General features: G+C 42.8%; 6 protein-coding genes and 1 long non-coding RNA gene across 11 annotated transcripts; 1 reads left to right on the forward strand and 6 right to left on the reverse strand.

The window, feature by feature from the left end:
- The first annotated feature begins 5022 nt into the window (after positions 1–5022).
- smox (spermine oxidase) lies at positions 5023–15163 on the forward strand. The gene is made up of 7 exons (XM_040186325.2): positions 5023–5258; positions 9123–9357; positions 10485–10711; positions 11475–11648; positions 12334–13081; positions 14008–14168; positions 14651–15163. Exons 2-7 carry the CDS (start codon positions 9150–9152, stop codon positions 14801–14803), a joined length of 1671 nt encoding a protein of 556 aa, XP_040042259.2. The 5' UTR covers positions 5023–5258; positions 9123–9149; the 3' UTR covers positions 14804–15163.
- Positions 15164–17919: 2756 nt separating this feature from the next.
- On the reverse strand, positions 17920–49444 carry fbxo41 (F-box protein 41). 2 transcript variants are annotated; one of them, XM_040186324.2, is made up of 14 exons: positions 49328–49444; positions 41636–42449; positions 40867–41096; positions 31626–31833; positions 28612–28685; positions 26863–27251; positions 24485–24720; positions 24263–24378; positions 23967–24119; positions 23729–23821; positions 23534–23652; positions 23182–23340; positions 22906–23021; positions 17920–21667 (listed from the first exon to the last, which is right to left on the reverse strand). In XM_040186324.2, exons 2-14 carry the CDS (start codon positions 42182–42184, stop codon positions 21605–21607), a joined length of 2505 nt encoding a protein of 834 aa, XP_040042258.1. In that variant the 5' UTR covers positions 42185–42449; positions 49328–49444; the 3' UTR covers positions 17920–21604. The 2 variants fall into 2 exon arrangements, with proteins under 2 accessions (XP_040042258.1, XP_040042257.1); XM_040186323.2 differs by having other exon boundaries at positions 23729–23824.
- Positions 49445–64274: 14830 nt separating this feature from the next.
- On the reverse strand, positions 64275–67692 carry LOC120825774 (uncharacterized). Its single transcript, XM_040187591.2, has 2 exons — positions 67310–67692; positions 64275–67043 (listed from the first exon to the last, which is right to left on the reverse strand). Exons 1-2 carry the CDS (start codon positions 67464–67466, stop codon positions 65719–65721), a joined length of 1482 nt encoding a protein of 493 aa, XP_040043525.2. The 5' UTR covers positions 67467–67692; the 3' UTR covers positions 64275–65718.
- Positions 67693–76094: 8402 nt separating this feature from the next.
- Positions 76095–81949, reverse strand: mogs (mannosyl-oligosaccharide glucosidase). The gene is made up of 5 exons (XM_040187705.2): positions 81829–81949; positions 80937–81300; positions 80346–80569; positions 80034–80227; positions 76095–79166 (listed from the first exon to the last, which is right to left on the reverse strand). The coding sequence occupies exons 2-5, from the start codon at positions 81283–81285 to the stop codon at positions 77405–77407; spliced, it is 2529 nt and encodes an 842-aa protein (XP_040043639.2). The 5' UTR covers positions 81286–81300; positions 81829–81949; the 3' UTR covers positions 76095–77404.
- A 754-nt stretch (positions 81950–82703) lies between these two features.
- On the reverse strand, positions 82704–93834 carry pdcd4a (programmed cell death 4a). The gene is made up of 11 exons (XM_040187708.2): positions 93342–93834; positions 88258–88560; positions 87777–87874; positions 86503–86616; positions 86130–86351; positions 85949–86046; positions 85731–85845; positions 85020–85127; positions 84336–84446; positions 84068–84207; positions 82704–83841 (listed from the first exon to the last, which is right to left on the reverse strand). The coding sequence occupies exons 1-11, from the start codon at positions 93385–93387 to the stop codon at positions 83790–83792; spliced, it is 1407 nt and encodes a 468-aa protein (XP_040043642.2). The 5' UTR covers positions 93388–93834; the 3' UTR covers positions 82704–83789.
- Positions 93835–95358: 1524 nt separating this feature from the next.
- LOC120825859 (uncharacterized) lies at positions 95359–106697 on the reverse strand. 4 transcript variants are annotated; one of them, XM_040187706.2, is made up of 6 exons: positions 106298–106697; positions 103150–103194; positions 102725–102769; positions 101820–101967; positions 100898–101059; positions 95359–100598 (listed from the first exon to the last, which is right to left on the reverse strand). In XM_040187706.2, the coding sequence occupies exons 1-6, from the start codon at positions 106463–106465 to the stop codon at positions 99514–99516; spliced, it is 1653 nt and encodes a 550-aa protein (XP_040043640.2). In that variant the 5' UTR covers positions 106466–106697; the 3' UTR covers positions 95359–99513. The 4 variants fall into 4 exon arrangements, with proteins under 4 accessions (XP_040043640.2, XP_077965195.1, XP_077965198.1 ...); XM_078109069.1 differs by lacking the exon at positions 106298–106697 and adding an exon at positions 103779–103903; XM_078109072.1 differs by lacking the exon at positions 102725–102769 and having other exon boundaries at positions 106298–106683.
- A 2435-nt stretch (positions 106698–109132) lies between these two features.
- LOC120825862 (uncharacterized) lies at positions 109133–114888 on the reverse strand. The gene is made up of 2 exons (XR_005713162.2): positions 113241–114888; positions 109133–113027 (listed from the first exon to the last, which is right to left on the reverse strand). It is a non-coding gene; the product is annotated as an uncharacterized LOC120825862 (long non-coding RNA).
- Between the last annotated feature and the right edge of the window lie 7210 nt (positions 114889–122098).

The following is a 122098-nucleotide window of genomic DNA, read 5'->3' on the forward strand; positions in this document are numbered from 1 at the left end:
CAATAGGAGCTGTATAACTTGTGGTAGATTTAATATAACGTATACTGGTTTAGGGAAAGAAAGTTTGACGAGTAGACAGTAACCATCTCCATTGTCATCCAGATGGACGTCTGGAGAATTTGAACAATGACATTTTGTCATTGAGTTGATTTAGTTGTAAAAATACCAAGTGGGATGAAAACAATTGGAAAGATGATGTAGTTCACCAATTCAAGTCACCAATTTTGTTAACAGTGAAACCTTTTAAGCCTAAATAAACAATATGAGAACAAACTGTTAAACCTTTTACATAAACACGTTATACGCGTTCTTACCCTAATCCAGCCTAGAGATAAGCTACTTTGTCCTTTGAACCATTCTGTGCGAAAGGCAGCTTACTATTTAACGTGTGATTGAGAGAAACTTGAGAGTAGGAGGAGGGGGCCTTCGTACTCAGTGAGGGAGCAAGGATTTGGCCGGAAACAAGGCTCCTTGTTACACTACAACAACAGAAAACTCAGACCTCTGGCCAAGACCTGTTGTGCAACCAGTGTTGTCATAGTGTACACACAAAGAGGTGAAATAGAGTAAGGTGCAAAAGAGAAGAAAAGTGGTAAATGGAAATTGCATGTTCCTTTGCTCTATTTAACCATTTAAAATTCTATACTTGTGTTTGTCTCATATTTTCTTTAATTTTGAAGTCAATTGGCCCTAGAGATAGTATGTAGCCAAATCCGGCCAAAAGTTTTGATCATTTGAAAAAAGCTTGTACCAGTTGGGACGGGGTTGTCAAAGGTAACGGTCAGGTCGTTGGTGGGAGGTTCTTACCCCTGGAAGGAAAAGAAGTTCAGTCTTGCCAAGGTTATATTTTCAGGTGGTGGGCCATCCACTGAGAGATGTCAGTCCGACAGGCAAGCGATTGGTGCTGCTACCTGGGTCTCAGATTCTGGATAAGACAGGATCAGTTGGGTGTCATCAGCATAGCTGTGGCCGGAGAAGCCATGTGAGTGGATGACAGAGCTGGGACAGTTGAACAGTGTACAGAGAGAAGAGAGGACCCAGGACGGAGCCTTGGGGAACCCCAGCTGTGACGGGAGTGACAGCTTAAGCCGAAAAAACCTTTCTCAACCACGTTGCCTTCAGGAAATGTAAGCCCTGCGAGAACTATGAATCAACACTGTCTTGTTGATTTTCTTGAATAAACCTTGATGAAACGGGACCTTTCAAACAGAGATGTGTGGAAAGCTACGCACTTGGAGAATGTTTAATCTCACACAATCCCTGTAATTCTTCTGGGAATTTGTAGTATTTAGGGAACCTGAGAGGGGCGTTGCAGTCTCAATGAAAAATATACTCAAATACCATTGAGTAGAGATTTAAAGCATCTTTCCAGTGGCATTTTTCACTTAGCAGTGGAGAGCCCCTTTAACTACAGTAGAAAGACCTTCACAAATGAAAATAATTCCTTTTTGGTTTCTGGGGGACAGTGTTTTTTTTGTTAGTCTTCATCGTGCTAATTAAAAGCAGCCAGAGACTGCATCCACTCATGGAGTTAAGGAGGGTTAAGTAGTCAGCTGCAGTTGGACTCATAACTTTAATATTTCAAAACTCTTGGGTTTTGTCCCTGTTGTTTGCCATTTGATGAATAAGTTTACTGTTTTGTTCTCTAATGTCCTGCAATGAACTGGAGTCCCTGAAGCTTTCTTAGGTGATGTCCTTTCCAACTCACAGAGGACACTGAAGTCTGAGAAATGTTACACAATAACAATAAACCAGCCGTCAATGAGTGCACTCTGATTGGTCCTTTGCACCCACTTCACTGCTTCATGGTGGTAGTGGAGGTAATGAGTCACTCGGTAGCATTCATGCAGGGTGCCTGTTGCCGGGGAATGGTGGAGGACCACGAAAGGCAGCTGTAGCCAGCTGACTGACCCCTCTTCACCGAGTTCCTGTGCATGCTCCGACTGACCCATCAATGAAAAGCCACTTTCTTTCCCCTTTCTGGTGCATGGCTGTGCAGGAGAGCGAAAGGGAGGTGGGAAAACGATGGACAATACAGTAACCCAACACTGGCCAGACTCACAATGTGAGGTCTCTGTGGCCCGCTGGACCAACAAACAGAGAGGCCTTTCTGCTCCTCCGATCCCACGCCAGCATTCCTCTGAGCTTTAATTATGCAGAAGACACATGTATATTCACGTGCTAATCACGTTAATTTTGCCGGGACAGCCTGCAAAGTAATGGAGATAGCGAGGGAGCAGTGATAAAAGTGTGCCGATACAGAGAAAGGACAATACTGTCTTGTGATTTTTAAATCAATGCTGTAGGGACACACAGAATTTCCTGCTGTCACTATTTATTTCACCTCATTCCTTTTTGTGTCAAGGTATTTCTTCGTGAAGCCTTCAATATAGGGTGGTACATACATACAATCCACAAACATGAGTGTGAATATATGTCATTGATACAAGTAAGTGCCTTTATTTATCGGTTTTCCACAAACCACATATGTAAATTACCTCAAATAAGCTCCCACGTGTGTTCTCAGTCTATCAGGATAAACCTACGGAGTATTTTTGTCTGTTAGGGCCTGTTGGAACTCATTACCAGGAAGTAAGAAGAGGGGTTGGGTCTACTCAGCCCTAAGGCCGGTCAGGAGGAACACTTCACTGCCGGTAACATGTACATACAAGAGGTGCATTAAGGAAATGTGTCCTCTGCATTTAACCCATTCCAAGCATAAAGGGACAGGGGGGGTTCAGTGTCTCACTCGAAGACGCTTGACCGTGCAGACAGTTGGAGGCGGTGATTGAAGGAGATCAATAGGGAAGCACTGCAGTCTGTGACAGCAGAGATTAGGGAACTGAATAGTGTCATCCAAAGCACAACGATCACATGTGGAGATTGTAGTAAGTGTGTCAACAACCTCTTTGTAAAGAGTGACAACTGTGCCAACATTTCAAGCCATTTAAGCAATAAACACCATTCTCCTATTAGTGAATGAACAGTTAAAGCATTATAACCAGAGTTTGTGTTTCTATTAGACAAAAACTACTTACATGTACTAAAGCTATAAGAAATCAAGGTGTTTAATCTATTTTCAAGTCGGTGAATTGCACAAAATCAATGAGAAATAATGAGAAGAAGCCTGCGGGCCGGTAATGTTTAACAGGTAATGTATTGGAGCTGTGCTGGGCCATTTGTCACTGTGTCTTGCAGAGCTTGTCTTTCACGCTTGACAGATTCAAACAGACGCAAATCAGGAATCGGGAAACATTTATTGCCATAATACAAAAAAAGAAAATTCCAAAGAACTTCGTTAGTTCCTGTTTTGTTTGTCACTTGACAGACTTCCTGTATGACACGTGCTCTTCAGCAGAAAAGCACAGGGGATTTCACAACCTCCTTGGAACCTGACAGGTAGATCTTGTAATGTAAAAAATGTGACACTGTAAAATGTTGAGTCCAAATCCGGTGCTCTTTGCTTCTGTTTCACTGTAAAGTGGATGTACAGTTATGGTTTGTGTACATCGTATGTCAGAGGCGGAGGAAATTATCATTGTGTTCATGGCTGTTTGGAGAATTCTCTCAATCTAATTTTATGCTGTGGCCATAAATGACATGTTATGACATTATATCCGCCTTTCTAGCCTAAAACACTTCAAAGTTACCAACTCATGGTCGTCCCCTCATTGTCTCCTCCTTTTAAATTAGCTTATTTGATGAAATTGCACTTTATTGCTTCTTGCTCTTCTGAGTTTGTAATATGGTGGAAATCCACTTATTGTAAGTCGCTTTGGATAAAAGAGTCAGCTAAATGACATGTAATGTAATGTAATTGTCCTCAATGGCTTTACTTGCGGTCAGAACTTACAGTAGTAACAATACGATATCTTGAAATACATTTGTTTACTATAGTGCTTTGTATTCATGCTGCAATTGTAATTATTTATGTCAAGAATTTAGTTTACCATGGTCTGTTGATTATTCAAACAATTGTCTGCCAGGCTTCCTTCTTTGAACAAAGCACAGAACAGGATGGGAGGCGACCTGCAAGATGAACTGGCCATCGTTGACCCGTATACACGGACAAGCGCTTATGACACTGAATCATCTTCCTGTTGATTTATGGGTTTGGACCTCTAAACCTCCAAAAACAGCCGGGGGTGGTCTTTTGGAGAAGCTAAAGGGGTCAACCCACCAGAGCAAACAGCGCTTGCTTCCGGAGGGATTTCCTGCCCCACAACATGAAACAAATCCTCCTCGTGCAGCATCATCAATTTTAACTACTGGGTCAAAATCCTGATCGTAATGCTCGCTGACGGACCTGCAAGATTCATCCTTAAAGAGTTGCCTTTGGGAATTAAGATATTAATATCTTAAACATGTGATCTTTTATCCATGTGTTGTTTCAGGCCATTTTATGAGTTCTTTATCGGATTGTTTAAAATGGATGGTTTTAACCCCAGAAATTTAGTATCGTATATTCACTAAGGAAAAGTATGTTTACTTAAGTTACTTTACACCCCAAAACATTTGAGGGCAATATTGTACTTTCTATCCTTCTGCTTTTATGTGATAGCTTTTGTTACTCACTGCCACATCATCACAATTTTAGGCCCAAATTATGATCACTGTATAACATACTATGTATCGTTATAGATTGATGATATAATTAGCCTTGCATAATCATCAATTTGCAACATTAATATTATACTTTTACAGTCAATCATCTGTACTTTATGAAGGAGGTTGAAATGCACAGGTTTTTTTTATTGTATTAACGACAGTTTTATTTAATAGGTAAAGTAAGAACACTTGACCATAACGGAAATGATGTTTCACGTTGCAGGATATCTGCACATTTTACACACGAGCCTGATAAATAAAAACGTAAACGCAAAATGGGCTTTGGCACATTGACCCCATTGACACAACTGTCATCATTATTATAATTTATTCTGCTCTTTATCATCTAAGCCCGAGCCCTCGATTCTTATTGGTCTGTTTTCTTGCGTTATGTGCGTGCGTGTGCGCGCCCGCAGGCTGCGGGTGTGTGTGTGTGTGTGTGTGTGTGTGTGTGTTGGGGGGAAGGGGGGGGGGGGACTGGTCCGTGTCGTCATCGCTGCTCATATTTATTTAACGAGAAGGCGGCGGCCATCGGGGGGAGAGAAACTGGCTGCTTCTGGTTTCCAGCCATAAATACAAAGCGGAGCCGGTCTGAGGGAGAAACGGGCACAACGGGGACGCGGAGGGTTTAAAGCTGAAGACCACGAGAGGTAAAGTGACCAGCTGCTCCACGGACACACACACACACACACACACACACACACACACACACACACACACACACACACACACACACACACACACACACACCTACGCGGAACGATGTGGTTGATGGCGACTTAAACGCATTGACCTGAACAGAGGAGAGTGTTTGTAAACGCAGGCACTACGTGTCACCGGGGGAACCGCGAGGAACGTGAAGGAGTTGTGAGCGTCGTGTTAAATGTCACCACCGGGCACCGGGGTGTTGTTTTGTGTGTGTGTGTGTGTTGATGAGACAACAACACAAAACGGCGACGTAACCTAGTTCAATCAAAAGTGATCGCGGGTCACACCGATGTGACGTTACTCGCTGCCGCGCTCGGAGTGACGCGGATTCGTGTGTTTTCTCGCCGCTTGTCCGCTTTAAATTCGGCGTTCAGGCTTCATTCGAGTCTTTGCAAAAGAGAAGAAGCGGGAGAAACTCCGTGAACTTGGTCGCCTTGTTTCTAACTGCTGCCTCTTTGGCATCACAGCTGATACGTGGCATCTTACAGAGCAGCTGGGCACCTCAGGGTGACACCAAACTCACTCGCATCGGTTTGTCAGTTACAACTTTCAACTCTTCTTTCATTATTATTATTATAATAATAATATTAGATGTTCGATATTATTATATTGCATTTTGGAACCGGTTTTAAATGAGCCAAATGTTCTAAAGGGATTTTAAATTCAAACAAAACAAAAATGGCTGTTTTGATGGTCAATACATAGAGTTCCAATTCGTTGTTTGTCGGCATTAATCTTCTCACAAAAGATGAAGAAAGCTCAGGTCAAAAAGAAATGCCCATTCCTTCCTCGCTGTTTAAAAATAAATGTTAAGCAGTGAATTAGGACACTCACACTCAAGTGAGTGGTCAAACCATACAACCACATTTTGTGCGACCTTGCAAAGGAAATTTTTATTTTTATTTTTTATCAATGACTCATAACAAATTTATATTAGTTGTAAATGCTGTATTAATTCCAACTAGCGCCGTTATTTACAATGTAATACTGTTCATACCGGTGCCTACTAGAGAATGATACCTACATCTTTCTTCAAGGTCTTTCTCATTTTATTTATTAAATGACAGAAATAAACACTAAAATCGTTTGTTCAATTATGCCATCATCTCTCCATGTGGTGATAATGTTCCTATTATCATTGCGTGACACGGGGAACATACGAAAGGCTGCACAGTGTGCGTGTGTGCCCCCGCTTGGGAAAACCAGAACTGGGAGAGAAATATGAAACGTTGTATATGTATATTTATGTAGAGACGGTCAAATGTTTGTTACCCTGCTAATACTGACATACGACATGAAAGAAAATGCAGATGTGAGGATTTCCACAGCTGGAAAGAGCAGAGCGCAGTGGAGGTGGGAAGATGCGACTCATTAATTCAAGATATTCCCGCTCAAGGCTCGCGATGCTCTCGAAAAGACCACCAGCAGATGCGCTGTATGGTACATCGCCATTTCTAGGTCAGCAGTGGCCCCCTCCTTTTTCCCTCCATCCCACCGTGAGCCGCCTATCTACCCAAGGCCGGCCCACACAGTAATCTGCAGTGGGGTGTAAAGTATGAGGCGGCATGTGGCGAGAGTACAAACCAGCCGTGGAATAATTACGGTGTGCAATCTGTTACAGTGTCATGGGATGGTTGTTAATTAATTAGACCTGTAATTCATTTAGAAGCGTGGTTCCTTATTTATTCTTAGATTTTTTTTTACTGAAATGGGCTTTATTTTATGGGTCAAGCAACGCATTAACAGATTAAGAGTGAATACTGAATGTTTAAGCTATAATATGGAGTTGTTGATGCAAAGATGGCAAAGCTTTGATGCTGTCCATCAGTATGACAGTCAGCCCTGAAGGGTTAAAGGCTAAAATCCTAAAAAACATCCATGAGGAAAAAAATGAGCCAGAAAATGGAAACAACTGTATAAAACAAACAAGTGTCCTCCGATATATCTCTTGGCAGGAAACACCAAATGTCAATATCACTGAATAAGATGTCTGCGGGAAAAAAAGAAACCACACGTGGAAATCCAATCCGTGCCACGTCTGACCCACTTTCATGCCGAGGATCCTGAGGTCACATCAGATGTGTGTTGTTCATCCAGATAAGTGGGTTTAAAAGCACAGCTGTGTCAGAGGGCAGAGGTCAACCAAGACTCGGGTAGACTGTTAACCACAAAGTTATAGGGCTTCGCAGAAATCCGTGTTTGTGTCCTCTTTGGTTTGACATCACGTTCTGCTTCTTACGACACGCGCCCCCCCCCCCCCACACACACACACATCTCTTCTCTCTCGGCCCTGGCTTGTGGTTTTCTCTCTTACTCCCTTTGTCAGCTCTTTTGGCTCATCTTTGCACAGTTGCTAAGATTGAAAACATGCTTACAACACATTTTCAGTTGAATCAAGGTTAAATAACAGAATATACCGTCACGTTGATCCGGCTCGGTATCTCGTACACATACAAAGACTCGTCTGCCACATAGACATACATTGAATGGAACACTGGATTTTCTCTGCGGTCAGCGTTGCTGTGGTAACAAAAAGCGAGGAAATAGTATGTAAATGTGTGTGTATTGTGTAGCAGCACGATAGCACCGTCTTACCCTCAGAGGACTCTGTGTTTTTTGATAATACACAACGTGACTGAGAAAAACAGTCGTCGAGCATTTTCACATCAAATGCTCGACGGCTACAACAGTGTACAGCCAGCATGACAAACCGCTACTTCTTAATGTTTCTGAATTATTCTGCGTATTTGGCTTGGACTCCCACTGTGTTACTCTCACACACAGCTGTCCATACATTCACTGCAAACAGCCTTGGGTGCTGGAAAAACAAGGTCGCTTGTGTCCTCACTCTGAATGTTTTTATCCTTGAGCAATTTCAGTATAATTTTTGATACTAGAGTTGTTTCTGTTGTCTCATTTGGCCTCATGCTCAATACATTTTTATTTTACGGCAGGTAGACAGAATATTGTAAACATCTCGTGGAACAATTGAATGAAACACAGTTGTAAATGTGGGTTAATTAAGGGGAAAGCTGATAAGCAACAGCTATAAAAGCCTTTTGTTAGCAACAAAGACAACAGGGCTCTAAAGAGACTACATTATTTAGGCCTAGCTCGTAGGTAAATTGGTCGTTCTTTAAAGGATCAGTTCAGCTAAATGATGATAGTATCAGTAATGTCTCTGCCTCCACCCTACTATGATCGACGTGAGAGGAATTGAGTTTGTATCGCTCACAGCGTTTAAATAGTGGATCCAAAGATTATTTGAATTGTTTTCATTTTATGTTAATAATCCACAGACTTCACTTTCAGAGTATAATATACTGATTATAGAATATTCTGTGGATGATCCCAAGCAACATGGACACGGTTTCTTTTCATAAGGAGTCCTGAAATATAAACGCGTTATCTTCCTGTTTGAATTGTGAGAAAACAATCTAGTCTGTTAGTTTGTTTGCATTACAAAATATATATTTTTTGCACAAAATAATTGATTTAATGCACAATGGGAATCTAATATCCTACTCAGAATAATCACATACACACGATTTCAAATAAAAGAAATAGATTTTTGTTTCAGCGATGAATACTCTCTATCTTGACAAACTGCATCAACTAGAGAGAAGCAGTGATCAGTTGCTGAAAATAACCACCAAGGGTTTGACGACGAGTGTATTGGAGGAAACATCCTGCAACGCGAGCATGTGGAAACTCCAAAAGACATTTTGTGAACCTGCGGTGCGACTAAATGTAACAGTGTTGCCCTTTTTTTTTTTTAACCTGCCTTTTCTTTTATTTGACCACAGACGCCATCGAAAAGGATCTTGGACGGCATGCAAAGTTGTGAAATTTCGTCAGACAGCACTGATGATCCTCTTAGTAGCGGCCTACGCACCCATCGGCAGCCTCGAATAGTAGTGATTGGTGCTGGCTTGGCCGGCCTTGCTGCAACTAAGATCCTCCTGAAAAACGGCTTCACAGATGTCACTGTCCTAGAGGCGTCAGACCACGTCGGCGGGAGAGTTCAGAGCGTTCAGCTCGGTGAGAGTCTCCGTTTACCTCCTGTTGACTTTGTATCTTTACCGTAAAAAACACCAAAACCCTGAAACGTTGCCCCGTGCAGCACATTTATTTAGTTATAAATTATTATTATTTATTTCGCCTCCTGGAGGTGATCATTAATTAACTGTCGAGCCACAAGATCTCCTCATTACTGTTTTTTCCCCCACGGATTAAATGAACAGGACATAATGTGTTGATTAGTAGGCTTTTGGAGAGCCAGTAGACATATTTTGTTACCTTTAGACAGAGCCGGGCTGTTTACAGTCTTTATGCCAAGTTGCATACACTGTAGCAGCATATTTAGTGCACAAAGTCCATCAATTTGTGGGATCATAGTTGGAATGTTGTTACATATCACTGTAATGCCAGGAAGTGAACTGTCCAATAGCTTGCTTAGAGAAAAACACGCATCTCTCCCAAGTAACAATTCTCTACTAGAGACTACAAAAAAACAAAAAAAAATCATTTCATTTTTTTTAATCACAGGCCAGATTAAGTTTAATGATATTACTGCACATAATTATTTGAAGTACACTCTAATCAGCCAGCCATTCATTGACCCTTTGTTCCCTTAAATAACCTGAAAGAATGCACTTATCGGATGCATGTCTAGTTGCAAAAGAAAAAAGGGCGCTTTCAACTTCATCTGCTTGAGCAACGCTGGTAGATTTTATCAACAAAGTCAACTGAACCGCCGTGCTTACACAAAAAAGAAGGGAACAACATCTGCTGGCGGCACCAGATAAATGTATGCACATACAAGAGATCAAGCGCAAAGTAACATTCTGCACTCTTAAATCTGACGTCGAATTTGAGGCACACAGATAATAGTTGCATCTGTTATGTAAAAGCTTGGTTATGTACTGTATGAAATTATTTTAAAAAGCATTCAGATATAAATGTCTATGTGACTATAAACAATACAAAGTGTGTGATGCCATCATCCTTGGGAAAAATGTATAATTAATGGTGTTCCAGTGGGCTAAAGCAACTGCGATACGTTACTGGAGTTGAACTGTCCATTTATGCAAAGCTCAGGTGTGATTGTGGCGCAACAAAGTACAGCTCAAAGAGATCTCATGCGTTTGTCTTTCCTTTGTTTATAGGAAATGCAACTTTGGAGCTCGGAGCCACCTGGATCCATGGAGCCAACGGCAACCCAGTGTACCACCTGGCAGAGGACAACGGGCTGCTGGAGCACACCACAGACGGGGAGAGGAGTGTGGGACGCATCAGCCTGTACACGAAAAATGGCGTGGCTCACTACCAGACCAACGTCGGCAAGAGGATCCCCAAAGACCTGGTGGAAGAGTTCAGCGACCAGTACAACGAAGTAAGAGGACGCACGTGCACAGAGGCACCACATATATGTATAGACCAGGATTATGGTCAACATCACATGTAGACGAGTGAACGATCTCCTGACCTCATCACGCTGCCTGATTGATAACTAAAAAATATTTTATTTTATATCAGATAGATAGATTAGATATACTTTATATTACTTTATTCCCAGAGGTAAATTGAAATGTCATAGCAGCAACACATTGAAAGACAAGACCATAAAATCAACATAGATTTAAATATGTTACATATTAAGTCGGTCAACTGGACAATGAGTAATTCAACTGACCCGGCAGGAATTATCCCCATCTCCTTTACGCGACAGGGTTGAATTATTAATCTGTTGAAGTATTTGATTAATCCTTTGGTCTACAAAACACCAGATGACAAAGAATGTACCAGAAATACTACTTTACTAACATCCCAAAAGCATTTACCAAAACGATGAATAAAGCACTCACAGTACTTCGGAAGGTTTTATTGTAGTTTTAATTACTTATAATGAACAATCCACATTTCACACTGAATGTTTGAATTTCACCACAGTTGTTTTACTACTCCAGGAAATGGCAAATTATCCCCTCAGTGTATCAACAAGTCTCTTTTCCTACTTTCTGTTTTCTCTCCTTAACAATACGCGGCTCCTGTAGCTGCCAGCGCCACTTGTTATTAACGTGCTGTGATTTGTGCTACCGGTGGGGTTTTTTCCTTGACATGGTTCCTTGTTCTCCTGATTCCTCTCCCTGCTCCAGGTGTACGAGCTGACTCAGGAGTTCTTCCAGAACGGGAAACCCGTCTGCGCCGAGAGCCAGAACAGCGTCGGCATTTTCACGCGGGACGTGTTGCGCAAGAAGATTATGTTGGACGCCGATGATTCTGAGGGAACCAAGAAGCTCAAACTGTCCATGCTTCAGCAGTACCTCAAGGTGTGTGTGGTTTACACTTTACACATTGCTGGTGTACATTCGAGAAAACGAAACAAGCAAATTAATTTCCTGCTCTCTCCGACCAATATGAGGGTCTGCAAGTGTTTTAACTATACTGTTAAGCATCGATTCAGCTCGACCAGAAATAAGATAATCATGTGTGAAGCAGCCAAACACAATGTTTCCTTTCTCCTTCAAGGTTAGGTTTTATTCAACTTTTCTAGAAGATGTTATACAAACATCCAAGGACTAAACCTGCACCTCACTAACATCATTGTCTGGATGAAAACACCTCAAATTGAAATATTCACGTGGGTGCCACGTCAGTGTTACATCCCTTTGAGTGCTCCTCCACACGCTCCTGCCCACACACACACAACGACACAACAACTTGAGCGTGTCGTGAACTGCAGCATAGGAGACAGATGTTTGCGGCTCATCGGCCACCGCAATCATGCTAACTCGCCAATAAAAAGATCCCTGGGTTTACTGAAGTGATTAAATTGTTGTTGAATTCACTGAGAATGTAAATTTGTCACAAAAACAACTTGAAACCAGCTTCAGACAGGAGGGGAATTTTTGTTCCATCACCAGCTGCTTGAATGATGTTTTTCTAGGATTGCCCTGTAGAACATCCGTGTGATCTCGCTGCTCACTGCTCGCACTCTCTGTGTTGCTATTTCAGGTGGAGAGCTGCGAGAGCAGCTCTCCCAGTATGGATGAGGTGTCTCTGAGTGAGTTTGGCGAGTGGACAGAGATCCCCGGTGCGCATTATGTCATTCCTGAAGGTTTCATGAAGGTCGTGGAGCTCCTGGCCCAGGACATCCCCTCCCGCACCGTCTGCCTCAGCAAACCAGTCCGCAGCATCCACTGGAACTACTCGGCCAAGCATCAGGAGGTGATCCCCAACAGCGGCGGCAGCCAGCGGGACAACGACGACCACAACGACAACAACCACGGCCGCCGGCCTCGCGAGGACCCCGCGGCCCTCGGCCCCCCCATTTACGTGGAGTGCGAGGACGAGGAGTGGATCCCGGCCGACCACGTGATCGTCACGGCCTCTCTGGGCGTCCTGAAGCAGAACCACGAGGCCATGTTCTCCCCTTCTCTGCCGGAGGACAAAGTGTTCGCCATCGAGAAGCTGGGCATCAGCACCACCGATAAGATCTTCTTGGAGTTTGAAGAGCCCTTCTGGAGCCCCGAGTGCAACAGCATCCAATTTGTGTGGGAGGATGAGGCTCAGCTCGAACAGCTGGCCTACCCCGAGGAGCTGTGGTACAAGAAGATCTGCAGCTTTGACGTCCTCTACCCGCCCGAGCGCTACGGCCACATGCTGAGCGGCTGGATCTGCGGGCAGGAGGCGCTGTACATGGAGCGCTGCGACGACGAAACAGTGGCCGAGACCTGCACCGAGCTGCTGAGGCGCTTCACAGGTCAGGACACGTTCACACAAGGAAACAGAGCTGTGTATGGCGGGCCAACGTCAGATAAGCTTCTGTGGGAATGCCTTCTGTAACGTAATCCTCATTTCACCACTAAATTATTCAAATATCCATTATATAAAAAAACAATTAAAAAAAAGACATGATCAACATTTGCGTTCAAATTTTCAATAACAATCAACAGTGGTAAAAGTAACATAAAGGCCGGGGAAGGCTGATGCGGAGTCGGTGACTCAAACAAACAGGTTGGGTGTTTGCGTTCTGGCTCAAAAGGAAACGACGCAATCTGTGATGTCAGTAGCGTTCTTTATGACATAGGATTGTCAAGAGAATACAGCTGGATGACTCACGTGTCGTGAGTCACTACGGACCAGTTGTCACAACCACACGAGCAACACTGAGCTGCCGGGTTGATCGTGGCGTTTCAGAAGGGCGAGAAGTCTTTGCTCTGACTGTTTCGTTGTCACAGTTGCTTAATTTTCTAGGAACTTCCCTAATGCTGCGCCCCAAGTTCTCTATAAACGCAGCAGTGGAACAGGTTGCAACCCACCAATGTACAGGTTTCTTAACATGAACGCAGGTTGACTCATGATTGTTTCCGAGTAGTTTTGTAATTATGTCGGTACTGTCTGAACGAGTAAGACTACTCCTCACAGATTAGTGATTTCCTCAGAAATGGGTCACGTGTGAAGTTGAAAAGCAGTGACTGTGACCGTCAGTGGACCGTAGATTGCAGACGGTAAATTACTCAAAGAAGTAACACACACACACACACACATTCCTCATTTTAGGAATTCACTTGATCAGCTGGCAGACTAAACATCCCACAGAGTAGCCTCGACTCGACGGACGCCACATTCTTGATCTGAAAATGCTTTCAATGATTTCAGAAAGTTCTTCTGTCCGTCTGTCCACAGGGAACCCTGACATTCCTAAGCCCTGGCGTGTCCTGCGCTCCTCCTGGGGTAGTAACCCATTCATTCGAGGCTCCTACTCCTTCACCAGGGTGGGATCCAGCGGTGCGGACTGCGAACGGCTCGCCACGCCGCTGCCTTACGCCAACAGTACCAAGGCTCCGGTAAGACGGGGTGGGTGGGGCGGACGGAGGGGATGAAAACACCCTCATGGTGAAGTTTACGTTCTCTGCACACGGAACACATGGTTAATGTCATCAGTGCCGTGCAGCACATGCAGGGAGTGCAGCTGTATCAGGGGGGATGTGAAGGCCGTTTCCTGGCCAGCGGTCCGGGCCGTGAAACCTGAGGTGTTCTGGGTTATGGGGGGAGCATTCTGTGCTCACTTGACACTGTTGTAGGAATGTTGAAGGAGCGGGATGACCCCCCCCCCCCCCCCCCCACTGAAGCCGTTTAACCCTGTCAAACTGTAAGGCCTTCAGGAAAGTTACTGAGGCCTCCTGCTGGAGTGCAAGTGATGAAAATAGAAAAACCGTGGTGAAGTGTCAGGCAGGAGGCCAAAAGAAACGATGTGACGACTTTTGACGGCGCGCTGCTTTTCTCCTCTCAAATATTTTAAATCTCTCTCCCCCTCCTCCTTCCTCAGCCTCTACAGGTCCTGTTCGCTGGAGAGGCCACCCACAGGAAATACTATTCCACTACCCATGGTGCTTTGCTGTCGGGACAGAGGGAGGCCACTCGCCTAATAGAGATGTACCAGGACTTGCACAGAGCGGAAACCACAAAGCCTAAAATGTAAAATAAAACAAACCTCTGACTAGTGAAAAACATTACTTTTGAGTTCTACTTATCTTGATGATTAAGTTATACTTAAAAACATAGCTCGGGCATTATTTCATTGATGAGTATTTTCTCTATTGTACTGTAGATTCAAATCATGCGTTTTTATTTGACATGTACTGTTCAAAAGGTTGCCAATGGTGCGGTCATTTCTTGACTTTATTCTGTCATTAAATTGTTTTTAATCATCAATTTCATGTTCATAATAACAGCATCTGTAATTTAACTTTTTTTTAAGTGCCTTCTGTACGTAATGCTATTTTATTTCAAAAATGCTAAATTAAAATTGATAAACTTTTGTTAAAACTTTATCATCTAACTAGTCCAGTTGAGTCTTCTTAATTCATTGACATTCACCTTTATATTTTCCAGGAAAGTACAACCACAAGCAAGAGCTTTTAAACTTTAGAGTGACTGAGCGAGTGCACATGGAAAGAAAAGAAAAGAAAAGGCTGCAAAGCCTGAAATCTGCTAATGTGACAGCTGGCGTTAGAACATAATTCAAACCAGTCCTCCCTGTATGATGATGATGATTCATCAGTTTAAAATAAAATAATTTGAAATTTAACTGAAAACCATCAGAGGTGGAAAAATAAATTCAGAGCCTATTCAAATAAAAGTCCTACATTTGACATTTTCCTTTAGCTGCTTTATGGTGTTGAAATTTTCTCAGTTTAATGACAGATTCTTCGTTTGTTTTAAGACATTTAGGACTCAATAATAGGCTAAATGTTGCAAAATCTACAAATGAGTAAAAAAGTACAATATTTCATCTAACATGTTGCCAAGGGGCGGACAACTAGCGCAAAATGCAGAAAACACTGAAAAGTTTAGACTAATGACCAATTAGATTCAAAACCAAATAAGGGCCAAGAACACTGAGCCGATGCAATTGCTGGCCAACACCAAATTGATGCCAACTAGAAATATCAAGTGGGATCAGATGGTGGAGGAGGAGGAACAAAAAGCCCAAAGAGAGAATGACATGCGTTCCAAAAAAACGTGTAACATGCCAATATTTAGAGACAGTGCCAATGCCGTTTATTTTTAGACAACCAGTGCTATAAAACTGACTCTAATCTCCTATTTTGAAATGTTTGGGTCAAAAAGAATTGCAAATAGCAACCACAGCTGTTTAGACTGCCGTGCAGGTGTGTGCACAATACGTTTGATCGAGTTCTCCTGAAGGTTTTAATGTTGCAACTGTTGCTACGCAGGTACATGACAGACATCAAACCAAATGGGATAAACGGACTCATGGTTGGCAAATGGCCACTTGCTGTAGAAGAAGTCTACTACATACCGACTTTAAGCAGGTTTTCGGTATGCGGTGTCTCATGTCACAAAATGAAGTGAACTCGACCAGCGTTCATACTAAAACAAGGCTTATTCTTGAGTGGGCTGGAAACAGCTTGAAAACGAACAAGAGTCTCTGCAAAGGAGCAACATTTGTCGAAGAACTTGTGAAGCTTGTCAGTATAAAAGCATGCTGATAATCTCAACAGTTTGCCATGATAAGTAAAAACAAGAAAAGCTGTATGTGATTAGTAGGCAGCGTGGCTCACCGTTATCAAGGTTGGTAGAGTCACGTTGTCACGTTGCTAAACTCAGTGCAGCTTCAATGTGAGCAGGAGGTCAAATCACCCACAAGTGAAAGCACCTGTGTGGACATGCAAGCGGATGTGAGAAGATCGCTTCCCTTCGTTCACATTGATGAGATTTTAAAATCAGTATTCTGCTTCAATGGGTGAACCTAGAGAGTTTTGTAAATGGTTATGGATCATGTGAATTAATTACAGTGTATTTAACTGAATACTATAAACGAGGTGCATTGAATAGATCAGATAAACAGGTGTTAAATTCTTCTAGACCCCTGTAGACACACTACAACCTGAATAACTGGGAATCTTTCTAATGAAAGAAAAACATTGACGCAGTGAAGAACAGTCAATTCAAAAGGCTAATAAAGGTGTCCTTTTTACAAGGTGCTATGTTTCAAAAATGTGAGATGTAACAGGAGCTGCATCTGTTTCTGACACCTTAAAGGCAAAGACGCAGGCGAGCCGGCCAACAATTTCCCCTCATAAAAAAATCCCAGCTCATGTTTCGTTTCCTGACAGATTAGCAAACATGCCTTTGTAGGGTTTTGTGAAACCAGGAAATATTGATAACACAAACTGTATTTCTTGTTTTCTTTTGGACAATACACTAGATTAAGCCCCCAGTTGTGATGTATAAAGTTGTTCTGGGGAGCCTATTAATAAACAAACGAAAAAATGGATTAAAGAAAGAACAATTCCTGTGCATTCCATGTATCGTAACTGTCTGTAGAAGGCTTTCTAAGTCAAACCTAAGTGGACCCTCCTCCTTCATTCAGGCAGTTGAGAAGCAAAGCGAGAGCAACATGGGGAAAACGTTGTGGCTGGAGTCCCGGGTGCAGCCGGGGAATACGTGAGGCTGCAGAGGACACATTCCACTACAGCCGCCAACAGAGGGAAGATGATCTTATGTTTCACTGGTTTTAGTTCATTACAGAGTGAAATATTTATATTTTATAACAAACATTATAAACTGTTTTTTTAATGATGCATTTCCAAATAATAAAACTAGTATTAAAAATATATATTTTTCATTATTTGTGAAGAATTTGCTTGCAATAGCCCAGACCCCAAAACAGAAGAAAGAAAATCGGACTTATCACTTTCATAAGGGTACTTTCTTTTCAATGAAGTAATTCCAATGGGACCTGTTAAGTGAAGTCTACAGAAACAGGAGTTTATGCAAAGACATACTGCCAATATTTATTTTAATGTCAAGGCTGTGAGCTCAACAGAAATATCAACAGAAAGAAATGTCTTTCAAGACACATTGTGATGGTTCTGGATTATATGAGGTGTCAGTAGTGGTGGGTAGCAAAAGTAATTCATTTGAATCTTTAATCCCTATGGTTGAAAGCGCTTATTGTAAGTCGCTTTGGATAAAAGCGTCAGCTAAATGACATGTAATGTAATGTACTGTAATCGTAATCGCCAACTCCTTAAAACATATTAAAAAAAAGCCAAAAGTACAGAGCAATTACAATTTAAAGCAATTTTATTGATGGCAACAAATGCGTGTAAATGAGTAGTAAAACATTTCCCTCTATTGCAGTCATCGCAGAAGGCTGATCAACTTTTAGGAAAGTTCTTTTCAGCGATAGATTCCATTTTGTCACTGTAGCAAGATGGATGAAGTTCATGGGTCGAGTGGCGTATCCGTCGATGGCAGTTGGAAGGAAAAAATAGACGAACTGCACACTTAATTGCCCAGATAAGTGTTGAGGTAATGTGTAAAATACTATTCAGATGAATGGGCAGAATACAATCATTCATTCATTAAATATGTACAGAAAGGGACATGAACACTCAGACACTGTTTTTCAATTGCACATTAGGATGCATTATACATACAAGCGCAAAACAGGAGGAATTGAAATTGGTTTAAATAAACATGAGTATGCGGAAGCAAGTTGGTTTTTAGAGATGCTTCAGTTTGTGAATAAATCATTTACAAATGATTATGCTTTATTTTTGGAGCGGTATAGGCCAGAATGTGATTACCTGGCACCTCTAATCAGCAGTATCAGAGCACATAGGCTCTGTTACATCATCAGCAGGTCCATTTTCACAAAAAAAAAGCTAGGCTCTACTTATGGTATGAGCATAAAATCTGCATTAAAATGCAAAACCAAAGCGATGACAGCGACAAACACAAGGGGGTGAACGTAAGGTTCGTGTTGGCAACAAACCTAAAAAGCACTTGAATGTTGTTGAATCAGGTTCGTTGTTTACCTTGATGGATTAAGAGAAAAGAGGCTGAATGTAGTCGCTGCATTTCCTAAATCTACCTCCCATGAAGCCGAGCATGTAAGCAAACCCTCCGTTTCATTCCACTACAGGAAACGCCGCCAAGCGTCCCGCTGACGGGAAACCGCTTCGGACCCAACCAAAGGCCGACGGGTCGATTAAAGTGTTCAGGAAAAAAAGTGCATCAAATAGTTGAACGTTAAAAAAACAACACTTTTATAATAAACATCTGAAATTTCTTATTTTTTCTCACTAGTGCAACAACAGACTGGATCAACAAAAAAAATAAGCATTATTAACCTGCAGGCAATCAAAGCTCTTTAAACATCTAATAATTATCTTGTCACAGTAGCAGTTAACACTTAAGAAGGCAACTTAATGATTGATGCTCAAACACAAACATGCCAACATTATACACATCGCTCTTTTTATAGAAATAAATAGCTGAATAATACTTTATCCTCTTCTTAAATAATTTCCATCTCTATATGACTCTGATGCACATTTAATATAAAGTATCTAATACACAACTGCAAATTCAACACTACTGTTATACATAATATAATTCTCTATGTTTATCTTTCATTCAACTTTGGAGAGAAGATGCTTACAGCATGAAGACCGTAAATATTATATAACATCAAATGTTGGTCCTTTTTTTTTTTTACAAACAGTATGTACAGAGTAGCTGATAGCGAAGGCAGGATTGTCTAAAACTTCAAACCAACAAGTGCTTTGTTTTTTCGCTATTGTGTTTTACACTTTTCCCAAACTAACTTCCCTCCAATGACTCAGTACCAGAACGGGACAATAATATGCAGTACTGGAAGAACAAGAAGAAATGAACATCCACATGTTCTCACACATTCACCAGGAACATCATCAGTACAATATGCAGCTACACAAGTCTCCATCAACATGTTGGACAGTAAAGCAGAGAACCCCAAAACATCAGCCAGCAGCTCTGCTTGTCAGCGAAAACAAAAAACGCCTGCTCGGGAAAACGGCCGCGGCGTTCTGAGGAACGTTAACGTGGTGAAGACAAATGAAGCGGGTAAATACGTGGCGAGGTTATGATGTTCTACAAGATGGGAATCGTCTGTTTCAAAATAGTGTGCAAGTTATCTTGAAAGAAAACTGATTGTAAATGTCTAACAGGAGCTCCAGTGATTTAGTATTGCACTCTCAAAATGTTCGGGGACTCACAGAAAAAGGAACCCAATGCAGCAAAAGCCAAACAACCCTGCCTTTTGGTCCCTAGTATGGGTCAAGCTTAAGAAACTCCCATCCATGGTATTTCCTATGGACCGTACATGTAAACCCATCTTTTCACATTTCTTCAGACTACGTACCTTCCAGCTCCGTAATGTGCTATCATTAGTTTAAAAACCGAGAAGCGCCTGATGGAATTCCAAGGATTATTTTCTCAGACCTGACAAAGCTCCTCCAGAGCCAGAAGACAGTGTTATTCCACGTGAATAATAAACTGGTCTTGATGTGTAGCAGCGTACACTAAATGTCACCACAGCATTGCTACTCATGCTTCATAAGAGTTACTGTGATGTGGCCTAAACTGAATAGCAGCCGCAAATCCCACCAAATAAACACCAAATCAAATTCCTGATTCGAAGGTGATACGGAGGAAGTGATCTGTGCGGTTTTGAGTTCTGCAAAATAGTGAAAGGTGATCGTGTTCCTTGCTGCAAAGTGTCCAAAGTGTCAAATCACATTAGCTGGCCGCTGGCTGTGTAAATGCTTGGAAAAACCAGCAGAGGGAGCCACGTGGGGTCAGCTGACGAATATAAACAAGGAGGCCTCAGCCATGATGAGCATTGTGAATAGGAATGGCACTGTCACATGATATACCAACACTGGAGAGCATGTTCATTATGAAACATGAAACTGCTTTACACTCAAATCAAACTACAATAATGTTTAGTTAAAGTGTTGAATTTGATTCCGTACCCTGGTCCCTCCTCCCTCATTAATGGCACATTGGAGAAAACGCTGACTGGAATGAGGACAGACGCTGTTACAGATGGCACCAGTCCTCTGAGAGAACGGCCTTACGGATCACCTTTGCAGTCTTGCTGATGAAAAGCATCAAATACTGCATTCCGAGATACTAAAACTATCAAAACCACTCGAAGGTTGTATGAGAAAGCAGGGGATGGTAGCGGAGGGTAAATGCATCTCTGCCTCGCAATCGGCTGAGTAGACTGTCAAGGTATGTGTGTTGCAGTGTCCTCGCTCTCTCCACTGTGCCGACAGCTGGTGCAGAACGTGTTTCTCTCCCGGGTGGAAACCGTGTGGAAAGTCGTCCAGTTTGAAAAGGAGGGAGAACCATTTATTCTATACTCAACAAATACAGAAACTATATATATATATATGTCTTGTGAAAAGACTGCTAACCTTGAGTGCTCAAAATTTCTTGAGGAAATCATTGTACGCTTCACGATGTGCTGCTGCCCGCCAGCCGTCGATGTTGAGGGTAGTCTTGAGTATGTGTCAAGAATTAATACAGCGCTGTCACCCGGCTCCAGGCGTCTCAAGGATGGGATCCGGCTCTGTGTGACAACACAATCCTTTTTTTCTTCTTCTTCTTTTAAAAGCAGGAGACGGCTTTGAAAGAGGAATCTGTTTTGTGGTGTCATCTGAGTCTTGTGAGGCTCATTGAAAGAAGCCACCAAGCCGACATGAGTTAGAGATCTGCCCTCACGGGGGGGTTGTTTATGAGTTATGGGAGTATGCGCATTGAGCCTCGGCCCTGGTTCGTCATGGTGCTCTTCTGTTGTTTCTGTCTGTGTTGCAGACTTTTTCAACCCGGTGGAGCGCGCTCAAAACAGCTGTGTCTTCTTGATAAACCGAGCCAAGGCGGCGCCTCTCCAAGACTTGAAGAATCTGCTCAAATGATGTTAGCAGAGACTGTCTGCTTTAACGTGGAGAATTTTGGAGAAGCCGGGTCTCTTTCTCAGAGCCTGAAAGAAAAGGAAAGGAATATAAGAATCAAATTTTATCAAAGCCAACTTTTGCATAATTTCTTTTTCCTAAATTCTAATTGCCCCACTGTTGTATTCACACCTTTATGTTTCCTATCAATGACAGAATTACAGACAGGTTTTCCAAATGCTAAAGCATTGGGATGCTGCAGGACGAGGAGGACAACTTCACCTTCACCAAACTCCCTTTCAAAAATACAGAGGATGATTAAACAGGAGAGATGAACTTTGGCTTCCTTCAGCAAACTTGAAGAGAAAGAGATTTTTTTAATGGCAGCTTTTGTTGAGCTTACCTAACTGCTGTGAATAACTGTGGCATCTTGAGTGTGATATCCCAGAGGAACACACTGCAAACTGACTCATAAAAACAAAACATAAATAAAACCGGGGATTTCACAGCTTTTACACCTCTGTTTGTGTGTGGTCAGCTACATGCATGACCCAAGCCTCTCGCAGAAAGCCTCTGCTCGAGTGAGGTAGCGCCATCACATCCACAACACACCATCACTGCTGGGACTTCCAGGACTGAGTCATGGTTTAAACGATGTGTAATGGGACAAAAATAGATGCATCCTATCCTCTGCAGTCAGTGCTGCAAAACTACAAGGATATGTTTGCTAAAAAAAAAACTGAATTGAGAAGAATGTGCAGCAGAGGGTGCAGACCTCTAAGTCATCACTGCACTCCATGGAGGGGTTACACGTTAAAAGAATAACGTGTGGGGAAACCAAAAACACGCTTTTTGCTTTTTGGGAGCATAAACTTATATTCTGTTAATTTGCTCTTCACAAGGAAACTGAAAGTTCAGCCAGATTGTGCAGAAGAATCATCCTGGGTGTTAATTTCACTGTGTGCGGAACAGCATGGACGTGCTGAGACTGACGCTGTGCTTTGAGATGTCTGGCAGACAGACACCTGTCTCCCCACGTTGTATCAGAACATTAACCAATGTACAGAATCAACAGCGGACAGGTCGGACTGGCCTACGTGAGGCGGAACACTAGTCAAAGAGCGTCACGTACAAACTGCAAAATGCTGCAGATCAGATTTCAACATGAATAAGGATCTGGGGGCCGCTTGTATAAAACCTCCATATTGAAAGTTTTAGACAGGCACATGGAAGGGATCGGATGTTCCGCGCCTTCCCGAACTACCCAGTGGGCGTTCTGCCCCCCCCGCCCCCTCCCCCCGTGTGAGAGCAGTGGGTGTGCTGTTACCTGAAGCTTGATGACCATCTCATCAAACAGTTTTCTAGCTTCGGGGCTGTTGGGGTCCTCAAAGTAGTCTTCTATGCCGATCTGAACCACGACAGACTTCAGGTTGCGGCAAACACCTAAACGAGAGGAACGATGATTCAGCCGGCGTTCATTATTTCTCAGGTTCAACAGTGTCTTCTCATGAAATATTTGTACTTATATCTTTGAAACGCATTAATGATTCAACCGCAGTTATTCATGTACTCTTAAATAACTAAAAACAGTATTAAAACTCACTGTTGAAGTGGAGCAGCGCTTTGGGGGTGACTGGTGTAGAAGTTAGCACCAGCATCTCCAAACCCTTCAAGCCCTCTCTGCACACCTCTGCTGCCACCTCCTGGTTGATCTCACTCACGTGATCCAATTCAAGCACCTGCAGGCGCATGCAGTTCCTCGCTAGTGGGGGTGGGAGGTTGAAGGTGGTGATTGGAGGTGAGGGAACGCAGAGATGGAGGGAAATGATGCAGGGGTGAGAGAATAGAAAGCACAGTTCACTTGTTTTCAACAGAGTACAGTTGTGCATTGAGGCTATATGGAAATATATGAATATATTGATGGCCATGACTTAAAACTACAAAGCGATATTTACCGAGCGAGGCCAGCCCCTGAATGCCACATCCAGCTCCGCCCACACCAAGGGCCCGGAGGTGTGGCCAGCACCTTCCAATCGTCTGCAGGCATCGGTTGCTGAAACGAGCGGGTTGTTGACTAAAAGGGAAAAAGTCCACGGTCATTCGTTTGGTGAGCACTGACATCCGGACAGATGGAATAGTCTGTCTATTACCATGGATGTAGTGGCGCCACTTGTAGGGAGATGATGTCTCTACAACCTGCTCCGAGGGCCCAGATTACCTCCTGGCCAACTGGATCTGTGGCACTTCTGGGTTACAAGAAGCGCAACGTTACACAAAAAAATCGTGGTCACGAAAGTGATCATAGACTGTTGCCCTCATTCAAGCGAAGTGATTGAGGGTTGAACTGTAGTATGCATGCAGGGATGGGACAGAGGTGGACCGGTTTACCTGTAGGTTACAGCCTGCAGAGCTCGACAGTAGCAGCTGGCCAGCCAAAGGGAGCGATCAGTCAGCAGGTTGGGGCAGTGGGAAATCTTCAGTATCAGAAGGTTGCTTCCTGTGGCCTTTAACAACGCCTCCAGGCCTTCCTCTAGACAGCCACTTAGGTGGAAATGTGAGGGAAGGTCAACAGAAAAAGACAGAGAAAATAATTCTCCTGTCCTTCACAACAGCACTTCCACCATATATCGCATTCAACAAAATGTTCCTCCAGTGTTTGCAGCAGGAAGCAGCATGTTACTTACCGTGTGCTTTTAACATACTCCTCCTTGGTTTCCTTCTTGCCTCGCTGTCTTGGTTTGAGGTTTTGCAGGATGAGGGAGTGCGTCTGAGTGCACCACTGAGACAATGTGCTCAGGAACTAAAGCAGAAATACGAAGGTCATTGAAGATTTACACAATGCACAGCAGAGATGACGGGCAGCGCGTTGATAGTCTGCACAAAGTATTCGGATGTTCTCTATGCACCTTGGAGGAAATGCGAGCGTTCTCCAGCAGCACTCTGGTCCACACCGCTGGGTGACGAGCCACAAACTTCCAGTCCCGGCAGACCTCGGCAGCTCTCAGCAGGGTTTTAGTATCCAAGTAGGTGAAGATACAGAAGAGAGCGGCGCGCATCTTGAGGATCTCTGGACTGATCACCTCGTTGGATCTGGATGGGCTCTTTTCATGGCGGCAGGGCTTGTAGACCCCCTCAGAACGACCTGTGCGAAGATAAAGGCTTTAACACAATGGAGGCGTTCCATCCAAGATCTGACCGTGGACGGCTTTGGTGGTATAAAGTTAGTATATTTGCAAGGTCTCGGTATTGTCGGATACAAAATGAAAGACTAAACATGATAACGGTTAGATCATTTTTATTGTCCCTCAACATCCACACCGACAAATCCAGTCTTCACTCCATCGTCTAAATATTTCAGTTCTATCAGAAAGCCAACCTCAGTGTACCATGAAAGCAAAGCCATCCAAACGTGTCCCTACCCTCTTAGGAATAGAGCTACATCTCGTTCAGGTTGGCCAGATGATACACGGTTTTACGTTTGTACAACTGAAACAGTCTTTTAAGTGAAATTATAAAGAAGACCTTGTAAGAAAAGAGACGTTTTGGTGACCAACCTGCAGCCAGCCGGAGGTCCTAAGCCAGGAATCTGTTATGTGTTTGCATAGTTATTTGTAAGACAAAAAGGGGGCAGGATTTGTGGATGTTTGTATGTCTTCATAACCCACCACTCATTTCACTTAAATCTTTTTTACTGTTCTCTTGATTGTTTTTTGCTTGTTAAGCACTTTTTAGTAACTGATTTTGATACTGAACAACTGGAACAAACTAACCTTGTTATTGTTATTATACATGGATGTAAATGTATATTACAAAAAAGATACAAAACAAATTGAACTGCAAGCTTGGAAAGATGTTCTTTAGTTTACATCCGTTGTAAAATGTTCTAACGACCAAATAAACATTGTTTTAAAGATCTTCTGTCACATGGTGGCGCCAACCTTCAACAAGAAACCCGATGAGATTACATAAGTTTTTCTGCTCTCTATTGCTACCTATTGGCTGATGCCGTGTGTCCAATAGAAGTCTGTTTTTTTCCCTCCCAGCAAGTTGCTCCTAGATGACTCATTTCATCTTTGGCCTTGGAAGGCGTCTGCTCAAAACCATCAGGGCTATGAACCAATGCTTACACTTTCTCTCTCTCTCTCTCTCTCTCTCTCTTCCTCCTTCCTTCCTTCTCTCTCTCTCCTTCTCACACCGCCTACGCTCAAGACTGCCGAATGCGCTAAAAAAGCCGAGCAGCGTGCTACATGCTGAGAGTAAGACGGTGTGCTTGCAGATACGCACCATCTGATAAAACCCTCCGAATAAAGAGAACTACGTCAGAGCGGAGGAACGCCAGCAACATGTTGAGTGTTACATGAGAAAACAACCTTTGAATTCACGGGGCAGTCGTGGCAGTTCATGCCAATTTGTCATGGGGCTCTGGTCTGGCCCAGTTTCGCTTCTTCCCAGACTGCATTAGTCCGCTTGATATTTAGAACAAACGCAACAGCAGGTGAAGGAAAACGGAGGGCAGCAGCGGGTTTAAGGATTTTGGCAGCGCAGGATGTTAACAAAGAGCTGAACAATCTGTGGTGGAAATGGCTTAAAGTAAAGCTCAGTGTATGAGAGGAAGAACTGAGACAATACAACAGGCAAACATCGCTCTATCCAATACAAAAAGATTGGCTGGAGTCTCAGGCGTTGTCGTGCACCTGCATGCTGTTAATTGTTGATTTCGGCATTAAGAATAACCATCAAAATAAAAATATTGTGTTGTTGTATCGGTCATATAGAGGGATCTGCATTAGACTTTTTCATAGCCGGTTAAAAGTTTCTTGCAGTAGCTTTAAACAGCTAACATCTGGCTTTGAAGCTAGTGAAGTCAATGTAAGTAAATGAATATCAGTGCTGTAAAGCACATTGTGCTCTCTACCCTCAGCCCTGTACGTACAAGAAAAAACACCAAAAACCTTTGCAAAAGGATTTGAGAAAGTTACTTCAGTTAGCGTATTTTTATATTGTTGCGTCTACATACCGCAGCAGATAATGAGCCTCTTTCCTCAACGTGTACATTTCGTGCTCATGTCTGATCCACACTAGGACAGAAGGAGTTCTGGTCAGTGACCCAGCTCCAAAAACATTACAGCGACTGCATCTGAGCCTGACCTGGATCCACATCCCTCTGGGGACTCATTTTAAGGCCTTTATTTCATGAATCCCGGCTCCCATGTGTCTGGATGTATGATTGGAGAGAGAGTTTGACAGTTTCTAAAAATAAAGCACCTCCCAGGGAGTCGCTAACCTGTGTTGGGCCGATACCCCGTCCTGCCGTGGTGAGAGTAGGGAGGTGCCGACTGCTGGACTTCAGCCACAGCTCTCCTCTCCTGTTCCCACATCTCCACCTCCGACTCGGTGGTCCGGGAGCCCACGTCAGACACGTCTCCTTCCTCGCCTTCCGTGCTGTTCCTGTAAGGTCGGCGCTGCCAATTCTGGATGGCCTGTTTGCGAAGACCCCAGCTCCTGGATCCCCCGCCGCCGCACCCCGGGGAGCGCTCGTAGCCCGCCTCGCCCAGCCGGCACTGCATGTGATAGTACTGAGACTCCGGACAGTCCTCCATGGGGTGCATCTCAACGCTGTCGCTGTCGTAACCGCCGGAGCCCTGTGAGACGGACTTGATCCGGCCCGACGCTCTGCAGGAAAAGGGAAGAAACTGTACTATGGATAATGATCTTCTGATTATTTAAAAAATATATATAAATGGTTAAAAAAAACTTGATGATCAATATGGAAATTTGATAACAAAGATGTCTTTGCATTTTGTATCTTAATAGAAATCTTCCACAATGTCTCAAGCTCAGGTTGCAACCAATCCTTCAAATGGCGAACTATTTATAGAGAACATTGTGGTCATTGTGACATTGACATTTGTCAGCAATAAATCAATAGTGAGATGTAATGAGTTGATCCCAATTATGAGAAGATCAAGATTACCAATTTCTCTCCATACTAACAAGTATGGAGAGAAATTGTAAAAAAGGCTCACTATTCATTGGAAGAAATTAGATGTTATGTTTGAAATTGAATTGAATCACAGAAGAATAAAAAAACAACAGACATTGACATTTAAAGGAGGAAAATCCTCATATTCTGAAGTGATATGTGCATATCAACCTGCACACACTATCATAAGTTTATCAATTTATTTATCAACATTTATGATCAAACTATTTATATATATATATATATATTTGTGTTAAAGCAAACATTTTGAGGAATTTGATGTAAAATTGACACATGTAGACGTTTGACTGTTAACTGGAATTATGACTTTTAATAGTCAGAAGACGTCTTGTTGTTGTGCCACTGTATGTGTCGTGCTCTGATGATTTATTGGGGAAGGCCTGACAGATTCTCTGTGACGTCACGTCAGGAAACACATTCACATACCAACTGGCAATGACAGTTGTGTTAGTCAGAGTACTATAGTGCAGCCATGCGTCTGAAACCTCCAGCTGGGAAACAGAAATACGTTCAGAGAGACGTCTGACCTGTAACTCAGTCCTGAATGAGAGTCGTGCAAAAAACGGGATGTATTGTATCACAGTTCAATACTGCACATCAAAATCTTAATTCATGGATTCAAACAACATTGTATTTATGTAATATTATATAACAACAAGAAAAAACTAATTTGCATTTGAAAAGCTGGAACCAGCAAATGTTAAAATAAATAGATTAAAAACATTTTTTCTATCAAAGAATAGATCAATCCAGTGATCTAATAATTGTTTTTGCATAAAGTTTTCTTTATTAATACAAAGAGTGGTCAGACAGACACATGGCTGACACATGTTGTACCCCAAAGGCCAATTGCTGCAACATTGGCAGTACATTTAGTCCTGTTTACCTTTCAACACAACTGACAGACTGTTTCACTACATCGGCTTTCACAGGGTAAGAAAGAGGACGTGCACCAAGGGCCAACAATGCAACATTATTATTGTCCCTCAGTACAGACGGATCGACAGACGTGTAAATGTGCTGACTGACCCTGTGCTGGGGGAGGAACGCCGGTCGGACACGTGGTACATGCCTCTTGTGCTCCCAGAGTTGCTGGAGTTTCTCTGGAAAGACGCAGACACGCAGAAAGAAAAGCTGTTAGTAATAATTACACAACACCTGGCGGCTTCCTCAGACATCCCAAAGCTCAAGTGCTTAGTCAGCTTCTGAAGGGCTAATGGCAGCGTTGTTACTGTGGCGGTAACGTGAAATGTGGGAATTACAAATTTCTTTGTTAGCATTTTTCTAAAATATAATTTCGCATTATGTCATGACAGAAAAAGCAATTATTTTAAAAGAAGTGGTCGCAGTTAGTCGGCTCTGCACAAAAAATTAAGACTTGCTGGAGGAAGACGCTAAAATCACAAAGCAGCCTTTTGCTGTAACAACGGAAAGCTTCTTTAAACCTCAGCTTAAATAAATAATAAATAATCAAAACTGACATAAATGAAAGACATTTCCTCCGTGTTTAGTGGTACGGTTTGATCTCACTCCAGTTTATAGGTTTGAGCGTGTACATTATAATGCCTTTGGGACAGTATCAGCAACATCAACAAACAAACCCTTTTCCAGCACAATGAGAAGTTATGATGATTAATGATGATCAGACATAACAGCTGATCTTGACAGCTTGTTAAGATAATTGTGATCATTTCCTCTCGAGGGGGCCACAAAGGAAAAGCTCTCGTAACTGAAAGCGTCCATTCTGTGTGGAGCATTAGTGCTACGAGTAAATGTCATCAAGTCATTACATTTTGACAACTCTCATTCTTAAAAATGAAAGTTTTTAAACTAAAGCACCACTTAACAGCCTTTTAGAAGTGGGAAAGAAAGTATAGAATAGAAATATATTTGAAATAATGGAATAAATTATATAAAAAATGTCATTACATATCAGGCGAGGCCGTGGACTGCTCCAAATTGTCAGATGGACAAAATGATGGAGGACAATATTTGGCTGTGGCATTTAAGGCAGTGGAGATCTTTGTTAAAGGGCATTTGATGGCGGGTGTGCAGCCTGACTCTCCCCCCTCGCTTCGCCTGAGAGCAAAAACCTCCTCACTCCTGTGCTTGTGCACTGAAGTTAGTGGTACGGAGTGTTTTGTGTTTGAAGTGTCGTCAGGTGGAACTGTGCGTACCAGACTGGCATCGTGCCACAGAGGGATAACGTGCACAAACACAGACTCTGTCGCTGCCTCTCTAGCTTTCTTTACTCCGCTTCTACTCACTCAGCTTGATTTCTGGGTTAGTGCCAACAGTGAAAATGCACCAAGGACGAAACCAGCCAAACATCTCTTATTGCAAGGCCAGCTCACAGTGAGAGCTCAACAGGAACAAATCTCCCAGAAATGAATGGAACCCCTTCAGCAGTCAAATTAAGTAGTTCTCTATCAATCTCTCGCGTTGTCTCTCTGTCTGAGGTTTATAAAATACTACGGTTGAATCCACCATCCACTTCCTGTGACCGAAGCATGAAGATGGAGCAGAAGAACCAGAGAGGGAGCAGGAAAAAAGCCAACCATCGCTTCTCTCGCTGCCAGTCCCAAAATCCTTCTGCGGCTCAAAAAATCGGTCTCCTAGGAGATGATGGCGACCTCGCTGATGTCGTGACAGAGAGACGGGGAGTGAGGCTGGTTGGGTGACATCTGCGGGCTTCCCTTCACTGTGTAACAAGGTGCCGGCTCGTCTGTGACTCCACACGTGTACGTGTCATCTTGATTATTCACGGTTGCACAGGAAACCGGCTGACGTTTAAATGCAAAGAGATGGCATCTAAATATAGATGGCAGTGTTCTGGGTCAATCGCAGGTCGGATGGTTTAGGGGGAAGAATACCTCAATCTCAAATGTATCTGACTAAATCGTATTTGCTGGGAAAATTCCATTAAACTATTTTTGGCAGCTTTGCGTGTTAATGCTCTGTCATTTCTCTCTGGTAGATATTTACAGCATTACATCTGATTCAAGAACTGGTTTCCATGGCAGCGCACAGGTCTGTGCAATGAAACAGGTCACCCTTTTTTCCAAGAGATGTTGGATAATAACTTCAATAAATTACATATTTAAGAGACGCTTCCACGTTTGTGTCCTCGTGCTGTGACACAAAAGAAGAGGGGGAAATTCCACAGTTGGAGCTGAACCCAGCCCGAAGGCATGATCTCAAGTTTCTGGACCACGAGGAAGTTTTTCATTACAGTGCACTAAGCAGTTATCATGAGTGTCACATTGTGGCTTTGTGCTACCCTCCCTCATCCAGACCAACTGTGAGCGTTAATCAGAACAGAACGGATTGAATCGAACAACAAATCCGCGTTGAATTGGCCAGGAAGAGAATTAGTTAACTTCATGCAGCCGCTGGGCAGCAGAGTCCAGCTTTGCTCAAAATTGCAAATAAACAATCTTTACCACATGTGCACTCATTAAATAACCCATTGCGTCACCGTGCCTTGTGACTTCATGAAAACATCTCTGCAAGCCTAAATTTAGGTTGTTCTAGTAGAGTCAATAAGAAGCTAATGAATGGTTCCTGGAACAGGAAGAAAAACAAATGAGCTTAATTACTTAAAATACCTCAAGCACACAAACATACTCTCTTCTTGTGTATGTGTAGAGAGGTGATTTTAGATTACTGAATTTAACCTACTGGTGTATGAAAACTCGGGAAAGTGATGGAGAGTCACCGTACTAGAGAAGAGTAGAAGAGTAGACTTGTCCTCTCGGCCACCTTAAGTCTGCTTCATTGTGGGTCAATATAATCAAGGCATAGGCACTATTCAACAAAAATGTACTACAAAGTTAAAGCGCATTTTGTCTCTCTGTATTATTGTGCAGTTCAATGTGATCTAATAATAAATAAACTGTTTCATCATGATTTTTTTCTCAGACAATGAGAAAATGACTTCAAGTCCTTTAATTCCTTTAAATCTATTAATGATAAAATGATGTCACTGTGCATTTCGCAGTGTGGAAGACACAAGGAGACGTGTCAATACATCACTTCCTCACCTGGCGTCCATTGCCCTTGGAGGCCTGGAGGCTACAGCGCCCCAGGCTGCCGTTCGGCGTGCTGCCGCAGCTGCTGATGATCTGCAGCTGTTTTTCGGCGCGATCGGCTCGGTCCAGCAGCTCCTCGATGAACTGCTGCAGCCGCACCTTGGCATTGGCCTCACGCGCCGCCGTCTCCTGGAGGAACTGGTCGATCTGGGCGACTTCCCTAAAAGGCAGAGACGGGGAAGGGCAGCGTTGTTTTTTGCTTATTTTAAAGTCAATCTGGCTCACTGGAGATTTTAAATGTTTGCCGCAGGACACTTAAAAAGAAACCTCACAGAACACGGCGTACTGTGCTTTTCAGAGACGACACACTACGAGGCTCGGCGACAGAGAAACGTTCACAATACCGTCACAAATAGAGTAGAGAGAGAGAAGAGGAATAGAGGGTGTGAGAGCAGCTGTATATTTATACCGCTGCAGGCGCAGCAGGGCTAAGCTCCCGTCCTTTTAAGGGACAGTGTGTTGCTCAGATACAGAGGAAAACACACCAGGAATTCAGACATTGTTGGTCGTCCGCGGCCTGGAGGCCCGCTGTATATTCCTCAGCATTCCTTGCAGTGTTTTTTTGTTCAGTGTCGTCCGGAAAAAAATGATGACGGTCACGTGATAAAATAAAAAATCCTATACGTTCAGATTTGATTATTCGGATTATATTAACTCAATACATTCAAGATCGGATTACGAATCATATGAGCACTGTGCTCATACAGCTCCGTTAATTCTTTCGACTTGCAATGACTGAGTAGTTGTAGCCACTTGGAGGCAGTAGAAACGAGATGTGAAAACCACATTAGGGTATGCGTCAATCTCTTTTAAGTTAATATAGTGAACAGACAGTTGCCTCTTTAAGAGAGTTACGGAGGACCTTTATTGAATTTAAGTCCAGAGTTCCGCCTCTTTCAGTCGTTGTTGGTCTCTACCGACGCCTGAAGGAAACATCTGGCTTTTTAGCTGCCACATGTCCCACGCGTCCACCCGTAAGTCGCTAACTGTGGCTGCCTGAGAATTGGTGCTGAGCGGTTGGTGTACATTGTGTTTATCTGACAATTTAGAATTACTCTTGTGTGTTTGTTGTTCATTTCTTTGGGTGATTGATCCAGAAATCGTTTATTCAGTCCATGAAAAATGTCTACCAATAGACTCAATATAAACTCACAATACACCACAAGAACACAAAACAATAATTCAATGATTAAAATTCATTTTTTGTTTGATATAGACAGATAATCCATCAATTATCCAAATTGTTTGTGAATATTTGGGGTATATCTATTAATAATACTGCTTCTTGTAAAGTACTATAACTTAAATGCAGACAGACATTTTCCTGAAACACCACCCGACCCATTATCCCACATCTGCCGTACAGGGCTTCCCTTCTCATGCCTTTCAATGTGAAACTGTGTCCATATGGCACCTTCTTTGGGTTTGTGTCCTTATAAACAGTGTGTACTGCCTAAGCAATGCAGGAAGCACAACTTAACAAGACATCTGAAAAAGCTAAATGAATCATTACAAAGTTCCAGACTGACTCGCCGCAGAGAGAAAATGGGGACGGACAATCTCGGTCCCTCCAATTTAAAATGATTGGAGCTCATGAAATAAGCCAGGCTGCTTACAGGGGCGGATACTTTTAGATCTAACTGATGTCAAACATCCATTACTGCTAACCATTGTGAATCCAGGATCCATCCAAAAACAGTAATAGCCCACATTAACTTAAGGGGAATTTTCTTGAAACGGGAGCATTCTGTGATCAAAATGGTTTGCCATCTGGCTTAACTTTTCCTATCCTCCGGCAAGGATGAAGAGGAAACATGTCACTCCATAAAGGTGTTAAACTGCAGGGTAGAATGGAAGGAACTTCGTGTTACTGTACACTCCTTCGCTACTGTGGACGTTTACAGAGAAAACACAAAGAATGTGTGTGTTTGCATGAGACGTAAACTGTCTCGGCTACAAGCTCTTCCAATTACCTCATCTTCAACCAACCGTAAACTCTCCCCTCCGCTTCTGGAAAAGGAAATAGGGGATTTCAACATGCAGACAGCGCATTACAAAGAATGTATGGTCAGGGAACTTAAAGGAGACACACCGAAGATACAGACTGGAGGTGAGTTCTGGATTCAACCACATAATGAGCCGGTGGCGTGTGGAGACGCCGATAAGAGTTAATTAACAAAGAACTTCAAATGAAGGTCACATGCACACCAAGCCTCAAGTAGTAACACCTGCACAGCGCCTCGACCTAAAGTACACAACACTTAGCGCAGTCATGACAATTGCACTAAATTACACATCCTTTCACATAAATTACTTGCATAAATTAATGCATTGTGTTAAGTACTTTCAAAATGGTTACTACCAAAAAATGCAATGAATTAGTTTAAGTTTAACATCAACTTTGACGGGTGTGAAACAATTAAATATGATCACTATTTACATAAATACGGAACATTAGTTTCATATTTATATGACTCTCTGTGAGAGATCCCTTTTACATTGCACATTTAATATTTTGATTTATATTCATATTTAGATTATCATATTTATGAGTGCAGCTTTCAACACACACTTTTTTCCTTTCTTGCATTCATTTTTTTCTGAGTTTGCGAAGTGTGCTTCGATGAAGTATTCCGTGTTTATATATAATCCAATGGGCAAACCACTTTTTTCTTTCTTAGATAGCTGAACTTGGCACCATCATAGCTTTGTTCAATGCAAACACGAGATCAACCTTCATTAATCATCAGATGAATGTGGAAAATGTGCTTCCAACTTTAAATATCTCATTGTGGTGCACAATTAATGAGTCAAAGTATCATGATTTCAATGAAACGATTGGAGCTGTACCTAACGTGGTGTGCGATCAAGCGGCCTGAAGCCAAACTTCTGCACTCATTCATTCAAGCTAATAAACAGAAAGGAACAAAGACAGAGCACTGTTTTTAGTTCGGCCTGTAATGAAATACAACTATCTCTTTATTGCTGCCGTGAAGAAAAACCCTGCAGAGGCAAAAAAACAACCCGGAGCAAACAGAACTCTGCAGCAAAACACGGGAGGTTCGTCACAGGAGGAGAGCGGAATGGGATGTGGCTGCTTCCTGTTGTCAAACCTGTTTGCGACACACACACACATTCAAAGCGTGACACAAACCAACACGTCGGAAGTAAAGCCTCAAGGTGGCAAACGTGTCTGTGGGTGTTTACCCACACGCTGGGGAAGCTTACAAGGAGGACCGCCATCTTTTCTTGGGGATTAACATGCGGGTTGTTGAGTCGCCGGGAATGACAAGGCGATGAGAAATTTGTAGAAATTATGTTGATTTTGAGTCTGATGCCTTCTTTTCTCTTCAAAAGCTGCAGTCTTGTTAAATGCAGCCCTGGCAGCTTGCTAACAGTTACATTTACCGATGCAACTTCATATATCCAGAGAGATAATGAATAGCTGAGCCTCCAGTGTTTCATTGTTACACACACAAGAAGGTCAGGCTCCTTTCACAGACGTCACCTGTGTCCCGTTGTGTTTTGACACCTGCTTCATCATGTCATAAATATGCACGCATCACACAAAAACACACAAAGAGAACGCCGGCACGAGGAGATGTGAAGAGGGATCCGCTACACAAGGACGGGATGTGAGACGGACAAGGATGAGAGGGGGAGAGAAGGGATGATGAAGATGATGCAGGCTGAGTGAAAAGAAAAAGAAAAAGCATGACCGTTCTCCAAAGAAACCGCTGACCCACATCTCGGCTCCGACGATCAATCGCGGGAGAGTAAATATTTTACTGTTGAATCAGTTCTTTCTCATCTGAGGCTGGGTCACCCGAACAGCAAGGAGCATTGACACAAATGATCAATATACCATTATGGGAGAAAATGTCTCTCAAAGACAGAGAATAACCCGGCAAAAATAAATGTTGTATGATGCCGGTGAGGTTTTGTACTGTATCGCTTTGCAGAGGTGCAACTGGGGGAAAAAAGACATATCTTTGACAATATATAGTAGTTTTCCAGACTGCAGCTCTCTGCTTTTCTTTAAAGATATCTTTCATTTGGTTTTGTCATATGGCTTTAGTTTGTTTAACTTTATATTTTGTCATGCACCTTTACAACACTGTTTAGACCACATTCGATTTACTGCCGCCTTCACACTGTTACAGTTCAGTCTTCAATTTCAATTGCTGTATTTTTTAAGTGAATATAATATCTTTAATTAAGTAGTCACAGAGTGTCTCTGCATGGCATAACAACTACAAATTATGACAAATTTCCCAGAACCGCCATTTTCCCAAAAAATGAAAATCTCAAATGTAAGAGGCTGAAGAATACTATCTTCTGCTTGAAAATTATTCATCAGTTGATATGCCATTAATTTCCTGAGCATCGATCAGATAAACATGTCGGCTTAAGTAAAGAATGTTCACTCACACAGGCGTTGTCTCAATATCAACTGACTAAACCACAGTACATTCTCACACGCTTATGACCACAGTGCATCTGCTAACAGTGCACTGGTTACTTTAACCTTTCATGTGAGATTTAACAAAATGAGAAAGAAAACAGACTCATCCACTGAAAGACCGGCTGCATCATCCTTCATGTCTCCCTTTTCCTTCCTTTTCAAAAGCCTTTCATCCAGCCTCAAGGACACGCACATCAATGTCTTCTGTCTAATGATGGACGTGAACAGCCCTCCGCTCATAAATCCTGCTCGCTCTAAAGGCTAAAATTCAGTGAATCATCAGAACCCTCTTTTTGTATATTTCACTTAATTGCTGAATGTGGTTTCTATGTATGCACTTTGTTTTCCACAGAGCATGATTCTCCCTAAACTCTACACTGCCTTGTATGTATCTATATGTAGACAGCTAATCCTATTACTGTAAGACAGTATGTGTCAAGTATTAATCTTTGAAAATTTTACATGAAAACAACGAACAACGAACATGAACATTTATCATTTTTAGTAGCGCTAAAGTGTTTGGCATCGATACTACAATTGACAAATTGGACAAATATTACTACACGTTCCAATGCTTTGACATATTTTGAAATACACAAAGCTTTATCACATTGTATGAAAACAAAGAATCAATTATTAGAGCTCAAACTCATTTCTCAAGTCCACATTCTCAGATGTATTGCAGGTCACGTCCTTACTCTGGTTTATTTTCATTTTGAGAGAGGTCTTGCCGCGCTAATGCTTGATGCTCCTCTCTCTGTGACACCGGCGTTAATGAGGCGAGTTCTCTCTCTGCACTGACACCTTCACTTTGCATAGATTGTTTTTTTCAAGGGAGCCACAGTTACTCTGTGAAGCCTTTAGCTTCCTTATGCGGCACTGGCCACACTTAATTTATCACAGATGGTTGTAGGAATGGGTCAAGCTTCAGGTGTGGGTGTGTGTGTGTGTCTGTGTCTGTGTTTGTGTGTGTGTGTGTGTGTGTGTGTGTGTGTGTGCGTGTGTGTGTGTGTGTTGTGTGCAGCCTCTTGTCTAACTCATGCACATTTACATCACTTAGTTGACAAATGGTTTGATCTTTAACTTGGGCCAGGATTGGAGTATTAATGACTGTAGCATCAACCTGCATATCTCATACAAACCTCTAAACCGGGAAGATAAAAAATGAAACATTAAAAGATCCAGCGCCTTGTATTCTGGCAGCATACACTATGATGTCCTCCTGCAGAAGCAGTAAGGTCAGCCATCATATCCAAGAGTGGAAAGGATCACAAACTGTAGATCCGTTAATTAGAAATAGCTCTATAATATGATCTACTGGAACAATATTACAACAGCTGGCATATTAGCGATTGGTGAATATCTAGGAAACTAAATAAATGTTTTGGATGTCATTGAACAACTAATGGCTGGAAAGATTATAACGGTATTCAACAGATTCTCGTGAAAGACAATGAGGTTCCAGTTTTTGGTCTGTGGCGCATTGATGGAGATAAACGTAGCACCATTCACAATATTTTTTCAGGCTCCAGTTTTCGCTAATTACAGATGCTGGTCATTTATTCCAGCTGTTATCAAACCACTTAACATGCATGCTTGAGGGACTCTCTTATTAATTCAGCTTTGACTGCCACAATGTGGTCTAATGTTTATCATTATGTTCTTTCAGTGACTGCTACAGAATGAGCATGCTGGGATTTTTTTCAGTATTGTTTGTTGGTGTTTGTTTATTAATAAGCAGTACTGGGCAACGATTTTTCATTATTGGCGATTATTAACAATTAATCCAGATTAATCACAAAATGATTTTATTATTATTATTTAATTTAATGGTGATGTGTTGCAATGCAAACACACAGTAGCAGTTAAAATATTTCTTTGACATCAACCTAAAAATCAATTTAATCAAATCGAATATAAAACCAAAGCTATAAGCTACTGCCAGGACATTAACGCTTTATCTAGTCTGTAGCAAAACAACTTATATTACAAGAGTCACATTCCGAGCTACAGTTCATTTGGAGAAACGCATTAGCTGGGTTACAGAAGTAAGAAATAACAGCTACTGTACATGCAGGGTGAAAACTGATGAGTTATTTTTGAATGACTAACCTTAACTTTGAGAACTTTCATCCTCACACATGTTGTCACGTCTTGTGTGTATTTAAAACACGACATTAGTGGTTACAAATGACTTTGGTTCCATCAACTCAACCGAAAAAGAGATTTAAAATTTTAAAAAAGATGCTTTTTCCTTTTCGCCACATTAATGAATGCGTTAACACAATAATAATGCTACTAATTGAACTGTACATTATGATGAGGACGAAGCCGATAAGCATAAATGTACCTGAGGCATTTTGTATGCTCTTCGAAAAACATGCACAGCGTTTCTTAGGGCAGAATAAACGATTATGTTGTGTCATATATTTATGCATTGCGCTGCTCGCAGCAGAAGCCAGCTCGTGGGAGTCTCCTCTGGTTGTCATAGCAACTCCCGATTAGGCGTCTCGCTTTTTCAGCACTTGACACCACTAATACAGAACTACATGATGCATATCTCCTTGAAGTTTCGAAGACTGCACAAAGTCACTCGCTGACTCTGTCGCTCTATGTTTTCCTTTGCTTTCTGCTTCGTCATCAACCCTGCTGAACATTCATCCACTGTGATGCTCTTTTTCCTTCTCAGACTGTATTTTGGAGTCTTGAATGAGCTTACTGTTTGACTGCCAGCTGCTCCTGAGGGAGAACGCCACAGGAAAAGTGTGTGTGTGAGAGAGAAAGAGGGAGCCTGGGTTGCTTGCATAGCTGGGAGGCAGTTATTCAGCCCACGGCCTTTTAGGAGTAAGAACATCCCAGTCTGATGCCACCAGTTTTGGAAGAAATGATCATAGCTACTTTACCCTTCATACCAGAGGGGCGGGACTGAATTGAAGAAAAGCGTGCTTTTCCTGCGGTGTAATTCTTATTTTGATCTTCATATCACAAGATCAGCCGCTCAACTTCTAATATTACCAGTGAAGCTGACACAAAGCTCTTTTTGTGAGTTGATCAGCAGGAGCCAAGATGACCTACTTAATGGATAGCTCCTGACGGGGATAATAAAAATAATGTCTTACTATTAAAGCTGGATGGCAATTTATTCTTGAGGTATTTCTGATAAATTAGTTCAAATTCTGTTTACCTCCCAGCAACTAATTTATCAAATTCTTCAACAAAAAAGAAATAAACCTCATGTCCGCTGTAATCAAACCATCCAATTATTTCTTTCTTACCGCAATGATTGCCGTTCATTGACTTGAACTGCTTTTAATGTTCATGGACAATGTGTTTTCCACAGGTGAATGTGACATGAGGTATGAGGTAGATCTAGTTCATTCTTGTTGTATAATCCATCTTTAATAATAGTTTTAAATGGCTGTGTTCATTCGCTTTTTGCTTGAACTGCACATTGCATTTGGGTGTTTGTTGTGAGATTAGACGCCTCATAAAAGAAATTGACAAAAACCCGCAGGAAGCTGAAAACATTAGGCTGACTGTCCTCATGTCCCCATTCGGAAAAACCTGTCAAAATCTGATGGTGACCTGATCAAAGACAATTGATGCAAAAAGGCAAAGAGCATGCCATTGTGATTGCATCAGCTATAAAATTACTTACTACACATTAATGTAATTTGTGCGGCATTTTGCAGGTTTTACTCCTTTAGGAGGATTGGGGCAGGTCCTCAGTCTATTAATTCACGACTATAACACAATCTGCTTTTATCCATTTACACGTCATCCACAACACTTGGGATCAAGGTGATGGGAGAGGCAACCGGCCAAGACCACGGCCAAAACCATCATTTGTGAGAGAGGAAAAGGTAAACCATTTTGTGAAATACCTTTATTTATTACCTTCCATTTTAAGATGGATTTAATAAACATAATACATTGTATATACGTATATTCCCTGGCCTGTCAAACTGAAAATAGCCTCAATGTTTGGAGCACACAATAAATAACTCTGGGATTAATTAAAATAAAAGCTCTGAAAACATGAAAAATAAAGCCTGCTCTCACTCACTCTTTGTTCCAATGTGGGGACCGGCTCTAAATCACGTTTGTCAGATTCAGAGCCAGCAGTAACTTTCATCACCACTCTGTGAATTATATCCAATCGCCTCTTCTATTTAAAGCAGCCGTACTTTCAACTGGTTCAAGAAGCCGCATGGCAGCTTTATGGACAGACTGCTCCGAGAGAGAGAGAGAGAGAGAGAGAGAGAGAGAGGCTGCTCCATTCAGCATGAGCCACCAACCGGCCTGCAAGGCACTGGTGCATGGAGAGAGCAACGGGACAGATGCAGACCACATCTGGCGGGCGCATGCTACAGAGAATAATACCATCAACTAATAGGTAGAGGTGGAGGAGAGGAGGGGAGTGTGTGTGAGTGGTTGCATGGCCACGTGTTTAGTGAAAGGAAGAGCACACAAACAATGAGCAGTGTGGGCTGCAACTATGGATTCATTTAAACGACAATTAAGGCAACATCTTCCTTTTTCTAACAAACGGCCCCAAAACTGAAAGGTATACCATTGGCTTGACAGGCCCAGCAGACTTTTTAGAAGCTGCAACCTTTGAACTAGATGATCACTACATTATCGAGAGTCAACCTCTAATGGAAAATATATATTCTGAGGAGTAAGGAACGCACGCCACGAGGTCTGAGGAGCCCGCGTGTCACTTACTGTTGTTTGTGGTTGAGCTCCTGCTCCTTGTTCACCAGGTCCTGTTTGAGGTTGGCCAGCATTTCCACAGAGACGTCCACCTGTCGAGAGAGCTCGGAGGCCTTGTCCTCCAGGTCTTGTTTCTCCTGGCTCAGCCGTTCGCTCTCCAGCTTGGCCCGCTCCAGCTCCGAGCTCTTCCTCTCCAGCTCCGACTGAAGACGACCTACGCGGGCCGCTATTTTCTGCTCCACCTACAAGACAAGAGGCACTTGAGTGTCTTTACGTCCCGCCGTGATCACCGCATTGTGAGGGACATAAACCGGTTTCGCAAATTGGGCCGTTAACTTCCGTCAGTGAACATCTCCTCATATCTACGTTTAGCATACGCATACACTTACACTTACAGCTCCTTTAATGTGATGTTTCCTAAATAAGTTGCTAAATAATACTCAAAGTCCTAATGGACTCTCCAAGATGAAAGCACAAGTGAACATATTAAATCTCTAGATTGTCTACTACCACTAACCAGAAGGCAATATGACTTTATTTATTATGGTAATATATGCTGAAAAACATCTGCAATGTTCTGCAATTTCAGATGCATCTGTATCTGAAATTGTAACAGTAACAGTTGTCTTGACCTGCACAAGAAAGTGCTCGAATTATAGAATTTTTGAGTTTTAGTTTCCAAGACTGAAACTCTGATGAAATGTGTCCTCTGTTGCGCGTTAGTTTATTGATCGCTCCGGAGAGCCGAGCTGACTCTGACCCCCGAAATGCCCGCATTGACCTCTTCAGACAGCTTGTCGAGCCGCTCGTCCAGCTCCAGTCGTTCAAACGCCCGCGCCTTCAGCCTGGCCAGGCCCTCCTCGTAGGCCGCCTCCACAGCGCTGGCCGCTACATTGGCTGCCACTGCCACAGCTGTGCTGGGGTTGCCGTGGGGACCGGGGTCCGCGGACGACATAGCTTTCTTCATAAAAATCTCCCCCAGGGGAAACTCCACATTGGGAATGTACCGAGCCGCGGCGTTGGAGTTGGCCGGCGTCAGACTCAAGTCGTCCGCACAGGGAAGCTCGCGACAAGGGAAGCGCCGCTCCCTCAGGGCCGAGGGTCGCAGCGGCTCGAACGGGTCGTTGTTGTTGGCGGGCGCGAGGAGGCCTCCCTCGGCCACCAGCGGCAGCAGGGCGGCGGCGTCACACACGCTGTTGGATTTGGAGAGGACGTAGAGGGTCTCGTACGTGTGGTTGTACTCCAGGTGGGCGCGCAGGGACGACAGGCTCCGGAAGCGCTTGTGCTCCCCGCAGCGAGGACAGCGGTACGGCAGGTCCAGAGAGGCCATTCCAGTGCAGCCACTGCCGGAGGAGAGGGGGGGAACGGCGCTCACGCGGCACAACAGCGGCGCCAGTACCAGGGCACAGAGGTCGAGCGCCTGACAGATCCTCTCATGGTGAAAACTGGACGACAAGGCGGCGACGGCAAGTCAGTGGGAGGAAGTGTTTGCCGTGCGCTAGTGGAGGAGGCCGGCCGAGTCACATGACCGACCATTGTGGAACCGTTCAACTGGTCCTTTCACTTCATCTGTCATGGTTCCTCTGTCTGAGGTCCTACAGAGAGAGGGAGAAAGTCTGCATTAGATTTAGTTTGTTTTTTTTACTGTGAATTTTGGTACAACATCGAATGGAAGGGAACTTAATCAAGTTCTATACGTAAATGTTTAAATTCACATGACATTATGAACCTGTCATAATGTTAAGAGCATGTTCTTAGCATTCTGAGGCATCTTTTTAAAATGTGATTATTCGTAGGATTGCACACTATTACTATTACTATTATAAATGTTTGTATGGATTGATCAGGAATAGAATGAGGAGGCGCTGTTTACTATCGCAGCTTGCCGTGTCTGGACTGTAGGAACATTCATCTTTGGGTTTGGTGGTTGAGAAACATGAAACCTGCCTTTTACCAAGGGTTAAAAAGCAGACCTCTGCACTTTGTACTCTAGAATACTCAGAGGAAGACTGGGAGAGGAGTCGGGAAAAGGAGGTAGCTCCATTAGTGAGAGTGCTTGTTATCGGCAACATCGTTTCTTAATCTGAAGTCTATGGGGTCAGATGGGCAAACTTTTGAGTTCTTTAAAAGGGGATCTGCTATCTGAGTTGGGTCCTCTTATAATAATATATCATAATAATACTCATAAAAGAAAAATAAATCGTGCCGGACAAAATGAAACAAAGATCCTGATCGTGGAGTATTGATAGTGTTATTTCTATAGAATTCAATTAAAGCCTTCAACCAGGATTGGTGAACAACGCGGTTCCCACACGCATCCAAGTACAGCCGATGTTTCAACACCTCTACACGGACGCTTGAACCGGAACTGATCCTCTCATATCATCTCACAGCGGCCATTAACGAGAGAAGCAGGCAGGCAAGCACAAATCACAGACACCGAGACGGTTCTTCTCAGAGGGCCTAAACGCGGGGGAAGCCCCGAAAGTCACCAAGACTGTCATTAGAAGTCTGATGAGGCTGGAACAGCGAGTGCACTGGCCCGCCATGCCCAGTTATTAACAGAGGAGAGTTGCACAGAGCCAGTCACCACGCCGCAGATAGCAGGGATTCCCGTCTGCGTAAAATTAAAAAGCGAGGTAGTTAACCGGGCAGGAAATGGAAGGAAAGGAAGCCGTTTGGAAGCTTCCCTCATTTCTAGCTGCACCGAAGAAAGACAGGAGATTTCATTTTAGACGAAGCTCCAACACTAGGAGGGGACAGCAACTTTTTGTAAAAAAAAAAAGATTATTTGCAGTGAAACCAGTCGTTGCTGTGGTAACAACAGCATTTATTCTATAATCTCAATCTCGTGACGTGTGTAGGGAGGAAGAAGACTGCTAGCAAGCAAATATTTAGACTAAATTGATTGATTGAATCATCACTAAACATTATGATCATTATCGCAGATGTTTGTTGGTCCGAGGGAAGCTGCAAAACTTTGTAAACCAAAAAAAAGGAAAAGGAGGAACCTCTAACTTCCCGTGGAATGTTTGGAGTTTAAAGAAGAAAAAGTCCTCTTGCCTAAATAAACATGCCAAACAAAATGAGCTCAATCACATTTATATACATATATTGACGAGATGAGAGAAGCACTGATCACTGATTGCTGCTGAGGGCTCGGCCAGCTGTTTGCATTAGCAGTTGTGCGTAGGTGAATGATTTATTTTAAACACACAAAAATCACTTCATAAACGTGGGCCATTTACCATTGATTACATCCATCACTCAGTCCTAATCAAAAACAAACAAGCCCACAGTAATAATTTCAAGGCTTCTGTGTACTTAACAGTATTACAAATGTACTCAATATGATTTTTATATTTAGGGCCTGCATCAGCCATCAAAGACCTGTTGGGACACAGCTGGAAACATTTCATGTCGCGGTAATGACTCTCGAGCAGAATTGGATGTTTAAAAAAAATAAAAAATCAGATACCATTACAGATTCACATTCATACTAATTTCAGTGCCTCCCTATATGACATGCTGTTTTACATTTGAATTGCGGTATATGAAATGAGGTATGTGGCCACCGGCTATCTGTTGAGTGCACAGCTGTATTTGAGCTGATTATTTGGGGGGAATGGGACTCATCTATATACAAATGCCCTGATTTGTCCAGCATGGCTCTGTCTAATCTAGGTCTCTTTAAGCGCAAAAGACAGTTTCAACCGTCTCCGGGGGGTGATTCCTTTCTGTCTCTCCTACTAAAGGCCTCTCTTTTTAAGTCTATTTTACTCACCCGTCCATCTTAAAAACGAACACCCGCAGTAATGCGCTATGCTACGCGCTTGAATACTAATCATTGGACATTTTATGATGGTCTTGATTTACCAGATCTAAGCAGGCTCATGTCTGTGAGCCAATTAACATTGGCAAGGATGCTTTCTAAACGCACTAAAATCAGCTACAAAATAGATATGTAACTTCATTTTAAATGCCCGTTTCTCAAAAACAGATGGTCTATTGACTAGAAGGAGATGCGCAGGGAATATTGCAGATTGTTTTAGCGTTACTTTGCCTAACCCATCCCTGACACGACTACGAGGAGGCGTCGCGTTTCTGCAGTTGGAGCAGAGCACAACAGTCCAGCCCGAGATAGCTGCTCCAACCTCCTCCTTGTGTGCTGTATGGTTGTGTTGACTAAACTGAGATTAAATGTCCATTCATGTGTTTATTAAGAGGGAGTCAGTTCTCCCCATGAATCCTCGCAGCTCCTTCAGACAGCACAGGTTTTTTCAAATCTAATTGTGTAACTATTGTCTATAGATGGTTTAAATCTGTGATGTGGGTGTCTGACTAAATTGGGGTTACATTTGATAAAAGGGTTTAAAAACATCACCGTAGATGCACAATAACCCTTGTACCAGTAATACAGTATTTTATTGGAACTCCTACTGCAAGAGGCCTACGTTGCAGTCATTGCATCTGAATTCATCCGCCGGGCCCTCATGCTGCACTGATGACGTGACTCCCAAAAGTTCAGCTCGAAAAAGGTTTGAACGGCAACTTCGGTCTGAATTTATTCATAAGTTATAAAATTCACAGGGTTAAACCAAACCAAATGTCGCTCCGCTTCTCGAGCTCTCTCACATTGGTTTTGCTCGGAGGTGTGGAGAGCTGAGTGAGTCAAGGTGCATCGCAGCATTCATGTCGCTCCCCTGCAAAGCTTCCACCAGAGATGCTGCAGAGCTGAACCAGCCGTGAGCTGCTGTTCACAGCACTGGAGGCTTTATGAGAGGCGTGAGACCAGCATGGACCTGCACTCCAACAATGGAACTGGTATTTGTGATGTTTCTCATATGCTGATCCCAATCACACATCAATAATTCCCAGTAAAAGCCATGAAAAAGCCTTGGATTGTCCAGGTAAATAAAGCCCTATGCGGAGAAATGCATAGCATCAATGTAGAATGACCACCAGATTGACTGCAACCATTTAAAAAATAGCCAAAAATGGACGAGAACTGTCCAAAGCTGCGAGATGCTCCCTGCACAGGCTGCATTACAATACACAGACTCCTTTAGACACTGAATGAGAGGTTTAGTAAAAGCTCCAGATGCCTTCTAGATGCCTACATGAGCCTGTCAGAGTATGTTAGTGTGGGAAAAAGCCATAGGACTGCCATGACAGAACAATCTCACAAGCAGGAATTGAATCAAAATAAGCAACAAAAATAACATTATCCTTGTCTAACAATTACAAGATGTGTGTTTATCCTCATGCGTCAGGTCTAAAAGGCTAAAGGAGTCTTTTTCTTGGCAACATGGCATTACTGCAACTTAGCTTGGGAGACAAACTCAATGTAGAAAGACAAATAGAAAGAGGCGAAAACCCGCCATGTTCATAATGACAACGTATCAAATGACGACGAATTAGCAACTGAATCTGCAGCGTTATGTTATAGAGCTAAAATAGAGCTAATAGAGTGCCTGGTGGATTTACATTTATTCAACCATTCATTATTTGAAACGCTTCATTTTGTGAATGAAGGGGGCTCGGGGACGGGTTCCCCCTGCACAGGTCACTGGACAATCACAGGGCGGATTTATGACTGTTCGTGAAAGTTATTGATGCCGAATGTTTAGCGGCTCTCTGTCATTGAGCCCTTACTTTATGAATGCGCAAGAGGCAACGGAAGATTGAAGGAGTATAAACATTCCGTTGACAGGTGAGACTGAATGTAAAAGTTTAGCTGAAGGCGCACAGCTCTCTCTCTCTCTCTCTCTCTCTCTCTGGAGTGACGACGAATGAGCCTCGTTATGGAAGCTCAGATCGGCACGAGATGGACCGACTTGTTCCCCGGCTCGCCGCCGTCTGCTATTGATCCAAGCAGAAACAATTATCCTCCGGTGTACATACTTCGACAATGCATGCCAGCAGGGGAAGTTGTTTTTGCCACTGAGAGCAGTGGTTCCTTGTGTGATCACTGTGACAGCATATACTATATTCATAAATATACATTCGACTGGCTTATTTGCACGGACAAGGCTTTAGATTACAAGTTAATGAAGGAATGTATTAAAAAAAAGATGAATCTTACATTTTTGTCAACAGGTAAGAGCCAATAATAAGTATTTACCAGGCATTTATTAGCATCAATCACTGCAACTGCTGCCTATGCATTGAGCCCTCTCCGATATATCTCCTATATGCTTCCACATCTAGCGCTTCCATCGAGGAACGCTACAATATCTTATTTAGTCAGAGCTGAACAGGATTATTTTCCTCTTAAAAGAACACGAGCAAGCCTCTTCTGTACATTACGCAGCCTGTGGGCCAAAACAAGACTGGGGACCCGGCTTCTGAGGACACGTGTGGAAAAGGACGGAGAAAATGGCCTCTATGACTTGTGACTGCATTTCGCCTGTCTAACGGCTCATACTCGATAATCCGGAGCCTGTGTTGGCATGATATAGAAGTTGCTGGTAGAGGAGTGTGAGTGCCAATGCAGATTAAATATTCCCTATTTCAACTGGGCCTGTTTATAGAGCTCCAGCTAACAAGGGCGGGGCTTCAAATGAGATGGTATGTCATTATTGAAGCGTTTTAAACCTCTAAAATAATAACAAAGAGTTAGTAAATATTGCACCAAGGCAGTTTACACATTCATGTCAGTATTTTTTTTTTTGCATTTAGTCTCCGGCCAGAACCATGAGCCTGATCCTTGTTCTCTCAGTGATGGTCGGACAAACAGCATTTTACAGGCAGCTGCAACAATAACAGAGCAACCTGTGAATGCCTGAGCCAGCTGTGCATGAGCACACACACACACTCCTGTGTTTATATTATAGTGGATAGTGAGACATAGCAAGTGGTAAATGTGATGATTACAGGAAAAACTGGATGGATAACATCTAAACAACAAGTTTAAAACTTGACATGTGATAATTTTCTTTGTTTTGGAATATTTATATTCAATTAAACCATACATTTGTGAATAAATGTCTTAAAAGACAAAGATTTCTATGTCTTAAAGATTGCTATTTTAGAACAATACATTGTTTCTTTAGTGTCTGGCACCATCACCAGCACCGAAACGCCACTAGAATATGTGAATAACAGTGTGAGGGTTGCTAGCGTGAACTGTCTGAATACATCCAGAAGAATATGGATGGATAGATGGATGATAGATGGATGGATGGATGATAGATGGATGATAGATGGATGCATAGAAAGATAAACATGTGTCAATGATTAGTAAAAATGTACACAACTTTCCCTGCTGTCCTTAAAACAGCACACATAGAATATTTTTAAGACAAGTGTTCAGCTGAGGATTTCTATCTGCTGTGGCATTGTGGGTAATGAATGTGGGGTGCACTGCATACTGAATGAAAACATATACACAAAGTGACGTAAACACGCAAACACTACAATGAATATCCAAGTACTGCACAATAACTGGTAAAACAATCAGCACACAACGTGTTCATTAGGACGCCATTTGTCTGCGGGGACAAACTGCAGGTACGCCGTCACAAAGTCAGTCCAGTGGGTGGAGAAGACGGGCAGACGCGAGTCCTACTCACTGTATACACACAATATCTCACCCAACATCTTCATTCTCTGCATTTACTCCTGTAGCCACCCAATGACTGCTCCCACTTCCACAGTGAACTACAGGCCACGGCCCACTGACTCACATGACAGCCTGACAGCCACTTGTGCATGTGTGTGCGTGTGTGTGCGTGTGTATGCATGTGTGTGCTGCTCACGAGAGGCATCCCATGGGAATATTACTACTGTGCTCAGATGAATATTAAGAGCCCCAAATGGGCTTCAGCGTGGCAGCAAGAACACATTCGTTTGTTTGTTTTCATGCTCACATCGTTTCTGGTGCTCATTTTTAGATTTATTTAATTATATATCGGCGAGTAACCCTCGCACATCCGGGACAAACAGGCCGGTTCAAAGCCCCCCCACCTCTCTTCCCACCTCTCTTCCCCCTTCGGTTCAGGCTCCCGATGGACCGACGTGACAGTTAACACCAGCGCGTTCTGCGCCAAAACAAACGGAATAAAACCCCACTGGCGCTCGGATGTGCGCTTGCACATGGATCAACCACAAGCGGCCATGTGGGTGTGGACGAGCCGCGGTGACTGTAGACGCGCACACGGGCCTGGAGTCGGGCTGATGGGCTCTCTCTCGGGAGGAAAATAAGGGGGAGGGTGGGGAAGGGGGGTGACAGCCCTGCATGAGGCCGATTTCCTCCCTTTTCCCACAGAGGCACTGGCCCGATCGCTGCACCGGACGCGTTGCGTAAATGTGTTGCACGGGAGCAGCGGAGTCAATGGAGCGATCATTGCTAACACACACACACGCGCGCGCGCGCACGCACACAGGGGCGCACACAAACTCACGCCGACGCGTTTTCGATAAGAAGAAAAGGGGGTTAGGAAATGACAGAAATGTGCATTCTTACACTCACCTCGCAATCTTCTCCCCATTTTTTTTTCTCCGCTTCAACCGAGGAGCCGCTCCAGCCTCTGCTGACGTCACGCAGCCCGTCTCTGCAGCAGAGAGCAGCAGGCCCGCAGAGGACGACCAGGGAGGAGAGGTAGAGAGGGGAGGGAGGGGGAGTGAGAGAGAGAGAGAGAGAGAGAGAGACACACACACACAGAAAGATACAATGCATGAACATGATGAATCATAGAAGAAGAAGAAGAAGAAGAAGAAGAAGAAGAAGAAGAAGAAAAAGACACATCCCTCCTGTCCTCTGATTAAGGGGGGGGGGATGCTGTGTACATGTGAGGTCGGGCACACAGACGACAGACAGACAAACATCTGTCCTAGAATTGCTAAAGTGTTAAAACAATTTGGTCCAACCCAGCTGCGGCTTTGTGAATCAATCGAGTAACTGCAGGTGGGGGGGTTGAAACAACATCCATGTGTTGTGGCTTTTACTGCCGATCATCATCTTGACCCTCCACTGTTTCTGTTCCTGGAGCTTCTCAGCACAATGGAAGGTGGTCAAGAGGATACATCTCACTCTTTGGGCCTCTTTGATTCGCCCGTAGTTTGCTTGGAATGAACAGGGATTGCACACTTTGAAGCAATACTATAAAACTGTGCCTTCTGTGATAAGAGACAAAGCACAAGTGTCTACAAGTCAGCAAACTGAACCAGTCATGAGAATCGGACCTAATTAAACATTACAGAACGCGTAAGATGCAGATACAGTCAGCGTTGGGAACTGGAACTCATTTCCAGGAATTCTGGCCCTAGAGTTTCTTTGGTCAATGGAGGTGTTAAAATGGTCGACCTAAAGGACTGTAACCACATCCGATTTCCACTTTAACAACTACAACAAAATCAGCTATACTAAAGATATTATTGTAATATTTAAAGAAAATTTGAGGAAAATAAATTAGTCAAACTCATCTTTAACGTTGTGGGTTCTGCATTGTGTCTCTTATTGGAAAATGAATTAAATAAAAGTCTGGGTGGAGAATCTAACTATTAACCGATTTAAAGGAGCCGGTGTGATCCAATATTTCTGAGACTCTTTTGTCACTATTGGGCTCCTGTTATTAAACAAACTATTTAGATAAACACATCTGGAGCGATTCAAGGCCACGAGTGCAAACATTTGCACATGAAGGAGGCAATTATGCCTCAACTGCTGGACTTTATGACGTTTGATTGTCTGAGGTAATGTACATCAAGGTGGGAGATGCTGAGTCTTCATCTTTATTGGTAAAGATTGTCAATGCATATGCAGCTGAATAGCTAGATAGTGAATATACTTAATCAGATTTTATTTTATAGTGGTTTAAAAAATGATTCAGATACAGAGCGAGACCTTGAGAGTAGCAGTACTTCCAGAAATCTCATTTAGGAGCTCAAGCACCTCTTACTGGTCAAATATCAGAAGTACAGCATGTGCTGATTGCCATTTGAAAACCATGTGATTGTAAAGCAGAATTTAACAATATAAATGTTAACACATCTTGGTATCAAGTAGATGATAAATCTACAAGTCAAAATTGGCATTTTACGATACATAACAACCTCTAAATTGGGGAAATCCAATTTATTTTATATGTACTGGCTTTTAAACTCAACTGTTTGGTAAAAAGCAAACTATTTAGATTCAGTTTGTTAAACAGACGATCCTTTTTCTGTAATGGACCAAAAAATCATTACACGGAACAAAAAAATATAATTATAATAATCACACGTATTATTGTAAAATAGTTCAGAATTACAGTTTTAACATAAAGTGACAGAAATACAATGGAGTACCTGAAACAGACATGGACTGATTTTTTCATTGTGTTCGGCATCAAGATGCCAAAAGAACTGATAAAAGACCTTTTCCCCTTTATTGCTCAGAGATGTCTAAAGTGTAGAAACCCTGCCTTAATGTACGAAATAGCAATTAAAAAGTCCAAACCTTTTTGTCTTCAGACAACATTAAGGTGTCAAATGGTCTGTAGTTCATCTTACTCCTGCACCTGACACATTATTCAAGCCAAATGTCAACATTTTCCCACCTAATTTCCTCCGTAAAAGATCAAGCGTGTTCTTTATGGCCAATGAGTTTTGGTTTTGAAGCTTTGCTAACTTTGGTAAACACGTTGTTGTCATGTTGTCCGCAGCACGCTGATGTTAACAGAGATGGTTTTGCCCTAATGTGATTCTTTTTATTCGGGGACGTGAACAGGAAACACACGTACACAAATCTGAAGTTGTTTTGCTGTAGCAGTTCAGTAAGATGTAGATGTATGATGCAGAAAATATGATCGTCAGAGATTATTATTTATGGTCTTTGTAACGACTGTGAGCTTAATCTTCATTTTGCTAATATGCAAGGTTAATCCTGCACATAATAAAACTTCTAATGGAACTTCAATCCCGATTCAATCACAAGGTTTATTGAACTGCTCGATTTTTATTATTATTATTATTTTTTTTTTTTATTACTACACTTGCTGTTATTAAAACAATATCTGATAACCGCATGGAACCATTCAGCTGCGCTTTGTAATCATCTTTGAGAAGCCAAGAGGGATTTATTTAACCGTACGTCGGGCCTAAAACAGTTTATAAGACCACACTTTAGCCGTGCATCCATTGAACAACAAGGAGGCAGAAACACACAATCCATCTCCATGACTAACTAACTAAATAAGTATTAATTGATCATAATAATTTTCTGATGACAAAATTACCTTTTATATACAGTAGTTAATTAGAAATGTAAATATAGAACACTGGTTATGATCAAGCCTACTTTGACATTGAGAGTACTCTCCATAGATGCTAAGTGACGAACATGCAGCAGTTTAAGTGGAGCTTTTCATATTTTCTATTAATATTCAAATCAACTTGAGAATAACCAATCGCTGGTGTATCTTTCTGTTTTCAAACCATGCTACCTGCTGTCTCTTTGCCATTTGCCTGTATATCTCAGTTAACAGCTGTTCAAAAGAAATATATAGACCCTATTTGAAAAAAAAAAAGAAAAGTAAAAATCCCAACCTGTTACATCAATCTCTACCCCTCTCCGCCCTCTACATGCCGCTCTCATCCAGTCATGACAGGGAAAGACTGACACACAAAAGCATAAAAACTCTTTCCCTCGGGAGATTTTGATAGGATGAATATGATGCTAGGCCGTTTTCTCGTTCTCACGTCAAAAACCGTGGCAAATTTAGACCAAACACCTTTATCCATCCCTCCTCATTCATATTTATGAGAAGTGACTGACAAACTCATTGTCTGGTAATTACAATGTGGTGAACCTTCATTGTTTTAGATTGGTGGAGACTGAGACACGCTGTGCTTTGGCTTGCTGCACTAATGCAAACCTCTTCCATCTAGATATTATTAGTCGCTGTTTGCTTAGCAACCACAACACATGTCTGACTTTTCTTTTTTTTTTAGAAAGAAAGAAAAGGTTTTGCACAGTTTATTTTATTTTGGCTGCAGTGTTGCTGTTCCTTAAGAGTGAAAAGGAAAAGGAGAATAAAAAGGAGACCAAGAACAAAATGACCTTCTTATTGTTGTGTATGACTCAACAGTAGTTATTTAACACTTGTGTTTTTAAGTGATGTCATATGTTTGATCAATGGAGGGAACAAACCAGTGAAAGCCACCTCACACAACAATCTCACAAAACCATGTCAAAGAACCACCTTCAATGTTGTGAGAATACTTACATCTACCCAAAGCAGTCATTTTATTATTCATCAATATGAGAAGAAATGTCTGTCCAACCTTAAAATAGACTCAACCTGATAGGTCACGTTGAAGTGAATAACCCACCCTGATGCATATCAGTAACCTATTAGCTTTTTGATCTACAACCTGTATGTAGCAACAACAATATCTAAATTCAATATAAAAATCCAGACATAAAGTATTTCAAGATTTGAACAGCAGGGGGCACTAGTCATATGCAAGGATTAAACATTCCAGCAAGAACTGAAAGAAATAGTCACAACAAGAGCAAATCAAAAGATTTGTCTGGAATTGTTTTTGCAGGAATTGGGTATTTTCATAAATGCATATTTCTCTTGTTTACACAAAATCAGACATGCATATTGCAAAAAATGATTAGCTGAATAGTGTCATATATATGTTGAATGTGACTCCCATCAAATTGTCTGTAATCATTGCAGAGAAATTTCCCAAAGCTGATCGAGGACCTCACACGATGGAAAAATGACGGCCGGCCTGGCTTCTTCAGAGGATGAGGAATCCCTGCAACATAACTAAGTCAAATGGGCTTTTGCCGCCTGTCAACACAGAGTAACACAATAGAACAACATAAACGCCTATGGGAGTTTAGTCAATATCAATATTTCACCTCAGGTGCCAATTACACTCATTAAAGGTCTAAAATGTGATGAAACTGCAGGCTAACAGCATGGAAATCATTATCGCACTCTCTGCAAAGCAATGCATCTCAACTGTAAGTGTGCGGTTTAGCATCAGGCCAAAAATGAAGATGAATGTGTGCAGCCCCACAAGAGAGGCCAGAAAAATAAATATTAAACATTTGAAAATCAGTGAAAAAGAAAAGTAAACCGTGCTGTTAGTAGTTGGCGCTTTAAATGCTGAATGATACAAAACGTATTTTAAGATATTTTCATAGCTGTTCAGTAATTCTTTTTTTGTGTTTCCAACAGTGCAATCAAAAATGAATAGAAAAAGGAGAAAAAATGTAGGACCAAATATGAACAAATTTGTGAGTTTTGCAGTTATTTGCACATTGTAGACAGAAAAAAAATGCTCCATTTCAAAAAGTATGTGCATCCAAATTAAAAAAATGCACTATTCATGTCATTTTAATAGTTTTTAATCATATAATCTATGCAGAATATCCAGCATATGGTTAATGTATATCAGAATACATGCACGTTATTCTTCATTTGTGTAAATTTCCAAAATAAATTGTGTAATCTGCAACTCATGTCTGAACAGGAAGGAGTATATTAATCTCGAAAAAAGAGCCATAATGACGGCCAGAGGCATTTGTGTTGCAGGCAGTTCAGTGTAAATATATTGTTGACGAGATTTCTGAATGGAAACTGATTATGCTGACTGCAAACGCATTAATGCCCCACCATAGTAATACACCGGTCTTACAGCAAACCCCCATGTTTCACAATGACAACGATTATCCAGATCTCTGCATTCTTTGCTTGAGCCATGGATGTTGCCATAGTAACACAAGTATGTCTTATCAAGTACGGCCCTTGTGATTTTTCACTGCAACTTATTTAGGCTGTTCACTGTAGGTATGACAACAGGCTTTTGAGTTGTTGCATTCATTTCCATGTTAATACAGTTAACAGCCATTGTGTGTTATCCCAGCCTTTGATATCACTTTGTCACATTGTTGTCAGCCAATATTAAATTAGCCTAGTAATATTATTTTTTCATGGAAAAATGCTGGCAAAGGCTTTAAAACATGTAAACAGCCATAATTCAGCTGAGAGGTTATTTAATGGTCTCTGGGATATCAGAACATTTCTGCTGGGCTTTAATGATAAGCTTGGGAAACGTCCTTTATGATGAAGGATATTCAAACATGCTGAATGATAATCTCTTTCATCCTTATCACCGTTTTGGGGGGGATTTAATGCATGAAGTCAATTCCTGATTTAACAAAAAAGTCCATCAATACCTGCACGAATAGAAGTGAGACCATTGACAAGAAGCCCCCGTATCACCAGTCTGGTGAGACATTTGAGTCTCCGCAGCGCTTTGCCGTAGTAGCGTAACCACGACGCGCACATTCTTTTTGAACTTGGTAGTCACTTTGTAGCCCCCAACTCGCCACACATTTACAATTCCACTCTTGATGAAAATAATGAGGCTTGTTTGATGTGAGACCCCTGCGGGCCGTGATGAGTGGGGTAGACTGTTCGGGACACGGGAAAGCTCTCCAGTCCATTTGGACCCTAAGCGGCCATTACGGCGCCGGGCCGGGACAGCGCGGAGGTCCCCCTGACTTTATGGAGGGGAAGTATTTTCAGCGGCGTTAAACACAGAGGGACCTCCAACATTCAAGGGCGTTGTGAGTACGAGCAGAGGAACGGTCACATTAAAGAGGACCATCTACGGCTCAGGTGCCGTGTGAGATCACCAATGAAGAGAATCTGCTACATAAATTAAAGCCCTTGATTGTACCAGCTCTGCGAATGTTTAAGTGATTGTTCAACTTCAATCATACTTCTGTATTCGTTCATAATGATAATTTATTTGAGGGGTTATTCTTTGCTAGAAAAAATACACTTTTCACCACCAGCAAAGTGACGAGTCCATAAATTATCTTCGTTTTTTTTTTCTTTTCTCGGCCAAGGGCAGGAAGCAGCACATCTACCTCTCATCATATCAATCTCTCCCTCCTTCACAAGACGCCACCGTCAGTGGTGCCAGAAGAGACACAAACACAGAGAGTGGATGAGTAGGAGGAGGGAGAAGAAGCTGATGGTGATGGAAGGATCAAACATCTCGTCATTTATCTGCAGAATGGGAGAGGAAGAGCCCCGGCTGAGATGGGGTTAATATTTCTCCAGGCTAGTAGTTCTGGGGGGATATTGTGATTTGTCACCTCGGTAGTAAGTCAGAGTCACAAGAGTCTAGTTAATGGTTAGACGCAGCATCCTGCCACTGGCCACCACAAAGGAAGGCCTGCCTCAGCCTCAGCCGCTGGGCACTGAGGAGGACCGGGGGCCCCGTAGCTATCTGCCCACCCCCCCCAAAGATGGCAGTTCCTTGGTTAGTTAATAGTTAACGGCCATGTAGATGCATCAATCCTGAGGAGTGACGAGGAGCATACATGCACAAATACACAGAGGGTGGGAGCTCAATGCTGATGCTGTAAACATATCTTGTTAACAGGAAGCAGACCCTATGCCGCCACAGCATTGAGTGACAGGATCACTGATGACTAACAGCAACACAGCCGACTGCTTTTTCCCTCTCGTCTGTTTCCTCACTAAAAAATGCGTGCTGCTAATTTTTCTAACCTAAATGTAGGAAAAGGAAAGTTGCCGTTTCACCTGTAGCTAAAGATGCCATAATGCAAGAGAGTGCAGGATTGTTAAATTACATACATGTAACACAATACATGTGTTTTGGTATTGCATGTCCTCATATAGTGTGGTAAATCACACATTTCAAGTCCCTCCGTTTCTCCGTTTTTGACTGGCATAACTCTCCACAAAAAGCCGTTACAAAAACTACAACCTAAATCCCATCGTTAATTCACATTGGGATTGCTACAAGACAAGAGACTTTAGGGTCCGCGGTGAGGAGAGAGTGTTTTCATTTTTAAATGTGAGCTGCTGATCTGACTCATACATATGAAAGCCACCATTTAAAGCACAAATAATCACAGGAGGGGGACAAAACAGGTCTCATCGGGCTCCCGACACTCTACAGGTTTGAGATCAGAGACAGCTCCTGTCTGATACATGGCCAGGGCTTTTAGGCTTAGAAACGCACCGTAGCCTCCTGCATACGCCTCTGTGTGACCCCAGCAGGCTTCCTACACTCTCAGACGGGGAGAGACCACACTCTCTGTGCAGCCCCCCCACCCCCCTGTGAAAGTGACAGTCCATCAACAGTTAAAAGCCACTGGGGGGGCAGAGCTGGCCATTATGCACTACTGAGGGGGAACCTCGCGGAATAAGGAGGGGAGGGGACGGGGTCATGGCTTTTCTATGCTGAGCCGAGGGGGGCGAAGCAGCAGGTACACGCAGGCAGTGGTGCACAAGTATTCAGACCCTATACTTACGTTTACCTATACTAAGTAGTCATGCTTGTCAAAATAATACATTAGACGGAAAATTCCTGCATTAAAAATGCAAGTATGTATGTGCGTTTTAATGGTGAACATGGACAGAGTGGAGGAAATAACTATTTACTAATACCCAGTTTGAACCTTCGAATCCAATGGAGTAGAATTCCAATTAAGTACCTCAAAATGTTATAGTATTTGAGTTGATGTAATTTAGTTACATTCTTATAGTTAGAGGATATCCTTAATGCTACCCAAGGAAGTCATTGTGGAAAGTAACATGATGCAGTGGAGTGTATACAAAGTACAATTATTATAACCTCAGGCTTTTACATATTAAATATTATCATCAAATGTCAAACAGTAATGATCTAATATTACATCTGAAAGTCCATTCTGCACAATGTGTACATTACCGTTTAGTACTGAAAGGATAGGTTGACAATTTTTCAGACTTGTATTGAAATAATTTATGATTACTTGCCCATATGTTCATGATGGTGATTAGACATATATATATGTCTATATATATATATATATATATATATATATATATATATATATATTTTGGAATTGCCAAAAATAATTAGACTTTTCCGGCCATTGGTTGGGAATTACAGTTGTTGAACCTTTACAGTTACAGAATATATCAAACTCTATTCGATATCATTGCACAACCATAAAGTGGCTGAATAAAAAACTTTAAGTTTCGATTAACTCTTGTTGACTGAAACTCATATAACAGAATATAACAAGAACAAGACAGGAAGACGACAGAACAGAAGAGAATAGCATAGAAAATAACACAACACAACGTAATGGAACAGAAACAAATAAAACAGAATAAAAAAAATAGAATATTTAGTGCTGGGCAGTGATTGAAACGTTTAATTGCAGTTAATCTCAGGATTTTTTTTGCAATTAATCAAAAGCGGTGTATTGTGCATTTTTTTAAGATGCTTTTTAACCGCAGTACTCCCTTTACTCAGTAGCATTTCAAATGTTTCTTGTAAATCTCAACCTAAAATTTGATCGAATCAGATGAAATATAAAACCAAAGCTGCCAGTGCCAGGACATTAACGTTATATTTAGCCGGTAGCAAAACAACATATTATTACCGGCCCTTTTCAGCAACAGCTCTCCTGAGGGGAGAACGGCTGGTTACCCAAGTAAAGAGTTACAATTAGGAGCAGTTTGTTCTCCCGTCTTGTGTGTGTTTAAAACACGACAGTTATTAATCAATTTGATTCCACCAATTCCACCGTCTGGAAGAGATTTAAAATGAAAAGAGAGCGCTACCTTTCTCCATTTCTCCGCCAGTTCTTTTCTGTGAGACCCACCGTGTGTCTGTTTATGTATTCAGAGCCAGTAAGCAAATGGATTCCATAATTATAACTATGTTTTAAAAAATGCGCTAACGTGCTGTAAAACAATTGTCGTCATTAGTGAATGGTGATATTGCGTTAATGTAATTCAATAAAAATACCATAAAACAGCATCATAGAACAGAAACGAATCAACAGACCAGAATAGCACATATGATCATAAACCTTTACAAGAACCAATGTCCGATCACATCTGTATGATTTAGGTCATTGATTTAGCAGACTGGAAAATAACGAGGCTCCGTGTTCCCTTGTTCTTTACTAAAGGCTCCAATTCAGAAACTATCAGAATTCCGTGGGCACTGAAACAACAGTTGTGGCCGAGAAAGTGAAACGCTAATGCTGAAGTAGCTATATTTTGCATACATTTCACGGCGCTCCAAAGAGCGATGCTTGATTTTGATGGTTAATTTGGATGCAGAATGCACACTGCGGTTGGCGTCCAGGCTGGCGTGCACATGCAAATCGCCGCCCTGCTTGACGGTAGGGTGCACTGTATGAGCTGAGCATGTTCAGCCCACTCATTTTTAATACTACTAGTCTTTATGTCCCAGCCCAGCCTCCTCTAACAGTCTCTGATTCCATCTTGGCAATGACAGACATGCACAAACACAAACACACGCACACACACACACACACACACACACACACACACACACACACACACACACACTAATACACTTCACAAACACTCTCTCAATCGGCCTCACTTCTTCTTCTCTCAGTGAAAACACACATGCGCAGTGTCCTCAGACTTCGACACATTCTCGCTGCTTCTCTATGGGTGAGCCATCATTATCTAGAGAGAGTGCCAGTGTTTGGCCACAGTATGCCTCCTTCGCAGCGCTGAACTGAGCAGCCGAGACATAGGCTGCCGGTAGTGACACAGCTGTCACAGACATGCCTCATTACTGCTGTTGCAAATGTCAAAGCACTAAAGTAATCACTCAGGGCTCCACTGGACACATGGTCATACGGTAATTTACTTTATGGGAAGAGGGGTTAACAGTTGTGTGTATATGGTGGCGTTTTTCGACTGGATTTTACACCATTTTTTGGTTTATTGAAGACACTTTGCGAGATGTATGCTAATGTGACAGCATATCTCTCGATATTAGTTTTTTACCCTCAAGCACAAACTTCCTTCAAAGTCATTGCTGTCAATCCAGCGATGTACAGCATTTGTATCCGCAGAAAACATCGATGTACTGCATTGGTGTTGGTCATTTCATAGTTGACGAGTCGACTGTTCTAACAACAAAACTATGAAAACATCAGAGGATTTATTTCTATCCCCCCCTGACATAAATCACGACTGAGCATTCATTGTGCACAAGTGTGGTATTCTGCCACCAGCCGATTGGTTTGAAGGTTAACATTTCATCCTATTGTCACTACAAGCTGCCGTCACAGCCGTCCAAACCTTCTTGAGCCACATTTGTATTATATATGTGCCTGCATGTAGCGTTAGTGATTTTAATTCTCTGCTATTTGAAAATTACAAAGAAAACGATCAGACCAGATACCAAGCAGACCAAAACAGAGAGCTTCCTGTGTTATTATGTAGCACACTTACCATGCCAAGCAAAATGTCAGAGCTCAGACATCTATTTGTGCTCGGTTAAGATCTGGCATTCTGCCTTCGGCTGTAAAGACTGCAAGTTTCCATTCAGTCCCGGAGGAGGATGGAAAGTGTCACCTGTGATATTTGAATGAAGTGAAATGCATTTTCTATTCTACTGCAGTCAAAGTGAATTTGGAAGTTTATCCTGTAAATGTTTGTTTGATAAGACGGACAAATGTAGATTACAGTTCAATGTCTCGAGCTTTTATCTTGCACAATGTGTTTGAAGCATGCACACCGTATCTTTCCTGAGGGTAATGTACGTAGCCAGCCCATGTTGGCTGGGCCCCTTTACGTGTATGACACTTGAACACAAGATATTCATTCCTTCGTTATGGAAGGAGGGGAACAAAAGCTAATCAGGTCTGTTTTGTTGTAAGAACATGAGCAGGTGGTCTTGATTGAAAATGCGTGATTGCAATTTTCCTTTTTTCTCTGATAAAACATTTAATAAACATTTGTCTCAAGAATTAAGTTTTTGGAGGTGCTGAATTAAATGTTTGCTTATTTGTACTTCTGGCAGCAGAAGGAGAAACAGCCACGATTTGACTTGTGTGCACTTGTGTTTCTTGCAACTCTTTGCACAGATTTTCCGATTACTTGCTTTGTTTTTGGTCTCCCCCAACTATTAACCTAAAAGCTAAATTCAGAGCAGTGTAAAAGCAGGTATTAAGAGGCCGTAGGAATTGTGTGGGGTTTAGTTTGATTCCGTTGAATGCTTCCCTGTGTTCACCAGCTAGTTGCTATCTTTGTCTACCTGCAGTTTGATCAGCGGTGCACAATGGGCTTTTAGAAAACCTCTGCCTGCTGCTACCAAAAACAATGCTACGGAGAAACGTCTGTGGGTTTGTCGCTACAAGCGCTCCTTTTGACGTTACATTTAATCATGAAAGGTACGTATCATAGCATCTTAAAAACTATATGTTATGTTACAAGATACCAAAGACTGCCCTGTTCCTTTACTAACCCGAAGCAACAAGCATCTGACACACTGTGCTTTCATGGTTGAAAAGAAATGAACCTAAGGGTAGAAAGCTGTTTGTGTGGACTGAATGGATCCAGGTTGCTGGAGGTCGTACACACTCAGGTACACCACAGTGCTGCTGCAGTATTGTGGTGGCTCAGACCGGGGTAGTTCCAAGGGCAGCTGCAATGAAGCCATTAATCCAGCCAGGCTATGCTCACCGCCTTCCATTCACTTTAGATGCAGCCTATACTGCAAGTCCCTTGAGCTTGTTACCATAGAGATGACGTGCCCAGGACAAAACGGGGTAGACTGGACTCCTTGACCCTAGAGTTGACGTTTGGTTCATCAAGGAGCAAAGAAAAACTTGTCTTCAGCAGCTTTGCCTGATCAGTAATAAAAATGAAGAATTTGGGAGAACATTGGAATGAATAAGGCACTTTAAAATGTTTGCATAACGAGCTCCTTCTCACCGCAATGGTTCTCTTCTTTTTAATCACCTGCACTCTCCAGACCACCTACACCCTTCTTCATGATCAGATACAGGACCGCCGGGCTGATGTATGATCCAAGGAATTAATCTGCTAAGCCTGATTGCCATTACCGCCATGCGATTATGCACCTTGATTACCGAGCCCACCCCAAGGACCACGACGTGCCCCGGTGAACATTTTAAAGGTGCGCATAAAATTATGTGGTGATTACCCCACAATAGATCAATCCACGGGAAAATGAGACTGTGTGGCCATATAGACCGTCTCAAGTAGGACTGTGATTATTAATAGGTACTTCAGTTGACCTGATACCTGAAGCTTGAACCACTGGAGCTGCTCGTTATCCTTCATATAAGCAAATACATTCCTTTTCATACCTTCTGAAAGTCATTATTGGATTATTGTTGTAGAGGTAGAATTGTTTGGAGTTCAAGCATGGATAAAAGGGATGTTGGGCTCTTCAGAGACGACTGGGGCCGCACTTGTCCCTCTTAAGACGGACTTCAGATATTCAATGGCAGCGCAGATGTGGATAGGCTTGACTCCAAGGAGGACATGCTCCAGTCAGCAGCCTATATAATATAGATATACTGGAGGTTAGTATTTGCATGTGTATCATTCCAAATAATAATAAAAATAGATTGTGGAGAAAAAGCGAACCTTTGTATGCCAATGAAATGGAAAAAGGAAGCTTACAAGTGATGTAAGTACATATCATTCTGCAATGACACTTATCCTCAGAATTTGGGCCCATCTAATCCTTCATTGTCATTTTTTTGAGGATATTTTTTATTTAATCCTGGGCCAAACTACTCATTTGGTACAGCAGATAAATGGACCCATTGACTTATCCAAAAGCAATCCTACAATAAGCGATTAATTAGATGAGACAACGAGTAATTGAAATCACATATGATCCTGGTTTTCTCGCTGGTTACATATGCAACATGTTAGTCACACAGAGACACTTTCCTTGGATAGCCCCCCTCCCCCACACACCCAGACACCCACCCTACCCGCAGTGCAACACCACAAATGTTAATATGTTTGCCTTAGTAACATCCTGGCAAGTATTTAATGGACTTGATGTGCTACCATTCGCAGCAGAGGTGCGCGTTGTGAGAAATCATAGTTCTCAGTGGCGGTCATATGCCCTCTCTGCACAATTACTTAATGGCTTCCGCAATTAAGCGCATCTGCTGGAGTAAAAAAAACAACAACGTATATGCTATTGAGAAAAAAACTGATTTATGCCTTCAATCCGCTTTAAAGAATGAGGGTTTCTGACGTGGTTAACATATTTGATGAAGACAACGCAGCTGAAACTGCACGCACACGCTGTAGATATATCAAGGACCATTTACAGTATGCAAATGTGAATTTGAGCTTTCAAATGCACAAATGCAGAAATTCCATCACTGGCCAGAGTTCAATAACTCTTCAGCCTTGAAGTGTCTGGATAATGGTCACTGTGACTGCACATCGCTGCAATTCAAAACCTCAAATATCCATCACTGGACAGCGTTTGCCACTAAAACAACATGGATAAGGGAGTGTGTGTGGATGCTGGTTGGGGCCTATGGTAAGTGATGATAAGTGATGGACAGTAGAGGACGGATACATGCTAGTCAAAGTGCACCATGTGGCAGCTCGCATTTTTCGCACTGGTGCAGGATGTTTGTCAGCAACAGACAACGCAGGCGCTTACGCACCGCCGTGGGCAAGCAAAGTCGTGTTCCGCCAGCCGGCTGCGTCATGGGCACATGCATGTCCTGCGGACTCCCTGGTAATAGATGCCCGCGTGGTTTACGCTGACAAGCTGGACCATCTTGGCCACCTACAAAGATGCACAGAGCCACAAGCATCATGAAATTCGATTTTTAGACACAGCCGGCTTTTTTGTATAAATCACATTTTATTACCTTAAACAGTACTTTGTCCTGTGTTCACGGTGTTTTTGCCAGTTTAAGGGAAAATTCAGCGCCATTCTGATGTGTTCATTGTTGTGGGATACAAGCTGTGTTGCTTTGAAAAGAGGTCCCCACAATCAGAAAAAGAACCAATAGCTTGCACCACTTTTTTATTCTAGAAATGAGAACATTAACGGCATTTTTGACAAGAGGAGACTCCAGTAGCACTATTGTGTGAGAGAGGGAAAAAAACACGATAATAGACCATAATCGCCATCAGCAACTCAGTGGAATTGAATATTCTTTTATTGCAAAAATGGATGAGTGAATGAACAAAGGAATGAATGAACTGAGAGCATCGGATCATCTCATTGACATGGCAAGAAAATGTTGTGTTTAACAAGATTACCACAGCGCCCATGGTGTTCATCTCGACACTTAGAACATGAGAAAAAGGGATCTTTGAAGTCGAGGAGATTTGGAATCACAGCACTGAGTAATAGTGTAGTCTCTTAAAGTGTTATAGTCAAACGCCTTGTGATTCACAGAGCAGAGTTGTGATGTCTAATGTTAGGGATACAGTGTGGTGCCACAGGTGGACTGTTATAATGTATATTTTCGGAAGGGACACAGTCATCTGAATGCTTCGATGGGGGGTCCAGATGCTCTGGGAAACAGATCGGACAAAGGGAGAAAAAGAAGATACTCGTTTCATCCTTCTAAACCATGCACAAGAAACTTGCTGGTTCCAGAAAATGTTTATTTTGTTCATAAACCTTTCATAAAAATAACAACATCAATATTGATTTGAAGTATTGTAGAAACTGTATGTACAAAATCTTTACTTGAACAGTTAATATAACTTAAGGCAAGTTAAATTACTTTTTTGCAATACCTTGTTGGTGACAATTTCACCAAACTCTCAACATTGTTCTTTTTTTTTTTGTTGCTAAAGTGAACATTTCAGCATACATTATCTCCAGCTAAATGTACCAGGAGTTAAAACCCTTTCATGGGGAAGTCCAAGGTAAAGTCCACAGAAACGCAGCAATGTGTGCTACCTGATTACTCAAAAGCAATGTTTATATGATTTTGCCAGTCGTTTCTAGCTGGATTAAACATAGTTCTCTGTACATATTGTAAAATCCTTTTTGTTGAAAAGCCGTACCACAACTATCGTACATACCGATCCCGTTTCAATCTAGATCAGCAGTTCAATTAAATAACTTGTATCATACCAACAATGTGATGAATTGCGAAAATGTTTCTGATATCAAATTGTAACATTTAAAATATTGTGTTACCAAACAATAGCCCTCAAAAACCAGACATTATTAATGTTTTAGAATACATTTCACCTTGATAAATGACGGTCAAATGTGATAAATGTAAAATATACAGTTAGCTATAAAAATACAAAGAAGTACAGTAATACAAATATATTTATTTCCCATTTATGATATATCTTTCACAATTGTCATAATCCAAACAAGTGTAATACAACACAAAGACCAATGACAAAAACACTGACAGTCAAATGATAAGAAGTTAAACAAACACTAAATTTGTTTAAAGATGGACAGCATTATGGTCAAGCCATAAATAGGTTTGCCTACATTCATGTCAAAACCCATCAGTGAAGGAGTACACCTTGACAGTGGTTGATATTCGCTTAAAGGAAAAATAAATAAAAACACTGACATAAACATGCGTTTTAAGAAACATAGTCCAAACCATTGCTCTAAAAATGCTAAAAGCAGAAAATAAGAATCTTAAATGGAAATATTAATAATCTGTAAGTGCAATCCATCTCGGCTCTGAGGCGATGGAGCTCGGAGCTGTCCAGATGAAGAGGTGCTGAACAGCAGTCATGCAGTGCCGCAGCAGAGAGGTTTGGCTCCACTGACGATAACAGCAACAAGTCACTGTTGATCCGTTTACCGACTTTTCGACCTATGCATCTTTGCATAAAGTCAGACGCATCAGCAGCAAGCAATAAGGCCGAAGCAGACCTCTCTCCCCTTCTGCTCCTGAAAGAAAACTGCAATATTTGCAAAAACCTCTTGTGCCAGGGCATGGACCTGCCGGTCGAACGAACTCGGACATCAACTCGTGGTTAGCTGGCTTATCTTCCAAGACGGAGAGATCCCTAATATTGTACATGTGGAACCACAGCGTTGGCTTCAAATTCCCTCGGGAAGAGTGAAAGTCCACGCGCTGGTGGTCACTTGTGGCTTTATTTCCATTTTCTCCTTCTGCTTCAGGTGTACGCGCCCGTGCCGCTTCCTCTCGTCGCTGCGGGCGAACCGCTTGCCGCAGACGTCGCAGGAGAACGGCTTCTCGCCGGTGTGAGTCCTGGTGTGGGTGGTGAGGTGGTCGCTTCGGCTGAAGCTGCGCAAACAGATGCGGCACTGGAAAGGTTTGTGGCCCGTGTGGATGCGGATGTGCCGGTTGAGCTCATCCGAGCGAGAGAAGCGCCGGTCGCAGCTCTCCATGGGGCAGGTGAAGGGTTTCTCTTTGGCCGGCCCGTGAGAGGCGGCGGGGCTCTTCCTGGCCCTGGGGGGCTTCGTCGGACGGGTGGTGTAACTTTGGGCGAACGAATCTGGCAGCAAGGAAGAATAGAGGATGGAGTCTATGGTGCTTGGTAAGGTCGGCGACGTGTATAAGGAATCGCACTGATTAGATGGCTGTGGGGGGTCGGCGAAGGGTTTCAGGTTAGAGGGGAGGCCAATCGGAGGTGGTGGGAGGTAATTATTGTACAGGGGGCTTGAGTAGCTCTGAGAACAGGTGTCAGAGAAACACGGTTCCTGTTTGATGCCCCCCTCCACTTTAAACTCCATCTCTGGGTTGGGACAGATTGGGGGAAACGTGTCTAAAAGTTCCTTGACATCCATCTGCTGGTCGGGGGGGAAATCGCTGGACATCGGGAAGGTTTCTGTCTGGAAACCCGTCTCCAAACAGCCAGACTTACTGAACGCTCCCCACTCGTAGCAGCTGCTCTCAAACTCATTCTTGACAACGACGGGGAAAGAAGCGGCCTCTGACTTTGGTTCGTCCTTCTTCTGGTTTGGAGCTCGGGAGGAACCGAAGCTCAGCTGGGAAGTGGACGGGTCCAGGGCCTGGCTTCCATTCTGATCTTCAGCGTACCCCGGGCACGTCTGGTCTGGGGAGTACAGGGGGGGAGTAGGTCCCGAGCAGGTGTACGGTTGCCTCTTAACGCCGGGGTCTCCAAAATTGCTGCTGTCCATCGGCGCGGGCGACGGATACGTTCCCCGACTGTTGCCGCTGTGTGTCATTTCTGACAGTGGCAGCGTGGAGATGCCCACGATCTCAGTGATCATATTGAGAAGTGTTTCGGTGCTGCACGGCGCTCCCTGAGATGCCTCCACATAGAAACTGCCAGAGTAGGCGAGCGAGGAGGGGGTGTAGGTGTCTTTTGGGCACTCGCAGGGGTTAAACGCAAATTCCGAGTTGGAGGCTTCGGTTTTGAGGGTCGCAGGGGTTCCTTCTGTTGGATCAGCAAGAGAGAAAACTTTGTCATGGCGAGTGTTTTTTTATTTTTGAGAATCAGTGCAAAATTAGCGAGGATGACAAATCGGCGTTACGTAAACATTCGTGTGGTGTTTTGGCTCAGGAATGGCTTTGATAAGATGCCTTCGCGTAAAACGACCGCGCGGAAAGGCGCCTCTATCTGCGAAGGTGCTTAGATTCGACACGTTCAAATTCTCATGCATGCACATTTTTTTTTCCGACCGTGCAAAGATGCGAACTCACCGTGGCCGAACTGGGCAGGTACCCCCCGCTCCGCATCGACATACACCTCCTGGTTATCTTTCCGCGCGCTGTTTTCCATCCCCACGGAAGAACTGTTGCAATTCTCAAACTGAGGGTAAAAAGAATCTTTCGCATTCAAATCCATATTGTTCAACATACTGCTGCACTTAGGAGGTCCGTCTCTCCCAGGGAGGAAAAATAATGGAGAAAAAGGGGAAAAAACAAATTATGCGGACAAATGTTTTCTTTCAACCCCTCTTTTGATGCTGTTCAACAAATGATCCAAAGCGGTCAGTGTCAAAAGGTTTAAAAAGCAATTAAAGGTATTCCCGTTTGGTCTCCGCTCCTCCGTGGGTATTTGCTCGCTGTGGATTTCACATCAGCGACTTCCCCTCTCTCTCCTTTTATACACTTTGGCAGCTCCTTCGGCCCTCCTCCCCATTCATCAGCTCCAGTGAGAGGATTCCCCGCTGCGTGTAAACTTCATGCCCATATATGGAAACAGGACGTGACGGAGTCCCCCCCCCCCCTCCTCTAACCCTCCCTCCGCCCATACCAGAGTCTGACGTTGCAACAAGTGGCGATCAGTGTGCGGCGGTGAAACGTTGTAATGATTCCATCTATTTCCACTGAAACGATTTATAATTTCGATGCATGTTATCAAACTAAAGGCGGCCTCTTTTTTATTTTGCTGTTACCACTCAGACCTCCGAGTGCCACACTGAAGGTGAAATGTCTCGGAGGTTTACCTCCATCCACCGGTTTAGTTCTGACAGTCGTCCCCCGGTAGGAGATGTTGCGACCTGGTGGAAACGAGGAGTCCAGCGCTGTTCGACGGACTTGATCGATCCCAGGAGGAACAATCCAGGTTTTGAAGGTAAGAAGGCATGAAAACGTCAGTTCAAGGGACGTGATGGCGAGGTGGTACGTTGGTATGTGAATAACCAAGTCATAAAATACAACATAATGTTTTTTTGTGATGTACCCCATGATGTAACACGTACAAGTACACTTCTTTGTTCCACAATTGGTTTAAACTTGTAGCTTATAATCTTTAACTATGCAAAAGTTATTAAAAATGTTTTTATATATATATATAAATGTATATTATAAAGAGCACTCATTATACCCAAGAGAAATATTGAGACCCATAAGTTAGTTGTTATGGTAAACTACATGCTGCATGCTGTAAACAGAGATAATAAAGAACACAGATAGAACATTATGAACTTGTAAAATATTATGAAGATAAACATATACAGGAATATCAAGCTGTAATGAATAGGCTTATATGTGCAGGGTCAGTGTGAAATTATTAACTGCTGTTCTTCCTTGAAGGTCTGTGTTTAGGAATAATACCAGCGGCTGATGTCCAAGTCAAGTTCAAAAGGAAATACCTAAAGCAAGGACTCATGTGAAGCTGTAAGACGAGCAAGCAATTGAGGGCAGAACTTTGAGAACGCAAACAGATAATAAGACATTCTCCAAAATCATAGTCTGTCAGTTTTGTCTTTGGAGTAAACACTAATGGCTTCGTTTGGGTGACGAGCACGAGAGCAAACTGCAGCTACTAATCTCCCCCATGACCCTTCCTTCTCTGTCTGGGCTGGACTGCATGGCCCGCGTGTTTCCAGTTAAACTGAGCAACTCTTCCCGGCAGTCCACCGCTTTGATTTCCTTTCACAAATTCAATCCCTCTCTTGTTGTTGCTGGAAATTGTGGTCGCTTACAGCATCAGGGTGAATAACTGCAAAGCCCAGTCCAAACGAACCCTTGGCCTTTAAAAGCATTGAAGGGAGTCGATAACACCCCTGAGGTGTTCACTGGTTGAACCCAACTGTTCACATGACATTTCAACCCCCAAAGCATTTTTTTTCCTTTTTCACAGCCGTTGCCGGGTTGCACTCCGTGGTCACACTTCCTATTACAAAAAGTCGATACTCTTTTATAGGAAGTTGTGGTCCGCGGCAGACCTCTGCCTTCCACCGGTTGGAGGTTCAGGACCACGGATAGCGACGCTGCTGCCGCAGTCAGCCGTGAAATCCCACAAGAAACACACATCTTTTGAGTCGCTCTCAACGGTTCCCCTGGTTTTTGAATTCTTCTTATTTTTTTCTGGATTTAGATTTTATACAGAGAGCATCCAGACTGTATAATCAGCTACGTATATGGGTTTTTAAAACCCAGAAATGCTGTGGAAATGATCGCTATTTTGACTACATTCATTAAGTAGTGTAGTGAAATATTATGATTTTATATAAGAAAAATGTCTGGAGCCAATTTCCCCAGCGTAAAATATCTGAAAACTTTATTGTATATTGTTGCAGTAAGACATTTTCAAGAGTTTCATACACAGGCCAGAATATAGTGAGAAGACCAAAGCCTCCACACCACAACAAACATGAAGTTACCAATGATCTTAGATTTCTTTTTAACTGTACTGAGAGGATTCCTGTAAGCTCCGGCCATTTGAATAGTAACAGGATTTGTTATAGACCAGATTAATTGAGGATTGAAATGCTTGTGAATAAATTATATTGTGACTACTTTCACACAGAGGCAAAGACACTATTAGGCATAGAGCTCGCTTTTATTAGACTACTCAGATTTAATGTAATCTCCATAGTCAAGGAGCAGTGGAGAATGTATGAAAGGATCTTTCAGTCGCTGGCCTGTCATCTTTTTAAGGTAGTGTATGATAATAGCCTATAAAATCTTTCATTGCAGCTGTGACATTCTCCTGGACAAATCGTTTTCACCTCAGATGTGCACTCTAATTCTAGCCCCAGAGATGTTTAGCTTTGAGGAACTGCCTCCGAGTAATCCAGAGTCTATTAAAACCAATCTGATCACACGGGGTTCAGATCACGGGATGCTGTTATGATAACTGCAGTGTGGCTGACCTCTCCCCTCCATAAAATGCCACAGCAAAGGGACTAAGTAATGGATTTATGTAATGTTAGCACTTACTGACATTATAGCGCAGGGGTAACTCCATACCTGTGAAAGTTAAATGAAAGCCTTTTGTTTTATTCCTTTGCATCTGATCAATGTGAAACAAAATGCTCTTGTTACTCGGGAATGAATGTTTTTTAAAGAGAACATCTACATCAAAAGAGGTTCGAGGTACTGACAGGACAGAGGATAACACATTTTCAATAAAAGGATATTTTGGCACTTATTCTGAATAGATTACTTCAGCCAGCACAAATTGAATGCTTTAATTTGTACCTGACCTAAATAGGCTCAGTTTTGAGTGTCTCTTTTTAATTTTGGCATCAATTGGAATAAAATATGTTAACAAGGTAAATCAATACATTTAGCCATAACCTACTCATGCACATGGATATATGCGTCTTAATTAATGTTTCATTTCATGCACATGCAACAAGGCCAACCGTTTACAGCTATGCTAATCGTTAGGATATTATATTATATTCTGCTCCAGCTTGAATGTGGGTGGCAAATTTTGTGGCAATCCATCCAACGGTTGTCGTGACGTTTCATTTGAAACAACAACTGTCAACCTAATGGAGGTGTTTGAAAAAAAAGTCAAGGAATCCATCATTTGGGGATCCAACAAAGTCTCCACACAAGTTTGTGCTTACTTACTTACTTCTCCTGCTGATGTTGAGACATCACACAGGATGACGCCACAGCAAAGAGTCTGAGAATCCACACGTCAGCATGCTTCATCTTTTGAGAGTCATGGATGAAACGTCATGGCGCTCGCTATCAAATAGTTGTTGAAAAGTATCTAGCTGGACAGAAGGGATGCAAAACCAAGACTGGAGCCACTCTAGTAGCATGTCTGTAAATGCTCACAGCCCCCTTTGCATATAACGACACCTGTGTTTCTAAGTACAGTGGTTCATTCTGGTTTTACTTACTCTGACACATTTCAGTTTTTGTTGATTACACTGCTACAGCTGATGTGTGCTGGATGCCCAATATTACTTCCATAACAGCAGTGCATGTTTTGTGCCTCGGAGAGAGGTAAATACTTTTCTTTACACTGCATATGTAACCCCATGGCCGTGTTATTTTCAGGTTCACTCCTGGACGGGGTGTGGGAGTTTTGCTTGCAGGTGGGTGCCTGATAGAGTTGGAGAGGCAGTGAGGACTGACTGGCCTCTGAGATCACCGCCTGCAAGATGCAGGAGAGAGAGGACGGCTGTGTCTGTTGGGTATTTTTTGTATTTTTTCTTTTGCTTTTGATATTTTTTTCGTTTAAAACACTAATGAACACAGGTTCATTAGTGTTTTAATAGCAGTCAAGCTATTAACAAGAATACAAAAAAAAAACATCAATAGATCATGTTACATGTAATTTGGGTTCTGTTTGTGTTAGAGTTTAGACGTTAAGCTCCTCATGATAATTAAAAGCACATTATAATTCTGGGTTAGAGCCAGTTTCTGTTCATTTATGGGTTTGCGATTAGAATTCTAAATTCCCTGTAGAATACAGCTACATGTTTTCTATTTTCTGAGAATTATTAATCCCAGACTAGCTTTTGTCTCAAGACGCAAGAATCAAAGTATCATCTGATTCTGGCATCGCAACTCGGCAGCACGGAAAATAAATACTTGTCATAGTAATTCTTATTTGAAAATGAATATATCAAACTTGATGCACATTAGCTTCTCAAAGTCTTAATGCCTTGGCCTTTTGTCAACCAACTGTGCAGCCCACACTGTTGTTGCGAGTAAATAATAAAATTACTTTATCCATACCAGGAAATCCACTGAGGTGCAGAGGCTGCCATTTGCTGTTTGAAATAAAACAGCATTTCAAACCTGATCTGGAGAGGTTATGCAGGAAATACTGTGATGGTTCTCCAAAACAAAAACAAAAAAATAAGGTAGACTAAAGCTCTTCCTGTAGCCGTGTAGTAATTAAATGCATTTGGAACACGGTACGTGCATTCACAGCCTCAAGTGCTCGGTTTTACGACTAATGCCAAAAGTTTGTGGATGCAAAGCTGATTTTTCTTCTTTTTTTTTGGAGCGATCCTTAGAAAGCCGAGGTTGCACAAGAGCCGGAGAAATCCATCTGCCTCCCCCAAATCACATTCTGACATGTCTCGCAGTCAAATCTCCCCCCTAGGCGATAGATGAGGGAACATCTTCAACCTAAACCTGGATACAATAGGGCCTGTAAGACACCGCAGAAATGGATTGGGAGTGCTAAAACCACAGAAACCTCTGCCGGAAACACGACTTTCTATAAATACAAGATTTTCGCCTTAGCTGCCAAGTTCGTTATTTCCTCTCCCTCTCCTTCTCTCTCCCTCTGTCATGTTGGGCTCTGCATAGTTATATATACTGCATCATCGTTCAAACGCTGGGCAATTGAAAGCGAAATAGCCCAAATAAGAAAAATGAAAGCAGCGGAAGCGTGGTTCTTCTTTTGAAGGAGCATTCTCTCTCTCCTGCTCTTCCTCTGAGAGTGGGAGTGGGTTAGGGAAGCCCGGTACAAGGCCCCGATGCTGCTGCTGTTGCTGCTGGTGGTGTGGCAGGTTTCCCGTGTGATCCAAAAATACTTTCGCACTCGCCCACTTTGGTCCCCAGCCGCCTGTACTGTTTGGTTCTACAACAGGGAAGGCTGAGAATCGTACTCAGCTCTCCAATCGTGATTGTGGAATGCCCCAGCGTTTCTCTAACCATGCCCCCAGACTCCTCCACACACACAGCACTTGCATGGCCCCCACCTTGCCCTCTTCTCTGCCGGATCCATGCTCGCAGCACTTTCAGAGTCAAATTCTTGGGCCCGATCCAGCTGCTGCACCTGCTGTTACCTAACTGCTCGGGCGTTTTTAATACAAATCAATGAAATGGGACAGTTTATTTTCATGTTTTATCATTTTTGATTGAAACCAAAGAATACCTCCACTCACCGGAGAACTGATGGAACGTTATTACAGTGGATAATGTGTTTAAATGACAAATATCTGGGCTTTGTGCAGATGCAACACAATCCCTTTAGAGTGAAGCTCAATAACGTCCACTACACAAAATCGTTATCACTCTAACTAATTGTGTATACTTCTGACATATTCAAGTCCCTGACTCATCTGCGCCCACACCTATACCCCCCCCCCCCACATCCATTGACACCACAACATTTATGAGAAAAAAAAAAGATTGTTAATAATCAGGAAGCAGTGCTTCCCTCGCGGCTCTATCGATGCACACACAGTCACTAAGGGGACACACCGTGCAAACAGATTATAAAAATTGCTAACAGCAGACATGCGAGGAAACGGATGAAGAATGTTAAGGGCTTGCAGCTAACAAAAGTAACTATGGAAACGGCCATCTCTACATTGCACTAGCTTCCACAGCTCTCTCCAGAAATAAAAACTGTTGGGCTAAGAGCGAATCAGGTAAAGACAAAAGATCCTGGGTGAACCTATTTATAGTGGGCCTTACATAACATACATAGACCTATGTTCGCTGAGGCAAGTTTGGTGCTTAACAGCGAGCTTCGGCGAGGGGGGAGGAGAGGGGGGGGCAAAAGCAGGGTACACAGAGCCGGAGATGCTGAATAGAAAGACGCAAAGTATAAACAGCAATTAGGCCAGTGTGGATGATGATGCTGATGGCAACTGCAAAAGAAATGACGGCTTTCTGTTTTGATGTCGGGGAGAACAAATGCTGTTGCGCGTTTGCTGGGAGGGCAGTGATGTCAACGCCGGAGTTCTACAAACAATATGAACGTGCAGTTGGTAAATTAAAATTGACGCCTTAAGCAATTCACAGCAATGAGGCTTAAGGGATGCGCGAAGACAGAAAATGGATAAATGCCGTTTGTTCACAGGTCTTCCTTATTTTTATGGGAGGCCAAAAAGTTGTGTCAGGGAGCACGCACGCACACACACACACACACACACACACACACGTACATCATACTGTGGCCTCGGGACAAAACATCTGAACATAAGCCCACATGCGGACAGGAAACCTATGTGAGCCACTCTAATGTAGCAGCAGTGATCATGGAGAAATATAGCCTGCCACCATATCTTAAATCCAAATTGGACCATTTGCATAATTATCCACTTACACTGCTTTAATTCCAAGTAGCTCTCCATTGTAAGTAAAATGATCGCTAAGCTGTATTCAAAAAGCCTATTTTCCACTCATAAATGCCTTATTAATTAGCTCCCTCTAGCACAAGTTCCCAGTAATTACATTCAATACAGAAGTCATTGCTACGAGGGGGGTATTTCAGCAACTATTAGACAACTTTATAAGAACTCTGCAGATGTATAATGGGTTTGCATCTACACTTCAACACTGAGCCGCCGCGGCCATTTGGACACTGCATTGTCTCCATGTTCACTGCATTCTCAAGCCATTCTTTGGTAGTCGGTATTCACAAAAAATTCACTATGTTGAAGCTCTGATAAGGTTGGGATGATATGTAAATGAATACTCCCTGACTCATCTGTTTATTATGCAGTCACATTAGTTAGCTCTGATGCTGTTTGGCTATTATCCCATCTCACTGTGAAAAAAGGGTCTTGGGTGAGGGGGATGGATTGCGCAGAGTGCTTTAGTCACACAGATTGTCCGCACTCTTCAAAGAAATAAATGCTTTTTCGACTATAGTTGCATTGAGGGGATGTGGAATCCATTTCCTCTGAGAGAAACAGAGGAAGGCAGAGGATATGGCTCATCTGGGTCCAAATCCCCCCCGATTCCTTGCTTGCGTTGACAGGTCAAAGGGTCAAATGATGAGCTTCCGTCTCCCACGACTGACGATCTATAAATCATAAAACAGTATTTTTAACATCCAGACCCCAAAAATTGAGCCAAGGGAACTTTTCACGATGTTGAAAAATGCTAAAAGATGGATCTGCAACCTTTTCCAAGATGCAAACGGGTACAGTGAATATTTGTGTGGCTGTTAATCCACAGCATCCATCATGCATCCTGAACCCAAATACTGCAGCTTCTAACACATGTAGTGAAACTACTGAGCTTCTGCTGCTCTGCTAACTGATAGAGGTACTATTTTTATCCGTGAAACCTTAATGCACCATGCTAAGCCATCAACTATACAGCTGCACATCCTGTCCATTCAAAGGATTGATAAAAGTGTAGAGGTTGGAACTCTGCGGTCCCGTTTCAGCGCTCCCAGTCGCTGCGTTTTATATTTGGTGTCAAAGTATTAATCAGAACATTGCCACCGAATGCCCCAGAGTGCGAATCAATGCCAGCACATGTCAAGGAGTGAAAAGAATTTGCCATCTATGTACACTCTATGCCATTTGATTTTAGCTAATTAAGCACAAGGACCTCACAGCAACTGGCTCCATGGAAACCATGTAAAAAAAAGCAAGAAAAAAAAGCAGATGGACGTCAGCTAGAAGCCTTCCAATGTGCCATCTGACAAAAGGAAGAGGACAGGGCTGCTGTACTTAAGGTCACAGCTTTGACTGACAGGAAGGATGACATCGCTGCTGAACAGCTGAGGAGTGATTTAGGATTTAATCGCCAGCTGTATTGAATTACCTGTAATGTAAACATTACATGCAAAATGGTGAGAGTTTATATCAATAGTCGGAACTGGAGGAAGGTAACAATTCCGTTATTTAGTAGATCGAGATCTAGTTATAAAGGACAGGTCCGGTTAACAAAAATAAATTAAATTCAGATTCAAATACAAAGGATTTTTGGTCCTTTGTATTTGAAGCAGGGAATAAAGCCAAAGGCTTGGATTCAATCACTCACTTGCATACACACAAAAAATACCAAAAGCACAGTAAGACAAAGGAAATTATTTAAACCGTTTATTCTTTTTAACAAAACAAACATCAGTCAATGTTGTATTCCCTGTCGGTCAAACCACAGTCTGCGTGTACAAAACATGGCTGCTTTCATAAGCGATCATTTAAGAAAATATTAAACACTGTTTTTTTCCCAAAGACTATAATCAAACAATTAAATATCGAAAATACCAACCATTAAGGTGATGAGAACATGTGTTTTAAAGAGAAATGGCACAACAGAGAATAATGACCCTCATTCATTTACCCAGATAGCGACATGGGAGAAATCTAACAGTTGTTCATTTACAGCATCACACATGTAGTGTGTGAGCATGAACGCTGCCTCAGAGGTGGACCTGTGGTTTCCTAAGTATTAAAGAGCGGTCTTGCTTTTCCATAATAAAAAGTTGCAATGAAGCTGCATGCGGGATATAATCTCGTTAAAAAAGGGAAGAAAATAAATCACCAATTTCCACCTCTCGCTCTTTGTCTCAAAAGGAGGTATGAATGCAGTTTGTCACTAACGTTCTCCATGTCTCGATGCCGTCACTGTGCTCAGTCAGACAGATGTGTGCTGGAGAGCGTCTTGAAATGAACGGTAAAAAGCAGCGAGCGCCGCCAACGAGCCGCTGCATCGGTATTCTGGCCGGCACGGTAGAGATGCTGTGTGGGAAAACCACTAACAGCCAGCGGAAAGAACAACAAGGACATTTTGGGAGTGTTTTATTATGTTTCTATATAGTTTAAAGAGTTTTTCACAATGAGTTAACGGTGCAATTAAGCCCATCTTCAGTCAGCGGAGAAGAAAAACTTAAAATCAGGTGGTAGTTAGTTAGTTTAGGTGTAATATTTTTTACTGACTTTTTACTCTTAATTAATCTGACGTAGAGAAAAGTAGGGAACACATTGGGGAATTTACTTAAGTGGACTGCATACGTTCAACACTGATTCAACATCCACATAATGAGGTGGCAAGTGTTTCTTTAATGCATCTTGAGTATATAACTCCAGTGAAGCCAATCACAAGCAGTGATTGGCTTCACAAAGTAAAAGGCAGCTGCACTGAAGACTTTGCTTTTCAGATAATATCTCTGTGAAGCTTGCCATTTTATCTAATGCATCTTCTCTTTCATCTAATTCATTCCGTGTAGAAATAATCATAAATGTTTTTTTCCCCCCCAAATGGAAGATAAAATTACAAATTTCAAACTGTCAAGTTTCCTCGACAAAACCAGTGATATTTACACCTGATCACGATCACATCCAGACGAAACGAAAGCCAATACCTTAGAAAACACAACTTGACGCCTGCAGCTCGTCAGTACTGTTCAGCCATCATTAATACGGTCAGCGCTGACCAGCCGGTGAAGGGGTGGCTTCCTTGGCCCCGACCAGTGCCGTCGTTGTACTGTTCCCAGACGTACCCAGTTTCAGCGTACTGTCTATAAACGTTATTGATGATGTTAGTCCTGAGTTCCTGGTACAGAGCGGCTGCCTTCTCGCGGTGCGGCCCTTCCGCGTTGCTGTAGTGGTGCAGGGCTCTGACGGCCAAGTAGTTGATGTTAATCCATATCGGCCCCCTCCAGTAGGGGGCGTCGTGCTCTGTGTTGCGCTTCATGTACAGAGGGTCGGCTCTAGAAAGTGAACGCAGCCCGTAGGGCGTCCACAGCTTGTTCGAGTCTCTCATGTCACGGAAGACGTGTTCTAGTTTGGGTGAATCCGGGGTAAGAATGTGCAACAAGAAAGGAAACAAGCTGACGTAACCCAAAGCATTGACGTACTGGAGCTTGGGCGCCCGGCGGACCGAGCGCACCAGACGCGCCACGGGGAACTGATGGCGAGGTTGTCCGGGAGGCACGTACACCTTCTCCTGCTGCAGGGACACCGCCTGGGTGTGGTTCCCGAAGTCGCTGAAGGCACCGAGTTGATCCGACCAGTGGAGGTCACTCAGCAGGTCGTTGTCGCTGAGCACCTGGTGGGTAAGTTCGTAGTCGTGATGAGGCTCGCCCAGAAGCCGAGCTATACTTGCCATGATGCCCGAGGACAAGGCCATCCAGCAGTGTAGGTCTACATGGCGCTCATCTGCCGACGGGTGCGAGGCCCGGGGGTAGTCGTCCAGCCCTGAAGTCAAGGTCTTGGGATTGAGGAAAAGATTGGTGTCCTTGTCGCGCCCACGCCAGCGGTAGGAGTTCGGCAGAGGCCCCGTCTGCGTGGTGTTGTACCAGTCGAACCAAGTCTTCAGCCGGGGGAAGAGCCGTCGAAGGAAAGGCAAGGTCGGTCGAGACGCCGGCTCTTCCGCTTTTGACGAGAGCTGCTCGATGAGTTCCTGCAGGGCCAAGAAAAGCGTAGGTGGGTTGGCATTCTCGTTACGCTGAACCACAAACTCGGCGGGGACTTTGCTGCGAGCCTCGTCTCCCAGGATCTGCTCCCGCGGGATCCAGCCCTCCATATTCATCAGGTCTATCCAGTGGGCAACAGCCTCCCTCGTCACTTGGGGATCCCACTTGCTCAGCAGAAGCTGGTGGAAGCCCTCGTCCCAAAGGAATCCTCTGGGAAAGAAAGAGCGCGATGGCACGGCGGTAAACAAAGCTCCCTCGGGGTAAAGGAGCGGGTATTCATTGTATACCGACTGTACCACGGACTCGCCGTAGAAATAGCCCATTCCACCCAACATGTTGCTGAGCGCTGCCTTGCCAAACTTGACCTGCGACTGGCTGAAACCTTTGCCCTCGAGGCCAAAAGTCTTCTCGAACTTCGAGTCGAACTCGGCTTTCCTTCTCTCCAGCTCCTGAGTCATGACTGAGCCCACAAGCTGGTTGGGACGTCTGTGGAAGCTCCCCGACTCAAACAGAACTTCAATCTGGAACGGCATCTGGACGGTCACCTGGTGGACCACAAAGTCACTCTCCTTCCGTGGATCAGCAGGCTTGGGTTGGTGGGGGGGCTGGTAGGTGTCCACGGCTATGTAATGTCTTTTCTCACCCGAAGGAGGGCTGTAGATAAACCTACGGTTCAGACTTTGCTTCACAATGTCGGTCAGCTTCTCCAAGCCAGGAGACACAGTCTGAAGATAGTTGTATCTGGAAACAAGAGACTCTTTTTATTATTTATTGTGTATTTATTGCGTTTTGAAAGGATATGAAATCACATATTTATCCGGTGAAATTAAGTGACCATGTTAAGCCTCACACATCTTTCTACATGAATTACAATTCCATCAATTCTTATAACTCCAATCCGTGCATACTGTGCCTTTGTATTCACTACGCTGGTGTTCTCTGGCTCCCATGAAAGTTTGAAATATTGATTGGTGGAGAACACTTTCACTAATTAAACAGCAGTTGTGCAATTTCACAGTCCTCAGAGAAAAACTGCTTTTCAGACCATAGATTTCATTTGTATCTGTTATGATGTATATTAGGATGTTCAAAAACGTTCAGAATTAAGAAAACAATTCCTCTAGTGTGCTGTGGATTAATGTGTGAAACAAAGCTGAAATGTACGCTTTTGCTGCCATCTCATGGTGAGATTTTTACACATTGGGACATTACCACCGAAGGACTGATTCTGGGACCCAGGGAGATTTGAGGGTCACTCACATTGCTTTTTTTCTGCATAAAATAAGGGGACTCATCTCACACTTTAAATCCTTACATACATTTTGTATGCATCTGTTCCTCACATGCAGCTTAAATGTCCACGGTTCACCTCTGCTATGTGACAATGTCTCACATTTCTATTGGCAACCCTTTTCTCACACTCACTGACAATTGAACTATTCAGTATTAAACAAGTAAAACTGTTTCACCAATTTCTGCAGGTGATACCGGATTCCTTATTCTTATACTGAGCAGTGGCATGCTATGGTATCCTTCCTCGAGGCGCCTTATTCATGATCACTCTGAAACTGTTGACCCAACAGTTCACTTCTGCATTGATGCACTTACGTGGCATATTTGGCAGTGGATAATTCCCCAGTAACTGGCTTTCGGAAGGTGATCTTAAAGTTTCCAAGTTCTTTGGAGAAACCGGTGACGGACGCCAGGCGCTTTCCGTCCTCGAGGTGAGCCTCCAGTGAGCCCTGGGTGTCTGCTGCGGTGTAAAACATCAGGGAGAGGACTGGCGCTTGAGGGGCCGAGCTCTGGTGGGTAAATCATAAAATGATTCAAACTTACAATAGTTACTAAGTAAGTAAAGTATGTGTGTCATGCATGGGAACATCTGCTCATTGGGCTAAATAACAAAAATCCAGCACTCACGTGCTGCTTGGCAGTGACCCTCCACGTCCAGTCTCCTCCGTGATCCCCTCCCATCCTCTTGACAAACTCGGTCGTTAATGTGAAATCGCTGTCGCGGATTTCCTGGACGCCAAAGGTGATGCCGTCATGCATCAACCAGCCGTAGCCTTGCAAACGATCCCCTTGCTCACAGGTGTGCCTCAGGTTCACATCCATGTCAGCAAACTGACGCATCCACATCATACCTGGGGAGAAATGAGGAAAGTGAAGTCCTTTGGTTGTATTGGAAAGCACAGATCATTTTATTTGCTAAACATTAACTAGTCAACGGTTTCATGTAAAAAAAAAGGGTGAGTCACAAAGCTCTCTGGATGCATGCAGCATGTTATCGGCCTACTGGGTTTTGAGAACGGCAGTGCTTGATTAAATGTTCCTGCTCAGTACTGTAAAATGTAGTAGACTGCAGCCATCTAATTAAACAACATTTGTCAACAACCTGGGCTTGTTTCCCAGCATTTATCCGATCTAGTGCAATTAAACAGTCAAGATTTGATTAGCGCTACGAAGCAAATATTTTGACAAAGCAAACTATTTACAAACGTGTCCGCCCACCTGCCACAATCGACCTGGAACTCCTGGTTTTCATGCCAAAATACACCTGAGGCCTGTATGAGCCCCAGAACCTGTTGGCGGAGACCGCCGCACTGCTGCTGTTGGCGTCCAGGACGCGAGGGGACGGGTGCGGGGTCACCACGCGTTTCGCCAGGCTCGATCGCATGTGGAGGGCGTAAAAGAACCAGGCCAGACTGAAGATGCAAAGGCCAATGGAGATGTTGATGAATACTTTGCCAATATCGACTTTCTTCTTCTTGTCTTTTCGGTGGAATGCAGGGGGCTTGTCGTCTTTCCGCAGTAGGGGAACAGCTTCGCCAGCCACCACCCTCTTCCTCTGCCTGCCCATCCTGCCTTTCTCAAGCTGGAAAAGAGATGGAGGAAGATACCTTGATGTAACGAAGTGGTCCAATATCAGTGTCTCCCCTTCAGTTTAATTGGACCCCCCCCCCCCATTAGAGATCTGATGGTCTACATACAGTTCTTATACACTTGATGAGCGTCCAGTGTATGTGTGCGTTTGCCCTTTGTACATAACGTTAAATTAAACAATAATAAATACGTAAATATACTTTATAGGTAAGAGGCTAACGGTTAGCCTTACAGGTGATATTACAGCATCGACTGATTTGTAATTAGAGGCTTTTTCTATGCATGGTGTCTTCAACTTGAGTAGCGTAAAGTAGAAATCACCGACACCCGTTTTAACCGGAGGTAGCTCGGCACTAAGCGCTGCCGATACGTTGACAGCAGGTTGCACGCTGCTCCTCAGCAGTGCTAACGTTCGTTTTTACTCAAACCGACCGGTTGGCTTTGATTGGCAATGAAATAGAAAACACGGCGTGAGTAGAACGTTTTAGCTTAAAGTAAAACCCAGTGAATGCATACAAACCTGTCAAAGTACCAGTCTCTCAGCACTACTTCATTCTACGATGCTAGCTTGCTAGCCACTTCCTGGTTAACATTTTTTTTTTCTAAGACGATGCTGTGACGACCCGCCCTTCCTTTCGTCTGATTGGCTAATTGTTGATGACTTCGTGGGCTTGAGGGTTGGGTCGGCGTCAGATTGGTTTAAATAAGCCAATCAGAGGCAGAGTAGGGCGGGCCATACCTTTGCTATTCTAGAAAAAAAGTCTGTTGAACATTGGAACACGTCAGTGAAATACACAGTTCCTCTCTCTAAGAGGACAGTATACAAATGGAACAATAACAAAAGAGTCAGAGAGCGTTTTGCCGAATTAAAAATTGAATTTACATATGTAAAGAAAAAAAGTGATAATTCCCCAGAGTCCAAATTCACAACCAAATTATTGAGTGAGATCAATGAAAAAATAGATTTCAGAATACCACAGAAGAAAATAGAATCCTCTTTTATTCATTTATGTAATTAGCAGAGTAAATATTTCGCCTCCATAACCTTATTTATATTTAGTATTTATGAGGTAGCATCAAGACCTTCCACTACAAGTACTCCAGTGTATTTGAACGTTATGTTACCAACTAGTTCCAGTGAAGTACAAGTTTCCATAAACCATTTATTTACACTATAGGCATAATAAAGCTGTTATAATCCGTAGTCTGTTATCTTGGACGTACCAAAAATAGGGTCAAGAGAAAAAAAAAGAAAAAAAAGCTACCATTGGTAAAACTTCCAGAGAAGATAAAAGTGCCTGACACAGTTATAATACACATTAAGGATCGTAATTAATGTAATTCACTTACTCATCAATACTGCTGGTCAAATTGCAAAAGAAGGAATGCGGAAACTTAAGTTTGTTGCTTTTTAATGAATGAAATATATTTCTTAGCCACATTTACTTTCGTCGACATGAAAAACTGTTACAAACAGTGCCAGAACGTAATGTGCATAAATTAATATGCATTAACATAGTCTTCCAAGATAAGCCGAAATCACCATTTCAGATATCAGACAGGTCAAATAATTTAAAGACAATTCCCCGATATTCTGTTCTTTCGGTTTGGCTTTACATCATAAGGTTAACTATCCGGAATCCATTTCTGACCAAGTGAGCTGTAGATTTATTTATTGCAAGCAGAATTCTCAAACTAGTGCTTGGTCAATCTTTTGTTCAAACACACATTAACCCCCAAATTATTATTGTAATATTTATTTTTTTAGAGAAAAAAAAGCTTTCAAAGCAGCTTTGCCCTAATGTAATATTTAAATAACTGGCAACAGGTCTTGCTTGATACAAATTAACATTGGGACCGAAGAGGCAAAAGAAAGAACAATAAACTGTTCAGAAAGACTTTATAGAGCCACTCGAACCAGAAGGTACAAAGCTCAATGTCCTTGAAAAAAATAATTTGGGGCAAAAAAAAAAACTACCAAGTGCTCACTGGCTGTACAGTAGCAGTTGTCTCTGAAGTGCTTTTTTCATTTCTAGCACTTGACATGGAAAGAAATAGAAACATGGCAACAGCTGAAGCAAAGCCAAAACACCGACATTCTTCTCCCCCCTCCTGCTGCTCTTACTCACACTATTGTTGCTAAAGGTATAGTGTGAGGTACAAGGTACGACGAATGAGGAAATAATAAAAATAAAGAATTTTCTTAGAACTTTAAGACGGTGATGAACAAGATGAGTGGAACTGAACACCTGGGAGACTCTTGGGTCTACGGTCGCGTCAATGCTGGTTTGTGTAATGAGAACATTATCTGGAGATGAACAAGGATTCTTAAGACTGCCAGTATGCCTGGTTTCAAAAGGCAAACATGCTGGAGCAAAATTTAGGTGCAACAACCTGAAGACATCACCACCACCACCACCACCAAACCCACCAACCCCCTGCCCCTCCTCCTCCTCCTGCGGCCGCTCTTCCTCTTGTGGATCAGTTCTTGATCACTCCCCCGTCCCCCTCACTCACAAAACGCTTACGTCCTCTGGTGGAGGAAAAAGTTAGAGAAACATGTTACAGACCAATAACCAAAAGAGAGTTGATTCTTATAACCAACAACTTCTGTGTTGTCAATCTAATATTGGTTATTTCTCTGTAGCATTGATGCCCAAAAAATCCAGTTCCAAATCAATGAGCCAAACTATTGTACAGAGTTGCATCATTTTTTTTTTTTAAACATGTTTTGAAGCCACGATAGATTGCCAACTCACCTGGCGGGACATGCATCCCTGAGCAGTTTTGTGATGACAGCCTCCTTGTAGCAAAGGTCCACAAAGGTCTCCATGATGGAGTGGGCATGTGGCACGTCAAGGTTAATTTCTGGGAGCTCATCATAGACGCGCTGGAAACCCTATAAGAGAGTAGAACAGATTGTATAAGTATAAGGTGAAACGGAAATGTGTTTTCATTCGATATGCCGATCATGTCTTTCGTAAAGAAAATTGGGGTTTGAAAAAAAAGGAAACCCGAGGCACTGACCCGGTTCATCTGATCCACAGTGATGAGGCCCGTTTTCCAAAAGGACTGCAGCAGCTTTATCATCATGTGACTGGCCGTGTCTCCTGTTGACTCCAGCACCATCACTACCACCTAAAAGAAAAGCAAAATAAAAGTGTGAAAGACAGACGTGCCCTGCGGTAATCTAATGTCCAGAATCCAACAATAAAAAGTAAACTACAGATATGCAACCTGCACATTTCACCACATGGTGGCAGTGTTTACCGTTTTATTCATTTTCACAATAGAGAGAAGGTGCAGTATTATTATTACTTATGACAAAGTTATTCAATTCGTACAGAGGAATGGCAGTTCGGTTTGTGCCTCCATTTTGCATTGATCAATTTGGGTTGAGCTCTAGAATACATGGAGACAGATGAGACTTTGCCCTGTATTGATGTTATCTTATCGGCATGATGTGGAGGAGAACACGGAGAAGGCCAACTTAGTGAAGTAGGGTAGTACTGTCACACTTCAGTTTTATGCTTAAACCTTTGTTTTTAATGTTTATGGTTTGATTTGGGCATGAGCATGATGGAGCATTATTTGTATTTTAATTCTTGGTGAATATTTAGAAAAGCGCACAGGATACGTAGGTGGTTTCATGGCAGGATAAAAACTAAACCAAAGACCAACACCAACACCATAGACTCAAGTCCTTGATACCTCATAGACCAGCTCGTGGTGGAAGTGGGGGACTTCCAGGTCCCGCAGACAGTGCTCCGCCTCAGACACGTCTCCTGATATCAGGTACTCCTTGAGCAGGAGGTTCATCTGAAACACAAAAATGCACATGCAAATAAGAGGTTGGTTTTTCTGCCTGAAGAGCAAATAAAATATATCTTTAATTGAGTAAGGACAGAACTATGGTCATTGAAGGGGATTGTTTTGCGTGTAAATCCTGCTTATTATAACTCATCTCCTTTGCAGCAACTTTAAAATGTTGCGTAACGAGATTTGCACTTGAAACTCCCACACTATCCAGACCCACGTAGAAGAATAATTGTAAACATTCAAACAAAGACAGGGCCGAAAGCACGTGGGGTGCCAGTGAGAGTATGAACAGAGCGCGTGCGTGTGTGAAATCTGCGGTTAAAGGCCAGTGTGTGTATCCGTGTGGGCCCCTCCCGTGCCCTTGTTTTTGCGATTCCCTCTTTTCAGGGGGAGAAAAGGGCTCTGCTGACACAGCAACATAGTGGAGCCGGTGGCTCTCTAACCAGCATGCACTCTGCCTTCTGTTTACCTTACGTAATGTCAATGAAGAAGCAGAGCTTGTCAATACCAAAACATTGAGCTCAGCGCTTTAATATCGACGCAAGAAGGAGCTATTGAATTTATTATGTCGGGGTTTTTTTTTTTTAAACTGTATTCACGCACCTCTTTGACGAGATGTTTCACGGGTCTCAGGCCTCCACCCACACCCCACACATTGTCCAGACGAACCATCTCCCTCTTCATGGTCAACAGCACTTCGGCACGGTCTAAAGCCACTCTGTAAAAACATATTAAAAATATTTGCACAAAAGTGGGCATACGTCAAGTCTAGTGAGTAACCTAATTGGAAGCTACTGTATATGTATTTAAAGTGCACTCACCTGGCATGCTCACAGTCCACTTTGCCCTTGTAACAGTCCAGGAAAGACATGGGGAGGATGTGGTCCGCTATGGCTCGGGCTACAAACTGGCCCAACATCTGTGAGACGCCAAAACCATTTTTTTTTTTGTCCAATGGGTATAGCATGTGTAGCAATAGGTGACAAAATGCCCGTGTTCTACCTGCGGAGCCTCCGGTGTGTCCAGTATCAGGTCCGGCAGTTCTTTGAGGATCTTGTCGAAGGCACGGGCCATTTCACTTTGTGACAGCATCTTGCCCGACAGGTCGGACAGCAGGCGGGAGGTCAGCTCTCTGTGGCTGGCTTTGCCTTCCAGGGACAGTGACACGGCCAGAGAGGAGAACTCAAACTTATGCGTGCCCAGGTTGAGCCCCTTCAGCAACATCTGACAGGAGGGACGACAAAAACAAAAAAAAAAATGATCTGTGGACGCGAGGCCTCCATCACTTTATTCATCCATCCATCGCTTCTGTGAACAATTCCTGTTCAGCATTCAAGGACACGGATGAGGAAATGCTTCATTTGGAATCGTTTACCTGGACCTCTTTGGTGTCTCCGTGTTCAAAGTACTCCTGTACAATTGGCTTGACCATTTTCTCCAGTTCCTTCTCATCTACCTCAGGCACAACTGTCGCATAAACTGTGTCCCCCTGTGGGAGAACAAACACATCGGCAGTCCATTTAGACACACAAACATGCACATGTCGTTGTCACCAGCCGAGTGCACCTAGAAAATTTGCACTATCAAGGTTTTAAATTCTTATAAAAATGGAATGTTAATTTGGGTAAGAGCTTTTTAAAAGTGGTATTGGTGGTTTTAATGGAACACAAAAAGTGCCCAACTTTAATAGATTAACTACTTTTGGTTTGTTTCTGTGATTACTGACGGATTAGGGGGCAGTAGGAAAGATACTTTAATCGTGCATCGATCGGAAAGGTGAGCTAACGGAGGACATTCAGAAACCCGTCCTCGCCTGCACATGTCCTTTTCCGTACCACTTCGTCCCGGTTCCCGTTTAACATTCTGACATCTTCCCACTACGACATCCAGGGCCAAATCGTATCGGCTTTTCCGAGCGGCTCCCAAGGCCGATATCAACCGACTGAGCAGCAGAAGCTCCGTTCCCACTCTTCATTTAGTCCACCAGAACATTACAGGAGACAAACAAACTCGGCCTGCAGTGTCACACAGACCATTTGCCCGATAAAAGGGGTTAAAGATTGTAAATACTGTTTATTGAGCGGAGACAGGTAGCTTAAAACAGCAGTTTTTTGCCATAGATTATGTTGTGATAAATTTTCTCTCATGTCCTTGAAGTTATTAAAAGCTATCAAAAGGAGTTTGAAGGATTGTGCAATTTGTTTTCAGAGTTTAATCATTATCTCTTACCGTTACTGTATTTTGGCAGCCGCCGTTAGACATCAGCACGTTAGTTTGACATAAGAAATAAAGGGAAGAAAAAGCTGGAAAAAAATTCCCAATTTCTAGACATTTTATATTCCACCTAATTAAAAAAGGTAATTGTTGGTTAAAAGAAGGCAGTATTCTGTGATTAAGACCAGAGGAAAGAAAAGAAAACGTACACTACAGGTATACTAAAAGACAACTGCAGACTCTTACAAGCATCTTTGTTGCATATTATATTTTCTATATCCATTTAATGCCCCATCTAATAATGAGAAACAAAAAGTAAATCACAAAAAAAAAAAAAAAAGAATTTGACTAAAAAAGGCACCGAACACACGTTTTTTGACTCTTCCAAAGACAAATGCATACAGTGAACAGCACATGCCGGCTGTACCCGCTCACCTGAGCAGACTCATCGTAGTTGGGGTCCCTCATATCAGGCTCCTCATCTTCATAAACCATCCCAGCGGCCCCCCAAACTCCTTTACCACCTGCTCCACCTGCATTCAAACCATACAGGCATGGTCACCATTGGGGTTGAGCTAAAAGATGAAAGTGAGGGCCACCAAAACTGGCTCAGGGATTGAAAAGCTGCTCCGGCAGCAGATTTCCATTTCGATTAATTGCTTTTGTCAACAACAACTACATTACATTACCAGTGCTTTATCCATTCTGAATCTGCCAGTCGGCTGTTTTACACCAAAACCGTGCGTTTTTGTAGCGGTTGTTAAAGGGTAAAACCCGCGTTTTAGGCTGCTCGCTACATAGAACTCACTTGCTGGACATCAGGCCCATGGCGGCTCCCTGATGGAGGCAGCTTCCCAAAAAAAAAAAAAAACAACAACAACAGGGCGCCGCATACGACGGAGTCGCTGAAACGTACCTTTCTTTGGCAGGCCTCTGCCTTTTCCCGTCCTGGATTTGCGGTCACTGGTGTTGACTTTCCCCTTCGGACTGTGCGGGTCGCCTCCCGACAGCTCCCCCGACTCGGAGAAGGACTCGCTGGTGGAGTTGCGCGACGAGGACTTGCGCAGGCGGCGCTTGGCTTTGGCTTTGAGTCGGGCCTCGTGCAGGGCTTTCTCCTGAGGGGTCCAGTTGCCGTTCACTTCCGCCTCGTTCAGCAAGTCGTCGTCGACGCTGTAGGGCTGGTTAGCCTCGGCCAGGTTCTCATCGAAAGAGAACACCCCTGTGGTCAGCACAGCCAAACAAATCCATTGATTGAGGCACTTGGATTTTGCGACGAGTGCAAAACACTGCCATAAAAAGGGTTAAAAAAAAACATGCCATCTGAGATCAATGGACGCTAGTCAGGTCACAGTGTACGATATGGCTGAAGGGTCTCAGAATAGGACGGCACGTCTTGTACGTGGATGTCACAAGAAGTGCCGCGGTCAGAAATGGAGCATTTCCCTGCAGCTAGTTTCGGTTTCCAGGCTCTTCTGGAAAGAAAACTCCGGAAAAGCATTTGAAAAGAGGCGGCTATACATTCAACAGTATGAACGGCCAGACAATACAACACCAATACTACAAAAACAAGTCTGTCCCCTTTTACAACTGTAGTAAAGAATACATTAGAAAACTGTTTGAGCTGTTGCTGTACACGAATAAAAATGACACGAGGATTTGGTTTGCACTCAGACATATTTATGATTACCTGGCTCATTGGCTTCGTCTACAATGAAACACTTTACATGGGTGCATTTAGAAAACTGCACATCAAACGTCCCTAAATGAGGAAACGGCAGCACCGTGCGTTACGTTTATCTGGGACATCTTGTGTCAATCGACTTACAAATAATATTCCATAGTGGGTGTGATGAATATACTGTATTATTTAATAATGCGTCTGCCCAGCTTGCTTCTGGCAGGTGTGGAGACCACAACAACAACAACAACAACAGCATGTGGGGCTGGAGTGTCCCTGCAGGCTTGGAAGGAGGGACTGAGCAAAGTGACCCACATGCCGGAGAAATGCTGACACCACTGCTTTCTTTTTTTTTGGGGGATCAGCCCGCAGCAGCCAGGGCTTGACTACATATGGCCTGGTTGGGTCAATGACTGGTCACATGACCTCGCAGTGGGAGAGAAAGAAGGGGGCGGAATGTCTGAGTGTAATGAATACTTACAGTGCTTATGCATGTGCCCAAATGGCAGCAAAGAGGAGGTACGGCCCGGTAGATAACGGGACGTGTGGGCAGTGTGTGTGTGTGTGTGTGTGTGTGTGTGTGTGGGGGGGGGGGGGGGGGGGGTGAAGCTTTCCAACCACAGAAAACATAACAATCTTAAGAAACCAAGCTGCAGCTTGTGTCCTGCAAAAGTACAAAAAGCGAAGGGAAGCGCGTTGGCATGAAGCAGGTCACCACGTCACTGAATTAACCTGTCGCAGTAAAAACAGCACCACACCCGTGTCCTTCAAAACAAATCTGTAAACAGCCAAACGCGTGTCACCTCCTACTCCTCCTCCGTCTCCTTGCCTCATGTTGGCCACGAGGCCTGCCAGCGCAGGGAAAAGAACTAGCCAATGGCAGCGTGCCATATGCACGACCGGCCAATTGGAGACGGGCGGAAAAATGAGAAGGCAGTAAAAAAAAGTTGGCGTTGTGCGCTGGGAGTTGCAAAACAAGCTGCACAAAAAAAAAAAAAAAAAAGTCTTGCTAACAACGGTTTTGTTTTAGTTCAATTTCTTTTCTGAAAAGTTCTCTACAAAATCAAGGTTGGTCTCATAAAGCTACAGCAACCAATAAGCCCACAGCGCACCCACTTAACCAGTTCCTAACCACACGGGCCGGGACCTCTGCCCTACATGGGGCGCAGCCGCGTTCACGCGTTAGGCCTCAACGCCGTCCCAGGGTTTACGAACGAGGGGGTCAGTGGAGCACATTCCTCCTGAGGGACAGTCCTGTACTACAGATGACTTATTTTTGGAGGGAGGCGGGGACGGGACGGGGATGGGGGGGATCTGTCGCATGCAGCAGCGTATTTAAAGTGCTCCTCCACAACAGCGGTTGCACTCGTCTGTGCATCATTTGAAAATTAAGAAAGCGTTTTTTTACATTTGCCTGCTGGAGTTTCTTTGTGCTCGCCTTAAAACCCAAGTTGGAGTTGTGTACTTATGAGCAGGATATTAAACATCTGCTGTGTGCAGAGGGCAAACTTTGACGATAGCAATGTTTGTATGTTTATTCGGTCTGGGAAAAAAATAAAATAAATAAGGATCCTTCTTACAGGTATTAGCTTGGTTATCCTTTGGTGAAAACATATCAGACCCAAATCATGATTTAAGAGTCTATTTACATCGGTCTTTCTTTAAGGAGTTTTTTTATCTAGATTATAGAGAATCTCTGTCAAAATCAAAAAAGTGTTTGGATTTAGATTGTCAAAACAACTTGGCTATTTTTCCGTCTATGAACGCACAGAAAGATAAAATCAAAATGTGCGATGTCCCCTATAAGGTCAAAAGCACCCGTTAACATGTGGGGGACAGTAGACACCCGCTCTACTGCATGAGGCCTGGTGGTGATTATCTGCTGGAGAAGGAGCGGGCGGGGACGCCCGGGCGTTTAACTGCCATTTCATTTAAGGAGACTACAACAACTGTACATAAAAATAAAAAAAACATGTTCAAGACACGTCGCCTAACGTGCTGCGCCTAACACCGATTCACGCCACCGTACAAAAGTGTGCCATTGTGAGCTGGGAACCGGCCAAACATGCTCAACGAATAAAAGTGCAACGGTTTCAACTCGATTTTATTAATGCACAACGTACGCACCATTAAATGGCAAACTTTTTCTGGAGTGATTCCAGGTCCCAGACAAACACGGATAAAGTACACGGGGAGGTGCATGCAGGAGATTGGAGGTACTATAAACTGAAGAGGCTGATAACATGCAGTTGACAGCCAATCATTTCCACTTATCTGCAGTAAAGCAGTTCGCTCAGAGTCCAAACTGAAGATCTGGATGCCAGCGGGCAGTGTGTGCAAGTAGGATTTTAGTTTAACAAAAAAAAAAAAAAGATCTGGCATTGGGTTCCTTCTAAGATGGCTCTAAGGCTTTTATTAACAGCGCCGATCTGTAAACAGGTTTAGCAAGAAATCACAGTAGCGTAGGTCATTGATTTGAAGTCAATTGAAATCGAATTGTGAGATTTAATCTCTGATTTAAGTTTATTCATTCATTCATTCCTTTAAAAGGCAGCAGCAAGAGGGTATTGATTTGAATAACCAACTAAAGCATCGTTTCCTGTCCATAGCTGCAGCATGGCCAAACTTTAGAACCCCAACACTTCACATATTCATGGAGAGATGGTTGCACAGTCTGCAGGGACACACGACTTAAATTCCCGTAGTAGTCGTTTACTTCTATGGTCCATTTGAAATGGTCGACTGACAACACGGCGACCAAATACAGCCGTAACTTTAGTGCCCCTCGGCTACTGTGACTAACAACTATTTGGCTTTCTGCGGTTTTGTTATGCGTTGTTGTCATCTGAAGAGAAGTTACTATTCGGGAACTTCCACAAAAAACATGTGATGGTTTAAAAAAATAAAAATAAAAAATAAAAAGAAAGAAAGAAAATTCTATCATCAGAGCCTTTTTGCAGATATGTCTTTTTTTTTTTACTTGGGAGTTTTCAGTGGCTGGGCCGACATTATAAAGACAATGCTTTAGGCTCTGGTCACTTAATAATAAACTGCAATCAAATGACACAAAGGCAGCCTGTTGATTGGGGGATGATCCATGTTTGAAAAGACATGTGTGCTACACAATGTGGGGTTTACATGTGTATCATACTGGTGACCCACCATGTGTAGAGTCGGTGTTCTCTCGTTTCCCTGAGCACGGACAATAGAGCATCTGATGTGTGTGTGTGTGTGTGTGTTACCACCTCATTAACAGACGCGGGTCAATCGAGCACGAGGGACCATTCTTGAGACAAGTTCACCCAGCAAAGCCCGTCTGCGCACCACAAGCCCGCACGCGCACACACACACACAGGGGCGCGCGCACGTTTAACCAACCACGTGGTGTATCGAGGCATCAGTGTTTTGATCCTAAACGCCACTCGCACCAGCGAAACGTCAATTCGATGCATTAAAAATACATCGGTGTGCTTTGTGAAACTGTTGACCGCACGCGGCCGGAGGGGGATTACGTAAGGCTTTGTGGTCGGATGTGCACGTCGACGTCATCGAGGGAGGAAAGTGACCCGAAGGAAGCGCCCGTCTAAATATTAGAACGCAGACGTCATTCACGCCATGTGCACGTTCGACGGAGGCATTGAATCGTTCGATCCAAAAGGTCGCTTCCGGTTTGTGTCAGTGACGAATCGGGCCCCCGTCGTGTTATTGAAGCGTAAGCGCACAAAAGAAAGACGGAACTTGGCGCTGGAAAGGGGCGTGTGTCGTTACACGGGCTGCGTCTAAATCACCGTTAAATTACAGGGAGCTGAGGGAGCTTTCAAATGGGGCAGAGATGCACGATCGTTTTCACATTGTGCACGAAGTTCAAAAGTGACAGTGTGTAGAAATGCACTCGGCGGTCTGCTCCAGTGTGTGTGTGTGTGTGTGTGTGTGTGTGTGCACACTGCACAACAACAACCAGCCACAGCGGAAGTGAGCAGCGTGGGCTCGTCCAATCACACGCGTGAAAGGGTTAAACATTATTTTTTTTAAAGGCAGTGCAACAACAAAACACCGCAGCAAAGCCTAAAATGAACAAAGAGAATACAAACGACAAAAGGCGCGCGGGTCGTCTTTTGCACGCAGGTGATTAAATGCGTTGCGTCAATGCTCGATGCGATGCGTGTTGTTAAACGGAGCACATGGCGGGGCATGGCGTTGCAGCCCATCCCGTGCAGGGACAATAGACCCAAGGACAGCACTCCAGCCAGGCCCTCCGGCTGCTCGGGGGGGGGGGTGTCACCGTGCACATGAAGCGGGGGGGCTGAATCAGATTAACTCACCGTCGACTTTGGCAGCGGAGGACCACGTATCCACTTCGGTCGCCATGGCGCTCTCCAAATGCTCGATTTAAAAAAAAAGAAAGAAAGAAGGAGAAATCCTCACGGGGGGAGCTTCTCCTGTCGAGGTTCAGCTGCAACAAATCGCTCCCTCTGCTCCCGAAAAGCAGCAGACGACCGTCTCCACAACGAGGTGTTCCGTGGAAACCGCGAGTCCAGAAGCCTTTTGCGTTTTTCGTGCAGCGCGGTTATCAATGGCAGAAAACACGATTAATTATATGGAATAACAAAGCGAGCCACTGCAATAGAACCGAGGAGTGAAACGACGGGGGTTTTAGCGCTCTTGACCTCAACTTAAGGCTGAGGAGAAGGAATAGCTGGACGTGGAGCGTAAAGTAGGTTAACTAGTCGCAGAGCATTTCAGCGAACAACCTGCAAGATAAACAAAGTCTGTTTTTAACTTTGCAGGAGCGAACGGGGTGAAGTCACGTGAACAAAACGCGGCCGGTGAGTGGTGCGTAGAGGGGGTGGGAGCTGGTCGGTTCTGGCCAATCAGAGAGCACTACAGGACCGACACGTCTCTTCTCCATTAACTAGTCTGCTGGATTAAAATATGTCCCAAAATGGGCTTTTTTATGTATACATGTATATTGGCCAAGTACATTTTAACTTTATATATGCCGGTTTATGGCCCATAAGGGTTACAGTCCATTCAAAACAATCCTACTTTTTGGTTGGCAATTGCTGTAAAAAACGTGGCCATCTGGATGTGTCTTTTGTTGGCTTTATTTTACATTACGCATTTTCAAATTGTATTTGTTTAAGGCAATACACAGTTAGCCTAGGGTTTAAGATGTTCTTTATTTGTATCTGGTTTGGGACTGTTTCCCAGCTCATCAATACCTCATAATAAGGCAAACATGGCACGAAAATACTTAAAAAGGAAATTACTAATAAAGACAGGCTTAATTCAAAAGGACTAATACAAATTAATTGGTTATACACGCCAAAACTGGATCCTTTTTTAAAATATTTTTGTCGTACAAGCTTATACCACCAGATGGAGCTGAAAAACATGTGCAGCTAAATCAAATAATGGCCAATAAGCATTTAGGTGCCCTTGGTATTGAGCAGCAAACTGTTTTTTTTGTAAATAAGTCCAGTAAATATGGGGCACAATCAATGTTTTTGACACACAAAAAATACCAGGTTCATAACACCCATGGCGTATAAATAGTCACATCAGCCAATATTAAATCCCTGATTCTTTCACTGTGAGAGCAATCTGTACGTAGCTTCTCATCTTGCTGTGTTACGTGATTGAAGAAAAATCCATGTAAGAATATCCATCAAGATGAAATAATGAAGGTCTTCAATATACATTTTGAAAGAAGGATCCCTCTGCAAGGCAGACTTTAAGTTTATGAAGAATACATTTAATTCTGGAGCCCACCAATGGTTACGAAGGCCGAGGGCAGGAGCCTGTTTGGAAATCCAGCCCTGATAATAATAGGTAAGATAATAATTCTAAAATAAATTCTTTTGACGTTTTCTGCTCCGCTCATTTAATTCGAGTGAGAGGAGCAATGAGAACGGTAATGATCCTTCCACAGGTTCACCTACGGAAACCTTTTTACGACTTTTTCTCAGTCTAGATAGTCAAGTTTGAACATATGCCTTGCCTTGTGGTCGGTATATTGCTCGACAACAAAAGACTGCCAATATTCTCCTACTGCAAGTTGTATTTGTCATCAGTGCTATCAGCTACACGCAATCACACATTTCAAACTATTTCTTGCTTTTACTCGTGAAAAGATGAAGCTTTCCCTGAGATCTTTGCTTAATGATTCATCGTGAGTCACACTGACAGCGACTAATGAGTGGGTGTCTTTAGCTCCTTCCTTGCTTAGATAATTCAGTGTATTTGCTGTTTTCCAAAGCAGAATATTGTTTGCAGCCATGGAGATATAAGAGCCTCAACCATGGCTGTGTATAATGTTCACAAAAGTACACGCATGTATTTGGTAGCACTTGTTAGCATTTATTTTGACACAAAATCCACAGTTTTTGTTGAATAAAGTAGAATAATTATCAATGGCAGTATGGTAGATTCCCAATGAATATCAATGAAAAATCTCAAATTGAGGAAACCTAAATACAACGCAACATTCTGGAAAAAAGCACCAGAGTATGTGAAACCAAACAAATATATATAAAAATGTAAGGATTTTACATCAAAGTATGCATCACACGTCTCTATTTTACACGCCAAGATACAAAATGAACATGACACATGAAATAAAAACGTTTGGATTTTTATATTGACAAATATCAACAACAATCAACTTTGGCCTCATAATAAGCGACAATGATTCAACACCACAACACCGCCGACAATAAGTCTCTCACTCATGCGTACAACACACCGAAGGGCTGCAGGTAGGATTGCACAAGGATACCCTCAAAGAACACCACGATCTGTAGCAATAATAATCTGAACGATGTCACACACCATCACATAACGATACCTCTAGAAATCCTGCTGTCTCACAGCTGCAGGAGGAAAAGGACCAACAAATATATTCCCTAAACACGTTATGTTACTTTTCCTGGCAAACGTTTTCAGCCGTGCCAAGATGGGCCCGTTTTTCTTTTCTATTCTTTAATTCTTGGCGTTACAAAATAAAAGTCAATAGAAATATAGAGTAAATACTATCTTGATAAGGAGAAGTAAACAGTCCTTTGCAGTCAAAACTCAGCGAGGTAACAGTCTTATATCAGGCCTTGGCCTTATGTGGCGATGAGTGTTGAGTTTGGGCGTTTAGTCTGTACTAGCTGATAACAATGCAAAAGAATATCAAACCAGATCAATACACACAGAAGTCCGATCAGTTTGGCTTCGATGTAAAATCAGTGCTGGGGTAAAACTACACTGTTTGTGCCACATGTGTTAGGATTACATTCAAGTCAAAACTAAATATTTTCAAAAATCCATAAGGTCATTTTACAACACTTTCAGAATCAAAAAGAAAACTATCCTTTGGATGTAACTATAGGTATTGCAATGTTGTTGCACAATATCTATTAATCCCTTCAGAAGCTCTTCATATTCATGATTATGTTTATTATTGTAGAATGACACTTTGTATTATGTCCAACTTCATACCACAAATTCATGAAGACTAGATCTAGTTGCTGTCAAAAAAAGGCCCCAAAAATAAATAAGTAATCTTTACAATGACATTTTGAAGACCTTCATTTCTGCAATTAAATTCACTGACAAAACACGTACAACACAAAAATGGATAACTCTTCCATTTGTTCTAATTGTGAATTGAAATTTCTAACAAATCATCATGGTGCATATGATATATAAGAAAAGGGAACTCACTTTATATTTCCCCCGAATCCAGCTGCCAACATATTGTTTCCCTCCTGTGTATTGATGAAAAGGAAACATATTTGGCCTCAATATAAACAAGAAGATATCTTTTAAGACCAAAGAGATGCATTTGCAAGATGGTATAAAACAGAAATAGAAAGGAAGATCAATATAGCAAAAAGAACACACAAAAGAAGTCCATGACTCGTGTCATAAAAAGTGGATCAAGTTACAATTGGAAAATGGCATCAAACTCTAATATCAAATTATACCAGAGGAGTTCAGATGGAAATAGCTTCAGAATCAGAAGCTTCAGAAACCGGTCAATCCGAGTCAATCCGATAATCAGGAGTTTGCACTTGTGCGAAACGTTAAAACAAAGACATTGAAAATGAAGCGATATGTACAATCGAGGGTCTTCGCCCAGCACAGCTCACGGATCGATTCTAAAGAGGTAAATGTCTTTTCACAACAGTTTGTTTCCTATCAACTAGCATGAACTAGAGTAAGGAAAAAGGTGTGAACACTATTGCTAAATACTATTTTTGCGAGTCTCACATGTACTTCGTACTGTGTATATTTTATAAAGAGACTGCTAAGCACTGTTATAAAATGTTTCCCCCTTTTGACGCACGACTTTACACAATTTACAGAAAACACACGCGCACACACACTCGCATAGCAGCAGTGAACTATAGAATGCCTAACAGAAAGTCTATCTTCACCTAGGCACCGTACACTTTGATAAACATACATTAGCTAGAACTAGTGAGGGAAATAACAGTGCAATCTTTAGCCAAGAAATGTACAGTAGCCGAACAGGGTATCATGTTGATGTGTTCAGAGAGTGAACCATCTCCCATCAGAGTGCCAACCACCCTGGGACGCGCCTCTGAGTCGCTGCAAAGGAGCTTAGAGGATGTCTAAATGATCTTCATCACAAACCAAAGCCTGCTCCCTAAACGCGCAATATGTGTCTGTGACAAATAAAGGTGTTATCAAGCCGATCCGTCGCTTTCTGTCCGCGTAGCCATAAAGACAATTAAATTGGCTTTGCACGTAGCCAGGGACACAAAGCTGGACTCAATTAAACACCGAGACGTTTGTCTCACAATAGCTACAGTAAAACAGAACACGTACAAAAATGGGATTGGAAACCTTCTTATTATTGTCTGAATCTTGTTCTATGCTTCAGAGTAAATTAGACACGTGTGCTATTCCCGCTGCCAACACCGGGATCAGCTGACCGTACAAAATCAGGATCAACATTTAGAGAAAAGCATTCAACTCTCAGAAGTGACCACCTTTCAAGCCACTGCTATATCTATTGCTGACTTAAAACCACAACCTCGTACATTTACGTTTTCCCCGATATTGATATTTCAATAGCAAAACGCGACAGACGGAAAATCACAACGGGGACTTCATTTGACGGCGTCTTCTCCAAATCCACAGCCGGCAGATTGTGTGGCCTCGCTTCTCCAGAGGTTCTCGGTCAAAGCTATAAAAATGATCCGTAAACAATTGAAGTGTACCATTTTGTTGTGATGCATAACCTTTTACATTCATAATCAGTGTTGCGATTAGGCTTCGTGTTTCTGCCTCGGGGGAAATCGCAACAGTCGGATTCACGCTGACCTGCAAAAATGGCAACGACCACCCCGAAACTTGTTCAAACACATCAAATCCAAAGTCAAACAGTCATTTCATTGTACGCTATAATCATGTAACAGTCTCAAACAACAAGGTATAATCAGAAGACCATTGTAAAGCTTTGCCATCCACACATTTCAACGAACGTTTGCACCCCTTTTCTTTCAGGGAGCAACACAAGACACAATGCAGACAAGTAACACCTCCTGGATCGGTCAGAATCGTCCCCTTCTTATTTCCTCTAAAACAGAGAGAAGAAGGCTGGTGAATGCAATAAAATTCACCCCACGACAAAAAGGTCACAGGTTCGACCAAGTCATGTTCAATGGTTGTGAACCTCTTCATAAAGAACAAAGTTAATCAAGATAATGCAACGCGATCCAGACACAATTAGTCGGAGCTGCTCATTTGAAAAGGAATTGCTCTGTGATTATTTTCATATTTGTATCAATAAAAAAAAGTAAGTAGGTCTAGTAGTCTCGTTCAATGCTGCTGATTTATGTGACTTAGTCTATCTCAACCTTTACATTACGTGACCCTTTAAAGTGAAAATGTTGTGACTCCACCACATATTGAACAGGGCAGCAAAATATTTATTTTTGCTTCTGAAATTAATTCATTCTTAAATGCCCCCAGAGGTAAAACTATACACCATGTCACATAAAAAAAAATAGAGAGAGAATAGAAGAACCTGTTTGTTTCTTCTTTCTTAAAAGGTTTTTCATCGTTGCCCCTCTGACTCATTTAGTGACCCACAGGTTGGGAACCCAAGGAGCTGGCGGCTGGATGTTGGCACGGAGCCACTGGTAGAAAATTATTTGCTGTGCATGTGGCAAAATGGAAACAGAGAAAAGGCCATTTATTAGCATCTTATTCCTTAAGAGAAAAGATATTTCTCTGAGCCCAAAATCACAAATAAATTAACCACAGAGTTAAACTTTCATGTGTGTCGCTTGCTCTTGGAGTTTCTCATTTGAATACAGGAGTGAGAATCCATTAAGTATCCTGTCCCTGACCATTTAAAGCAAGACCTGCAAGATCTTTCCCCCGCTAGCCTTCTATCTGCGAGAGTGCTACCGAGCAAAAAAAAAACATCCACATTTTCCCTCCTTTTTCGACTCCATCCCCAAGGCTGCGAGCTTACGAGGACTCCGCGGCGTTGGCGGCGCCGCCCGTCTTCCGGCCGATGCCGGGGGAGGGAGAGATGCGGCCGCGCTGCCCGGCGCCCTGTAGCGGTGACGCAGCTCTGAGGGAACAGTCCGCGCTGTCGTGCAGCACGTCTGCACCGTCCTCCTCCTTCACGGCCTCTTTTCCTCCCCTCCCAAAAGGCCCCTTCCGGGGTTCCTCATTCTCTTGTTCCTCTCTCTTCACGTGGCAGCGACACACTTCGATGCCCGAATCCCCCGTTAGCCGCCGATGCCGAAAATGATCCTCCTCCTCCTCCTCGTCTTCTTCCTCTTCTTCTTCTTCCTCTTCTTCTCTGCAATGTGTAAAAACAGCCACATTGGACGAGAAAAGGGCCTGTTTTGGGGGAGACGTAGTGGACCTGGGAGCTGGAGCCTCTTCTTCTCTCTCCCTCTGAATGGCTACGGCGCCGAGCGGGTCCGACAGGACCAGGGGATGGACCTGACCGGAAGGAATGGAAGATAGCAGAATGAAGGGAGAGAGCGGGAGGAGGGGAGGGTGCGGAGGGCGAGAGTGTGAAGGAAGAGAGAGAGGTGGCGCTGTGGACGGCACTCCTTCGCCGCCGCCGTCGGACGGTCGCCTCTGTGCCGCCACGACGTCTGGAGCGGCCGCGGGAACCACGTCGGCCGGAGCTTGCGATGAAGGTGCGGCGGTGGAAGCCGGCGCAAAGTTGGCCCCAAACCTGGACATGAGCGCACAGTCGCCGCCCGCCTCGCTGGGCGTGGAGATGTGGCTGCTGTCATACGTCTCGTCGGTGACCTGGACGGAGAAGGAGGTGCTGCAGGGGGAGGTGAGGGAGCAGGACTCGCAGGAGCAGCTGGTGTAGTTGTCAGAGCTCTGGGAGGAAGTCAGTCCGCTGGGACCGGGGCCCAGGTACGGAGGGCAGGGGTGACGGTGGTGGTGGTGATGGGGGTAAGGGGAGCTGGGACCCCCCATGGCGCCACCCTGCAGGGCGAAGACGGAGCTGTAAGGCGGAGGAGGGGTGCTGGGCTGCGCCGCCACCTCCTCGTAGGAGGGCAACTTGAAGGAAGCCAGAAAACCTGCGGCAAAAGCAATCCTGCAGATCAGCTCAGGTTTAAGGTTAAAGGTCAAAACACAGGTCTGACCTGCTGCTCCCTTACGAAACCGCCCCGACCCCCCGAGGTCGTCTGGGACGGGTCTCCTTTCTGCTCCCAGTCAGAACCCAACGTGGAGAACATATCTAATATTTATTCTTACCCCATTTAATACACCAGCATGATTTTAAAAATCCTCGCGCTCTGTAGTTCCCCTGATAGTAGACCTACACAATGAAAAATAGAATAAAATATGCGAGATGAAGTAACACAGATGAACCTACTGAGGTCCAGCATGGAGGAAGGGTAGTTGCAGGCTCCGTTATACGCGATCAGATTGATCTCCCTCTGTCTCTGCTGCTGTTGGATCCTCAGCTTGGCCCGGCGGTGACGGTAAGCACAGAAGCAGCTGAAGAGGATCAGCATCGTCCACAACAGCCAGAACCCTGCAGAGAACAGGAAGTGAAACCCAACAGAATTATTTAGCATAAAGTAAAAGTTTTAAGACTGCGTAGACTGTTTTAAAACATCAATAAAGCAGGTTTTGGTGATTATGTTTTCCTTAATAATGTCTATTTTCCAAAACCTGCTGTAGTGTTTAAAATTAATTTGTCAGTCTTGATATTTTCACCATGATATAACATTTCTGGCAGCATGTTTTAGGAAACCAATTAATTTCAGTAAAGAATTTGCTGCTTTTTCCTGTTGGTATGAAAAGTCCAAAGTATTAAGATTATAGAATAAAAGGATAACTAATAAGTGCAGTTTTTTATTTTAGTGACGCACACTATAGGGGCAAAGGATAAATCCTCTGGTGTCATAGTAATTATTTACTTAACCCTTAACTTTATCAGTAGATGTTCAATGTTGCTGTGATCTGACCGAGAAAAACAAACATTTTCAGATGTCATTCACTCAGGTGACTATTAAGATCAGATTTCAATAGTTAGCATTCTAATATGCAGCATAAAAACTGTTGTTTGTTGTATATGGGTGTAAAAACTAATTAAACTAGTATAAAAACTACAATGAAAGGTAATGTGAGGGAGAAGTCCCAATAGGTTGAATTAAGTCAAGTACCAAAATGTCATAATGTGAATATTTTTAAACATGTTCTGATGGACAACTACACCATTGACAGGCAACCTCTGCAAGGCAGATGTTTGAGATCTTATGACAAACAGTGATTCCCTCCACTTGACTCACACCAGAGTTCATAATAGTAGGTGCAGCAGCCCGTCTCTCCGCAGCAGTGCCCCGTTTCACACAGGTACCCTGGACTGCTGTTTACCCCGGGACAGTACTTCGGACTGACCACCGGCAGGCTACCAGAACCCCCCCGCTGCTTCACCACCTAGTGAACACAACACAGGGTTACACATCACCACCCGTGGAACACAATGTTACTGCAAAGATGAAGTGCTAATGTTTGGTATCTCCCTGGTATGGACACGGTGTTCCCGTTTGATAGGCGACAGCATGAGCGTGAGAATAAACGATGTCCCCTCACGAAATGATTAAATTAAATTACATCCGTATCATCTTTTCATCGTTTTTCTTTTTCGCAAATGAGCCACCACCATGACGACCGAGCATACTCTTCTTCTGTTGAATGTCCTCATTTCTGATAAATTTCTGAAAAATATCCTAAACAACTTGCCTTAATGGATTAAATCAATATGTAAATGACATCTGTGAAAGCAGCACAACGTTTGTATGTTTCATGAACTTTTTTGGTCATTTTTATCTCTAGGTTTTCTTTTTTAAATACATTTTTTATTTCCTTTGAATAATTGAAAAAGTCGGTTTTGTCCCACGCAGCACATACAGTTGGCTTATTATATTTTGTTCCTGCATGTAAAGCACTTTGAGTTTGCATGTACGGACGTAGAAGGACTATAGAAATAGAGCTGCCATTTCCTCCATCAGGCTCTAGCTGTTACATGCTCCACTACCCTCACCGGCGAGTCGCTCCGTCTGCCGCTTAGTCTACAGCCTAATATTGAGCATCAATATTAAAATATTGATTCGTTTTTAGCTTTAATACTATTTTGTGAGATAGTGTGCTTAACGGCAGCTGTGCATCAATGATAATCAAAGAAATATCACACCTTATTAACTGTGCGCATGTCAACCTCCTTCTGAGAAACAGCCACCTAAAAGGAGGAATTGAAAGACGTGCGTGAATCTTACGGTTGCATCTTAATCATCGGCGAGTCAGTGCGAGGGAGAGAACTAATAACAGATATCGACGTCATGAAAAGCAGTCAAATTTCAATGCTCGGGGAGCAAAATCAAGATGACCTCAGCAAAACCATAAACCAAAACAATACAGCAAGAAGAGGATTCTGTTACGTACATAGTAACCTCACATGACAGAGATAGAGAAGTACTAAAAAATATTTATGCATTGCCATGGCAACCCCTTGTGGTTATGCTTAGGGGTTGTCTTTTTTTTTTTACTCTTGTGGACAATGTTTTTCTACTATCCAGTGTTATGAAATGTTCAGAGGTGGTTGAAGGTCGAGCTCCCTACCGTAGCAGCCTCAGTTCCATCCAGCCCCTGCAGTGATATGGTCATCTGGTGAAAGACAGAGATGTGAAACGGTTACACAGCGGCAGGAGAAATGATGTATTGTTAAAAGGAAGAAAGAAACAGAGGATCGACGCTACAAGATTTTTAAAAAATGACACGGGCACATGCTTCAAAAAAACAAAATCATTTCGCGTTGTCATTCTAGTGACCAAGCGGGACAATAAGGGCCACTAAACACATTTTCCGGACTGAGGACGCCGGTTACCCGACACTGCTGCTCTTCAAGGAACCCAGAAGGTCAACGGCTTTTTAACTAAACCTGTTTCTGCTCGGTGGCTCGAGATAGCAGAAAGAATCGATTCCCTCCCTTTCAAACTGACACATGCACACGCACACGTGCACACCTCTCTAAAACTGTGACTAATAATGACAATTAACCGTTATGTCTATAAAATGCAGGGATACAAAAAGAGAAACCGAAAGATAGTCATTTTACAATTATTTGTAGAAGCAGATTAATGACTTTCTTTTCTGTTGTTAGCCATTAAAACATTTGACCAGATCTTGTCATTTTAAAAGAATATAAGTTGTCCTCCGGCCTATGAGGAAATCTGCAAGCAAATACGCACCATTAGTAAATGTAATAAGGAGAGGAAATAAAAATATAATTCTGTAATAGTCCAGATATGAAAACTCTTTGTCGCTCTCGCCTCTGTAAATGTCATTCCGACCCAGAGTGAGGAAAAGTGAGATATGCCTGTGTGTGTGTGTGTGTGTGTGCTGCTGGGGCCCCTTTCAAAAACAATGTGAAGGTACTGTAGCCATATAAACAAGACCTCCTTTGTTAACAACTGGCTGCTGGTTACGTACGTAGTCAGCAGTGTGTGTGTGTGTGTGTGTGTGTGTGTGTGTGTGTGTGTGTGTGTGTGTGTGTGTGTGTGTGTGCGTGCATACATGCCATTGCACTCACGGGTTTGAGTCATTAAAATGACTTTTTTTTAAAGTAACAAAAGACAATGGGCTAAAAAATGTGACAGGCAGCTCCGCACACTGCTTTGAGATGTCAGTCAGCGTAGATAATCGTACTGTATTCCATTACATGTCATTGTAGTTTGCATCTGTGCAGCGCGTACTGCGTTACGCACCATTACACATTACCAAGGACATACTTGCAGATCAAACTAATTAGTTTCCAAAAAGTTGTCCGATGTCCAGCAATGCCACGTGGCCGTGAACACACCATCGACACAGACGGGGCTTTCATTTACATGGTTCAATTATTTACAATGCTTGAGTTTAGGTGTCGCTGTAATATTTTTACCTTTTTTAGAAAACAGTGCTTGAATCTGTTTTCTAACCGATCTGAGCGAGCATGTCAGCTCTGGGTACAATGTAGTTTTTATTCCCCGGTGCTTAAGACATGTTTTGTTTGTTGACCACAAAAGCATCAGAAGGAATCTGTGTTCATCGCGAGCGTTCATAAAGGGCCAACGATTCTGAATGATGTAGTCGTTGCTGTTTGTCGGCTACGTTGCGATGGTTAGATACATTTCAATAAGACATTCTTTAAATACTCTTTTGTTCTCTGACATGTGAAGACCGCCTCAAAGGAACCCAACGGAAAAGTCATGCAAGTGTATTCAGCTTGTCAAGTACATCCTCGGCGGTGTCATAAGTCAGCTTTTTATATTGCAGTTTTCAAGAGAGAGCTGAGTTCCTGTGGTGAGCCCACCACACGGGACAGAACACGCACACGGGTGTGAGGTGATCATTCACACTTCCCCACAGACCACAGACTAACCGAAAGTGATTTCCACCCCTGGGAGTCTACGGGTCGGAATAGCGTGACAGCCGACATGCACCATCGCGAACTCCATCCGAGATCACGTGAGACCCGTGAAGAACATGCCGGTTTGCGTGTGTAAGACTTTGAGGCTTCCACGCAGACCTAAAAATGATGAGGGAGGGAACTATGGAGGCAGACTGTGCATGGCTGTAAAAGTATGACCATTTAAGTTCAAGTTAAATGATAAAACTGGCATGAAAATCAGATGAGTATAAGGCGAGGTAAGAACTCCTCTGACTGTGATGGAGACTGTTGGAAGCTCCATCTTTATGTGAGGACTGTAACACCGCTAGAACTCATTTATTTTACTAGAATACAGAAAATCAGTGCCAAGAACTTCACACAATCTTAGACTAAAAAAATGTATTGGGGGGTATTGTATTATTTTTGAACTGTTAATTTCTTGATGACACATTACAATTTAGAAATACTGCACATCATTATGATGCAAACACAGCAAATATAAAATTGAGAATTTGATTTGAAAATACAATTTCCTCTCCTTACAAGACTGTGTTGAATGTTATTTTTACCTGCCACAATGACTAGCTGTACAGATGTTAAAATAGATGCAAGTGATTGTATTTGTGTGCTGTAAGTGTCCTTTATAAATACAGGTGTATCATCCGGATTATTATCCGCCAACAACAACGGGCTTGAAAGAAACATCATCCTCTGATTTATCAGGCTGCTGGTCTGACAGTGGAAGCTCTTTTAGTCGAGCTTGCATAAATTAAAGTTAAATCTTTGGTGCACTACGACACATTTAGTAAGCTACTTTGCTTCTAACTACACATCTATAATTGCAGTAATAGCCGCACAAGTCAACAGTTTGCAAACTACGTATGATGTCAATACTATATAACATTCCTTAAGCACTCACAGGATTAACTGTGGTATCCTCTGCATAAAGAATTGGCGTTTAGTGACCTTGCATTTTTAAATATTTGTCAACTATTCACATGAGAGCAAAAGGCACTAGAGGGGCCCTGCTCCTATCAACTGTGCGTTAACAGCATCAATTAAAACGTAAAATCAAATCACAATTACAATCCAAACCACACCAGACGGTAAAGTAATGATGCAACAAATGCACCTTTTCTCCTCGAGAAACACGTCAAAAAGGGAAGGGGGGAACAAGTACAACCACTCAAAATGAAGGAACGAGAAGACAGCTGGGCACCGAAGGCCACTGTTTGTCAACAACTGCGCATACCAGAGGGAAGCATGTTGCTCTGCGGAACGAGCCCAGCTGCTGGCAGCAATGTTTACGTCAAAGGAAAACGCCGTGCGGCGCATTACCTCCTCAGCCTTCAGCCCGAGGCAGAATGTCAGCGTTTTCTCTGGATCCATGGCGAGAGCTCGGTGCCAAGCTAAGCAGAGAAAATGCACGTGCAGAAGGAGGGATGTTATTGTGCTAAGCGCCCATCGCCGCTGTCCCACTCCGCAGACTCGGCGCGGCCTCTCCATCCGCCATTGCCCGGACAGACGGGCGCACGCACGGACGGACGCGCCTCCCGGACTCCGCAGAAACACTCCGGCGTCCCGGGCCCGGGTTTCTGGGGTAATTTACGGACTGGGGGGGGGGGCTCTATCTGCAGCCTGCAGTAGTGAAACGAGGAATGTTTTACTCTTTGTGCTCGCGGTCGGGGTCGGAGACGTGCATGATGTCACGCTTCTCCAGCCCCCGAAGTGCTTGTATGGGAGCGTCGCGGCTTTGATTGGCCGGAGCTCCCAGCAACAGCCGCGCGCAGGCTGCTCGGTCGCGGTGTTTTTCACGCACGGTTCGTACCGTTGCCTGATTTACGACTGAAGACAATGCTTGAAGATACACATCTATTTTTTTGAAAAAAATCTATGGTATTTAGAATATGCATTTGCGCATCAAGCGTAAAACCAATGAAAGAAGTTAATCCGGAGTTGCTTAAAGTTTAGCTGAAAATGCACATTACAATACTCCACTGCAAGTAAAACCCGAATAAAAGATTAGTAAGAAGAGAAGTGAAACATGTAAAGAACGTAGCATTTTATCAAAAATGCTGCCACTAGTTTCATTATTTGACAACCATTGCCTGTGGTTAATAAAATGCATTAATTCCTCCACTAGGACAACTGACTCCGCACCACCAATTTTCAGGAGAGATGACCCCCACTACAGAGTCTTTACTGTCCCCTCTCTCCTCCTCGTTTCCTTTTCCTTCCTTCTCCACCTGTGGCACACGTCCGATCACCCGTACCCACATCACTTCATCCCTCCACCCATACCCAACAGCCCTTCATCCCTCCACCCGTACCCAACGTCCCTTCATCCCTCCACCCGTACCCAATGTCACTTCATCCCTCCATCCCTCCACCCGTACCCAACGTCCCTTCATCCCTCTGCAAACAGGAGACATTGTCAAAACCCGAGTGCTGGTAGTCGACCTCGAATGTAGACGATCACCTTTGTCCCCACAAGATTGTAAAAATCGACGCACAAACATCTTGATTATCAAATGACCCAGAACACAATGTACGTTTCTGTAGTTCTAAGATGGAAAATTATTGCAATGTCTCCAACACTACGTTACTTCATATCTTTTCTGGTCTATTTTTGTCGTCGTCTTAAAAAATGAAAACTAGGAGCTACCAAATTGAACAGTGAGTTACATTTAACAGAACTCTGACTCTAGCCGTTAGCTCAGCACTCAAGTTTCAGGGAAATCTCTCGCTAAGTAGCTAGCGTTACTTACAATGTGCTACTTACTAAGATTTTGTGGGTCATTGTCTACCACCTCTTCAATACTTTGGTATTATCGATGTTCATTTCGAGAGGAAATAACTCTGAAGAAGATTATAAATGCAAACAAAAAACAACACAAAATCCTAATAAATGACCTGAAAGTAATTGACTAGAGCACGTTGAGGTGGCTGCAAGATTATTATTGTTTTTTGTCAAATTTAATCTCGTATTTACAATATCACAGAGTAATCACAATAATATTAAACTATTACATGAAGTTGACTAAAAGTTTAAAGTAGCAGAAAGTTAAGATGAGTAAAGAAGAAAAACCTGAAAGCTGTCGGCCTACAACCTTCCAATGCTGCCTGATGCTGAATTTTTGTCTTCTAAGTCCTTTTTGGTTTAGCTTTGTCTATTCTAATTTAATTTAACGGAAACATTAATGGCAAAATAAATACAGGTGTACAAATAGAGTACTTGTGGCATGTAGTTGAAGTGGTTAGAGAAGGTGATCAGTTTTCATATCATTGTAGACTCTCATTTGTCTTGCAGGTCGTCAGTGACAGTTTATGTCTGTCAGTCAGTCACTAGAGGGCAGCAGACTAAAGGCTTTTGCCTTTTGGAAAGTCCTTGAAGTTTGGCTCTGAGATTGGTAGAATAACCTGTTTTTAAGACTGCAGCTGAGTAAAACAGCAGTTTCAGTTGTTACGGTTAAAGAAATGTTCACGTGTCCTCCTCTCCCTCTACACAAAGAAGGAAATAATGAACTTTGAGGTATTTCCCCCGCCCCACCTACTGTATTCACTATATTTCATACCTGTGGTTGACAGTTGTCACTGTGAAATACCAGTTTGAGCGCTTGCTCACCAGTATTGGTTGTACTTTGGACAATAAACCTATTGTACCATATGGATTACAGTTAAATAACAGTTATAAACAGGGTGTGTTAAAAGAATTGTCTTAAAACAGCTACGGTTTCTAATTGGCTGGTAACCATACGATGTCAATGACAGACATGACAGGAATTTATAAAAAAAAATCATTCTCAGCTGATGGTCCTTGTACACTAAAAAATAAAGGACTCAAATGGGAGAAAGAAAGCAAAACATCTGAAAGAGATGAAACAAGTCTGTATAACAAGAGCTAAACATGTATTAAATAAATGTTTTTGTGTACATTTGTGTACTAATAAATTATATAAATTATAAATAAATAATGAGGAAACCTGAACTTCTCCAAACGTTCCCACGTGAGTTTACTGTAGACTACTGATTTATTGTAATTTCTCTCTGTACTAAAAAGAAGATGTATGGTCACCACATAATGACACAATGTGACAAAACACACTTCCTTTGACTGATAGTGCACTTGCATGTGTCCTCTCACGCACACAAACACAAACAACAAAACCCCAATTGGGTGGGTGAAGTTATGTTTTAATTATAGTAAAAATAAATACATTAAGGCAACTTAATGTGGTACATATATTAAATTACAGTGTGTATTACATCTTCTAAATTACAAACTATTTCATTCAGTTAGAGGTATATCAGACATTTCTGTTACGCAAGGCTTGTCAACATCTCACAAACGTTTGTCAAACAGGAAAGAGCAAACAAATAAAATCATTTTGAGTAAAGTCAAAATGAAACTCGTTTTTAGTTAGGCTTTTATGGCTAATGATGGGTAAGGTCAAACCGGTGATTTACTTTAATTACTTTATGATCATCGTTTCTGGGAACAGGTTGATTTATTTTTATCTTCCACTCTCCATTAAACGGACTTTCAGGAGCTGAAATTTTTTTGTATACGTATTTTTGGTGTACAATACAATAACATTAGTTTGTTCCCTATTTGTTCCAGCGTCTGACAAAATTTAAATTGCACAATCAACATTGTGGGTTTCCACTGTCCAATGTACAGCTGACAGTCACGTCTTTCACAGCACACACAATGGATGCCTTATGACAGCATGGGGGATAAAACAGGTTGTTTTGTGACCGATTGTATGCAGCCCGGTTCCAAAACCAGGAGTTCACATGAGAGACTTTGAGACAGACAAATAATGCCCCCATAAGAGGGTGACGAATGTTTTCTTGTGGCTCTGTGGTTGCTTTGTCATTTTTAAACCTGCCCATAAAACAGAAACTGATTTGTTTTTACAGTGATGTTACTTTGGAAAGCTAACAGGGAAAAGAACAAATCATGCAACACGCAGACTTCCTTTCTCATTCTAAATGCCAGAAAGTCTGCAAAATAATCACCAAAGCTTAAAATGTGCTAATGCTGAAAACGCAAAGTGGTCGAGTGCTGCAAAAGCATCGTGCATCTGCTTGCACTTACCACATTGTCAAGTCACATCCTGTCCCTCGTGGACATGTGACATTTAAAAATGCCACTGTAAATGACAGCACAGTGCACGGCAACAGGCCCCTGATGAGGAGGGGAAGATTCCACATACGTGAGCAGCACCAAGCTTTTTGTTTTCCTGTATGTTGAATTAACCCATTTATTTTCATATTCTCCCCTCTGTACCTGAGATAAAATGTTCACGTCGGAAACCTCAATATTTAGATACTCTGCAAGCGACTAACCTCCTAATCTCGTTATGTTATTCTCCCTGGGCCCTTTCGAAGGCCCTAATTTGCACTGAATTTGACTTGATACTGAAAACATGCAAAGCCACAGGTTCTTTATTTACTGAGAAGGCCGACCAGAGATCAGTCAGTGCTAAAAACAATTACAGTTCAACATCTTCTCTTGTTCAATGCCGGAAAAAAAATCTTGTACGTTACACTTTTGATCTAAAACCATTCATATTTGACTAGCTAAGACTCACTATTCCCACGCTAACATCTCCACGTCCAAAACCACTTTGTTTTAATGGGTCACAAGGCAAAATGAATGGGAATCCTATATAGTCATATAAAATAGAGACTTAATATGGGGTGAGCAGTAAATTGATATTTCATTGTTTCAACATGATACAGAAATCAGAACGTGACCATTTTGTTTAGGTTTGTTGCTTACGTTGCCATGGAGATACTGCTGTCAATGAAATAACCACACCCACCCAGTGACCCATGATGTAGCAGAATAGCAGATCCTGTGACTGCTTAACTTATATCCATCTATATCTTTGCACATTGATTTGAATATGCAATGCGATGAGGAAATCGCCAAAGTTTTCTGGGCTTTTAAAACGTGTCAACTGTCCATTCGACTGGCTCTTAGACACCATGTCATCCTTTACCCTATCGATCAAGTACCTGCCTGCCAGTGATACCTGACAACCGGCACAAGACCCTCATATGGCCCCTAAGAGATCCTCCACCAGCTGTCACTGCTTAAGTCCCATTGGCCCCTTTGTTTGAAGTATGACTGCAGAGTGTCACCCAACAGCATTGTAAATCAGCTGTCCCGCTGCTAATATACTACAGCTGTCAAACAGAACTACAAGGAGGATGATACACAAAACTCTTTGTCTGTTGTTTGCTTAAGGGATCACAGAAATAATCCCGCTGCAAATATTTGTCATTATGTGCTGCAGTACGGCCCTACACCAACCACACGCGAACCCAACCCCCCCAAAAAACAAACAATATAATATATATATATATCCCTAAATGTCAATACCCAGACACGGCAGGTCTTTTTTTACTTACACAATATTCTACTTTACTATGCGTCCTCATCTCCTGTCATGTGAGGAGACATCACGCGGTCTTCAGTGAGGGAAGAGGTTTTGCAGAGGTGTGTCTATCTATGAGCTGTATTTGGTTCCACGTAGGCATAGCAATTGTACCAATATGAGTCACTGTTTATTGGAAAGAAAGCACACCCTGACTCCTAAACAATGAGCTGGCAGTAATGCTCTGCTGTCACAGACACCAACAGGCTTCATTTCACTACCCGATGGTTTCATTTTGTTTGCTGCATGAAAGTACTGTTTTGAGACAAACATGGTTTTAATGGCGAGCACACATGACTGACAGCATGTTTTGCACCCCTGCTTTCCTGTTCCTCTCTTTGACAGCCGATTAAACTGACAGACCCTCAGCACGCGCACACACACACAGACTCACAGTGTGGAACCACAGGCCAAAGAGAGGTTCACGACAAGTTCGGGCGAGTCAACCGTAGTTAACTTAATGAGGGTAGTGGAGACCTTGTCTCACACAAACACACACACACACACACACATACGAGAATAACACTAACTTGATTATCGTGCTGTTGAGTGAAACATTCAAAACATCGTATGAGAAGACTTGCATCAGGTTACCTGACGCTGCGGCCGGATATCTAAAGCTGCACATCGGAGTTTCACGGCCAAAGAGCGCAAACAAAACGTGGTATGTTTCAATCCGAAAACAGGTTGAGATATCTTCGTTTACTTGCAGGTTTAAAAGGATTAAATTCAGAAGCATTTGCATTGCTAAGTAAGCTTGTGTTATTTCTCTCACAACATAAGATGTATTAACAGATTCAAAAATATATTGAGGAGAAATCCATAACCACCAACAGTAAAGAGCAATGACAGAGGGGACCTTGTGCTACTGGTTTGTTTTGGAATAGCGTGCATAAAGTGAAGAGCAATAATGTTTGTGGCTCCTTACTGTAATAAATCTGCACATGTGATGTATGCTGCTTTTGGACACCACGCCCTCAGTCTATTTCTGATGCAAGTGCTTGAATATGCACACAGCAGTGACACGAACAACAGGCCTTTATAAAGCTGAACGGTGAAAAAACAGAACATGTCAAAGAGAAATTAGACAAATCCCACGATTAAGATTTATACATTTAAAGCATCTACCCATCAATGAATTATCCATTGTTAACTGAGAATAAACTCTGGCTAGAGTAACTAAAGCATTGAACAACGTAGTTGTGAAGAGGGGTAAAAATGGGGGACAAGAAAACAGACTACAAATTGTGAACACTGGTAAGTTAACAATCGGCCTTCATCTTCAGTGCGGTTCCTCCCTTGAGCCAGGTGTGGATTCCCTTCACGGGACATTGACGTCTTTTTTTCAGTGTGCCACTGCTGCTGACACAAAGCTTTCATTTCAGCCTGTCAGAAAAACCAGAGAAACCCAAAGGACCATCGGAGCCCAGAGAGGAACAGAGAAGCACGAGAAAGCAGGACAGCAAGTGCACCAGACTGAGTTGCACCACCGACTGCTGCCAGCCAGTCAGCAAAGGAAACTCCAGCTCAAGCAGAAACGTCGGTTCCCAGTGCATGACTGCAATGTGTTTGTTTCCCTCAGCTGCATGTCTTCTTCCTGGAGCCATATCTTGATAGATCTGCAGCACTCAAATATAAAAAAAGAAGAGAAAAAACATGCCTATTGTTTATTCTGCAGCCTGCTGCATTTCCTTTGACGTCTGGAGAGAAAAAAGACTCGGGAGACGCTGTCAATATGGTATTTACAAAAATGGACTGACTGATATTGAAACATGCCCAATTTGTGCAAAATTTCAGAATGATTGTAAGGCGTGCACTTTTCTGTGTCATACCTGCTGTTGGTCACACAAGATGAAAGCGTTCCTGTGGGGAGAAACACTTTTGCAAACACCACTATTATTTTTGTTCTTATTCTGACTCCGACTGATTCCGACTGAAGAATTGTTCTGAACTGATCTGGTGTCTGAGCCTGGTCATATCTTCCATTTGAACATTTAAAATCCAGTAGACTACATGCTGAATCCTTTGACAGTTTTCCCTTACGTGGCCTGCTGCTATTTTCTGTTTTTTGAGACACAGTGACCCACTTCCAGTTCCTTTCTCTCTTCGAAGCCGAGAGTGACTAAATGCTTAAGCTGTTTTGTTTTTGCAGCATTTCTGCTCCGACTCCCACCCTCCCCGCTCTCTTTTTGCTCTTTCTCCCATGCACACACTCACTCACTCACTCACTCACTCACTCTGCATGGCCCGAGGAAAGCGTCCTGTTTGCTAGTGGGAGTGAATAGGGATCTCTGCCATGAGTCATTACCAGGGCACCCCTGGCACTCGGCTGTACCCCTCCTCTGCATGCAAGGAATGCCAGCTAGATGCACTCCGGCCGTAATGAAAGGAGCCAGTCATTCAGAGGCCGACAGCAGAACTTTATAAAAGTTTGATAGACAGCAGGGTGTTGACAAAGAAAAGTCATTTTGAAAAAAAACATTCCAGTCCAAGTCAAGTCCATCCAGAGCACCAGAAAATTGACGGTCAGGATGTTTTTATGAGTTCCCCCCTCCTCCTTTTTTCCTTTTTACGTGTGCACAGCTGTACTTTGGGGCTGAGGAAACATTTTCCGGCACGCACCGCTCTGCCCCTCTGAAATACTCTGTCATTAAACATGAACGCATATCATGCAACCTGTGTTGGACCTATACCTGCAACAATACAATACATTGTATACAATATATTTAAAATACATTATAACATAACAAAGCTAAAGTTGCTCATTTTTGTTTCCCCCCCCTGTATTTTTTTATTTTTATACCATGTCTTGACTCCTGCCTCTTGTTTTTCTCTCTCATCCCCTCTACCTTCCCCCATGGCTCAGTTTGGCAGGGCCACGGGTTCAAGCACCAGAATGTAGGTCAGCCATTGGTGCGGAGTTACCGATTAGAAACAGCTGTGCGTTTGTGGGCCATTCTCCCCGTCTGCCGAGGCCAGCAGCCATCACAAAGCCGCACTCGCCTATAACTTCATTGTTCATAGGCCAACCGGCTCCACTTTCTCCCTCCTGAAAAGGATGAACGATTGCAAGGGGCACCTTCGGTCACCTCTTTAGAACCTTCGAAGCGACAAATTGTTGCAAATCCTGCTCATCGCTGCCTTCCTCGCTGACCTCTGTGGACGCAGAAACGGGAGAACTGTGTCATCGCGTTTCCTGTCTTGTTGCTTTTTTCGCTTCCCCCTTAATAACACCCTTTTGCTGCCCTCACTAAGCCTCCAAAAACAGCCGTGCATATCTGCGGTTGTGAATATTATAAACGTTGCAAAATATGTTTCCCACCAGCTGTTGTGTAACACGATTTAACCAGCGAGTGCCTGAGTGTAAGCTGCGGTGGTCCTGAAGGTGACACTAATATTAGCGTGTCTGGATTAGCCTTGCGTGCCCTCGCAGCCCCTCCCCTAATTACCAGAGCTGGTTCATATATACACTTCTACACACACAGCACCTGGGGGTAATTACCTGTCACAGCCCACGGGGGATGCCACCTGTTGGGGGGCCTCAGCGCGTGCACGGAGAAAAGAAAGACGGCTTATTTTGGTGGAGAGGAGCGACCCGGCATAAACATCTTCACATTCGGCAGTGCAACCATCACTCACGGAGACGCCTCCCCGAAAACCACAAAAGCAAAGAAGCACACAACTGAAGTTTTGTGTGAAGAAACGTAAAAAGCAGTGGAGGAGTACAGCAGGAAGGGAGCTGCGATGACTCCTCGCAGTCCGGACCCTTTAAGCAGCCCTCCCTCTGCTGCCAGCTCAGCAGCGGATATGAGCCAAACGCTACCTTGCAGCTGTGGGCCCGAAATGCCAGATTGGCAAAATAATGCACACGCACTCCCAAGACTCAACAGACACCGCACGTACACCACACTCACAAGGGAAGTGTGCGTGCAAGCGCACAAAGACCATAAACACGGGTTCAGATGCAATTCAATCTCCAAAACAAACGTTGCACTCTGTGACCCTGTTTGTAATTACAGTGGCCTGCCGTCGCCGACATTTGTCCCTGCCACGCCCTTTGAGCACGTGAAGCTTAAGCCAGACATTTCAGCAATGCAGGTGCTCCCTCACACATGCAACTAATTACCGGTGCGGACACGTGTGCATGTTTTTCCAAAGCTCATGGAAACAAAAGTGATACTCCAAGCAAACACTCTTTAAAGAACGAATGCGTCTTTGGGTGTGACGACCGCTTTGTGAAGTTTTACATCTTTAATGCGTCGCTCATCTGGCATGTTTAACCATGGTTTGGCAAGAAAGATTGATCGAGAGTCTGAGGGTGGATTACGCTACAGAAGTGGCTCAAGAGGTTGCTGAGGTTCAACAGCTGATATTTTGGCTTTGTTGCTGACAACTATAGATAAGAAGAGAGACCAGTCTCAGAATCGATTGTCTTATCAAACTCATTGCAAGAAAGTAAATTAGTGTTCCTAAAATGTCAAACTATTAATTCATGTTTTTCCTCTACTATCAGTTTGAATAGAAAGGAAAACCTGCAAAGCTTTACAGCCATGTTTTAAGCCTACGTGGGCATTTTGGGTGGAGTATCCCTTCCGGTGAAGGAATGCACCGTAAACAAGTCACAAAGGTCAGAGATAATGGTACAAATGGCATTTATAAATCCAGGCATCATGACAAGGATACTCAGGGGTCATATCAGACTCAAGTGTGAAACCAGCACACGTCCTCAAGTTCAGCTTCAGGTCACAACCAGAAGCCGCTTTCATTTTTGGAATGTTGTCACCCATTGTCAGAATAAAATCACATACTTTGGTAGTTGGTCTGTCACCGGTGTTCCCTGCTGCCCACCCACAAGTGAAGATAGGCCTGGTTAGCATATTTATATGGAGGACGTTTGTTGTTAGAGTCCTAGTGTTTGAGTGTATAAATTAGCGCAAGTTCGCCAGTTGCCATGGTCACGGATATGGTTGTTTTATTTGAGCCCATTCAACCTCCCATACAAACATCCCTGCCCCCTTTCCTCGAGTTTAAGTGGCTTGTAAGGCTTTTTCTTATAAGTGTTGGTGTCTGGGCTTCAACCTGGTAGGACTCACTAGTTATCAGCGCACTATCAGCGCTAACGTGTTTTTGGTCACTTCATTTCTTTGACGAGTTGGCCAAGATTCTCAACCACATACATAAAGGCAGCAGTCTTATGTTCACCCATCACATGGTACCCTGGTCCTACGGAGGACGTATGCCACAACAACACGTCGTTGTCATGCGGAATCCAGCACAAGAGAGGGAGGACCAAGCGACCGCAAAAAAAAACAGATTTTTGGTCCACAACAATGAAATTGCATAGGTTAGACCAAAAGATCCACGTGTGAAAAGGTTTTCAACTCTGTTGGAACATCACACAAAAGGAGTAAGCAAGACGGGGAGGAGACCCTGCAGTCTGCTGCTGGAATTGACAAGTAAATTACTAGTGCCAAAGCCGCTGTATGCAAATCGGGAGAGCAAAAACATGGCCAGAGAAAAATGTAATAGATGTAATACATGTTGAAACCCAACTCAAACCCAAATGAAGATGCTTTGAATTCTGTATTGAGCACCTTTAAAAGATAAGGAAACTTCTGGGAACAAGCGCCGTCTGTCAACATTCTTTTTTCTATTGTTATTTGCCCTTGAAAACAACACCTGAGAATATTTACATCACAATGCTGTGATGACTCGCGACACGTGGCAGGACATGGAGAACTGATCTGTGAAGCGGAAAGGGTTACCGACAGCCTTCTTAAGCCACTAGACAGATCCTGCCCAAACATTTCTTCACGTTGCACCAAAGCACAAACATAAAGATGGAGAATGATGATTGCGGAAGGAAAACGTCTCGACTGGATGCATGAATGTGTCTGTGTTTGCGTGGGAGGAATGCCTCGCGCGTCAGACATATTCCGGCTAAAAGAATGAAACGCACGCTTGGACTGAGGTTTGAAGCCTGACAACATCAAAGGTTTCAAGCAGGGTTGAGATGAGCCTTACAGAAGTTTCGTTGTGTGACGCCAGCTGCCAGCTGTACCATGAGATCGCTCTGCCTTCAAACCGCAATAACATTGGTTCCAGCGGGATTAGATTCTGTCTTCTTCTGTGTGTCCACGTGCAGAAAAACATTGTTTTCTCTTAAGGAAAAATCAAGGTGAGAAAAATGATTTGAACACTTTAAGGCCGATAAATTGCAAAAACTCAAAGTGTAAAGACTCAACCCCTGTTGTGTACACGCCCCACCTCGCCCTTTAGTAATATTTCCAGACGCTTAACTCTTTGTTGTTTCTTTTGAGGGCACGTCACACTCTGTGACACACTCATGATGCTGCTGAAAAGGCTCGCGTGTATGAGACCCGTGATTATTCTATGTGTAAGAGTCTACCACACAAACCGCGTAATAGACTCAATCAAGCAAGGGTTGAATGGAAAAATTGTGAATTGCAGGTGAGAAGTCACGCAAGACGGAGCGCCTATTAGTCACGGGAGTCAATTAGTCCGGTGAACTAAGCATTCCGCTCAAAGCCAATCAGAGCGTTGTGAAGCTAATTCAACGTGACCTTTGTTCCGTATGGGCATGAACAGTGTTTTTCTGATCTAAGCCTGGTAATAGGCTTTAACTCCATCAGCTAAAGGTTTCAACATCTATTTAAACACATTCAGGACCTGTGCGGCTTGAATTGTATTTTCAAAAGCTTTTAACCCGTTAACAATAATCTGATCCTGGGCCTGTTGACGGAAAGGGATAAATGTGTCCATGGACTTCTAGTTGCTGGTAGAAAGCATACTAAAGTTACTGACCTTTGACCTAAAGGACAGAGTGGAAGGTGCTTGCATACGGGAGGATTTTAGTTTGCAAGCAATTAGTGTTACCAAGAACATCTACCCAGGTCGGCAATCTCTCGTATCTCTTCTTGATTAGATTTGTAAAAACAACAGAGATGTGAGTCTCAACATGCACAGACGCAAAAAATATCTGGGTTTGATATAAGTTAACCTCACAATATTCACGTTAAAAAATGTATTGTCTTTTAAGCAATAAATAGTGTTCAGATTATTTAATGTACCCTCCGGAAGCAAGAAATACCTTTTCTGTTCCTCTGTCATGCCTAAATATGAAGACGGAAGTAGGCCATTGAAACCTTACACTTTATTTTGGGAAATGGATTCCATCAATGGAGGATGCCTGTTATGGGGGAACTGCATATTGAATATAGAAGAATGTACTTCTCTTTTTCTTTTATTCTTAAAAATTACAGCAGCCTCAGCTTCTGGCAAGATGCAGCACAGAACGTAACGCAATTTCTATTATTGAAAATAGTTTCTAAAGTTTATAAAAATAGCAAATATTGTTAAGCAGGATGTTAATATAATGTAGTGCGGTGTAAGTCATTTATAGTTATTTAAATCTCAAACCCTAAAGAAGCAAGGACCTTCCTAAATGGAAACCCTCAATATTAAAATCATTATCAAAAGCCTCTTTTCGCGTTATTTAATGGTTGGATTTGTGTCAGCCGGTTACCGGTGGACAGACAGGATGGAGGTGTTTGGCTAAGATGGAGCGATGGATGGAGGAAAACCAAGAAAGGGTGAAGAGAGTAGTCATTTGGCTGACAGGCCAGAGGCATTGAGCAAATGCAAGGCCTGAGCCACTCTGATCAGAGAGCATGCAGATGATAAGTCTATTAATAGAAACATGCAGCAGAAGGGACAAAGGCTATTTTCTTTCATACGATGCAAAAGACTGGGAGAATTTCTGTGCTGTTACGAGCACTTTAGAATATAACTTGCTGTCATTGCATGTGCATTTTGGCATTTTTGCCACATTTAAATAATCACATGATTAGATTGCTAAACACAGAGCACAAAGAAGGTTCATAAGATTATAAATTATGATATTCCAAAACAACCATTCACACATGCTGCTACAACCTTGAGAATAAATACCCACCAAAGATTTTTTAACACAATGATACAAGCTGAGATCCAAGATGTTCAAGTAGATTAACATGAATTTTACAAAACCAGATCCTATTCTGCAAGTTATTTACATTCTGTGTGAATACAAGGTATTTTCTTCCAGGATGTTTTAATCAGCCTTCTTTAACCACACAAATCATTATTTTTTATAAATATTCTGAGCCAAAGCTATTGCTTTATATCTATGAATGTTGTCCAACTACTACATCGTTGAATGATCGATTCAATACAATTTAATACAATGCAGAAAACAGGCTACATTTTTCTGAAAAAAACTCCAGCTCAGTGAGCGAGGAAACAAGACAAAATGTGTGCAGGGAGCGTAAATCCCAAAACCTCTGAAATAGTAACAGGCACGAGATGATGAGTGCTTGCTTACATAAAGGGGTCAAGGTCAAGTTTCTCTTCGACACTCGTGCGATTGCATTGACCCAAAGTGAGGTCAAACAAATGATGGAACAACAAAACCTGAAGAGATAAACACCCCATGCGTCTTCATAAACCCATGACCTCCTGCAATCTGAGACGAGCCACAGCCAAAGTTCAGTGGCGGAGTGAACCAACGTTCCTGCATGTGTGGCCATTTGATAAGAGGTGTGCAGGTTGCATAACGTGTCTTTAGTTACCCCAGAAATAGTCAACATTACGCATCAGGTTTAATCAGGTTACTGTACATGCTACGGCTGTAAACCACTGTTTCAAAAAAAGGATGTAGTCAGGCTAATTTGGTCTATTTACCATGTCTGCATATCAGTATGAGGAACGTACAGAGAGACGGGATAGCAAACAATGACATCCTGTGAAAAGCTAACTTCCTTTTAGGTAAATTATTATATGAAGCTTAGTGACACAAAAAAAGAAAGAAAAATAAAACCTCACGGCAGGAGAGATCATTAATCATTTCAGTGGCATGCATCCTCGGCTCGTAAATGGGTATTATTGACAAAACAAAAGATAGTTAACACAAAATAGAAACCATCAACTCGATCCTCGTCTGCATCACGATGCAGGAAATAAGAAATTACATAAAAAGAGTGACATGACACCAAATGTGAGCTACTACCTCATTCAGGTGACGTTAAAATGAAGTTGCGCGCAGCGAATGCAGGAAATAAAAACTTTGAAACTGAATGTGGTTTGTGTATGGTTGAATGGATCAAACATAATCCCAATTTCTGTAAATGTTAAATTGTCCACAATGAACTGCATCCTGAACCTCTTGTATAAATGCTTAACATTTACACTTAGTAGGAAGTATATTTGCTACACCAAGCTCAATGCAGTATAATACAACAAACAGACATGCAATAAATCTTACCTTTATGACATTTATAGTATTCTGTTTTTGAGAGTCATATACCCTGTACATATATAGATAGATAGATATACACACAAATAAAGAAGAAATGCAAATAAGATTTAAACAGTGGGAGTTTTTTTATATTGAAGACATCAAAAACACCTGAAGGTCCATTCACTTTAGCTTCATTTAAATAAACCGGCAAAAGAGTGGACATCATTCTGTTTTTTCACAATACGTTGGAATGCAAATTTAATAAGGAACCTTTGTAGCACCACCAACATATTTTACATTTGTGTTTGTGTTGCAAATGGCCACACAGCTTCACATATTTTATGATTTTTTAAAATTTGTTCACATATTTAACCAGCCATTTATGTCTAGCAATCTATAACAAACTGTCTTAATTACAGGCCTGCAGGGATCCTGCGTGACACTTGTTACCAGAAAACTACAACAAAAAACAGAGTTTGAGGCTCTGATCCTCATGTTTCTTCTGATTATTATGCTTTTGTGATTTCTTCAAAATGTGCTCAAATCAGAGGCACAAACATCTGGCCGCAAGCAACTTAAGCTGTCTGCCGTGCAGAGCAACCCACTTTTTTACTCAGCAGGAACTCCTGCTGAGACATCCATAACTCTTCTACCCACAATTTAGCTGCAAGAATATTACAACCTTAGGCTCCTTTTTGTCTGTATCTACTACTTAAAATGAAGCACTGGTATTTGCTCTGCTCTAGCAAAAAGTTTAAATCAATAATCTGAATATATTTTTCTTGATTCTACCAAATCTAATGTTTGACTTAACAACGTACTATTATTTTCATTACCAGTCACCATTCAATTGTTTGGCATATTCTAAAGCAAATAATTAATTAATTACTAAAAAACAAACTAAACTGAAACAGTGCACCGATTGTAATGGCTCTTACTGTGTTACAGGAATAACATGCAGGGTTTAGCTGTACGAGGCAGTGATTACTCATGCAGATGCACTGCAGTATCAGCCATTCTGTTAGAGACTGAACATGGTGATTCTCTGGCTGTCGTTGTATTAAGTTAAAGTTTTCATTTGCTAACTCTATTCAAACTGCTTTTCTAAAAGAAGGGTGATAATATTTATACTTGAAAAAGTGTATTTAACCTTGCATATTTAATGCATTCCCTCAAAAACAACATGCAGTTTACACTGCACTGCTCAGTTTATATCTTCCTGAGTCACAAACCATTTGTTTCTGCAGCATCATACAGGGCTTTCATAATGACTTGGACAGGAAATGAATACAGAACCGCTATGAATCATTTTTCCATGTAACACACTCTTAAGGGAAATAGCTGATATATATTACACAGCCATAGTAACTGGATAATTGTTGAATGCAGTGT

Source organism: Gasterosteus aculeatus, chromosome 9 (assembly GCF_964276395.1).
Source record: "Gasterosteus aculeatus chromosome 9, fGasAcu3.hap1.1, whole genome shotgun sequence".
Classification (NCBI taxonomy): domain Eukaryota; kingdom Metazoa; phylum Chordata; class Actinopteri; order Perciformes; family Gasterosteidae; genus Gasterosteus; species Gasterosteus aculeatus.

Bases quoted from the DNA above. Each gene is read 5' to 3' on its own strand.
- LOC120825774 (XM_040187591.2), bottom strand. From the start codon at position 67,466: ATGTTGAACAATATGGATTTGAATGCGAAAGATTCTTTTTACCCTCAG. The intron at 67,044-67,309 runs GTGAGTTCGCAT...CTGATCCAACAG, and splicing joins ACCTGCCCAGTTCGGCCACG to AAGGAACCCCTGCGACCCTC.
- pdcd4a (XM_040187708.2), bottom strand. From the start codon at position 93,387: ATGGCGACCGAAGTGGATACGTGGTCCTCCGCTGCCAAAGTCGACG. The intron at 86,047-86,129 runs GTAGAACACGGG...GGCGTCTCACAG, and splicing joins ACACACCGGAGGCTCCGCAG to ATGTTGGGCCAGTTTGTAGC. The intron at 84,447-85,019 runs GTATCAAGGACT...CTTTTCTTTTAG, and splicing joins ACCACGAGCTGGTCTATGAG to GTGGTAGTGATGGTGCTGGA.
- mogs (XM_040187705.2), bottom strand. From the start codon at position 81,285: ATGGGCAGGCAGAGGAAGAGGGTGGTGGCTGGCGAAGCTGTTCCCCTA. The intron at 80,570-80,936 runs GTGGGCGGACAC...ATTTCTCCCCAG, and splicing joins TTCCAGGTCGATTGTGGCAG to GTATGATGTGGATGCGTCAG. The intron at 80,228-80,345 runs GTGAGTGCTGGA...TTTACCCACCAG, and splicing joins GGGTCACTGCCAAGCAGCAC to AGCTCGGCCCCTCAAGCGCC.
- fbxo41 (XM_040186323.2), bottom strand. From the start codon at position 42,184: ATGGCCTCTCTGGACCTGCCGTACCGCTGTCCTCGCTGCGGGGAGCAC. The intron at 27,252-28,611 runs GTCAGTCAGCAC...CTTTTCCTGCAG, and splicing joins CGTTCCTCCCCCAGCACAGG to AGCGTCGGGCCGGATCAAGT. The intron at 24,120-24,262 runs GTAAGTAACATG...TTTCCACCTAAG, and splicing joins GAGTATGTTAAAAGCACACG to TGGCTGTCTAGAGGAAGGCC.
- LOC120825859 (XM_040187706.2), bottom strand. From the start codon at position 106,465: ATGGAGAGGCCGCGCCGAGTCTGCGGAGTGGGACAGCGGCGATGGGCG. The intron at 103,195-106,297 runs GTAATGCGCCGC...GTCTTTCACCAG, and splicing joins TCGGGCTGAAGGCTGAGGAG to ATGACCATATCACTGCAGGG. The intron at 101,060-101,819 runs GTGAGTCAAGTG...TGTTCTCTGCAG, and splicing joins CTACTATTATGAACTCTGGT to GGTTCTGGCTGTTGTGGACG.
- smox (XM_040186325.2), top strand. From the start codon at position 9,150: ATGCAAAGTTGTGAAATTTCGTCAGACAGCACTGATGATCCTCTTAGT. The intron at 11,649-12,333 runs GTGTGTGTGGTT...TTGCTATTTCAG, and splicing joins TGCTTCAGCAGTACCTCAAG to GTGGAGAGCTGCGAGAGCAG. The intron at 14,169-14,650 runs GTAAGACGGGGT...CTCCTTCCTCAG, and splicing joins CCAACAGTACCAAGGCTCCG to CCTCTACAGGTCCTGTTCGC.